The sequence below is a fragment of the Gouania willdenowi genome, chromosome 15 (genome assembly GCF_900634775.1).
Source record: "Gouania willdenowi chromosome 15, fGouWil2.1, whole genome shotgun sequence".
NCBI lineage: Eukaryota > Metazoa > Chordata > Actinopteri > Blenniiformes > Gobiesocidae > Gouania > Gouania willdenowi.
The window spans coordinates 32,071,754-32,215,932 of NC_041058.1; the positions used below are offsets into that span (position 1 = coordinate 32,071,754).

The 144,179-nt window shown below is 38.4% G+C and overlaps 5 protein-coding genes and 1 long non-coding RNA gene across 12 annotated transcripts in view; 1 reads left to right on the plus strand and 5 right to left on the minus strand.

The window, feature by feature from the left end:
* Nucleotides 1-671: 671 nt before the first annotated feature.
* sanbr (SANT and BTB domain regulator of CSR) lies at nt 672-33,706 on the minus strand. Of its 3 annotated transcripts, none has more exons than XM_028468120.1 (21): nt 33,154-33,706; nt 31,312-31,528; nt 31,075-31,225; nt 28,340-28,457; nt 28,021-28,259; nt 24,922-24,980; nt 24,638-24,798; nt 21,298-21,384; nt 21,099-21,209; nt 20,830-20,953; nt 20,282-20,434; nt 14,508-14,623; nt 14,320-14,416; nt 14,213-14,245; nt 13,981-14,080; nt 11,934-12,019; nt 11,823-11,851; nt 4,461-4,534; nt 4,298-4,386; nt 1,784-1,866; nt 672-1,686 (listed from the first exon to the last, which is right to left on the minus strand). In XM_028468120.1, exons 2-21 carry the CDS (start codon nt 31,459-31,461, stop codon nt 1,650-1,652), a joined length of 2,097 nt encoding a protein of 698 aa, XP_028323921.1. In that variant the 5' UTR covers nt 31,462-31,528; nt 33,154-33,706; the 3' UTR covers nt 672-1,649. The 3 variants fall into 3 exon arrangements, with proteins under 3 accessions (XP_028323921.1, XP_028323920.1, XP_028323922.1); XM_028468119.1 differs by having other exon boundaries at nt 672-1,689; XM_028468121.1 differs by lacking the exon at nt 14,213-14,245 and having other exon boundaries at nt 672-1,689.
* A 2,269-nt stretch (nt 33,707-35,975) lies between these two features.
* On the minus strand, nt 35,976-42,439 carry pex13 (peroxisomal biogenesis factor 13). Its single transcript, XM_028468129.1, has 4 exons — nt 42,285-42,439; nt 38,662-39,368; nt 38,441-38,563; nt 35,976-36,620 (listed from the first exon to the last, which is right to left on the minus strand). The coding sequence occupies exons 1-4, from the start codon at nt 42,356-42,358 to the stop codon at nt 36,340-36,342; spliced, it is 1,185 nt and encodes a 394-aa protein (XP_028323930.1). The 5' UTR covers nt 42,359-42,439; the 3' UTR covers nt 35,976-36,339.
* A 4,045-nt stretch (nt 42,440-46,484) lies between these two features.
* LOC114476534 (uncharacterized) lies at nt 46,485-47,357 on the minus strand. The gene is made up of 2 exons (XR_003675600.1): nt 47,173-47,357; nt 46,485-47,047 (listed from the first exon to the last, which is right to left on the minus strand). It is a non-coding gene; the product is annotated as an uncharacterized LOC114476534 (long non-coding RNA).
* Nucleotides 47,358-59,012: 11,655 nt separating this feature from the next.
* rel (v-rel avian reticuloendotheliosis viral oncogene homolog) lies at nt 59,013-86,037 on the minus strand. Of its 2 annotated transcripts, none has more exons than XM_028468123.1 (10): nt 85,943-86,037; nt 82,179-82,315; nt 80,282-80,430; nt 76,871-76,962; nt 67,831-67,971; nt 63,297-63,401; nt 62,932-63,150; nt 62,782-62,847; nt 60,949-61,023; nt 59,013-60,865 (listed from the first exon to the last, which is right to left on the minus strand). In XM_028468123.1, exons 1-10 carry the CDS (start codon nt 85,947-85,949, stop codon nt 60,045-60,047), a joined length of 1,812 nt encoding a protein of 603 aa, XP_028323924.1. In that variant the 5' UTR covers nt 85,950-86,037; the 3' UTR covers nt 59,013-60,044. The 2 variants fall into 2 exon arrangements, with proteins under 2 accessions (XP_028323924.1, XP_028323923.1); XM_028468122.1 differs by having other exon boundaries at nt 82,179-82,318; nt 85,943-86,026.
* An 18,724-nt stretch (nt 86,038-104,761) lies between these two features.
* Nucleotides 104,762-135,903, minus strand: papolg (poly(A) polymerase gamma). Of its 4 annotated transcripts, XM_028468575.1 has the most exons (25): nt 135,739-135,901; nt 135,586-135,635; nt 134,422-134,583; nt 130,135-130,201; nt 128,110-128,191; nt 127,363-127,472; nt 127,223-127,276; nt 121,827-121,938; nt 121,621-121,710; nt 121,227-121,365; nt 121,031-121,103; nt 120,392-120,512; nt 120,206-120,290; nt 119,019-119,072; nt 118,777-118,896; nt 117,099-117,208; nt 116,265-116,386; nt 116,021-116,175; nt 115,833-115,936; nt 114,909-115,117; nt 114,642-114,722; nt 106,740-106,799; nt 106,568-106,671; nt 106,384-106,484; nt 104,762-105,015 (listed from the first exon to the last, which is right to left on the minus strand). In XM_028468575.1, the coding sequence occupies exons 2-25, from the start codon at nt 135,600-135,602 to the stop codon at nt 104,840-104,842; spliced, it is 2,508 nt and encodes an 835-aa protein (XP_028324376.1). In that variant the 5' UTR covers nt 135,603-135,635; nt 135,739-135,901; the 3' UTR covers nt 104,762-104,839. The 4 variants fall into 4 exon arrangements, with proteins under 4 accessions (XP_028324376.1, XP_028324377.1, XP_028324375.1 ...); XM_028468576.1 differs by having other exon boundaries at nt 115,833-115,933; nt 135,586-135,903; XM_028468574.1 differs by having other exon boundaries at nt 135,586-135,903.
* A 3,951-nt stretch (nt 135,904-139,854) lies between these two features.
* The window catches only part of haao (3-hydroxyanthranilate 3,4-dioxygenase), a 6,386-nt gene continuing 2,061 nt past the window's right edge, over nt 139,855-144,179 (plus strand). Inside the window, exons 1-4 of the mRNA XM_028468903.1 lie at nt 139,855-140,063; nt 140,139-140,217; nt 142,415-142,498; nt 142,573-142,679. Coding sequence (XP_028324704.1) covers nt 139,975-140,063; nt 140,139-140,217; nt 142,415-142,498; nt 142,573-142,679 — 359 coding nt within the window. The 5' untranslated portion in view covers nt 139,855-139,974. The remainder of the gene's footprint in view (nt 140,064-140,138; nt 140,218-142,414; nt 142,499-142,572; nt 142,680-144,179) is intronic.

Below are 144,179 nucleotides of genomic sequence, written 5' to 3' on the forward strand. Positions count from 1 at the left end.
CTCTAAATCCTCTGAAATGTCCGTGAGGAGGTTCTGTGCCCAACACCAGCTAAAATGAAAATGACACGTTTCTGATGCACAGTTGGAAGCAGCGATCTTATCATGCTGAACTGCCGTTAGCGTAGCCGTTAGCGTCGGATGAGAGTGCACTTCCGGGTCACGTACTTTGGCAAATCGGTAAAATCGTTTTCTGTTTTTTGTTTTCTGTATCGAAGCAAAAGAGCTTGAAGAGCTTTGTAGCTATAATCCGGCATATTTACATTTGTTTTACACTGTTGTTCATTAATGTGCAATGTCCCTATCAAATAAATAAAATAAATAAATAAATAAATAAAATATGCATTTTGGTTTTGGAAACAAATATCAAATAACGAGTGTTTTTTTTTCGTTTTTCATGCTTTTGCTACATAATGAAAAACCAATGAACGAATGATATACGGATTCAGTACTCCCTCACTATAACGCGATTCACCTTTCGCAGCCTCGGTTTTTCGCAGTTTTTTTTTTTTACGGTGCAATTTTGGATGCATTTTTTTTTTACAGTGTATGAACGTGCATTGTGTTCTGCATCCTGATTGGTGTGCTCCTTTTTCTCCTCTCATAAACATAAATTACCAGTGAAAAAAGCCGGTGTGATTAGCGGCTAATGCTATGCTAGCGCAGTGCTACTGAGAGAACTTTTACCTGCTACTACCACCTCCTCTCTGATTCTCCTCCACGCCAAATCCTTCCAAGTCCTGTCCCTGTTATAAAGGCCGTGTCATACAGCTCCAGGTGGTCACACAGCTTATTTTTACCCCCGTGATATGATAGATATGATGGGTCTCTTGTGTGCACTGTGCACTTGTTTGTTTCACTTTTGCGTGTTACCCATGCACTGATCTGATGTTTACATTAACAGTTGTTTATTAATAAAATGGGTACTTACCACTAAAGCAAACGTAAATATGTCATTTCTTTGGGAAAAAAAATGAGGTTTTCACTGTTGGATCGGACTCGGACAAGAAAATGCGGCCCGATCCGCACTATAACTGTGACATGGTTAATTATCTTCTTTTGGTCTCCAAGCTATCTTTTTCTCATTCTTATTTATTTCCGGTTTATTTCCAAGCTGTCGAGAACGCGCATCAGCGTCATTAGACGTCACGTCCGCAGAACTGGGAAATTTGTGCCCAGAACAGCAGTACAAAATGTATCACACAATCTGTTCAAAGCAATACGGAGAAATGTGTGTTGGGCTCATTCTCTTTGGTTTTGATCGCTTCATCAAGCATTAGCATTAAAATATTTAAAATTAATGTTTATTTTTTCTCAAATCCTGCCCTATACTACTTTAAGTGAAGTTGATAAAGCTTTATTCAAAAGGTTATTTGTTATAGTTTCATTATTTTTCTGCCTTACTGCAGCCTGTTGAAGTTCATCATTAGTTATCAGGGTCTTATCTAAATATAACATCATTTTTCCACCTTAATGCCTCACTAAAGCAAATCCAAAGTATTTCATTCAAATTTTTTGAGTCTGCTCATGACTCGTCACAGCTGCTAACTGCAGCGTTGCTGATCCAAGGCTAGTCACATGTGGGGGGTGTGGGTGGGGCTTATTGGGGGCGATGTAGCGTGGCTGCGTCCTCGTTTCCTCCAGAGGCTCCGTCATGTGGGTCTGACCTGAGCGTGACGGAGCTTTGATCTGCTGATTGAGGAAGGAGAAGCTGCTTTAGGAGCCACACGTGCACAGACGTGCACAGACTTGAACAGGTGTGAACAGCTGTGAGTGGGAAGCGTACCTGGGGGTTTTCTCTGACGTCTGTCGGGTCTGAGAGCTGCTCCTAAACTGAGCTTCAAGTTTGGAGTAGATTCCTCCTGCAGGCTGTGACGACACAACAATACGCTAACATCACGCTAACATCATGCTAACATCTTGCTAACAACACCCTGAGATCATGCTGGCATTATACCAACATCATGCTAAAATCACGCTAACATCACACTAACATCACGCTAAAATCACACTAATGACACGCTAACGTCACGCTAAAATCACACTAACGACACGCTAAAATCGCGCTAACGACACACTAAAATCACACTAACATCACGCTAAAATCACACTAACGACACACTAAAATCACACTAACGTCACGCTAAAATCACACTAACGACACACTAAAATCACACTAACATCACGCTAAAATGACACTAACGACACGCTAAAATCGCGCTAAAATCACACTAATGACACGCTAACATCACGCTAAAATCACACTAACATCACGCTAAAATCACACTAACGACACGCTAAAATCACACTAACATCGCGCTAAAATCACACTAATGACACGCTAACGTCACGCTAAAATCACACTAAAGACACGCTAACGTAACGCTAAAATCACACTAAAGACACGCTAACATCACGCTAAAATCACACTAACGTCACGCTAAAAATCAAACTAAAATCACACTAACGTCACGCTAAAATCACACTAACATCACGCTAACATCACGCTAAAATCACATTAACATCACGCTAAAATCACACTAACGTCACGCTAAAAATCACACTAACATCACGCTAAAATCACACTAACATCACGCTAAAATCACACTAACATCACACTAAAATCACACTAACGTCACGCAAAAAATCACACTAACATCACGCTAAAATCACACTAACATCACGCTAAAATCACACTAACGTTACGCTAAAATCACACTAACATCACGCTAAAATCACACTAATGACACGCTAAAATCACACTCATGACACGCTAACGTCACGCTAACGTCACGCTAAAATCACACTAACATCACGCTAAAATCACACTAACGACACGCTAAAATCACACTAACATCGCGCTAAAATCACACTAATGACACGCTAACGTAACTCTAAAATCACACTAAAGACAGGCTAACGTAACGCTAAAATCACACTAAAGACACGCTAACATCACGCTAAAATCACACTAACGTCACGCTAAAATCACACTAACATCACGCTAAAATCACACTAACGACACGCTAAAATCACACTAACATCGCGCTAAAATCACACTAATGACACGCTAACGTCACGCTAAAATCACACTAAAGACACGCTAACGTAACGCTAAAATCACACTAACGACATGCTAAAATCACGCTAAAATCACACTAATGACACGCTAACGTCACGCTAAAATCACACTAACATCACGCTAAAATCACACTAACGACACGCTAAAATCACACTAACATCGCGCTAAAATCACACTAATGACACGCTAACGTAACTCTAAAATCACACTAAAGACAGGCTAACGTAACGCTAAAATCACACTAAAGACACGCTAAAATCACACTAACGTCACGCTAAAAATCACACTAACATCACGCTAAAATCACACTAACGTCATGCTAAAAATCACACTAACATCACGCTAAAATCACACTAAAATCACACTAACGTCACGCTAAAATCACACTAACATCACGCTAACATCACGCTAAAATCACACTAACATCACGCTAAAATCACACTAAAATCACACTAACGTCACGCTAAAAATCACACTAACATCACGCTAAAATCACACTAACATCACGCTAAAATCACACTAACATCACACTAAAATCACACTAACATCACGCTAAAATCACACTAACATCACGCTAAAATCACACTAACATCACACTAAAATCACACTAAAATCACACTAAAATCACACTAACATCACGCTAAAATCACACTAACATCACGCTAAAATCACACTAACATCACACTAAAATCACACTAAAATCACACTAACGTCACGCTAAAAATCACACTAACATCACGCTAAAATCACACTAACATCACGCTAAAATCACACTAACATCACACTAAAATCACACTAACATCACGCTAAAATCACACTAACATCACGCTAAAATCACACTAACATCACGCTAAAATCACACTAACATCACACTAAAATCACACTAAAATCACACTAACGTCACGCTAAAAATCACACTAACATCACGCTAAAATCACAATAACATCACGCTAAAATCACACTAACGTTACGCTAAAATCACACTAACATCACGCTAAAATCACACTAATGACACGCTAAAATCACACTCATGACACGCTAACGTCACGCTAACGTCACGCTAAAATCACACTAACATCACGCTAAAATCACACTCACGACACGCTAAAATCACACTAATGACACGCTAACGTCACACTAACAACACACTAACATCATGCTAACATCTCACAGCTGCAGGAACACGGAGCTCCATGCTTCTACACAGGCCACACCCACCTCTTTGGGGTCCTTGGCTCCACTCTGCTCCTTCTCTCCAAACCTCATCTTGGTCAGGTGACCAATGATCTCCTCCATGCGCCGCTGGTCTGCTCACAGAGAACACTGGGTGTGACATACTGTATGAGCACAGTGACCAGTAAAACCAGTCCATGATGGTTACCTTCTTCTCTCTGAGCGTCCTGGTTGTAGCGGAGAGAGCGACTGCTGTCCCACTTACTCTTCTGGACACTCACACTACAACACACACACACACACACACACACACACACACACACACACACACACACACACACACACACACACACACACACACACACACATTTCACAAATGAACTCAAAATGTAATATTGTGATAAAGTAAGTAAGCAAGTAGGTATTTTTTTTCATAAAGCACTTTTCACAGATAAAAATCACAAAATGCTGTACAAAAAAATAAAGAACAGGAACAAAGTCATACAAATGATTTAAAACAACAGGAGCAACAACATAAAAGGATAACAAATGTTAAAAATAAAGTCCACAGAGTCAAGCTCAGTCAAAGGTTTGCTAATGAAGTCCAATCTACGGTAGATGACGAGGGTCAATTCACCAAATATGACAACAATGTCATATACTGTATGATGAATGTGTTCAACTATACATCAAGTTTACAGTTTTTTTCAATTGCTAACAGCATTAGTCGAAACTGAAGTCACATGTTCAAAACTCTTAAAACAACCTGAAAAATTCTCAGTCCATGTGGACTAAACTGTGAAACATTTTTCAAAATACATTCAGTGACCACAGTCACCAAAATCCATGAACTCGTTCATCACCTGCAAAACACTATAGTCTTACAGCACATTTTTCAAATGGGGGCAACATGGGGAATGTCTATCTGCTGCAGCTACATTGAAATCTATTGAAAATTATATCAAAAATATTTATAAAATAAGAATAAATAAAACTATAGTGAAATTTCAAACACAATGTAGTTGTCAACTGAAAAGTGATTCAGGTGATGACATTAGAAGCAAAGGAGTGGCTTCTGATTCTTTTTCTTTTGCAAGTATGGATCAAAGAGCAGTGGATGAGGTTGGTAGAGTGATTGACCATGTGCTAAATCATGGACTCTCTCTAATAGAGGCAAGTGTAAGGGTGCAGACAAACTTGCAGCATTCAACAGTGGGGGAACCAGTGCTGAGGGTGAGGGGAGAGGAAAGATGGGGCGGTTTGTGAGAAAGTCCATAATCCAGGAACAGAGTACGAGAATTTTCCAGCAAAACAACAGTGAGACGCATCCTGAAATTACTGTATCACAAAAAAAAAGTTAATTATGTTTTTACATCAGCTGAAAGTTTGGGAAATATATTGATGATAGTGTTGTGTTGTTTTACACTGGTGCAGTGCCCATAGGAAGTATGTATATATTTAGCACTGTAATATAGGCTAGCATACATCTGTAGCTTGTTGAGAGAGAGAGAGAGAGTCAGAACTACTAATGAACTTTCTTCTTGTTTTTTATTTTTTATTTTGCCATTGAAAGAGACCATTACGTCTCAAAATAACTTCACTAATCAATCAATCTTCATTTGCATAATGCCAATTCATAACACGTGTTATCGCAAGACACTTCACAAAAAGCAGGTAAAAGACTTTACTGTTTGTTATCTAATTACTTTATGACTTTGATGCTTTAGAGCTGTTCTGCATTTATGAAATAATTTATTAATGATATAACTGCAGTCCAAACAAATCTAATGTAGCACACCCCTGAACCAAGCAGCAGCCATGTTGAAAGTCTCAGCTCTGTCTGTCCCTGAACCGCAGAGATGTTTGAGCCACAGACAGACACACACACAGATTCCTTGCTTTTATGGATATAGATAGATTACTGTACTGTATATTTAGGATGCATAGGAATTCTGAGATTATATTTTTTTTGTTTACAGTAATCTTTATATTTTTGTAAGGTCCTGAAGTACAAAAGCACAAATGTTCTTGATTACTGTAAATTGCTGCACACCTGATTCAGTCTTAAGGCTAAACTGTATATTACAGCATATACAATAATGTAGAAGTATCAAAGTGCAAAGATCTCATTGTGTAATAAATAAACTTAAAAGATATGATGTATTTCATGTAATGCTCTTTGTTGTTAATATTTTGTAGTTCAGTGCGCTCAGAATGACACTGTGTTTCTAACGTGTGTTATTTGCTAGTGTTGTGGTTGATTGAGCTTCTTTCGAGGCGTGTATGAAGTGTTTTATTGGTGAGAAACACTTGTGGGGATGAGAGAGGGGACATATTATGAACCCCCCCCCCCCTCCTGTCCTGGCTGCATTAAACACTGTCTAATACACCACAAACACAATCTAAACTGCCAAAAAACTACGCAAATCATCACCGACTCCTAAACACTGAGCCACCATTGTCTGTTTAACTTTGCTGTACCTATAAAGCTCAGTCTGTTTATTGTGTAGCGCAGTGGTGCTCCTTGCAAACATGATCAGCTTTAATCATCTTCACCTGCTCAGTGTTTAAACAACATCTCATCGGTGCTACAGAAGATCCATGAGAGAAGTTATTATGTTATTGTGGAGACACCATCTACGCCAGGGATTGTAGAGTCTGAAACATTGTAGGTTCTATTTCATAATATTTAGTGAGATGTCTCACTACGGGATGCAACCTCTATCTGCAGACCTCAGAAGCATTTTTCTCTATCTGCCAATCCTGATTGGCTGGTGAGTCAGTAAATCATTGATCCCTGAGAAGAAATTGGATGACATTAATTCTATTCTCATACATCTTTATAGAACATATAAATAATTAAAAAGGAGCAGTCAGAATAATCTATGTTACTACAACTTATACCTATCTTTTCATTGTAACTTATTTTACATTTTTGTTTATGATTATCTTATTTATTAATATTTATTTTGTTTCCTCACAGGAGGTAAAAACTAACATTTTATGAAAAAAAAGATCAACATTTCTAAAAAAAGAAATTAAAGAAAATTAAAGTGGAAAACACAAATTTGGGAAAAAACATTTTTGAGAAAAAATAAAACAGATTTTATAGGGCCCTATCTAATGTTTATTTTCCACTGTTTTTATACATTTTTTTTTTACTGTGGTTATTGTTAATGTTGCTTTCTTTGATAAATTTTTACCGTTATTATTGTTAATGTTATCAGGCCCCACTTCTCTGGAACCATCTACCAACCACGGTTCGGGGGGCAGACACCCTCTCTACCTTTAAGGTTAGGCTCAAAACATTCCTCTTTGGTAAAGCTTTTAGTTAGGAACCAGCTCATAGCTCATAATTAAGATGCAATAGGCATAGACTGCCGGGGGGGGGGGGTCTGGCATGCTCGGTTGGAGAGAGGTTGGAGAGGGCGTTAAGAGAGAGGTCATTTAGGTTAGAGAGGGACCGGAGAGGGTCCCATTCCTCTCTCAAACACTCCCTCTATGTCTGCTTCTTCCCTTGTGTGTTTGCTCCTGTACTCCTTCTGGCTTTTGTCTTGCAGGTCCGTGGGATCCTCAGTGTGGAGTTACAGAGTCTCAACAACTCTGTCTCCACCCTTTCCTCTGCACACACCCAACACAGCATAACGTGGATGGCTGTCCATCATAGGAATGGGATCCACACAAGGTTCCTGCTGCTTAACAGAAGGTTTTCCTTGCCGCCATGATGAATTCATGTTGGGTGTGGGATACATATGTATGTGTATATATGTATATATGCATATGTGTGTATCCATAAAATGAAGAGTCCGTCCTTAAGACTGCTCTACTGTAAAGTGCCTTGAGATACCATTGGTTATGATTTGGCGCTATACAAATAAAGATTGATTGATTGATTGATTGATAATGTTGCACAGTTATGATAAGTCTTTTATTTACTGTATTTAATGTTTATTTTGCACAGTTTTTTATACTTATTTGGGGGTATACTACAGAGCTAGATTGGATTAATCTCCGTTAGCTGACTTGAACTAACCAAACATTCCATTTCAGACACAAGCTGTCCTATGCTCCAGTGGGTGAAGTAAAAGCAGACTGGAGAAGAATTGGGGGAATAAATGTGCGCTGAGAAGCCGGAGGGGTTGGAACTGTCGCCACCTCCGGTCGCAGATTTTTTCGCGTCACAAATTTTGGCACAACAGTGGTCTTCCCCCGCTAACGGAGCCTCCGTCCTGCGCTGCTGATGTTTTCCAGATCTGCTTAATACACAGACATGTTGCCACTACAGCTAACATTAGCATGTTTATTAGCCGTAGTATCAGCCTACCAGCTGCAGTTTGAGAAAAAACAAGGAAGGAGCGAGAAACACTTGATGTTGTGCTGCCTTGTCGTGCAGGGGTACAAAGACCCTTGTTCGCTGTGTTGTGCCGCCATCTTGGGCAAAAGTCAGGTTCTGCGACTAGTCGACATCACCTAGACAGAGTCGCGAGACAACACTAAAGTCGACTAGTCTGTTCAACCCCTACTCTGGGAGTGTCTTACCCTGGATTTCCACTGGATCCGTTACTGCCCGAAACTGTCCTGCTGCGTTACTGCAGAGCAATCTGCTATCCAGCAATCCCCACCGCCTCCAGTTTTGCTGCGTGTCTGTTGCAGCAAGGACTTAGAAGATCCCGCTAATTCACGTGTAACTGCGCAACACATAGATGTGATTCAACCATAGATAAGTGCAATATCTTTTCTGGTGAGGAAGGCAAGTTCTGTTGTTGGCACAGAGCTGGACAGCCTTACATCTGTGGCAGAGAAACGGACTATGAACAGGCTACTGTCCATCATAGACAATCCACACCATCCACTGCACAGCGCCATCTCCAGGCAGAGGAGCAGCTTCAGTGACAGACTGCTGTCATTGTCCTGCTCCACTGACAGACTGAGGAAATCGTTCCTCCCCCACGCCATGCGGCTCTTTAACAACTCTGGGGGGGGGCGATAAAATCAACCATAGAACACTGGACTTAATGCTAATCACACCATGCACACTCTGTCACACACGCACTTTATCACACACACACATCTACTGTATCTTGCACACTGTCATCTGCACAACTGCACTTCAACTGGACTGGCACACACTATACTGTATTTCGATATTATACCATTATATTTTACCTTAGTACTTTCTTTGCACTGTTTTAAATTTTTTTCTTAATTTTTAAATTTTTAAATTTCTACATTGTACTTTCCCTGCATGCCCCTGTGTTGCCATACCTGTAAGCTGCTGGAACTGTGAATTTCTCTTGGAGATGAATAAAGTATCTATCTATCTATCTATCTATCTAAATACAATATCAAAAGTGCTCAGATCGGGCCAAATGTGGTATCAACAGAAAGGTCTGGTCCCCCCTGAGCGCGATTATGTGCTGGGTTTTGTATAGAGTCCAAAATGGGCCCGCTGGAGGTCCCAAAAGGTCTGTGTTTTCCTCTACCAGGGGTAACCTCTGTCAATAGATGGAATTACGATCCGCCTCAAACATGAAGTATTTTATTTGGAAAATAATCCGGATATTTTATTCTGTGTTGATGGACTACTTCCTGTCCTGCATGGGCTTATTGTTAAATTGCTGCAGCACAGCTCCAGTGTAAGGCAAAAATACAAGTGCTGCGTATTTGCAGCAGAGGACAGCATCATGTTGCAGCAGTTGTGGTGCTGTGCTGGAGCAGAATTGGATGCAGTGGAAACTGACACATTGACTTGAATAGAAACCTATCAGCTGCGTTGCTGTTTTGGAGCAGTTACAACAATAACAACAATATAACCTTTATTCATCACAGTAGTGAAACTGTATTTTACCCAGTGGGCTGCCAGTTGCAGGCGCCCGGGGTGCAGTTGGATTGGGGTTAAGGGACTTGCTCAACATCCCACAGAGATGGCCTGGGTGAGATTCGAACCGGTGACCCTCCGATTACAAGCCCTCTTCCTTACGGAGCAGTTACTGATGCGGTGGAAATATTGAGTTACTGCTACAGCAGTAATGCCCATTATCAAGGCATTTTTTAAATATCTGTCAGAAAGTCTTTTATGTTTACAGTTCTTTTATTTTGAAACTGCTTGGTAGTTACATCATTTCCTTTCTGAGCGCATCCATCCTCAGTACTAATGCTGCTTTCTAAAGGATGAGGGCTCTCCATATGTGTGATTAAGTTAAAGTAAGTTTATTGTTTGCTAAGACTTCAATGTTGTCATCTGACTTGTATAGGCATTGTTTACTCCCACTTACTTTGCTTTCCTGTATCTTATGTGCATGTTAAAATACTTTCCTGGTGTATTTTAGTTATTAATAGGTCACGTGACTGTGTTATAAGCTGTGGTAGACTGTGAAACGTTTCTGACTGTGAAATATCCCAGTTTTAAATGGTATTCCTGTGTTATATTGAGGTTTACACATCTTTTATTTGTACTGCTAGATTTCATTTAGCTTCTGCATCTCATCAGATACACCTTGATGGTAATTTGATACTCTCTGCTTATGCGCACTTGAGGTGATTGGTCGATGTGGTGCAGTCGCACATGCCTCCACTAGTGGAAGACAAAGACCACTGAATCTGTCTAGAATACACTCATTAGCCCATTAACCCTTTACATGCGTGCACATTGGCTGTTTTGCTGCTTATTGGGGTTGTTTGACCGAGTTAATATAATTTGGTGGTTTGATTCAATGTGTATTCTTGAACAACATATTTTTATACATCTGTACATATTAATGGTGTTGTTAATATTATTATTTGTACATGAATTGGTGATATTAATAATAATAATGTTATCTTATTATTTGTTTCCTTTAAAGAACCACACACATACCTACAACTATTTGTACCCTCACCATCATCCCTATCAGTACACAAACTTCAATAATAAATACACTGCTAACAACTTCTCCGTCCCCTTCTCTTTGACCGGAGCCCTGTCAAAGAAAACTGTCAGACCAGTATTATCCCCCTCTATCACAATATCCTTCCTAGTGGCAGGTCAGCAGAAAGCAATGGTTTAGTTACTCTTTAAAGAGATATTACCAAAAACTTCATCAGTTAAGAAGAAAAAACCAGTGAAGTTATGAAGAGGTGGATCATTCAGTTCATCTGTGGCTATTAAAGAGCTACAAAAACAGATTTGGCAAAGATTTGATGGATGTGGATTTTCGTACTGTATATGGTGATATATGAATATATCGGTCCTAGTCAGCTTCCGTAGATTTGACTTTGACAGCAAACCTTCGACTTTTATCACAATAATGTATTTTGAGTTTTTTTTTTTAAATTCTACTTAAATCTTGAAATTTTGACTTTATTCTCGACATTTCCACTATATTCTTTGTTTGGAAAAAAGTATTTACTCCATCAAAAGTGTCCCTAATCCTCTTCTGTAAACACCAGACTGAAGACTGACTGATTTAAAAAAGCACTGAGGAGGAAAAGTGCTATAGATGACAGAAGAGGACATCTGAGATGATTGTCCTCCTCTGTTGTTATAGTTACAGTTTGTAAAGATCACAGGCATGTTTGGAGAGGGACTCACATGAAGGCTGTGTTGTCTCTGGTGTGCATCTGAAAGAACAAACATGTTTGAACAGACTTTATGGTTGATCGTCTGCTAAAAATCTACATAATAAATGTGAGACACTCTCACCTTCTCAGGTTTGTCCCTGCGTTGGAAACTAGGAGAGGACATTTGTTTTTTCAGAGGTCTGGGGGGTTTTCTGGCCTTTTTAGCAGCTGGAAAGAGACAAACAGCTGTTAGAGGGAGTTCACACCATCTGCTGGACAAACTGATGACTGATTTCTCATTAGCGCCAGGTTAAAATAAGTTTAATTAACAATCAAACAATTTCCTTGGATATCAGTTCAAAATGTCAGTCCTCATTACAGGCAACCTACTTGACTCAAATTACACATTGATGCAAAGACCTAGTATGAAATGTATGTAATACAATTTAAGCTAGACAATTTTCTCAGCTGTAAATCTGTAATAACGTCGACCAATTAAAAAAAAAGGATGGGTTTTTTTTAACCAATCACGTCTCTCTGTCTCCCTGCACGTACTCAATCCCTCACATACACGAGCCCACACTCTAAGGTGACAGAGTTAAAACAGAGTTTTTGGTCGTGTTTTGTAACATATAACATATAAAGGTTAGAGTTTACTTACTGCTGAATGAGACATGAGACAACAAAGTTTCTACACAATACAAGTGATGAGCTTGTATCCACTTCTCCAGCAGCGCTGTGCGTGCATGTGAGTAAAACAGAGAACAGAGGAGAGGGGGGAGGCGGGTAACGGTGGAGCCGTTGGAGGATGCTACATTCAAAATTAAGCTAGCTTTTAAAAATCGACTACCCTACCTTTAACAGTTATTTTCTATCTTAAATAAATATATATCTGATCTTTAAAATATACAGGTAATAAGGTGAATAAATAAGGCAAATAAATGGAACATGTTGTGAATGTGATGCTGCTTATGTAATTGTTTTTATTTTTATTTTTTCAATATATTTTTATTCAAAAAAACAAGGTGTTCCAACTTCTTTTGACATTTTCTAACCTTCCTGGATGGCAACACATACAATGTTTGTTCACAGACCTGAAATAGATTCTTGAGCCCCTCAGTCTACCATACTGAGGGGTTGGCAGTCTTTAATAATAGAATTCAGAAATGCTTGATCCAAGGCTTGTTTCGAGGAAGCTCGACGGTCGAAAACAAAATAATAAAAACCAATATGCATTAATTAGTAATAAAGCCACCATAAAGAAGGTACTAAATGTCTGTATACATGTGTTTGTTGTGGGTTTATTTGTGACCTCCTGAGGCTCCTCAGGCTGATGACGTGCACGGCTTCAGCATCAAGGATGCTTTTATTATTATTTGACAGTTCTGATGAATAAATACAGCATTTATTATGCAGAACATAAAATCAATAATTACAGAAGATGCTATCATTAGGTTAATACTATTGCTAGGCTAATGCTAATGCTAGGTCAGTGTTAATGCTAGGTGAATGCTAATGTTAACTCTAGGCTAATGCTAGGCTAATGCTATTACTAGGTTAGTGCTAAAAGTATTGCAAGACTATTGCTAATGCTTTGCCAATGCTAATTCTAGGCTAATGCTAACGCTAGGCTAATGCTAACGCTAGGCTAATGCTGATTCTAGGGTTATGCTAACACTAAGCTAATGTTTACGCTAAGCTAATGCTAACATTAGGCTAATGCTAAGCTAATGCAGTGCGACGCAGGCCAGCACCTGTATCCTCACTTGCATTTTCTTTAAGAAATGCAAATATTCTTGTTTAAACTAAGAGTCATTTGGAGATAGATTTGAATTCTGAGCGATCAAGCTGAAACAGATGAGTTTGAAACAAGGAAATAAGGACTAATACTTTATTTACACGGTAAAGGTAAAAAATGCAAGGTCAAAATGGTCCCAAATGCTCCATTTTGTTGATGTGCACTACAAACGTTTCTCTTCGGATACAGACGCATCACGTTGACAGGTGGTAAATGCACTTCCTCTTAAACACAGTTTGACAAAGAGGTGACGGGTGAAACAGCTGCTGTATCATTCACATGACTCTTTCTACAAGCTAATACACGCACCGACACAGGGTTTCACTCTATAAGCTCAACGCATGCCCTGACACATCAGTGTTGTTAGATCCATCACTAGTGTCTCTCCTACCTTGTTTTTTGGAGATCTCCTCTTCATCGCCGACCTCGTCCTCCGTGACCTCTGACCCGGTGGTGCACTCCTCGTCCTCCGACAGGAAGGCCTGCTGCTTCTGCAGGGGGCAAAGGTCACAGCTGTAACACGGCGCTGGAAACTAACCAAGCCCTCACTCGGCATGTTATCTGACTGCTGATTAGAAGCGTCACTACAGAAGCGGAGCAAGGAGAGACAGTTAAAGCCCTACCAGTTGGAGACTCCAGTTTTTCAGGAGGGAAAACTGGTTAAAGAGAGACAAAGGATGAAGGAAACGCAGACAGAGGACAGACAGAGGACGGACTGACAGACACTCACAGCGCTGCCGTCTCCTCTCACAGGCCTGAGCAGCGTGGGCTCCATGAGGACCTCACAGTCTGGGACTCTCTCCATGGTGCTGGACATGCTCTCCTCTCTAGTCACACACACACAGAAGACGTCATGCACTACGTGCCCCAGAAGGCAGTGGGGCAGGCACACAGCTGGTAAACACATATCAGGCTGACCTCTCTGCAGTCAAACACACGGTGTCTCTGTGCAGCAGCAGGTCGTTGAGGATTCTGGTCTCATCAGGACAGTCGTCAGAGGGAAGGTTCACAATGTGGTCTCGCATTTTACAGCCCTGCACACATCACAACACTAATACTCACTCACACTGACCCAGGATGTGTGTTTCAAACGACCAAAGCATTTTCCATCACCTTTAAACCAGAAACATGTTGGTGCTTTCATGTCATTTCAACAAATGACCCACGCACTTCAGTCTAAAAAAATTCTGAATTTTTTAACAATTGATCCATGATTATTCAATAGGCACACTGTATATTTTTTGTTTGATCGAATTAATACTTTTTTGAGATATGGACAATTTAGCGAGGGAGGTCTGTGTCCATTTTTGTGCGTACTTATTATTCTTTTATCTTCAAGGCAAGGCAAATTTGATTTGTATAGCACATTTCATATACAAGGCAATTCAATGTGCAAAAAGTGCAACAGAAAATTTTCAACAGCTTAAAAATGAATAAGAACAACAGTAAAACATTAAATCAACAATAACATGATTAAGAATGTAGAGAAAAAATGTGCCTTTAACTTTGATTTAAAAATGTTCACATGTGATGCTGACTTCAGCTCTGCTGGCAGTTTGTTCCACTTATTTGCAGCATAACAACTAAAAGCAGCATCACCATGTTTAGTGTGAACTCTGGGCTCCACTATCTGACCTGTGTCCATAGATCTGAGAGACCTGCTGGGTTCATACCTGACTAACATCTCACTGATGTATTCTGGACCAAACCCATTCACAGATTTATAACCAGCAGCAGAACTTTAAAGTCTATTCTGAGGCTGACTGGGAGCCAGTGTAAAGACTTTAAAACTATAGTAATGTGTTCTGACCTCTTTGTTCTGAACCAGCTGTAGATGTTTGATGCTCTTTTGGGGGATTCCTGTCAGAAGACCATTACAATAGTCCAGTCTGCTGGAGATAAAAGCATGGACCAGTTTCTCCTGATCTTTCTGAGTCATGAAACTTTTCACTCTGGAGATGTTCTTTAGGTGGTAGAAGATGTTTTTTTGATAGATTTGATCTGACTGCTAAATGTCAGACCTGAGTCAACTAGAATCAGAAAGGATTTTATTCGCCAGGTATAGTTTAAAAACAGTACAAGGAATTTAACTCGGTAGTTGGAGTGAAGGACATACATCAACACACCAGAGTACCGTATATTTAGATGAAAGAGGAACAAAAACAGGAGGAGAGGTGATGGGGAAAAGACAAGTTTGAAACACCAAGGTTTCAGACTTGGTCTTTAGCTTTTAACTCATTCACTGCCAGCCATTTTCAAAATGGCTACCCCCCTCACTACCAGCCATTTTAGAGCATTTTGACTTATTTTTAAAGACTGACAATATTTTGTACAATGACAATATAAAATCTGAAAAGGGGGTAGCCTTCTTGAGCCAAAAACGTTTGAGAACCACTGACATAGGAAACTGAAAATTGGTATAGTAACACAACGCCACCTACTTAGTGAAAAACTAATAAACAACACAGAGCCAAGCTGCAATGGCCTCGTGTAAAGGATTTTCAATATTTACGAGTGGTGAAATAACCCGAAGTTGGGGTTCAAAATAAAAATGAAGAAGTCGCAAAAACAAAAATTGTTTTATATCCCAAGAAAGACTAATTTTCATACTATAAATTTAATTAAAACAGACGCTACCACATGCAGTTATAGGCCAATGAAAATAGTAAAAAGATTTCCAGAGTGCGTGAGCCAAGAACCAATGCATATCTGTGACTAATCATTAGTGATGTGAACAGTCTATGTTCATAGCTCAAAGCTGATCACATTACAGGGAGCTGAGACATATGCTAAGTTGTTCACTGAAGGCCCAAACATGTTCCAGACTCAAATCTTGAAAAACTTTTTCTATTTCTGCGGTGCTGGCATGTCCACCAGATAGGATGAATAGCAGATACTTTTGTATATTCTGAGAGAGTAGGTGGAGCTGTAATATTATACCACATTTCAGTTTCCTATGTGATGTAGTCCCTGGGAACTGAAAATGGAAGAAAAATAAGAACGCACAAGAATCTACACGTATCTGAAAAAATATTAATCTGATCAAACTAAAAATGTACAGCGTGCTAATTGAATACTTAAGGAACAATTGGTACAAATTTTAGAATTTTGAGTCCGAAGTGCATGGGATGTCCTGAGAATTTATCGAAATGACATGAAATGACCCAATACCAGTGACGTGCAGTCAGGGTAGGCAAGGTAGGCAGTGCCTACCCAAGGGTGAATTGATATTTTGATTATTTGTTTGAATTATAATATAATTATAAATTATTTATTTTTCAATTTCTGATAGCCTACAGTACCTATAAGTTTGAAAGTGTCAGCATTTTGTACTTTTCATAGCCCAAATGACTAAACATCGCTACTTCCTGGTACGGCAGAGACACTGCACAAGTCCACTGTAAGGCAGGAGGAGGCCACACCCCCTCCCAAAAGCACATTGCTGCTCTGGCCCCGTAGCGTGTTTTTATGTGTTTGCGCATATGCAGTCAGTTCCCCAGATGACAACCATTTACGTAAAAAGGCAGCTCTCTACGCGGCCTTTGGACGTCACCGTGCTATGCTAAATGCTATACGTACGTTCACAGTGCATTATTGAATTGATACAGTGTGGCCACTGCTACGTTCTCTAGCTAGTGGGTGGGATAACACTACAGACAGGATGACAATAGAGAAATTTTCTTTTGAGGAAAAACAACAGCTTTTAAAGGGGACATATGATGCTAAATCCACTTTTTTAGCCCTTAAATGCATTTTGTTGTATATTTAGAGTGTTTAGAAGTACAGAAAAGTTCAAATTAGTCTCTTCAGGTGCTCCGTTGATATCTTTATATTCTGTTTTGCTCATATTTTTCAATCTGTTTCGATTTTTCTATTCTCTATTACGTTTTTTGAACAATAACGTCACAGTATTTGCAGCGGAACTGCCAAATTAGGACATCGACTCCAGGCCCAACACTTCGAGCAATCCGCCATTTTTATTTCTCGCTTTTATTTTGTAGTCCAAGCTCAAGGATGCCGAAGTTACGAGAGGAGAAATCAAAATGTTCAGTTGTTGGATGTAGTAACCCACACGCTTCATTACACCGTCTCCCAGCATCAGAACCTTTTCAAAGTGCCTGGTTGAGTTTTATTTTTCACGGAAATGTACCCACATCTGTGGGTAAGGTCATTTTTGTGTGCACGAAGCACTTCAAGGATGACTGCTTCAGCAACCTCCACCAGTATAAAGAAGGATTTGCCGAAAGACTTTGTCTGATTGAGGGTTCAATTCCTTCTATCTTTGGAGACGATGAACAGAGCACTTCAGTAAGCTGTAAATAACGCTAAAAAGTGTGATGATATGACGTCCCTGTCATTGTTTTCATGTCTTCATATGTTAGCGCTGTGTGCTCGTTTTAGATCCTTGATGATATGGCCTACGTGATTAAGTTTTCATTAGTCATTTCATTTTGCCATTTTTGTCTCCGAAAAGACTGTATTAAAATGGGTGGAGTTGAACCGAGTGTCACCTCTGCAACCTGGAGAGGGGGCGGGGTATGAAGTGTCTCATTTGCATTTAAAGAGACCGCACCAAAACGAGTTGCTCTCAGAAGCACATCAGAAAAGGGGTAGAAAAGGGGTGGAGCTATAATAATGAGGAATTCAGACCCAAGCATTGCAGTTCTGCTTTATATAGACCACAACTGTATGATTTATATGTAAAAAGGAAGGATTTAAATGCTCCTTTAAAAGATGGGAGAGCAACACCTGAGCTCCCAGACCTTCAGCAAAGGTAAGGTCAGAAAATTGTTTTCCACAGTGAATGGTAGGATTGACTTTGTGGATGCTCCTCACTGAGGCTGTTCCGAGTTGTTGTTGTTGTTGTCATTTTCTCTATGTTTCTGCGTTTCCAACACAAACAACAGATGTGCTGTTATGCCATGAGATATATCTTGTTAGGAGAGTATGGAGGCTATATAAAATAATTGTTTATGTTTCTTTAATGGTGTTTATGATGTTGATTTTGTTAGATGGCTAAATGCTTGTTCATGTGGATCTTGTTGGGTTTTTTCTTTCTTATTATTAATTTTATATTTTGTTAAGCGCATTGAGATGACTTTGTTGTAAATTGCGCTATACAAATAAAGTTGAATTGAACTGAATTAACACTTGCCAGCAGAAACATATGAAATTGTCATTGGTGTTGACATTGGTGGTCTCGATTTGCAACGCCCTGCCTACCCAACCCTAGTGCTCACGACACGTCACTGCCCAATACACAAAATTAGTTCAGATCATTTTGGTCATGCTGGTGCTGGCAAACATGTAATTTTTTTAATTTGAAAACAGATTCATTCAATATGAGCAAATAAATATCTGTAAGGAAATGTGACATTGCAGAGCTTCATTTTAAAGGAATCCTTTAAATGCATTATTTTGCACCATATTCGTTTAATTAACTTTTAAAACCGAGACTACTTTACCCTCTGTGCCGCCATGTTGAAATGACGTCATCAATGACGTGGTTCGCCCATTTCAGTCCATTGAGTTCTATGAGCGGTGAAGCATTTAGGATCATTTAGCAGGATTTTCAGTCAAAATGACAACTTGTGCTGCTTTGGGTTGCTCTAACAATCAGTAAAACTTAAAAAAGTGGTTGTAAAGCACTTTTATTTACCGAAATTTGAGAAACAGAATCCGAGCCAAAAAAATCCGTGACCGCAGGGGGCGACAGTGCCAACATTGCTGCTTCGTAGACGCACAAAGAGCGCTTCTTCTCTCCTTAATGGCGTCTACAAAACAGCAGAGTGGGAACTGTCGCCCCCTGTGGCCACAGGGGTCACAGTTTTAATGTATCATTTTTCAGTAAACAAAAGAGGTCTACCCCAAATTTTTTATCTTTTACTGATTTTTAGAGCAACCCAAAGTAGCACAAGTTGTCATTTTGACTGAAAAAGCTGCTAAATGATCCTGTATGCTTCACTCCAATAGAACACAATGGGCTAACAGAGCCTAACCACGTCATCAATGATGTGATTTCAAGATGGCGACACACAGGTCGTAAAACAGTAAAGTAGTCCCATTTTGAAAAGTTAATAAAACAAATATGGTGCAAAATAATGTGTTTTGTTAGGCATAGATCTTCTAATAAGGATTTCAAAGGTTTTAGGCCACATTTGTAAAAACAGTGGAGGATCCTTTTAACAAAGTGAATCATTCTGTTTGTGGACTGAGCGCCTTTAAAGTGTTTCAAAGTCTGTTGGAATTTCTAAACAGCCATGAAATTTATTTTCCCTCCACAAGCAGGGTTATCTCAAGGGTTGCAAAGGAGCAGACAATCTAATGTACATTTCCATGTGAACTAAAGCTCAGAAATTTTGGGAATATTCAAAATATAAACTTTTCATGGGAATTATGTATTGGAATTACATGGAAATTGGGAATAATGAATAAAATGAACTTCATCATATCCAAAAATAAACATGAGCGTCCAACAGGGAAAACTGGGAATTTATAACATTCAAATTTTGGACCTTAACAGGGATTCTTCTTCTTCTTCTGAGTAGTTTTATGGTGGTTGGTAACCAAGGCAATGAGCATTACCGCCCACCTTAACAGGGATGTTATATTTAGTTGGTAAAATATATTTTAGCATCTAAAGAAGGAAGTGAGAGGTGTAGGATGTGCTGTGCAGAGCAGGAAGTGAGAACCTTGGGCATCGATGTGGGGTCAAAACGCAGAACTCTCTGGTTACAGCAGGGATAGAGTCCTGTTTCCTGCCAGCCTCTCTCTGCTCTCAGACGAGAGTACTGCACACCTTCAGGGTGGTACCTGCAGTGGGTCAGCTCGGAACACACAAACACCTAGACACACACACGCACGCGCACACACACACACACACACACACACACACACACACACACACACACACACACACACACACACAAAATCTAATTCATAAAATCACCGCAGGCCTGGCTCTACTAAGAACAGTTTAATGAAATACCCCCAGGTCACTAGGTGTCAGACCTTGTTAAACAACCTCAATACTTCCTCAATGCATTTTAGCTGGAAGTTGATTGCACTTTATTTACATAAAACATTTTGATAAACATACCACTGGTTTTTGATATTGGTACTTGAATTAGTTAGTTACCATTTACTTGTTCTCGCAAGTTTAAAACTGATGTTGCGATATATGTAGATCGTATTGTTCAGTATTGGGATATATCGCAAACATGCTCACACACACACTGACCTGTTGGCATCTGGAGCAGGTGAGGTAGTTGATGGTACCCCAGATTCTCCAGTAAACCAGGACCCAAGACTTGAGCTCCCCAAAAAGGCCTGTGATGTACTCGTGCACATCCCAGCTTTTCAGTCTGTGACACACACACGCACGCACGCACGCACGCACGCGCACACACACACACACACACACACACACACACACACACACACACACACACACACACACACACACACAGTGTACTTTAAATGCAGCAGGTCCACAGTGCAGGTCCATACCTGGTGTGTGTGTAGATAATTTCCCCACGAGCATCAACATTGATTTTCCCTGGAACACAAGGAATCTTCCTCTCTGTGTCTTTGGTCAGCAGCTTGAGGCAGAGAGCACACCTGGTAGGATAGAGCGCACATAGGTGTGGTCGTGTGATCATGTTAATGCTCAGTGAGGGAACAGTTCATACTTGAAGCCTTTTCTCACCTGTACAGAGTGGAGGCGTTTCCCAGTGAATCTTTACTCTGGTGGCCGGGATCAAAGAGACGCTCAATTTTCTTTTGGAACAGCTTACTGTTAGAAAATAAAGGACAGCGATGGACGACTCTTATCACAGCTAGGGGCCACAAACATGTGAGCAGGGAGGAGAGATTTAAGGTAGAAAAATGGAAATATATTCTATGAGGAGATTTTGCCATTGGTTTATGTTTATGGATTTTTTATCTTTCCAATTCACTAATATTGTTTTTTTTTGCTATGGTGAGTGTCGCGAGGATGGATTGTGATTGGTTTGCTGGAAGATCAAGCTTCGTCAGGTCTCCTATAAGACATAGATCTGGAGAGAGAGGAATCCTGCAGTTCAAAATGGAGGACAGTTTTTTAGTAATTCGAGACCCAAACTGTTGAACTGGGGAACAGAGCCATAAGGCATGTAAATAAGAATCAATAGTTAAATCTCCTCAATAGTGGAAGATGGAAGGGTGGGGAATAATTGATTATTGTAAAGTGAGAGTGAGATGTGAAGTTGTAGGCGTGAGGCTTAGGTATAATGGTGGTGGCTGTGGACAGAGGGAAGGAGTGAGTGGTAATACCTAAAACAGGTATTTGGAATCAACGTGTCTAAAGTTAAGCCTACTATGAGTTTTATCCCACAGTCCAAGACATGCCAGTGCATCGTAGACCAATGTATGTGCAAGAACCGCCACTGAAAACCCAAGCGCTTCCCCCGGACCCGATGATGCAGCCAGGCTAGCAGAAAGAGCGGGGCCAGGGAGCCCAGACAACCCCCCCCACGGCCAAGCAGCCCTCCAGACACCCCAAGACACCAAGCCGAGAGGCGGCCACTGCCCCCCACATACACACCCGAGAAAGCACCAAGGAGCCGAGGACCCAGCGCACCCCGCCACCGGTCCCAAACCCAAACCCCAAGGCCCCCACCGCCGGCGCAATGCGCCTTAGTTATTGCTAAAGTACCCCCCCCCCCCCAAGGGCTCAGCCAGACCTCACCGGGTACCGCCCAAGCAGGGGCCATCCCACGCCGCACCCACTGGCATGCAAGAGCGCGGCCCGCGCCACGCACCCCGGAAGACCCCCGCCAGGACCGGCCAAGCCAGCCGGTCCCCAAGAGCACCCCCCCGGGACCGGGAACCCCCAAGGGCGAGCCCCCGGGTGAAGCCCCCCAGAGAGCGCCCCCCCACCCCAGCCCATGAACCGGCCACAGTCCAGCAGGACCGCACAGCCCCAGACAGGACAGCAGCCCAGGCCCCGCCGCCCATCGGACAGCGCAAGCCCCAAGGCAATGCCACCCACTGGCGCGTGAGCGACCGGCGGCCGCCACCGCAGGAAGGAAGGACTCCAACGGCACCCATCCGGTGCGGAACAGCAGCCCCCAACCATGGGCACCCCGGACCCACCCACCGGTCCACAGATAGCAGGACAGACCTACCAGGCAGCCGACAGCAGCCGCAACCACTGGAACAGCTAGCGCCGCCCCCCAGCAAACACTATCATCTCGAAGCGCCAAGCAACCCCGCCCCAACCCCGCTACAAACGCCAGCACCCCCCAGCGCACCCACCCCCCACAACGGCGAGGCAGGCCGCCCCAGGCCCGCACACATCAAGGACAGCCCCCAAGGCAACCAGGAGACCAGACAAGTACCAAGCCACACCCATAGGGAAGAGGCACCCCCACGTCCCGCCGGGCCGACACCGCCCGAAGAGACCTCGCAAAGAGAGCCCCCAGCAACAATCACCCCCGCCCCCCCGAGACCCACCGCCCCACCATGCCCGACCGCATCAACCTGATGTATTTGCACTCTACACGGTTGCCCAGCCAATCACGGTTTTTCATGTTGTATTTCATTCTAGCCTGTGTTTCTGAGGCACATTGAATGCACCATCACTGCTGCACGTTTTATTTTAACGTGGACTGAAGCCAGGAAGCACGTTGGTACCGTAACACAGTTACAACAACACAGAGGTCAGTGAGAGCAGCAGCAGTAGCAGCTACAGATGAGATTTATAACGCACCTAAAAACTTTAAATCAGGCGTAGAGAGATGGTCAACTTGACCAGACGCAGGTGGTTTGTAAAGAATGCCATGCTGCTAAACTTTACACAAACTCAGGGTCTCACTAGTATCGATACGGCACCGCTGCTCCCTCTAACTCAGATTCATCTGAGAAAGATTTGAATCTCAGCTCCAGCAAAAAGTATCAGTGAGAAAAGTATCAGAAATAACTTTGTCCAAGGCGGTACTCCCTCTACCTGTGATAAACACATAAGTGACCCCAGATCTGTTCTCAAAAGTGTATTTTGTTTTATTTCATTCTTTAGTTTGTCTTATGGACATTAAATATGACTCAGTGAGGGTCTGTTTACAGCAGCTGTGGCTGTTAAACAATAGTTTGCATCTTTCTTTGCACAAGCAGTTGTGAAAAACCTAATAGTTGAATAATGATTATTATTTGTATTATTAGAAATGTTAATGCTACTGTATTAGCCTAATACCTGCTGAATAGTTTGTATTACTATCTGTCTGGCAGACAGGAATATAAACATTGTATTCATTGTACACTCATTGAAGTTGTCTCACTGTTAACTGTTTAAGTTGTGACAGTGAGATAAACAGGTTCGAAATGTGAGGAAACCATTCCTGTTCCTTATGTTGAATTTGATTCCAAATCCCAACGCTACTGGTGAAAAGGCCTGTTTGTGCTTTTTAAGAGGCTAAAAATAAGTTACATGAAGTGATGCGTAGAGAGATACTAGTAGAGATTAGAAGCAAAATGTGCACTTTTTTTGTTAAATTGTCTCTAGTACCATACTAAATTGCAGCTACTTATTTACTATTTTAATTTTTGGTATTGGTTTTGCATCATGTTGAATCACATCATATCACATGGTGAAGTATTGAATCGCCATCAAATCAATATAAAATCATATAGAATCGGGAACAGGGGTGAATTGTATCGCATCGTATCGCCAGGGGATTCAATGTATCGCTGGCAGTGTATCAAGAAACATATCGAATCGTTGTCAGTGATGGAGATTCACATGTCTAATGTGAGAGCCACATTATCAACATTCACATCAGCATTAGAATAACAATCTGAGCATTAACACAGGAAACAACAAAGGTGTTCATGTTGTTGTTTTGTATATTTTCCTGTCATTTTTCAATCTATCTGTCATTTTGTGTCTGTGTCACACATCAAGCAAATGGAGAAATATCAGGATGTATTTATCCAGCTTTGTAATACAGGCCCAAAAGTTTTACTTTGTCCAATTGTGTTGTTATTTTGGGTATTTTTTGTCACTCTCTTACCTCTTAAACTTGTCTTTTTTGTCCCTGATGTCGTCGGCCTCGTTGTGGGTGAAGAGTTGTGCGATGCGCGTTGCTAAGTTGCTGTTGATGCAGTTCATGTTGCAGGGCGTGGCCACGATGGCGCTCATGTGTTTGTGGCAGTACTGGATGCACTCCTCCACCTGAACACGCACAAACACACAACAGCAACAAGATCTTCAAACTTATGGAGCAGACATTTTGCACACTAAAGGACTTAAACTGATGGGTATTTTACATCAGACATTACTCAGAGATGCACTTACTAACGTATCCATCTTCAGGAACTCAGAGGAGATCAGGATTGAGATCACATTGCTGGGCTCTGGAAGCAACAAAAATCACATGATGGCAGCAAAGTTCAGGACGTAGAAACCACAGAGACCCCAACTAGGCTTGGGCGGTATCCAAATTTTGAAACCGTCAAACCTTTTACCGCGGTATACGGTATTACCGCGACTATTTAAAAATTATGATGTAAGACTCTGACAGCGTCACCAAACTGTTGACAGGGTGACTGCGGGTCCTTAAAAAGTTTTAAATATTCTTTTTACAAATTAAAGGCCTTAAAAAGTATTAAATTGTCTTAAATTCAGTTCAGATAGGTCTTAAATGTGCTTTGTCACGTCACCACAAGAATTTATGCTGAGCACGGACACTCATTCTTACTCTCAACACTCTTCTCATTCCCATTGCATCTCACCATATGTCTGTGGTTCATACACAGGCTTGGATGTGCTGCACACCGAACGCGACTGAAGTGACTGAAGCGCCTAGATTATATTCAAATCTACTAATAAATGCAAGAAAGGTCTGTGAGCATGTGTGTGTGTGTGTGTGGAGCAAATATCTCCCCAACGCAGTGTCTGTTCAACCTAAAACTTTGTCAATGGCTTCCAAATACCCCGAGTTTGAGCATCCGTTATTTTGGAGTAGTTTGGTGTTGCAAAACGTTCAAAACGTTCATTTTAAAATTACAGCACTCTCGGTAATGAGCGCGGTACTTCCGGTTCTGGGTTCATGACGTCACTGTGAGGTTGTTTGGATTTCAAAAAGAAGGTCAATATTAAAAACGTTTTTGTACTGCTCAAAGTTATTTAAGTTAACATTTCATATTTCATGGTCATTTAAAATTATTCCTATCATCCAAACTTCCTTGAAATCGCGGCTCGCGGGTCAAGGACTCCACTTCCTCCTGTGCCATGCTATCGTTAGCGTCTCAAAAACGGGAGCTCTGAATAAGTCATTTGAAACCTTCAGCCACTGGTGAGTCTTTTACAGACAAGTTTCCCATTGTTTAAACCAAATAACGGTCCGTGTAATTGCTCAATAACGCACTGTTTCACTAGAGTCAGTATTGAACTCAACCCGTTCAATTCTCCATCTGGAAAACTGCAGGTTCTCTGTAGTGCCGTGCATGGAAGCTAAGCTATGACCACTCATTTCAAAGATAAACAGTGATTTTTGTTTTTTAAAAAAAAAACAGCTGAATTGTAGATAATACTTTATTTACGTACTCATGTAGTTTGGAGCTTTACATCTTGTTTTGCGCAGTTTTGTTACTTTTCTGATTGGTGCTACAATGGCTATGGAGTTTGGTTATCAGCGTCTCAAACATTTCACAGGAACACACACACCCTCACCACACATAAGGTATATAATAAAAATATACTAAATGAGTAAAATAAAACAAAAAACTACACAATATTTATACAAAAGATACATCAAACGCCAACAAAAATATGAAAATACACAAAACAAAATATTTATACAAAAAAATACACAAAATGACAACAGAATCACACTACAATGGCAACAAAAACCATAATTATACAAAAAATGCACAAAAACACAACAGAAAGAAACAAAAATACACATAATGACTCCAAAAAAACCTACATTACAGAAAAATACACCAAACGAAAAAAATATAAAAATGAGTAAGAAAAAATAACCAAACACATTTATCATGCACATGTCCCATAGCAATTTTACACATACTCATTTGGCCATAATTGACAACTCTACTTAAGCTCCCACTAGGGATGGGCAATATTGGCAAAAAAATTAATCCTGATCATTTCTGGTATTATCACAATAACGATAAAAATCATGATAAATAGAAACTATAAAAAAAAAAAAAAAATAAATAAAAAAATTCACAACTTAGTGTAAACAGGTTCTTTACAAACACAAATAAATCTTAATACATCATCATTAGACACATTTAAAAAGGCTACAATATCTGCTGACTCAAAGAGTTAATGAGCTGATATTTTATGGAATATATTTGTGCATGTGGATTACTATTATTGTTATTGTATGTAATTCATTTATTTCCTCACTTGAAATAAAATTATTTAAAAAAAAAAAAAGCACATGAAAAGCACAAAAAACTTCAATAGTGTTTTTACTGCTGATGATTCTTGTTTATTTCATATCTGATAATGAGTTACATAAAGTTATGGTTAATAAATAACTCTCTGATTTCCTATAATTAAACCAGATCAAGCTGATGATTTAATCATTCAGTATATTTAGGTGTAATAATCACAATAGTTACATTAGTTTAATGGGACCAGCTTTGTCTGTGAACACGTGAAATATAATTAAAAAATATTGTAGTCAATGTAAATGACGCAACCTCAAGTTATCTCCCCTCAAGCGACATGACTTGCGTGATTTGAGTGACTAGGTCAAGCGCAACATCGGTGCTCAAAGATGAAAAATTTGAACTTTTCAAGCGACTTTAAGCCACAACTCCCCCGTCCTTCACTGTCTGTAGGGTCGAGGGAGGAGCTGATGCCTCCCGCTACAGACGGGCAGCGGGAGGCCTCCTCAACGTACCGTGGCAAAATTAAAGCAGTTACCTTCTTGAAAAACCCTACATTCTGAGTGAACTCATCCTATACTAACTCCTTAAATTCACCATTTATACCGTAAAAGCAGAGTTGTTTATGATAAGTGAAGTGATTAGCCAGCTGTCTCCACTGTCATCTTGCTGCGCACACACACACACACACACACACACACACAAGTTCCCTGTGCATGACGTCACTAGAGCGATGAAGCAAAAAGCTAAACACAGCACATCCAAGCAAATCACACCATTTACTAGTCAGGTTCATGTTAGTGCTACAGACAGACTGAAGAATTACGGTAATCAAAGCTCAATCACCGCAGAAAGTATGCTTCCATTAAATATCTTTAATATTTAATCATTATCTCCTATATAAGTGCATTGCATTTTTATTAAAAAATAAATAAAAAATAATGACGGTATTGAAACTGATACCGTTGCATTTTCATCACACCGCGGTATTACTGCCCAAGCCTAATCCCAACATGTAAAGGTCTGGTCTTACCCAGCCGGGGTTTGTCCTTGTTCCTCTCTGAGGCTGAGTTCCTCCTCACGTAGTTCATTAACCAGTCAAAGATCTGCACGTCACAGTGCACGGAGATGTCCACCTCCTCCCACCGCTGAGCATCCACAGACAGATACTCAGCGAAGTAGCGCATCTCCTTGACCAGGAGGTCTCGAGGACAGGTGAAGTCCTGCTTCACGTTCTTGGTTTCATCACACACGTGGATGACCATGTTGGGGCTGCAGGGAGGGAAATACATAAAACATCTTCACACAATCATCAATGGCCTCTTCCTTCAGAGAAGGATCAAACCACGTACTCCTGTGGTTTCTGAGGTTTGTCGTCCTCCACTGCCTGCGTTTGATTCTCTTTATTCTCAGCAGCAGCAGCAGCAGCAGCAGCAGTGGTGGTGGCGCTCCTCACTGGGGCAGACGAACCTATGAGCAGAGAAGAGAAAAAAGTGATGCAAACTAATAAAAAATAATCCCAAATCTAAAAAGATTTAACATTATGAACAAATCATTTGGATTTTTTTTTAATACAAGTATCATCATGAAAAGAAGTAAAAGTCTACTTTACATTCAGGGACTTAACAAGTCAACCTTTTTATTTAATAAATGCATCCTCATTTGTATGGAGGATGAGGAATGCCACAATTCAAGAAATAAATACACCATTCGTTAATTAATTAAAAGTGTCAATAATTAATTAAATCCAAAGGTGACAAGTAACAAAGTATTTTTTTCTGGTATTTGTACATTAATTGTTTTTTGTTTGTTTTTTTTTTTGCACCCTCACATCTCTAATCATTAAATCTGTGATTGATCTCGTGGGTTTTATAAAGACGAGAGCCGTTAATCTGTGTACTTGTGTGGACTTGTGGGCTCGTGGACTCGTGAAACGTCATCAATTAAAAGTCCGCTTCTCAACAAGTCCTAAATCCCTGGATGAGAACTTGCTCCGCCCGTTTTACAAAGCATGCATCAGATTGCATGTCCTCTGCCAGCTAAATTTCCCAGCATGCACTTCGAAAACGCGCATGATTTCAAAGATGGCAACGGAGGAGGATAAGCTGCACGTGTGTAAATTACAAAAAATACATTGATCAGCATAATCAACATGCACGTTTGTTGTATTTTAATTTTTGTAATTTTTTTCTTTTTTATCCCCAAATGTTTTGTTGGTTTACAAAATAATTAATATTTACAACAATGACATCTATTCAATGATACATATTATTTTCTTTGATGTTTACAGTGGAGCGCACATACTCCACACTGTTGCGCACAACGATGTCAGGAGGTTTGCTTTGTCCCAAAACAACAAGTATGCGAAGTCTTCGCTTCTGCACTCCGCAAGTCCGTTTTCCAAGTTTGCTTCCACGAGTCTGTACCCAGGAGTTCACATGTACGGAGAATGCATACTTAGAATTGAGAAACGGCTGAGCACTTAACTCATTCACTGCCAGTCATTTGAGAGCATTTTGACTGATTCTTAAAGACCCACAGAATATTTCGTCCTATGATAATCTAAAATCGGAAACAAGATTCTGAAAGATTAAACTCTTTACTTTCATCAGAAATTTTGTTTTTGTTTCTAGCTTGTTTCGTTCTTCCATAATCAGCAGTTGAATAAAGGTAGTTTCACACAACGCCAGTTTCAGAGCAAAAAGCTGAGAAAACAGGCTTTTTTTTTAGCTTCAGTGACACATCAAATGACTGAACATTGGTTTCCTTCTATAAAACTACAAAAACAACACTGAGACCGGGCTTTTGATGGCAAAATTATTATTTTACTATCTGGGTAAGAGTTGTATGGTTCCGTTTGGTTCGGTTTATTCATCGTTTACTGACGTATATATGCGTCAATGGCAGTGAATGAGTTAAGATAAACACTGTCAGTTGATTGGCTCAGCTGGGAAGCTCCAAGCTGAGAAGAGTTTGATGGAATAGTAAAAGCCAGTGTGGTCACGAAGGGCTTGGGTAAACCAGATTTAAACCGTAGGCCTGGCTCTACTGAGAACACTTTGATAAAATACCCCCTGGTGTGTTAGAGCAGGGACATCTAAAAGTCTCAGGAATACGGCCCTCAAGGACGAGAGTTCCCACCCCTGATCTAAGATAAAGGATTTTCAATATCGGCGAGTGTTGAAATGACCCAAAGTTGGGGTCAAATATAAAAATAATAAAGTCGCATAAAGAAAATGTGTTTTATATCCCAAGATCAAATTGTTTTCTTACATTCCCATATGCAGTTATGGGACAATGAAAATAGTTTCTAAAAAAGTATTTTTTCAGGTTTCAAGAGCGTGTCACCCAAGAACCAATGCATATATGTGAATAATCATTAATGATGTAAACAGTCTGTGTACATAGCTCAAAACTGATCAAATTACAGGGAGTTGAGGCATCAAAGTTGTTTACTGAAGGCCCCAACATGTTCCAGCCCACAACACACACTAACTTTTTTCCAATTTTGAGGGGCTGCATGTTCACTAGATAGGATGTACAGTATATTAGGTATTTTTATATATTCTGAGAGAGTAGGTGGAGTTGCATTACTATACCACATTTCAGTTTCCTATGTGTATATTCCTATGTAAATCGACACATACCCCCCCTCGTTAAATTGGCCATATCTCAAAAAGTATTTATCCAATCAAAAACTAAATGTTTACAATGTGTCTATTGATTTATCACGGAGCCATTGATAACAATTGTAGAATTTTTTGAGACCGAAGTGCATCAGAAGTCCTGAAAATTTGATGAAATGACATGGAATGACCAGACAGTCTATTGAGTGTAGCAAACGTAAATGTCTGATTTTTTAGCGACATAATCTGGGGTGAATTCAGCATTTTGCTCCGGTCTTCCGTAAATCATCTGAATATATAAATATAAAATTAATAACAGTACTGGTAGTAGTGAATCTTTTGACCTAATTTTGCATGTTTGGAATGATTTCTGGGAATTTAATAATCTGTAAAGTCATCTAAAGACAATGAAATGAAAATAAAACAATATTGACTCCATTTTAAAATGTTAGCAATGCAACCTGTGATTTGGCTGTTGCTCTGGTCGCTCCCTCGCTCCTCTTCCTCTCCTACAGCCTCCTGTGGGAGGGACAGGCTGCCTCCGCTCAGGGCATGGCACTGGTTGTCCACGCCCCCCCCCATGGTCTTCAGCTCCTCAAAGCGGCTGCAGCACTGTAGGATCACATCACCTCTGTAGCTCATTGGATTGGATGGATGGATGTGGATGGATGTGGATGGATAAGTGTGTTCATAGTTACCTCCTTTGGGCTGAAGCCTGGTACCAGTTTTGCCACATTGTCCCAGTTAATGGGCTGAGGAACTCCACACAGGGAGCCCAGCACCATGTCCAGAACCAGCATGTTGTTGTCGTAGGGGAAGTTGTTGTTGTCTGAGCTGAAGCGATTCATCTCCACACAGACACTGAGTCACAGACACTGAGTCACAGACACTGAGTCACAGACACAGACTCAGTGTCTGTGTGAGGAGAGAAACACAAAAACACACACTGTCATCAGTGCAATCAACCTAATGTTTAACAACTGTGAGAATTAGCAATAGCATCCAGATTGGGGACGTCCCGATACAACTTTTCCACTTCCGATACGATACCGATATTGCAGCCTTCAGTATTGGTCGATACCGATATTGATCCGATATCAGCACGAATCATACATACTTTTATTACTTATTTTATAGTGTGGAATATTAGAAAAGGCTTGATCAAGTGATGTTACTCAGAGAACAAAAGTCAGCAATTCAGGTTCCCTTCAGTTATTTTTTACTGTCAGTATATGGTGGGAACAACTGAGGGCGGGGACAAAAACAACACAAACTTATCGGAGTGCTTATATCGGAGATTTTAGATGCAGTGCGATAAAATCCGATATTAATTTTTTTGGCTGATATCGGACTGATATCCGATATCAATATTGGATTTGGACTCCCCTAATCCAGATGATTCCAAACTAAGGGTGCTATGGGGCAGAAAATGTGAGGTAAATATCCAATGGGAACTAAAGCTGAGGAATTTTGGGAATATTAAAAAAAATAAACTTTTCATGTACATAATTTATTAGAATTAACCCATAACGAGGCAGTATTTTCAAATAATTGCATCAAAATGTAAATATTAGCATCCATTCAAAATAATACAAATTAAAAACATAACATTTAATGTCACGATACGATATAACCTGATACTGAACTAACAGTATCGGGATATATAAGTACAAAATATTATGAAATACAATTTATTTCATTTTTAAAAAAATCTGAGAACAATTAAATTGTAACTAACTGTAATTCATGTACAAATATCAAAAACAAGTGGTATGTTGTGTAAGTTTAACTTTTCCTTCTGTGATTCAAGAAGTTTTGAGATTTGATAATAATTGTTGCAATTTCATTTTCTTTCATGATATAAAAACAAAAGCTGAATCATAAACTTGTGGAAACAATAAATTAAAAAAACAAACAACTCACATCACATGTCAGTCAGTCGCTTTGACATTTATTTCAACCACACATTGAAGTGCACTATAGTTTTATTATGACTAATACAGACAAGGCAAAAATAAGAAATAGTAATAAATAAATAAATAAAACCAGTTTAAAATATTGTCACCAAATCCTCTTATTATTTTATTAAAAACCAAACTTTCAAAACAGTTGATTTCTCTAAAACGTAGTGCTGTAAATTAATCAATAGGTGTTTTTACCAAATTATTTAGTAAAACTTTTATATAGATTATTTCATATGCTGTAATATTATAATAAACACTAAATATCTGACTAACAGGATTCCTGGAATATATTCAATCATTTGTTTTATTAAAGATAGTTTAACCAGTGAAGAAAATGAACTCAGCTGTTACATTACGCAAATATATAACCCTAGCTTTTAAAAAGCAGTGTTATATTTATGAAAAATGTGTGCTTTATTTGAAAGAATGTGTTTGACTGTGTAGTGCCTGTGATGATGTCATAGTAGTGTGTCTAATAATGTGAGCAGAGCAGTGATGCCTTCACAGGCCGGTGCTTTCTCTGTCCTCCACAAACATGTGAAATAAAGCTGCTGTTTCTCTAATAAAGTCACTTACCTCTCAACAGTCCGGTGTGTAAATCCACAGGAAATCCAGCTGCGTTGTTGTTTCATGTCATTGTGCAGTGTTGCTGATGCTGGTGCTGATGCTGAGGTCTGCTCTGCTACAGGCTAACAGCATCTATGGCTAATGCTAGCTGCTAACTTTGCCGGACGGGACAGGATATGCTGCTTTCAGGGACTCTACGTTTAGTACTGATGTGCAATCTAGTTTACTCACTCTGGATCAATATTGTTTTTGTAATTTTTTAGCAAAGGACGATACAACAGTAAATGTTCATTCGTAATTGTTGTAATGGTTTTAACAATAAAAATTAAAGGAAAGCTTCACGCTCAAAATGTAAGTCCGATTGTCAGTGAAGGGAGCATTAGCTAACTCTCAGCTAGCATAAGTGAATGTGACGCCACACTGGGAACAGGGAGGCGTTACAGACCCGTCAGTAAACACAGACCTACCTGTCTGTTTACAACAATTTATCTAAATAAAATACTAAATATTGTATTTAAAATAATAGCCTATATCACACACTCAGTATCTCCTCCGTTGTCGCACTGCAGCAGGTCCGTCCGGCGTCATGTTGCTATGGTTACATGCAGCAGAGTTGGACAAAGTACTCTACTACGTTACTTGAGTAAAAGTATAAATACTCAAAGGCTACTCCAAGTAAAATACAATACAGGTAGTTTTCGTCGACATCTTTTAAAAAAATGTTTTGAAAGTTACAATGACTAAACTATTACCAATTTAAACATTAAAACATGCCAACAAAAAGTGTATCAAACTATATTTATAATTTCGTCGACTAATAAAAATGAAAGTCATCATTTAATCCAAAAATCCAATCAGAACTAGTGATCATGTGATCTTACACATTGATCACATCAAATCTGCTTGTGTGTATTCACAATCAATAATACCATCCTATATCAGGTTGATCAATGGGAAATACATTTCTTTTTTTTTAAATGCATAAACTCCAGTGTAGCTTAGGTCAGGGGTTCTCAATCATGAGAATATTTTTTTATCAATAATTTTTTATTATTATTTTACCCTTTTTCTGCAACTACACTAAACTTGCCATATTTCAACCTATTTCCATCACTTTTTTCTCAACATATTTTCCTCCTTTTAATGCATTTTTTTGACATTACTTCCATTTCTCCATCAAGTTTCAATGCTTTTCTGCACATTTTTTTCAAGACACGTTTGGCATTTCTGTGACGGATTTAGTCGACTTAAACCTTCATGTCATTTCTTTGACTGAAACTAGACTACAACTAAAATAGTGCTGATGACTGAATTTGGACTAAAACTACATTGTATTCTAATCAAGAGACCGACTAAAACTAAATCAAAATGTGTATGTATTCAAAATAAAAATCTTGAACATAGCACACAGTGTGGTTTCATTAACATTAGGTTTGTGTTCATAAACCACATCAAATCCACCAAAACAATTACCATTACTCACAGAATGAACAAAGCTGTTCAATCACTCTGAAACCAACAGCCAAGAAATCTACATTAATTACGTCAGTAATCTAACCAACTATATTTGAATTTATAAAATATATATCCATTAATTGTAATAACACTGGAGCATCATGGGGAATAATACAATTGATAAATAATTATGAATGCAATGTTCAGAATGTCTTAGATTAAGATTACTTTTTCTTATTGGCATTACATTTTACAAGGATAACAGAAACTTTATTTTCTATAAGAAACGCAGCAATGAAAAAAGTAGCGACATTTTTAGAAAAGCAGGGGAGTAAAAAGTACAATATTTGTCTTTTAAATGTAGTGGAGTGAAAATAATACGTGTCACTAAATATAATACTCAAGTACATATCAGGGTTGGGGTCAGCTACATTTTTCATTTATGTTCAATTACAATTTAGTTATGATTACAGGGACCAGCATGTTTTCTAATTTCAATTAAACTACAATTATTTTTTATTATCCTCAATTGATCTCAATTACTGAGCCTGAAATAAATAAGCTAATAAAAGATAACCTTCCTCCTGTGTTAGCTAATATCTATTGTATCTATTGATTAACTTGTTAGGCTTCCTAATCAATGAAAATATAGGTTCAAATATTTTTTTTAAATGGTAAAATGTGGAACACTTGATATGAAACACATTTTAATAATTGTTAACTACATCATGTAGAACTGTAACATGGTTCCCCAGTTTTGCATAAAATTATAATTGACAATTTTCATAGATTTTTCATGGCAATTACAATTACAAAGTCAATTATTTGAACTCAAATACAATTTAATTATGATTACAAAAGCAACAGATTTTTAAAATTACTATTACAATTATACCGTAACTGTAATTATCACTTATGCAATTACAAATATACAGTAACTGACCCCAACCCCGGTACAGACACTCAAAAATAACAGCGTAAATGATCCATTTCTGTCAGAAAGCTAGACTTTAAATGGCTGAAGTTATTACTGGTTATTGTTAAAAACTTCTAAACAAATATGCTAATTATTTCAACAAATGCTTTGGTTTGTTGCTGCTCAGTGAAACCCTGGTTAGTGGTTAGACTGGTTTCCTCCCACTGTCCAAACACTCACTCTGAGATGACCAATACACTGACAACCTGTGCAATATTTAACCTGCTTTACACAAAGTCAGCTCAGATAGACCCCATCACTTCACCCCCACCCAGAGGACACACCGCCATCGAAAAAATGTGTTTCAAAACTAAAAAAAATACAATGACTAAGAGAAATATTGTGGTCAGAAAGAGAAACCACATCAAGATCTCTCCTCAAAAGTAAAAATAAAATGTCAGGATTTTAACAAAATATTTATTTTAAAAATAATTACGATAAATATTTACAAAACTGATCTTCTGCTAACCTGTTAATTATGTGCAAATGTAGCCCCAACTATTTATTTAATTTATAATTAAGAAGATCAACAGCAACACAACACGAAAGTGTTTGATAATGTCATCAGATGAAAGACGTAACCCATGGTTAGTAGATTACAGACTCTCTCAATGATTTAAACTGCTTTAAACAAACACTCGACTCATTAAATATAAAGACAATCTAAATGTGTTCTAACACAATATCTGCTGCCAGCTCCAGAGTCAGTGTTTCAAACCAGTCCAGTTCAAGTCCTCCATCCTGTGCTTCCATCTACACCATCATCACAGCTCTATCTTCTCAGGGATCTCCAGCACCGTGGAGGAGGCAGAGGTTTCTGATGAGTCATGGTAAGACGACTCCAGCACTTGTTCTAGAGAGGCTTCTGTAGAGGCCGTCTGTGAGGATGGAGTGTTTCCCTGGTGAACCTGTGAGAGCCGTTCAGCCTCTGCGTGTCTACGACCTCTCCTCTTACCCAGGACCTTTACGTAGTTTGCTGGAACCAGTCCCGTGGTCTGACCATCCACACTGGCCAGTAGCCAGCCACGCACCCTGGGCTGTTGCTCTAAACACACACACACAGAGAGAGAGAGAGTAACAGTGGACCTTTACTAGACTTTAGACACATACATTATATCGTTCACACATAATCCTTATTTTACATAAACTAAAATTGAAGATACAGTATACACAGCTCTCACCAGGAGCTATTCACAGCATAGGGGGATCGCGCCACCGCTGCAGAACATTTTTAACTATCTGAGAGCCACATTTAGTGAAGTTGTTTTTCTTTTCTTTTTCTTTGTTCCAGCCTTACTTTAAAGATAAAAGTTATTTGTTGAATTGTGGAAAGTGATGATGAATGTAGTTACAGAGTTACTCGTGCTTGAGATATATATATATATATATATATATATATACACATACAGTTTACATATATGTGTGTCCTCCACTAATAAATACTCACAGACACTGTATAGACAAGAAATAACATTTTATTCAAAAGACTGATTCCAAGGTGCGGCTGATGTACACGTTTCTCAGTTACGCAGATTAAAAAGAGAGTTTAAACAACCCGTGTGCGCCTGGAAGTTAATTTAATGTCCAAGTGTGGAACGATTATTACAATGGTACGATTTAAAAAAGGGAAAAACAACATCAAATCCCCCACGTTGCTGAAAAGTAAACGTAGGGGTCGTCATCTCAGGGGAGCAAAATTACAATGTCAGCGACCCCTACGTCAGAGGAGAACTCTGATATATCTTTAAAGATAAGCTCCGCCCAGTCAGATTTCCTAAAAGCACTGCTGCCCTTACTTCTGCTGTCAAACTGTGGTGGTTGTTTGTTTTAGGCAACGTTGTTTATTAGGTCTTTATTTATTTATACCTCTGCAAAGGTCATGTGACATTTTGTTAGATTGTACATTTATTTGTTTTGTGCAATAAAAAGAGCTCCAAAGACTGCAAAACGTGCATTTTATTTGTTCTGGTCAATTAATTAATGAATTGATGGAATAATTGATTAATAAAAGAATTGTTTACTGATTAAAACAAATTCAAATATTGAGTAACATCTATTGGAAACAGTATCATTTTGTGTCATGCAAACCTGAATTAATATGACTGTGACTGGACATTGTTTTTTACAATAGTCACTCCTCATTAGGGGTGAGTATTGGCAAGGATGTGGCAATACGATACATACTGCGATACGTGGGTCACGATACATTCTACCCAGTTAATATCAAAATTAAAAGTAGAGATGACAAATCAAGTTACTGTATATGTTCATCAGAAGATATTGATCATTCAGAGGATAAATTGAGTCAAAACTATTTGTTTCAAAACATCCTATTTATTACTATTATTATTATATCTACGGCACTATCTACCGGAGTGGAGGTGCGGAAGTGGCACAATTTTCAAGGATTTTATGTAGGAACAGGAGCTGGTCAACATGCCCAGTTGTTAGGCTGCTCCACTGAGAAGAGACAATGTCTCCAGTAGTAGAAAACACACGTCCACAAAAATGTGAAAAATACAGTAAGAAAAATATTGATTAAATATCAGGAAAAAAAAATTATTTTATATATATATATATATATATTTATTTTTTTTAAATCAATTTAAAATCGACACCCAAAAAATTGTGATATATCGTGAAATTATTATTATTATTTTTTCACACCCCTACTCCTTATGACAGTAAAAAAACACCAATTTACTGCAGTAATTAATCGCTAAATCATTAGAAAATGAGGCATGGCTGAGAAAAAACAACCCTCCCATAGTATCAAAGATATAATTTATACTGTGGTATTAGTTTTTGGTCATAGTGCTCAGCACTGAGAAAGAAACACATTTATCACACGTTAAGACATCTGACCTTTGGGTGCTAGATTCAGCATGTCCCCAGCACGCAGTGAAACCTCCTCCTCAGATGCAGCTGTGAAGTCGTACTCTGCTCTGGCCACCACATGGTCATCCTCTCCACTGGCCCAGTTTGTGTCTGTGTCCACGAATACACAAAGACAACAAATCAGCGATCAGAGCAAACAGCAAAACCAATCCGTACTAAACAATAGTGATGTTGAACAAACCCTTTACCGTTTCCTTCAGACGCAGTGCTGGAGCTGAGCAGTTTCCAGATGAGGTACGGTCCTCCTAAGACTACAGCGAAAAACAAAAAGATAGGCCAGGACTTGACACTCTGATCCTCCAGGCCTGCTCCTGGCCCCTTGGATGAACTCGTAGCCAGGGCGTCATTGGTGCTGTCGGCCCATAAGTCCTCAATGTCAGAGTCTGATCTCCATCCCAGCAACCTTTGCAGGCGTCTGTAGAGATACCGCAGCGTGCGCACCAGTGCAAACGCTGACAGAACCCGAGTGAGGTGCGCCCGCAGTCGTGTGAAGTGATTGGCTACGTCCAGGACGGCGCGGAAGCTGTTGTACACGGCGGAGAAGGTGGCCTCCATCATCATACTGACGGAGGCAAAGGCGTGGACGATGCTCTCGATGGACTGGAACGCCCCACGGCTGCTCTCCTCCGCCTGCAACACAAAGCGACTGGGGGCCACTTCCTCTGAGTTGGAGAAGCGGCTGTAGCCTCCAAGGCCGTAGCCCCCACCGGCGTGGCTGTAAGGGCTGTACCCGCTGTAGCCCCCATACATGGAGCTCCCATAAGGGCTGTAGGAGGAGGTGAAGGGGCTGTAGGATGGACGATAGGACTGCTGGATTGGACGAGGAGGCACGGGGGGCACCATGCGTGTCAGCACAGGGGGGCCAGCAGAGGTAGGAGGGCCAAAGTCTGTAGATCTGCTCAGATAAGATGAATAAAAAGGTAAAAGTGTCATTTCAACTAAGGTTCAGGACATCCCACGCACTTCAGTCTTTATTTTTCCATAAGCACACTGTACATATGGATAATTTAGTGTGGGGGAATATGAAATATGGTATAGTATTACAGCTCCACCTACTCTCTCAGAATATAGAAAAATATCTGCTATACATCCTATGTGGTGGACATGCCAGGTCCACAAAATTTTGAAAAAAGTGAGTGTGTTAGGGTCTGGAACATGTTTGGTCCTTCAGTAAACAACTTAACATATGTCTCAGCTCCCTGTAATGTGATCAGCTTTGAGCTATGAACACAGACTGTTCACATCACTAATGAATAGTCACATATATGCATTGGTTCTTGGGTAACAGTTGCTTGATTTCCAAGCAACCTTTTTACTATTTTCATTGGCCTATAACTGCATGTGGGAGTGTAATAAAAAAAAAAATTGGACTCTGTTTTAATTCATAGTATAAATATTACTCTATGTTGGGATGTAAAACAATTCATCTTTGAGACTTCTTCATTTATATTTTGGACTCCAACTTTGGGTTATTTCACCATTCACCGATATTGAAAATCCTTTACATGAGGTCATTGTAGCTTGGCTCTGTGTGTTATAATCATTTATTGTTTATTGTGAACCTTGATACCTATGAATGGATTTTTAAGTGCCTTACGATTAATCGTTACATCCCTAGTCCAAACCCAGATCTGCCACTAAAGCCACACAACAGAACTCACTCACACGTGCTGTCCCTTAGGGGAGAAAAACATATTGTGCAACTGTCTGTTAATAAATGTGCCAGTGTGGCATTTTGCATCAGCACATTTAACCCAGAATTGTCTTTCTGGTCAAACTTAATTTGAATTAAAATTATCGAGATTTATTTCGTATAACGCCATTTTGACAAAAATATTGAGATATGAGTTTTTATCCATATCGCCCAGCCCTAGTAGTAACATAAACAATATAAAATCAGAAAAACATTAATTTTGGAAAACACAGTATTAATTATGAACAAATGTCTCTTGTGTTCTACGTTTTCTCTTTTTTGCGGGTCTTTTTCCTTCAGAATACATTAATATATATCATCATCATAACAGTAATACATGCTGCATCAGATATGTCATTTTCCCCAAAATATAAGAATTTTGAAAAGCAAACATAATTTAAGAAATCAATTTCAATCACAAAACTTTATGTATAGAATTTTAATTTCTAAAATGTACTATTGGTTTTCTGGAAAGTCCTTTCTGCTGTCTCTCTGAGCAATCCATAGTTTAACTTTGTATCAATTATTTTTACTAAAACGTTCAGGATTTTTAGGGTTATAGTCAACCAAGAAAATGGTTGGTCGACCAAGACTATGGCACATGTAGCGATTAGAAAAAGAAGAAGGAGGAGGAGAAAGAAAAAGAGTAAATATCAACTAAGATTGAGACGATACGGTGATATATCGCAATTGATCGATTATCGATATGCTCCCGCTATAGTGTCACTGTTCATAGGACACTTTTTCAATTTATTGTGTTTCAGAGATATAAAATAAAAATTGTATTTTTTCACTTAACCTTTTTTTGTATCGTCATATCGTCTGACAATTGGTATTGTATTATGAGGTACCCAAAGGTTCCCACCCCTAATATCAACACAGGTGCGCAGTTCACCCGTGGTGCCCGAGACAGCAGTGGTTCTATTTACATAATCCATGTATCAAATATAAGGATACTCCATGCTCTTGTGCAGAAAAAGGATTGATTCAACAGTGGATGCTTGTGCTTCAAGTCTGTCTTAATTCGTTCCCTCTCTGCTCTGATCTGAGGACAGCACACTGAGCTGACAACTGAAGCGCAACTTTTTTCTTTTTGCAGCACAGCACGCACTTACTCACACAGCTGTTGCAGGACATAGAATCATGTTTAGGCATTAAAATAATTATATTTGATATTTAATCTGTATCTCCTATATAAGTGAAATGCATTTTTTTTAAAAAAAAACGGTATTGAAACTGATACCGTTGCTGGTCGACCAATGAAAATCTTGGTCGACTATGACTGCATCTGCAGGGTTTATCTTATCTCTTTAGCTTTATGTAAGAGTTATAAGCTTCTGCTTAGCTGCACTTTTGTATTTGCAGGGCTTATTCATCTCTGTCATTAAAGAAACCATTTGACATAGTGTATTTCTTCAGCATCGACCAATTAGTCGACTACACGACCAAAGTTGGCAGCCCTACTGGTTTTCACTAAAATATATATACAAATGTACAGTGTCCCAATTGAATGACAACACAGAACAATTGGTAAAAATGTGGACCATTTGTGAAATGGCATGGAATGACCCAAATCAATCAAATGATAATATACGAGTTATCTTTTGCATTTTGAAACAATCAGTTTCAGTCAATACATGTAAATACCAGGAAACTCGTGAGATAAGTCAAATATTTACAAATGTAAACACAAGAGAACAGAAACTGTCCTTAAACGCATTCTTAAACAACATCAAACATAATAGGCCAGAAAGTAGGAAAATATTAGCTTTGTTGAAGTGTTATAAACTAGCAAAACAACTTAAATGTGTTCAACTTTGAACGAAGTCTGGTTCCAGACGCTGTGTTCACGGTTAAAGGGCACAGGATGAGGCCTTGTTAGCTTTCCGTGCAGCAGAAACATTGTCGAACCGTCTTTAGATTGCTGTAAAAACTCAAATCTGACAAAACTGTGGATGACATTACACAATTATCAAACTTGGAGCAAAAATATCAGCAAACGTGTACGTACAAGCGACTGGTTGTGCAACAGTTTTAGCATTAGCATGCTGCTAACAAGCTAAACCACAACAGTAGCTGAACTAAATAGTAGTGTTTGACATTATTTATGGAGTTTACCTGTAGTTCACAGGTGCACTCAGAGCTCCAGGGACCAGTCGCTCCCACGGCTTTGGAGGAGGCTGTGAATCCATGATTATAAATTATAACATATAAAATATTATAACTATAGAGACCTCAGTGCAGGAGCACCTCCCCTTCTTCTTTTAGTTTAATGGCGGATTACAAACAGGTGCATACCGCCACCTACTGGATGGACCAGGATTTAAGAGGACCAGCTAACTTACAAAAAGTAAATAATAAAATAAATAGTCTAGATGAAGAAGAAAATACAATATCAGAATAAAGTCATACAATACAAGAATAAAGATATAATAATACAAGAACGAACTTCCAATATCCATAAATAAACCTTAATATTACGAGAGATGTGTAATATTAAGAGAAGATAAATCCTGTAATATTAAGAAAATGAAATCTAAATACATTTATGAAGAAAGAAAACTTTATAATCTGTGAATAAAGTGATATTATAAAAGTGAGGTGATAATCTTACAAGAATAAAATTGTAATGATACGAGAATAAAGTCTAAATTCATTAAGAAAAAACTTGTAATATGAGAATAAACTCACAAAATACAAGAATAAATATACAATAATACGAGAACAAAATTTCAATATGAGTAAATACGCTTGAGAGAATAAAGTCTAAATTCACTAGGAAAAAATCTTGTAATATGATAATTAAGTCAAAATACTACGAGAATAAATTCATTATGTTACAAGAATAAACTTTCAATATTATAAAATTAAAGTCTGTTATGAGGGTGGAAAACATGTAATATGAGAATAAACTCATGATATCATGAGAATAAAATCCTCTGGATTAAACACAATATCTTGTATTTTCTTTTGAAAGTTGTGATACTGATAATGTGGTGCAGATAAACCAAAAGATTATGTATCTTATTACTTATTTGTAAAACCTCAGATATGTTGAGTTTCTGAAAATACTTTATTATAAGTGGCTTTTATATGCATATAATAAAGTGCAACTTCACAAAGATCTAAATTATTTAATGCATTGTACAGCTCTGTGCGGTAGATTTGGAGATGCTGAATTATTTATTTTTTTCACTTTAAATTATGACTTTATTCTTGTAAAATTATTACTTCCTTACATAATATTATGTTCGGACCTGATTTTCAGATTAGTGTGACTTAATTCTTGTAATATATATTTAAAAAATCTTGTAAAATTAGACCTTTTTTACATTTTTTTTTGTTTTTTCTTGTGACTGTAGGACTCAGAATATTAGGAGTTGTTTCTCGTATGTTTAGACTCACTCACCAAATCTCCTCTTTTCCAGATATTGTCAGTTATCTGGATCAATGATCCTGATCATGGTACTATGATCATTCATACTTTAAAGGATTGAAAAACATTTCTATCCCCAATAATAAACATACAGTAGGTCACAATTTACGGACACCACCATTTTTTCTCCAAAGAATCATAATGAAGTGTAATCAGGATCCGATCTGGATGAAACTCAGTGGAATAATTGATGACAATGATGAGAGATGTGATTTTTACATTGTTGAAACTGATCTAGAATCAGTATATTGATCCAGATCTATTGTTGGTTAAAATTTTGTCAAAATCCTTTTAAGTGCTTTTGACGTAATCCTGCTAACAGACGAATAAATAAATGCTGGTGAAAAATGATAACTGTATAAACTTTATGGTAAACCATAAAAAATATCAGCTTTTTTCTATTTACATTGTTTTCTATTTAAGGGAATTAACTTTTACTGGACTATAACATTAATGGTTCATACTTTTTATTTACATAAAGAAAAGTAAAACACAGATTTTATTCAAATTAGAAACTCAAAAATAAACTTTTGACAGTAGAATTGCATTTAACTTTAGGGGGAAAATGGTCATTTTATAAATTGAAATGTGCCTTTAATGGACAGTGTTTCAGCCTTTGATTTTTGTACTTGTAATAATCTAATAAAAGCTACAGACAGCTGTAAGTTATTTTCTGTATAAGAAGAATCTATGGAAAGTAATTAAAACTTAAATTCACTCAATATATCACAATATTATAAGTGGCAAAGCTTCTTTTTACACAGGTCTGTTCAATCAGTAAAGGGACTCATTTTAAATTCTCTATCAAGGATTATTAGAAACGAGCTTTAGCATCTGATATCTATGCAGTCCAAATAAACTTCATAGATCAATTTTCTCATATCATTCCAATAAAAGAATAAACTTCCACTGTTAAGCATCTTTTCCAGCTGATTTTCCTTAGTTTCTGTTTTAATTACTGCTTGCTTTATCAACTCGTTCTAATACAGGCTGTTTTATGTGCTGCAGTACTCTTTGTGATCAGCAGAGGACAGTCACACTATTTTTATTTTTTATTTTTTTGTATTTTTTTTTTTAATTTTGTATTTTGATGAAGATGTTTTGGTGTTCATTATGTGATGAATAGTGTTTGTTTTGTAAAACATTACAAAAAGGTTGTAGTAAAAAAAAATCAAATAAAAGAAAATGCCCTCTAGGTCCATTTTTATGCACAAATCAAAAATAATTTGGTTAAAAAAATGAAAGTTTTAAAATCCAATTTAAAGAGTTGTTCGGTATTAAGGCTGTAGAAATGGATATTTAAAGAATAAAATCGACTCTCTAGGTCGCATGTGTCAAACTCACGGCCTGGGGGCCAAATCCGGCCCTTTTAAAAATCAAATCCGGCCCGCAGGGTAAAGTTAAAAACGACTGAAGAAACATGAATCATTGTGTAAATTACCAAATCATTGAGTTGTGGATATTTCTGTAGGGTTGCAAAGAGGCGTAAAATATCTGGGAAATTTCCATGAGATCTTAAGCGCAAGAATTTTGACAACATTTAAAAATAGAAACTTTTCATGGGAATTATTTATTGAAATTAACCAGAAATTGGGAGTCATTTTACATCACTGTATCATATCCAAACATAAATACTGGCATACATGCAAAATAATACTTGAATCTTGAATCTTGAATCGTTGGACGAACCTAGTTTTTCCAAAATCTTGCTCAATCCTCAAATTATTTGACAAAATTTCACCATATTGAAGTAATATTTTCACTACCTTTCACCTATTGCTTGGATATTGTTGGTGCCTTATATACTCTATGTACCTGTACATACTTTTATATCATTTATACATGGAAATGCAAAGTACCGCTTATGTTGAAATTGTTTGTTTCCCCACTGCCGCCCATTTCAGATCCAATTTGTCCGGATCCTGAACTAAAATGAGTTTGACACCCCTGCTCTCGGTCCATTTTAAGCCAAACTATTAAAACATATTTACACATTTCTATTCAAATATTATTGAAAAATGAATAAAGTATCCAATTGGAAGGGCTGTGGGAATGGATAGTTAAAAAAAACAACAACAATTGACCCCTTGGTCTGGGTCTCTTTCTATGGAAGCTATTGAAGAACTGAATAAATATGTAATATTTTTCTTCATTAAATGAAATCTAATCATCAGTCAATCACAAAAATTGAAGAGTAATGCCATATTAAGGCAGTGGGAATAGATATTTAGAATAAATAAATAAAACAATAGATAATGCTGACACATTAGTTTGGTTACCATGGCCTTTGACTGTATGTGTAGTTCCTCTGTCAGTTCTGTCTATTGGCAGCTAGTGTTGTATCGTTCGTGAACGATTCGTTCAAAATGAACTAATCTTTTATATGACTCGGGAGTAACGAGTCTTCTCAGGGAGCGATTCGTTCATTTTCATGCAGTACCTTCTCTCGCCACATGGCAGCAGCTGCATGAGCTCAGTCAGCAGCAGACAGGAAACAGAAATGATTCGTTCACCACTCACTCAGCTGGATCCATTCTCAGGTCCCAGTTCTTTAGTCACGTGACAGACAGGCTGTCTGTGAGCAGCAAGCACTGCAGTTCGTTCGGTTCGTTCACGATTCGTTCATACGGATCATGACGGATTGCTCTTTCGTTCATTCGTCACGTGACAGCTGTGGCTCAGACAGCTACGGGGCTGGGGGGCTGTTGACTGAGAGCTGAACAAGGAAATGATTGATGTCTGATATCTACAGTTTATTTGTCATGTGACACCCGATATAGATTATTTATTCACGAAATCATAATTATAGTGGTCTTCAGTCCTTGTTGTGTTATTGTATAGCCTATATAATGAATGTGTTTGTAAATAAATATTTTCGAAAATTATATCAGCATATTTATTGTGTTATACTCTGCCACAAAATAATCAAACATAACAATGATAACAACAAACACAATAAAAATAACAATAATAGTAATAATAATAATGTCACTTTTTGGACACAATAAATGCACCATGTAAACATAGGCAACTCATCAACTATTATTTTTTGTTTTAATTGTATCATTAATTGTCAAAATTAGTTTTACATTCGCTGTCCTCTCCCCAGCTGTCATGTGATCGACTGCTCAGCCGAAAGGGTCTCTGTCTGCTCAGGCTGTGGAGCAGAGCAGTACTTGTTCTCGTTCATCCAACTCGTTCATTTGTCACGAGTCTGACTCGCGGGCTGACCGGGTCTTTCTCGTTCATCGTTCACAGCTCAGTACTTCGTTCTCGTTCGTCCAACTGGTTCCTTTGTCACATGACTCGCGGGCTGACCGGGTCTTTCTCGTTCATCGTTCATCGGTTCACAGCTCTGGCTCAGGCTGAGCTCTGCGCCAGCAGCATTACTTCTCTCTGATTGGTCTGTTTTCACTGTCACGTGACAGTTACCCAGACTGCCGTGCTGTTAAACAATGATAACAGAGAGGATACAGGACACAAGTTACATTATTGTGGTGTGTGTTAGCTTTCCTGGGTTTTCAAATGGCTTGAATAGCTTATGGCATTTTGTGTGTTATACTTTGTCACCTGAAGCAAACCATCTTGTCTACAGTATTTATAGTTGGAGAAAACACGTCGGCGGTATGAGTTCTGCATTGTGCAGGCTTCAGCGCCATCTGCTGTACAAATGAACGAAATGATTCGTTCGGGACTCGTTCAATTTAATGTTCGAGAGTTAAAGAATCGAATCAGAGGAAAGAACCGGTTTTCCCATCACTATTGGCAGCTATTTGGTAATTGGGGGTAGTAGATGAGTCCCATTGTTCTGGTCAACAACATATATAGGTCTATGAGGTTGTGTGTAAGTACAGCAAGAGGAACGAGGTGACGCGTTCACCCCGGGTCGAGGAACTCCTGATTGGCAGTTTTTTACAACACTAGATTTAACCAAGGGCGACTGGAGGATTCCATTATCTCCAAAGTTCAAATAGAAAACAGCTTTATTATCTTTTAGAAATGTTTTTTTTTTTTTTTTTTTTTTTACCAGTTTGTCACATATCCTTTAAATGGAACCTGAAGTGAAAATGTGTTTACGAGCTGCATTCATTTTATGCGAAGAACTTCTGTCGTGTCTGATTTCGGATGTAACTTTTGCTTTGTGCCCATTAGCTTATCCCATTACTTTAGCCCATTAGCTTAGCCCATTAGCTTATCCCATTAGTTTAGCCCATTAATTTATCCCATTAGTTTAGCCCATTAGCTTAGCCCAATAGCTTATCCCATTAGCTTAGCCCGCAGATCTCTCTCAGAGCAGCTAGCTAGGCTTGAAGCGGTCCTCGCATATCACCGAATTTTGTCAGAACGGAAACGGGTCGTCTTTTGATCCAGAGGTTGGGGGTTTGATTCCAATCTATAGTCTATGTGTCGAAGTGTCCTTGGGAAAGACACTGAACCATAAGTTGCTCCCGATGGTTGACTAGCGCCTTGCATATAACTCAGTGTGTGAATGTCTGAATGAGCTGATACTGTGAAGCACTTTGGGATTATCTCAGTGGATATAAAGCGCTATATAAATCAAGCCCATTTACTATCTAATAGATCTAACAGCGATGTGGGGACAGTTATGTCTCAGTAGGTATGGGGAGTCAATGTTCCATGGCTTACGTCAAGTGCAAACTGTCAGAAAGGAGGGCCAGGTACAGGACTTGATGGAGTTGCTCGATGATCTGCACTACAACCTCCTGCTGGAGCATTCATCTATTCATCCATTCATCCATCCATTTTCAGACACGCTTGTTTCTGTTTTTCAGGGTCGCGGGGGTCTGCCGGTGCCTATCTCCGGCTCACACTGGGCGCTAGGCGGGGATACACCCTGGACAGGGAGCCAGTCCATTGCAGGGCAGCACAGACACAGACAACCATTCACACTCAATCACACCTACAGGCAATTTAGAGACTCCAATCAACCTTACAGACATGTTTTTGGATTGTGGGAGGAAGCCAGAGTACCCGGAGGAGTCTAAGTGTGCATGTTCGCTGGACAATCAGTGAGGAGTGTGGTCAGAGAGTGGCTCTAACAGGGCTGAGGGGTATTCCATAAAGGAGGGTTAACAAACTGATTATATCCATAAACTGTGGGTCAACATACCCAGTGATGGGAAACTCTGTGTATCTGATTCATTTACAGCTGGTATGAAGTGGGTTAATCAACCCTGAGTATGTAAACCTTGGGTTACTTTCCTGCACGCGTGCAATAAAAAGCCATCATCAATGGATCGAAGATTACACAAACTACCATGGTAACCACCCGGAAGAGAGTGATTTATTCACCCTGATGGGTGAAATGAACTGGTGTTTGAGGAATATGAGCCTGTTCTAAAGGTGTGTTCATAGTGAACGCACCTTCAGTGACTATAGTGGCTTAAATCACCCATGATTTGTCACGCTTTTGTTCGCTTCATCACTTTATCGCTTCAGTGACGTGACGAGCAGTGAATACAATGAATAAAATGTGTCTGAGGAGACGTGGCAATAGCATATGATGGCAGCAAAGAGAGCCCTCCTGTTACACTGGCGATAAAGACAGTGACTGCCGTTTCATATTGCATCATTTATATTGATTATTAATGTAATATTGTCGCCAGAGTCATCTCAACGTCCAAAAAAATGTCATAAAAAAAAGACAGAAGCGAGACGCAAACTCACAACCCTATACTTCCAACAGCAGTGTCATGCTTCAAAGTTATGTGGTTTGTTGATCAAACTGTATTACAGTATAAAACAACAGTCATTGTAATTGTCATCTCCCTTTTACATGCTCCACAGGTTTGTATTCAGTGAACTTTACTACACACGTCAGTAGATGTTTTAATGCAGATCAACCTCTCAGTGACTTTCACTTAATGATCTGTATCCACAATGTTATAAAGAAAACTATCGTTTGCACAGAAAAAACATAAAGCAACACAACATTAGTAATGATGTGAACACGTCTGTGGTGTGTGATGTGTTTAAGTAAAAGCAAAGTGTTCCTTGAGAAACAGTGTTCAGGTGGGCGGAGCCAGGTAGAAACCCAGGGTTTCTTTGATAAAACCTGCCAGCAAACAGGTTTAGTTCACAGACAATGTTACCATGGCAACATACTCAGAGAAGAACATACCTCGCGTTTAGGAATGAGATACTCAGTTTGAACATAACCTGCTTTATGGAATACCCCTCTGGTGAAGTTCAGCTGTTGTGACTCAAATTAGTGAATAGCTGGAATAATCCTAGTGTTTTAGAGCCAAACAGGGAGAGCACAACAAAACAAACTGCCCTTTTTAACCACTATCATCAGATCCTGTTTGACACATCAGACAACCCTTGTTACCTGGACAACAGTCCTGCTTGGTTTCCCAGGAAAGTTGCTTCATTTGGGCTCATGTGAAAACGCAATCCAAATCTGTAGCAGATCAGGGAAGCCATTTTTACTTCAATTGTTAAGGGTTTGCCTCTGGTTCAGGCCGACCTCTGAGTTCCATCTCTCTCTCTCTCTCTCTCTGAAATTGCCAGTCTTCCTGCTGTTATTTTGCTGTCAGCTCCATGAATGACCTAAAAGCAGTTCACTGATGAAGCTTATTGAAGCCACAGCAGACAGAGAGAGTTTGTGATGCGATAAGACGTTTAAATAATCATATTGGGCATTATTATTATTATTATTATTATCATCAACGCAAATGAACTCATTAACGTGTGCATTAAAGCATGTTAGTGGATTATCCTCCGCTAAACTAGTAGATTGAGGGATAATTAGCAGATAACTGGTAATGCTCACGTTACTAGATAAAGTAATACACAGCGTTAGCCTCAGGGTTCAATTATATTAATGCCATTTCATCCAACGATGTGGAATTAGAGAAAATAAGTTTGAAATAAATAAATAGAATAAAATAAATAAAATACTTTTAAACGCAATTTATTTTTGCTGTAGTAAATTAAAATTAATGAATTAAATATATCTTTAGGACATATGATTGTACAGTGATGAGTGATAAATTTAGCATTAAACAACAACAATGAAAAAAGCTATTTTTGTGATATTGCTATGAATTTATATTTATATTTCAGATTTCTAAACAGCAAGCTTAAGCAAAAAGGTAACTTATAGATTCATTTTTTTTAAGCTTTGAGTTTCTCCTATCTGTAAATATCATGTATAAACTCAGCTAGTTATGATCATGGCAGAAGGAAAGGAAAGCTAGAAGCCCAAAGTGAGACTGAAAGCACACAGAAGTTTAAAATAGGCCAATGGTTGTCAATAATGCATTTATTGACACCAAATTACCAAATATTCCAGTGATATCAACTGATTTGAATAAGCCGCCAGTGACTTCCAGGGCACGAATTCAGTCTTACATGAATCAGGTGATGGTAAAGGATTTTGGACTTCCGTTGTCTCAACTCTCTCTCTATACGGCTCTGGTATATACTATCTACTATTTACTACAAGTATGGTTAAGATGATGAGCGTTCCCACTGAAGTATACTTCCAAATTTCCCAAGATGCATTTGGAACCTACAGCGACGAAAACCTGAATCACACTGAGGCGAAATATTTTTGTTGATTCTCCACCTTTGAAAGTTCTGAAAACATTTGATCCATAAAACTCACGTATACACGTTTCATTCCAACATTTCAGAGATTTTTGGAGAGATTGTGCTACTGACAAAAAGTCTGGTTAACTTCAAAACAACAGCCTTATTTACAAAAGCATAAAAAAAAGGAAGACAAGAAGATATGCTTTTATTTTGAAAAGAGGATGTTTGATTTTTTTGGCTTGAAGCCGGTCGCAGGACCATTTTATATTCCACTCGCAATGCATCATGGGACGATTGAGTATGACAAGTGTGCCCACCGTGCATACTTAAAAAATGTCCCTTTTCATATTATCTAATATAAACGCACTGAATGTCAGACTTAGTATGAGTAGTACGTTAGTATGACATTTAGAACACGGCCTGAGTGTTTTATCCAGCGCTGCTACATGCTAAGCTAACCTTAACATGTGGGACTGGTCTCATGTACGGGAGGACCTTGTCTTCACAGTCTTTGCGTAATTAAAACTACTGTTTCATTCTCAGTCCCCTTCTACAATCATAGACACAGTAAATCTCTACGTAAAGAACTTTACATCCATGGTTCCAGCGAGTGAAACATGAATAGTTGCTGCACTGAAAATGAGCAATAGGTTTGCTGTGATTAAAATGAATGAATGTATTTAAGACGTAATTCAAAGATGTGGGATGATTCATTCAGTTTACCATGCAATACGGTAGATGATAATGGACTTGCAATAACATCACAATACAATATTTATAACCATGCTTTAATTTGACTTTACCCCTGGACATACTTATAGACTTATGGTATGACATTTTCAACTCAATCAATATATAAAAAGTAAGAACAAACCATCATTCTGGTGTGTAGTAGATCATGTAGAATTATTTTTATCTGACTACCCCACCTCTGGCGATACCATTCGTACCCTCGATGATATGTCTTTTGACGTTTTAAAATCGTGATAACCTTTCGCACGCTATGTCGACCCACCTAGTATTTAGATCAAAATTGTTGGACCAAAGTTGCGCTGTGTATGACATCAGCCGATAGGTATTATGGGGAGGACTGTTAGGTTCCATCACTCAGCATTTTGTGGAACATTTATTGGATTAGTACAACGACGTATTAGGGGCACATTAAAATAAAAAGAAATCTGAGAATAAAGTCATAATTTTATTAGACTAAAGTCAAAATATTTTTAGAATAAAGTCTCAATATTTTGAGAATATAGTCATAATTTTATGAGAATAAAGCTGTGGCTTTAAAGTCCTTAAACTGATGACAGTGTGGTGATGATGGGCCAAAAGGCTCAGTGTTTCATCATGTGTGAAGCCTAAAGAGAAATATAATCTCACTAAATGTTCCACAAAAACATCAAAACACTGATTACTTATCATGTTGTTTAAAAAATCAAATAAAAACAATAATTACACATAAATATGGAAGCATACTTTATTAGCCTTTACATAATCAGGTCCCACATCAGGATTACACTGCACTGGTCAAACATTCACCATACGAACTGGGTGGGATTTCCCCTCTCTGAAGCATGAGTTGGGTCTTGCATGTGGAGCCGTAGAAGCTACGCTCTGCCATGACATCTATAATTAAAATGTGCAGCAGGAAGTTTGCAAATTGCTGGATCAGGGCAGAGGTAACAACTGCGTTCCATATTTCACAGAGAAATGTCCTGACAAAGATGACTTCACTGCTTGGAGGAAAACAGCATTTACTGTATATATGTACAGTATATCTGTGGGTCAAATTTTGATAAATGTCACTCACAGTAATTAAAAAAGAAAAGAGCTACAAATGTAGGCCATAAGGAGGACAAATATCAGGCAGCTACACTGCGGATGGACGCCCGGTTTGAATGGATGTCCAATGGACCATTGTAATGCTCAGGGTGTACTTCATTTTGTCCCCAAACCTGAGTTTGGCCTTGACAGGTCTTATCCAGAGGTGTAAAGATTACTGATGTATCTACTCAAGTAGAAGTACTGTTACTTGATTAAAAATTGTACTCAAGTACACATACAAGTAAGTCATATATAAATTACTCAAGTACAAGTAAAAATAGCTCAATTAAATAGAACTCAAAGTAAAATGTACTAATTACTTTCACCCCCACGTTTATTGTTGGTAATAAATCTTGCCACAGTTCCCTTGCGTGCAGTAAACATCTCATGTAAAAACTGAAAAAGGAAGAGACACAATTGGATTTTAATTTGTCTTCCACAAGGCATCTGTATAAAATAAAAGGTTGGTCAAAATGTACAATTATCTAAAAAATATATAATTACACCAATTAATTCAATAAAAAAAAAAAATCTTAGGCACTAAGATACATTTATGACCTGAAACAGTGTCATGCCAAATGTGCCATGTGGGTAATCTGAACCCAAGAAAGTGACTTAGCTGTGCCACAAATGGCACGACTAAGAACGTGTGGATTATGTTATGTTTGAGTACAAGTAAAATCACTGATTTAGAAAAAAAACTTTGAAAAAAGTAAAAGTATCCATAAAAGCAACTCACAGTAACATGAGTACTTTTATCTCTGGTCTGAACTCTGCTCAGAATAACTAATAATAATACTATAAATATAATGATTTAAAATGAAAATGTTTTTTGTTTTTAATTAGGAAGCAGGTACACAATCGGGTTCGGGTTTTAAACTCTGAGAATCTGGTGTTATTTATAGAGGGGAAAGTAAATAATTAAAGTACCCACGTTACTGTAATTGAGTTGCTTTAATAGGTACTTGTACTTTTTGTATCTTTCTAATTCACTAATTTTATTTGTACTAAGGTACGTTTAAAAGACGTAAAGTAATTCAATACAATCAAATACATCACCTCATAGCCAACCAATCAGATTAAACCTACTATTACCTATGTTGTTACCCACATGGCACATATGGCATGGCACAGTTTTAGAGTTCATAAATAAATACTATACTATAAATACTTAGAGCCTGAAAATCTGTTTCATTTTGAATCAAATTCATTGGTGTTATTTTGTTTAAAAAATGATTGTACATTTTGACAAACCTTTTTTTTTATACAGATGCATTTATGGAAAATAAATTATGTTCAGTAAGTGCTAAGTTTTGTCTTGTCTTTTTTAAGTTTCTACATGAGATGTTTACTGTATGCAAGGGAACCGTGGCAAGATTTATTATCAAAAACGAACATGGGGTGAAAGTAACTAGTAACTTTTACTTTGAGTAATATTTAATTGAGCTATTTTTTACTTGTACTTCAGTATTTTCTGCATGACTTACTTGTACTTGATTACAATTTTAATCATGTAACTGTCAGTTTGTGGATGGTGTGGACCCAAACGCAAGGAGAGATGGAGGCAAATGCATGCATAGCGTTCTTGGAACCAGTCTATGTTTATTTCTCCAACAAACATAACTAAAAGACAAAAGAGACACAAGGAGGGTGGACAACACACAATGAACCAGCAACCACACTGTGTCCAAGCACTCAGCTAAATAGTGGAGGAGGCCTGATTAGGAATGGGCCACACCTGGTTGGAAACATGAGGGAGCTAATCAGTCACCAACCAAGCACATAGACATCACAGGGGGGTGGAGCCACAAGCAGGAATACCTGAAACACAGACAAGAGTTAAACTAGAACACAGAATAAACAAAGACTCAGACAGTAACAGTACTTCTACTTGAGTAGTATGTATCAGTACTCTTTACACCTCTGGTTATTCGCTTGAATTCTTGTTACCCCATGTTTGACTTCCTGAGATCCTCACAATAAAGTTTAGTTGAAGTCTCACCAATTTGCTGATGACACTAAAACTTGTGAGAGTGAGAACATAAACCAGGCAAAAGAAAAGGGAAGAAGCAAAGGAGAAGGAGGAGAGTTCAGGCTGAGGGGGAGGAGAAAGAGCAGCAGAGGACGGGCATTACTGGAACTAGGTGGTCAAACAGGTCTGTCTCACCATTTCCAGGACACGAGGAGGAAATACTGAAAGAGAAACCATAGAAGTGTCTGGGACAACATGTCATCATTTTTATTAACCATATCACCGCAAACACAGAGACACTATTCTGTTTGCTTTTATGTTTGCATTGTGGCAGCCTTCTATCCAGCCCTGAAGTACATGAGTAATATTCAATCGAAATTATCACAGTAGTCCATTGTTAGAAAATTCTAAACACTATAATAGTGTATATCGATTATAGAGGATAAATGCAACTGAACAAATAACCTAAGCTGTTGTAAATGCCCAGCAGACACAAAGTAGATTTAATAATTCCACAAAAACAAGTTTTCATAAAAGCAAACTCTCATTTTGAGATTGACCAGCTAATCTGTAGCTGTGCTTCTATTACAGATTTTCACAAAAAAAAAGCAATATTTCTAAATGTCGACAAAGTATAGTTGCACTTTGAACGTGTCTCAATTGAACGTTGCTTCTGGCTGGAGAGTCATAACTCTCGTGAAATCTCATTTCACGATACTTCGCTGCAGAAAGACTCTGTTTACACGTACTGCGCCATGTTTTCTCAGAGAGAAGTGGTCATGTGAGTTCTGTAACGTGTATTTGCGCAAAGAGTTTCTATTCTCTTTTGCGACACATTTCAATATCGAAACGTTTGAAAAACCTCCTCATGAAAGTGTCAAAACTTTTTAGCAATATTCAAGTGTTTTTTTCTAAATATAGGTGTTTCCATCACAAGTTTTTAATCGCACTATTTCTAAGGGTAATGGAAACCCAGCTAGTCACACCTTGAAAGATATATTCTGCTTGTTTTCACTTCACTTCAGTGTGAACCTGGATTCACATTGCATAATTGTAAAATTATATCACCCAAGACCCAAATAATGAGAACTCAAACCGGCCTACCTCATGTTTGACACCTTTGTTCTGACTAACAGTTGAGATTAGATAGTTTGAGTATGTGAGGACATATGTGTGCACATTCAAGACTAAAAGTGAACACCAACAGAGATGTGATCGTGTCAGTCATTGAGTCAAAGCAGAAGATTCTGTCAAAACTCAGGGAGATGAAAAGTATGTACACTCTGAAATTAACAAAACTAGCCAAAAAGTGAAAGGAGAAATACATATTTAAAGGTAGAATATGAACGTGAAAGGCTGGTGAGAGAAACAGAAGCAAATTCTAAATGAATCCAGAAAAAAAAAGGAAAAAAAAAAGTTTAAAAAAGGGAAAGAAAGCTCTACAGTTTGTGATGGCTGAAAGTGCAGAATATGTGTCTGATAGGGGTGTGGTCGAGGACGCAGACCACCTGGCACAGGCAGATTCCATGGACGTCGATGCGGAGTGACACCTTCACTGACGAATGTTACAAATGTGGAAAGACAGGACCCTGTGTTTGTGTGTGTGTGTGTGTGTGTGCGTGCATGTCGCTGCAGGGTAAGACAAGGAATTATTAACTCAATCTCAATCTCATTACCCAAACACCAAAATAGTCACATGTGACACGACCAAGGTCAGATCCAAAGGTGTGGACTCGAGTTACATGACTTGAACTTGACTTGGACTCGAGTCACAAACTTGATGACTTTAGACTTGGCTGTGAACCAATCCAGTGAGAGCTGATGGTCACGGTCTGATGGACCCAACAGGACCACATCATCTGCAAAAAGCAGGGACGCAATCCTGACGCCACCAAAAAAGGGAACGGACTGCCCATATCGGGGGTTCGATACCCCATCTCCGGAGATCCCCCCACAGGAATCCCAAAAGGACACCAACTCCCATGAACCTTCAAGGACCCTGCTGAGGGTGTAGAGCTGGTCCAGGGTTCCACGACCAGCAAGAAAACGGCATTGCTCGACCTGAATCCGAGATTTGACTATCCGATGAACCCTCTTCTCTAGTACCCCTGAATAGACCTTACCGGGGAGGCAGAGAAGTGTGATCCCTCAATAGTTAGAACACACCCTCTGATCCCCCTTCTTAAAAAAAGGGACCACTGCCCTGGTCTGCCAGTCCAGAGGCCCTGCCCCTGATGTTAATGCAATTTGCAGACTTGTGTCAACCATGAAAGCCCCACAACATCCAGGGCCATGAGGAACTCTGGGAGGATCTCATCCACCCCTGGGGCCCTGCCACCGAAGATCTTTTTAACAACCTTGGCAATTTCAGCCCCAGAAATAAGAGAGTCCGCTCCTGGGTTCCCAGGCCCTGCTTCCTCACCATAAGGCGTGTCAGTGGGATTGAGGAGGTCTTTGAAGTATTTCTTCCACTAATCCACAATGTCTCAAGTCAAGGTCAGCAGCGCACCATACCCACCATACACGGTGTTGACTGTGGACTGCGTCCCCCTCTTAAGAAGCCATATGGTGGTCCAGAACCTCTCAGAAGCCACCCGGAAGTCATTTTCCATGGCCTCACCAAACTCCTACCATGTTTGTGTTTTTACCGCACCAAACGCAGTGGCTGCCCTCTTCTTGGTCTATCGGTACCTGTCTGCTGCCTCTGGAGTCCCACAGGCCAAGAAGGCCCAATAGGACTCCTTCTTCGGCTTGACAGCATCCCTTTCCCACTGGTGTCCACCAACAGGTTTGGATGTTGCCACCATGACAGGCACCAACTACCTTACGTCCATAGCACCTATCGGCCCCTCAACAACAGAGGCATGGAACACGGCCTACTCAGACTCAATGTCCCCTGCCTCCTCCGAGAAATGGTAGAAGCTCTCCCGGAGGTAGGAGTTAAAGCTTCTTCTGATGGTGAACTCTGCCAGACTTTCCCAGCAGACCTTCACAATACATTTGGGCCCCCCAGGTCTAACCAGCATTCTACCCCGCCATCGGCGCAAACTCACCCCCAGGTGGTGATCGGTTGACAGCTCCACCCCTTTATTGCGGCCACAAGTCTCTGCTTGCTGTAGCGAGAGGGAGAGCTGCAGCCTCAGCTCTACAGACAGTGACTGTTGGGGGAATTGTCGCTTGAAAACTAGGTCGCGCGCTGCAATCACGCAAGTTGCTTTGCTTGAAGGGAGGTTGCTTGACGTCACGTCACGTCATTTACATTGATTTTGAATGTAATCCAAAGTAAAAAAGCGAGTTTTTCTGTGAAAGCTAGTACAGTAGTCCCTCGCTATATCGCGGTTTCGCGGATTTTTTTACAGTGCAATTTTGAATGCATTTTTTTACAGCGTATGAACGCACATTGTGTTCCGTGTCCTGATTGGCTAATGCTGCGTTCACCCACCAGCGACACATCCAACTCGATGAGTTTCACTGCCTGCTGAAGAGAGGAGCTGTGATCCTTTTTCTCCTCTCATAAACATAAACCACCAGTGAAAAAAGCCGGTGTGATTAGCGGCTAATGCTATCCTAGCTCAGTGCTACAGAGAGAACTTTTACCTGCTACTACCATCTCCTCACTGATTCTCCTCCACACCTAATCCTTCCTAGTCCGGTCCCTGTTATAAAAGCTGTGTCATACAGCTCCAGGTGGTCACACACAGCTTCTACTCCATGGTTGAATGGGTGAACAGACCGGTGTCCGTGTTGACGGCCTGACGTCATCGTCAACCAAGACTCTGAATGCGTTTCGGCATCAATGTCTGATCACGAGCAGTGTGACTCTGATTTATGTTTTAAAATCTATGAAGGTTTGAACTTTGAGAGTGTTTAAACAAGAGAGAAATGTTAATTCCTGTCTGAGAATAAAAAGTATTAAGTGTGTTATGAGGGGTTTAAAAAATAAAGCTGACTACTTCGCGGATTTCGCCTATTGCGGGTTATTTTTTAGAACGTAACCCCCGCGATAAACGAGGACTACTAGTTTAGATACATACATGCACAAAATCAGACTAGCTATAAAGATGACAAAATCCATTTATTGTGAATTGTTCTTATGTAAAAACAAAAATGAAGACTAAAAATGTAAATATACTTTCAATGACACCCAAACCAACCAAGGGACATAAAGTAAGAAATCCTTTTCAGGCTAAGCTAGCTAGTGTCAAAAACATCTGACAGGAGCAAGTGTTTGTCCCAAAGAGCACAGAATGAATATTCAGAAGAGTAAAAACGTAACCTTCAATCCTCTGATAGAAAAGCTCTGAGAACTCTGCATCAGACGTGAGATCACTGGTATGACATAGTCACTACTAAGGAAAGACACAATGTGCTTCCTCCCACTTCCTCAATGGAAATTTCAAAACAATGCCAGTAGACGAGTGTTCTAGCATGGGTACTGCTTTCACTCCTAACTGTTGCTAACATGTATATACACGTAACACTGCACCCTTAATATACATAACACACAAAAAAACAGTACATTTAAAAGCAAAAGTAGAGAAAAAAGTAACATTCTTTACTGACATCTAGAGCATTTTTTATACAAAGAAATAAAAATGTACCTTAATAAAAAAAAACTCCTTATCTGTACATTAAATGCTTGTTTAACCTTTATAAAAATCAAACAACTGGAAATCAACCACACAGTGTGCTTGAGGCCAACTTCACCAAAACGAAGAAAAGTACAAAATTCTAACGTACATTCATTTCTTTAAAAGCCACGAGTATAAATAAAGTCCTCATTAAAATTTGAAGCAAAGTCCATTTACATACAGACCATATCCCACGGAAGTGAAGGTGAGCTCAACTTTAGTTACCGTCATGTTTTGAAGATGTTCAATTTGCTTGAAGATCAAGGGCTTTAACCAGCAATGACATGTTCTTTATCTTTAGATTTTCTCTTCTCCTTGTGTGATGGCTTTAGTCATTTACCATTAAACCTTACTGAACCAGTTGTGTTTAAGGCAGTCGTTTCAAAGGCTTCAACATGATCAGAGATCCCGTTTGAGTTGGGTTTTGCTTGTTTTCCGAAGTCTAAATTCCCTGTTCAGTTGCTTTGCTTGGTAGTTTTGAGCCACTCATCCAATGTGGAAAAATGATCGTTTGACACTTGACTGATTTGACCGTTGAACTCAAAGGGATTCCTCAAATTTTTCAGAGGCTGTGTTATGCCGCTACCATCTTGCATCATTGGAAAATCATTGCAGTTTGTCAAATAATGTGGATTCAGGTCTGTGTACGTGTTTCCTTGACTTTCTATTGGAGGGAAGAGGAGCCCACCAGGGTTCTCCTGTTCCAGTGTGACCTGAGGCTCCTGCTTTAGATGGAAGCCAACTTGAGTCATTTCTCCAGTAAGAAAATCTCTCCTCTCCATTTGCTCTTTAAAAGGGCTGCCTGCAGATTCTGGGGCATTCAGGCCTGTGTTGAGGATATTGAAGCTTGGCCACATATGCTGCAGACCTTGGTTCTGGTTCCCAAGGTGATTCTGGCATTGGCTCTGAGAGATAGGCTCCGCCCTTTGTGGCTGCCGATGGACGACTGACTGGGACTCTGCCTGCAGGTTTGAATCCAAGCACTTCAGGTCGCTCATGGAGAGATTAGGGAGGAGATTTTTCTCGAAATTGTTGTGTGAGTAACTGGGGTTTGGCAACTGTTGCCTGCTGTTGGCAACAATGCTGTGAGCAGGAGATGGATTGATGGTGACTGTATCTATTGGGGGCCCTTGGATTGGATTCACCCATGAATGGTTGATTTGTAAATTTGGAGCTTGTGGAGTCAGTCTGATGTTTGGATGACCTGGTTGGTAGGGTTGGTTGAATCTGATTGGTTGCTGCTGCTGCATTGTAGGCGGGGTCTGCTTAAAATAATCTGTAAAATACAATTGTATATTGAATTATCCTGATTATTGTGGAATTTCATCAACATTTGAATGAAGTCAGTGTTTGGATTACCTTTTCGCATTTGACCCATTGTACTGTGTAGTCCTGGTTTCGGCCTGTTCATGTTCAGACCAGAGAAAGGACCACCTACAGGGAGCACGTAAACCACTGTTAGGATGCACGTTGACATTTGTTGATGTATTGCACAATACAGCTTCTAACTCAACCATTAAGTAGTGTTGTTGGTTGATTCTTCTCCAACTCTTGACATTTTAGACAAAGTCTTACTTGGCATATTTTGTTGTAAAAATAAGAGTAAGAGTGACTGCACTCTATGGATTGAAACCTGGCTTTTATGATACAATTTTGCTATTGGCTGAGGATGGAGGTTTGTGTGGTTTTGGTGAAAAAAGAGCCGGCACTGTCCTATAAAAACTAACACCCATGTACTTTACAATCTGTGGTAATCAGGTTTGATTGAGAGAATCGCGGATAGAGAGCTATAGTGAGTATTGAGTAGGTAGTTAGTGGTACGGGTGGGACAATATATCATGCAACAAGATTATCATCATCATCATCACAATAAGTATCAAGTGTTATCGTGATGGGGGCTGCGGGTGGAGAAAGTCAATGGCTGTGTCGTAAATGTCATACTAATGTACTATACACCACAAAAAAAGTATATACTGTCTACTATCTACCCACTGAAGTATACTTCCATCGTGTATTTCGATGCATTTACAACAAAAAAAACCTGAATCACACTGAGGCTAAATATCTCTGTTGATTCTCCAACTTTGAAAGTTCTGAAAAAATTTAAGTGAGAAAGTGACCAAGTAGAATATCAACATGTGCTCATTTGATCCATAAAACTCACATATGGACATTTAATTCTGACTTTTCTGAGATTTTCAGAGACCCTTTATTATGCAACTGACTGAACTTCCTGTTAACTTCAAAACAAGAGCCTTATTTACAAAAGTGTTAAGAACTAATAGAAGACATTAAGAGATGCTTTTATTTTGAAAAGGGGATGTTTGATTTTTAGCTTGAAGCCTGTCCCAGGATGATTTTACATGTCGCTCACAATGAATCATGGGGCAGAGTATTAGTGTGTTCACCGTGCATACTTCAAAAATGTCCTGATAGTATACATCTGAGTATTTCTTGCATACTCAATTTTTTCCATACTATCTAATGTGAACGCACTACATACTAATTTTGATGTCAAACTTAGTATGAGTAGTACGTTAGTATGATATTTTGAACACAGCCAATATTGTTGAAAATAAAAGTCTCTATCTTAAAACTGGGCTGTGTCGACTGTTCTAGTTTGGCAGTTTGACATTTTAATAACTTGTTATGCAAGGTTCATGTATAGATAGGAATCTTTTTTTGAAGTATATCATAATGATGACCTGATTTGGTTTTATTTTTTGACCGTCATGAATTGTCAGTCTCTGTTTTTGCGTTCTAATTGCAGAATGGCAATTTTTTTTCCTCACTTATGTTATTATTTATTTTATCTTTTAAATTCCTATTGAGTTGAAAAGGTCATACTTAGAGTAAGTACTGTATGCCCAAAGCTAAAGTCAAATAAAGTCCTAGTTATTTTTCCAACTGCATTTTTTACTTTTTTCCCCCTTTTCCAAAATATTGCATCGCATCATTATCGTTAGCCCTGTATCATATATCGTATTGTGAAATTTGTATATCGTCCCACCCATAATACTTGGCATAGCATAGATTGTTCTTTTGAGATTCTATAGAATAGACTGGGCGTGTCTTACGCACTCAAGGAGCCCCACCCATAATTGAAGCATTTTTTGAATTTCCAACATTGAGGAACGTCAGACAAAACCTTGGGGCTACTTTAAATAAGACAAGGTTTTGACGATCTCTTACCTGACAATCCCGATATTTTCATCAAATGCTCCCTTTTCCGTCTTTTCTCATTGTATCCATATGGGTCTGCAGAAAAACACCAGAAGTTCACACAAAGATTTCCCAATATTTCACGCATCCAGTTTTGGAGCTAGGGTGACCACCACTCACCTTTGTCGTCAGGTATGTATCTGAAATCCATCGGTTCGCTGACCTCCTGATCCGAGGGTCGGCGCAGCTGCATCTGTACGGTCACTGATTCCGTGATGGAAGGGTTGTAATAGGGTGGAGTCTTAAACACGATGGCGACCTGGCGATGAACATCTGCCTGCGAGAACGAACCCTTGGACTCCCAGCCATCAGAGGAGAAGAATCGTACCTCAATATCATCTGGAGGGAAAAGTGTTGATGTGATGACAGGAGGAAATGACTGAATCACCATGAAAGGACACGGGCAACATGGTGAGAGAGATTAAATGCACAGCAGATGACAAACTTTCAGAGCAAGGACGATAGAGAACACTGAGTGGAGGTACCTTTCTGTACTTTGTCACACAGCAGGAAGATCTCATCCTCTCCTTTAACACTTCCACTGTTCCTGTTAACTCGACAGATCCTGAGCTCGGCTGTGCTCGGGGCCCCTTGTGAAGCAAAAGCAGGTTGTAAATATGCAGCTCAGCAAATCTCTGCAGCTACAACTTTGAGCATACTGTCTGTTTTAATGAGCTTTGGTCTATATTTCAACTTTCTTAAAGGGATCATCCACTATTTGTACAAATGTGGTTTAAAACCTTTGAAATGTACTTAATAGAAGCTCTATGCCTAACAAAATGCGTTATTATGCACCATATTCATTTTTTTTTATAAACTTTTAAAAATAGGACTACTTTTACAGTTTTAGAGCCTGTGTTCCTCCATCTTGAAACCATGTGATTGATGATGTCACACAGCCCCACTGCCTGTAATTAGCCCTTTGTTTTATACTGGAGTGAAGCATTCAGCATGCTTTTTAGATCATTTAGCAGCTTTTTCAGTTAAAATGACTTGTGCTGCTTTTAGTTGCTCTAAATAATCAGGAACAGTTAACTCATTGACTGCCAACGACAGTGCGACAAAGTTGTCCTGTGAATATCGAGCTTGTACCATGATGTAGTGACCAACTGGTGCCATGTAGGTGGCAGCAGAGCACCTTTGGATGAAAGATCACCCGTGAAGGGCAGAGCTCAGAGAGAGAGGAAAAGAGTTTACGAGACAGAAAATGGCGCTACAAGAGTTGATGCTGAAGTTCTTAACAGCTCCCAGCAGCACACACTCAACCAGAGCATGTGTAGAACTAAGTGGACTATTGAGAGTGTCGCGATGGTGAGATAAAACGATCAAAAAACGGGGCAAGCGGTGAGACTCGGCATGTCCGGGAGAAGGAGGAAGTTGCGTGGGAGAGACTTGGAGGAACGCCAAAATACAGTAAGCAAACCATTCAACCATAGCAAAATAATAATAATTTAGCCATCAAAAGCCCAGTCTCAGTGTTGTTTTTGGAGTTTTATAGTAGTAGACTAATGTTGAGGTGTCACTAAAGCAAAAAAAAAAAATGCTTCAAAGTCACTAATAGATTTTTTCAGAAAAAGCCGTTTTTCTCAGCTTTTTGTCACAAACTGGCGATTTGTGTGAAACTTGCCTCTATTCAACTGCTGATTATGAAACAAGCTAGAAACACAATTATTTTTTGTGATGAAACTACAGAGTGTAATCTGTGAGAATCTGGTTTAGATTTCAGATTGTCATAGTACAAAATATTCTGTGGGTCATAAAAAATCAGTAAAAATCATCTATGGGGTTGGCTGCTCTGAAAAGGGCTGGCAGTGAATGAGTTGAAGATGTCAATGTAACCAACTTTATTTTACTGAAAGAGGATAAAAACAGTTGTGACCCAAAACTCTGCTGTTTTGTAGTAGGCAATGAAGCAGAGAAGAAGAGCTCTCCTAAGCGACCTTTACTCTCCCTTAAACAGTGCGCTGACACGCTTTGGTGGCTGAAGTAAATCACAGACTGTTGAAGGACTCCCACCCAAAAGGACTTCTATCCTCAGGGTTTGTGTGTCTTCAACAGTCTGTAATTTACTTGCTAACTTAGCTGCTAAATGATCTAAAAATCAGGCTGAATGCTTCACTCCAATAGAAAACAATGGAATGTTTACAGGCGGCGGGGCCGTGTGACGTCATCAGTCATGTGATTTCAAAATGGCGGAACACATGCTCTGAAACTGTAAAGTAGTCCCACTTTTGAAAGGCAATTAAATGAATATGGTGCAAAAATAATGTGTTTTGTTGGGCACAGATCTTCTAATGACATTTCAAAGATTTTAGGCCACATTTGTAAAAACAGTGGAGGATCCCTTTAAGGCTTGTCTTTTTTGAACAGTGAAAGATCTTGAAAGACGTTAGTCAGATTTAAGTCTTATTGCCTCGGATTCTCAGAGAAGCCTCAACACGCACAGGGTCACATGTCACATGGCAAGGGCAAGGCAAATTTATTTGTATAGCGCATTTCATACACAAGGCAACTCAATGTGCTTTACATGATAAAACATTCAATTGTTTAAAATCAATAAGAACATTTAAAATCATCAGTAAAATCAATTCAAAACAACAAACACATTAAATCAACATCATGACCAAAAATCTCTCTCTCATCATACGCAGTAGAGAAAAAAAGTGCCTGGCTACAGTCAGTAGAGGAAGTGATTCTTAGTAACAGTGTTACTTCCCCTTTTGTTGCATTGAAACCATGCTGACAGACACAGACACACACTGGTACAGTGCACACACTACACATGCAAAGACAAACAAATTACACATTACAGATGTTTACTGGAGGACATGAAGGAGAAAGGGACGAGACTTGGACTGGCTCGAGCTACAGACTGATGCTGTGTACTATACACTACAAACTCAATGAGTATATACTATCGACTATATACTTTAAGTATGATTAGGATGATGAGCGTTTCCACTGAAGTATATTTCCAAGTTTCCCAAAATCCATTTGGAACCTACAGCAAAAAAAACCTGAATCACACTGAGGCTAAATAATAAATATCTCTGTTGATTCTCCACCTTTGAAAGTTCTGAAAACATTTTAAAAAAGAAAGTGACCAAGTAGAATATCAACATGTGCTCATTTGATCCATAAAACTCATCTATACACATTTCAGAGACCCTCCATTGTGCTACTGACAAAACTTCTGGTCCACTTCAAAACAAGAGCCCTATTTACAAAAGAGTTAAAAAACAAAACAAAACAAAAGGACAGACAAGAAGGGATGCTTTTATTTTGAAGAGGGGATGTTTGACTTTTAGCTTGAAGCCAGTCCCAGGACCATCTTACCTTCCACTTACAATGCATCATGGGCCGGTTGAGTATGACTAGTGTCCCCACTGTGATACGCAAAAAAATGTCCCCATATAGTATACATCCAGGTATTTCTCTGTACTTAATCTGTTCATACTAATTAATGTGAACGGACTACATACTGAGTAGTACGTTATTATGACATTTACAGCTTGTGTGTCTGATCCTCAGTATTTAATCTGTAAAGACAGGTGAAAAATCACTGCACAGCCTTTTAGGAATCAGTTCTGGTGGAAATGATACTTTGTGCACTTTTTAGTTTCAAATTCTAGATTTGAAGTCTCTGTTTAAAGATGTTGAAGTTTGAAGTGTTTGTTTTTCTCCGTCTACGTTCTGCCTGCCTGCACACCCTTTGAACACTAGGATGGACTGATCATTGGTTCACGGCTCAACTCGTATGGACTATACTTCTATCCTATTCTGTTCAATAACCTCAACCAGTGGAAGCGGATGTTCTCCACCTCTGAACCTGGTTCTGCTGGAGATTTCTTCTTATAAAAAGAGGGAGTGTTTTCCTCCCACTGTTGCTAAATGCTTATTTATGTGGATCTTGTGGATTCTTTCTTTCTTTCTTACTATGGACTTTATATTTTGTTAAGCACTTTGAGATGACTGTTGTAATTTCCTATATAAATAAAGTTGAATTGAATTGAAATCTTTAGCCAGTTTGGTTTCTCTCCAGTGTGACTTCCTCTTCCCTGATAAATCATTTATCTCCAAGGAGTCGATAACATTCACAACTTTGGAACTGAACTCAAGATTTGGAGGATTTGAACCAAAGACCAAGACCAGAATTCATTTTTGCTATTCTTCAATTTTTTTTATGTGATAATAAGGAGAAGAAGCTGGTGAAATAATAAATATCTTCAATCAATGCATTAATCCGCTCCGTGATGACTGCAACTTTCCTGATGTTGTGACTGAGTGACACACACCACCATTTTTAGTTGTTTTTGTATTACTATTGCAACAACACATCATCAGTAGGGTAAAACTAACCTGTCTCACGACGGTCTAAACCCAGCTCACGTTCCCTATTATTTACAGTTCAACTGTTTCTGATTAATTCATTTGGACATTTCAATGAAAACATTTCCCATTGGCTCACTGATTCCTCCTTGGAAATGTGTTGGGTAGCCTTATGTGTCAGACATTTCAGAAAAACCTCTAAACACTAATTGTGCATTCACCCAACTGATGTTTTTTTCTTTCTTTCAGATATTAAAAATAATTCTGGACTCATCAGTGGATTTTTAATACATGCAAGAGTTTATTTTTTTCCAAGAATTTAGTTTTTACATGTTCTGCTTTGATAGAGTTGTAATTTCTTTTGTCTGTCAAATGTATTTAAAAGAAACTAAAACTAAAGAGAGAATGTCATTTAACTGTTCAAATTTGTTATGGTTTTTTAAATGGATTTTTATGGTCTAGGGCAAGGTGTGTTTTGAGCTGGGATTTGATGGTTGTACATGCACACGTGCATGTGTGCAAGCATAATTAAACTATAAATATTGGAAATGTTACTTTTTGAACAACCGGTATTTAAAATAAATGATTTTAACACACAAAATTCAAGTTTTATATCAAAATTATTTTACAAAACCAATGGCCTCTGTGCAATATTTAACCTAAACAAAGAAAGTTACGTTTGTCACTCACTGTTGTCGTAGATGGGGTTGGAGACGATGGGGTGGAGGGCGTGGGTGTAGTGGCCGTTCTTATCCTGGAGGAAGACCTGGATGCACAGACGAACCACGTTGAGGTCGTACTCCTCAATCTGCAGCAGCTGCTCCCGTGGCACTGCACCAACATCAACACAAAGCTACTTATTATCATCAATAGATCACTGAGAAAACATACAGCTAACATCACACACTATTCAACCAAATGTGTGTGATCACTAGCAGCTGCAGTGGTGAAGGAGGGGCCAAACACACACATACATGACAGGGCAAAATCCTAAAGGACAAAAATGCAATCTTTCTCATTTAAAACAATGACACATACTTAGATTTTACGGGTCAAAATTTTCCCAATTCCATCTCAGAGTTATCCCATTTCCATGTCATTTCTGCATCAGTTTGTACATTTCTGCTTTGTTTTATCGTCTTTCTTTAAACCTAAAATCGTGCAAAACATGCAAATTGTGCAAAAAAAGCTGCAGCATGTACGGCTTCGTTTGGCTTAATTGGGTCAAAAGTCCATAATCACCTTTCAGCATATTGTAATTCTAAGTGTTCTGATAGGAAACGGGACTTCTGCACCTTCTCTTGGCATATTGTCATTAATTTCATATTCAGACACAGTAAAAATGCTCTGAAACAAGCACATGCTAAGATCATGCAGGACTTTGAGCAAGAGTTGTCGTCCATCCGTTCGTTACACTTGCTAAAGCTAACATTAGACCACCCAAAAAATTAGGTGGTAATGTGTGATTTTGTCATAATTTAGATATGTCCATTTCAGAAGGTGAAAGCTGCAGTATGTAAGTTTCTTTGGCTTTATTTGGTCAAAAGAGGGGGGATGGGGGAGTGTTGTTGATTTCATTCAAGTCTCACAATTGTACATACTGCAGCTTTAGGTCCATCACATCACGTCACAATACGTCAGACTTTTCCGTCTGCCTGACCACCTGTTTACGGAGACAAATTGCGTGTAAATGTGTGAAATTTTCCCAAAACATGCATTTGATGCTATATTCAGTGTCATTACGCAGTTTCAGCTCAATTTTGTTAAAAAAAGTGTTTTTTTTTTGTTTTTTTTAATATGGAATAATAGAATTCCATATTTACCGTTCGTTTTCAGCGATCACGGAAACTTAAAGGCCCTACATAATTCATAAAACATTTGATGACAGTTAAGGTTAGGGTTAGGTGTTGTCATTTGATGAATTGAATGAAATGAAAACTGGAATTGTATGAATTTTTTCTTAAAAATACAAACAAATGAAAAACAGACACTAGAGCAGATTTAGTTAAGCCCATCCACTAAACCTGAATTCCGTGTCAGGATTAGAATCAATATCTGAATATTAATTAACTATTTTGATGTCTTTTAACTTTAATTCAAATGTAATGATGTTGACTGTGCTTTAAAGGTAACATTTTGCACTTTCAGGTAGGAGTCCATTCTTTATGCAGCCAATAATACAAAATGAAGGCGTTTAGAATAATTCTATGCTTTGCAGACAGATGGAAAAAACACCCCCCAATAATTAATGAATTAAAAATCCCACTACTTATCAAAAGTTACTATCACACCACATGCACACAGACGTCATCACCACACATCCTGCTCTGAGGTAAAAGCAAGTTTTCACAGCCACCCACTTTCTCCTCCTCTGCCTCTCACTGACTCTCCTGCTCATGTGGAGGCCATCCCCGCCCACCGCCTGTCACCACTGTGACGCTCTGCTACGTCACCTTGGAGTGGAAACCAGTGTGCGCCTCACGTGGGACATCAGGCCAGGGCTGAATTCCTGACGTGTGTGAAAGTGGTGGGACTCGTGCAGGTGTCAAGACTTTGCATATTTACAGCTGAGAGGATGTGACAGAGTTTGTATTTCATTCAACCAAACACGTATCAGCAGTGATGATACTTCCCACACCCTTTAAGCCTGCCCCAGTCAAACGAATCGCAAATGCAGCTGCAGAAATGAAGAATGCTCAATCCGTGTAAATCCATGTACCCTTCATTCTTTGGTTATTCTGTTTTAAAACCAAATCAAAATAACAAATAAATGCTGTGATTATTTTGTTTTACTGACTTAAAACCAAAACAGAAATACAGAAACATCAAAAACCAGATAAGCAGCGTTTTTTCTGTTTTAAAATAAAATATTGTGCCGTTTGTGTAATATTTGTGCATCTACAGAGAAATTAAGCAAGAACTGAAGTCCTCCCTCCTCAGGTCCTGGACCAGGTCTCCTCACACAATAGGGCTGTTTAGGATTTATTTCAGCAGTTTTCTGCTCCTGCTCATGTTTTCATGCAGTCTGTGGATGTTTTAGCCCGTATTAAGCTGCTCAGGTTTATGTTTTGTTTTTTATGGTGACTGACTATGTGAGGCTGTTGTGAGGAACAATAGATGTTAGAACTTCTACCATTTGACACTTTTGCAAAAACAATTACAGCTTTTTTGAGGGCAGTAAAATTATTTATTTTGCATGTTATAACACACGGAAGTTGATCACATGAAACGAGGGGCACCAGTAGATTCATTACACCACCTCTGGTTTCTTTAATCACAAATCATGTGCATGCTTTATGTAAAATGGGGATTCATTTATGTAATAATAACGTTTCAATTCACCAGTTCATCTGTATCAATCAATCAATCAATCTTTATTTGTATAGCGCCAAATCATAACCAATGGTATCTCAAGACACTTTACAGTAGAGCAGTCTTAAGGACGGACTCTTCATTTTATGGATACACACATATGCATATATACGTATATACACATACATATGTATCCCACACCCAACATGACATCTGTAATGTGACTTAAACGCTGCTTATCGGGTTTTTCATTTTTTTTGTATTTCTGTTTTGGTTTTAAGTCAGTAAAACCAAATAACCACATTGTTTATTTCTTATTTTGATTTGTTTTGATTTGGGGCACAGAGAAAGCAGACTTTACGCTGGACCAAAAAAAAAAAAATATATATATACTGTATATATATATATATATATTTACTGACAACTTGGATTTTCCTCATTGATATTTGAGGTTCCAGGTAAAAAACATTCACCTTCCCGGTGCTCGCCCCTCCTACGTATACCTGCCTAGTTAATGAAGGATGACCTGGTCAACATTTAGAATTTACCCTGTGCAAACTATAAAATAAATAAATCCCACAAAAAGAAACAATTTTACATTTTAATAAACAGTAACCTAATTAATCAGGTCAAATATTAAATTATTTAAACCTAGAAAATAGCTCCAACATTACTGTTTAGGAAAAGTGGGTGAAGAATTAATGATAATGAATAAAAACTTATTTTCAGTTTTTTTTGTTTTGTTTAAAAATTTCAATATTCTTTTTGAACATTTTGCTAGAAACCTATGACTGCTTTTGCATTTTAAACATGGTTTCTTAAAACATCTAATCCAACTTACTTAAATCACTGATTACATTATAGCAAAAATGAATTATTTCTGACAGGTGCAGGAAAGTTGGTTTTAGTGGAAACAACGTTGGCTTTAGCACAGCCTGAGGACGGAGGCAGGTCACTGTGCAGCTGGCACAGAACACGGGGGCGAGGGTGTGAAATAAAAGCTTCTGCACATTCTCACCACATGAAACATTTCTGCTGCATGACACGCACTCAACCACATCATTGGACATCTGTTACATTCAGCTTGTATGACTTCCTGATGCTCAGCGCACAGACGTGCACTGGCCTGACATAAATCAAGCACCGCAGACATTCACTGCATTACCATGTATACAAACTCCATTAGAGTAGAGGAATGGCAGAGAGAATCATGAAATAGTCTAATACACTTTACCAGATAAACAGGCAACAATCATCCTACGCACTTTGATCTCCAAAAATTCTGAAAATTTTACCAATTGTTCCTTAATTATTCAATTGGCACAAAGTCAAGTTTTAGTTTGATCGGATGAATACATTTTGAAATATTTATTTCTTACATTTTCAGCTTCCATTATCTCAGGGACTACAGCACATAGGAAACTGAAATATGGTATAATAATACAGCTCCACCTACTCTCTTAGAATATATAAAAAAAATCTGCTATACATCCTATGTGCTGGACATGCCAGCCCTTCAAAATTGAGGTCTGGAACATGTTTGGTCCTTCAGTAAACAACTTAACATATGTCTCAGATCCCTGTAATTTGTTCAGCTTTGAGTTATGAACATAGACTGTTCATATCACTAATGATTAGTCACATATATGCATTGGTTCTTGGGTGACAGTCGCTTGAAATCCAAAAAATATACTTTTTTTTTTTTACTATTTTCATTGGCCCATAACTGCATGTGGGAATGTAAGAAAAAAATCTGGACTCTGTTTTAATTTATATCATAAATATTAATCTTAGTTGGAATATAAAACAATTTTTATTTTGTACCCCAACATTGAGTTATTTCACCACTCGCTGATATTGAAAATCCTTTACATGAGGTCACTGTAGCTTGTTTCTGTGTCTCATAATCATTAAAAACACTTTTTACAATAAAGACAAATCGGCTAAGCCATGATATGGATTCATTTCTGTAATGCACAACCACAACAGTAAAGTGATAACATGATGTCATCACATTTATAGCATCCATGTCATCAGTTCAGATACGATGAGCTTTCTTCATGCAGAGCAACTTTAAGCATTCCCACTAACACAACTCAGATGTTGCCTAGCTGGTGGCCCGGGGCCACATGGAGCCCTTGGTTTTATTTTGTGAGGCCCCCAAAGTTAATGCACAAAATAACCCCAAAAACATCCAAACTTATTGAAAATACACAAAATCACTCAAACACACCCAAACATACAAGAAAATACAAAAAAGGAAATTAAAAATAAAGAAAATTACTCCAAAAACACAGAAGACGACCAGAAACCTACCCAAATACAACAGAAAACTATACAAAAACATACAAAATGACCAAAAAGACAAATATAGAAAACACCAAAACTTACAAGAAAATACACAAAAGAAAATCCAAAATACACAAAAAAAATTCCAAAATACACAAAATCACTACAAAAACACAAAAGACGACTAGAAATACACACAAAAACAACAGAAATCTATACAAAAACACACAAAATGACAACAAAAAGACAAACAAAACACCCAAACTTAAAGAAAAATACACAAAAGGGGAACAAAACTACACAAAATCACTCCAAAAACACAATACAACTAGAAACATACCCAAACATAACAGAAGACTATACAATACTATACAAAACGACAAATGTGCGAAAAGACACACAAAACACCAAAACTTACAATAAAATACACAAAAGAAAATCAAAAATACACAAAAGAAAATCAAAAATACACAAAATCACTCCAAAAACACACAAGGCGACTAGAAATATACACAAAAATAACCAAAAACTATGCAATACAACAGCAAACAAATAAAACCAGAATAAAAATCACACAAAGCCTTTGTCATTCCCTGTATTAATGCTCAGATTGGTCATTATACTAAATGCTGACATCATGTTGATTATGTGACCTTTGGATCAGACATTCAGGTCTTTATGGCGTTGCTGGGACAAAAGTCGTTCATCTCTGCACTACCTGAAAAAGGACCGACCTAATCTGGATTTATTCATTGTAAAATGAACCAGAGAGCAACAGAACTGTCCATCATCATCACTAGCAGGATGAGGAGGATGGTGAGGGTGAGGAGGGTGAACACACCTGTCCACTGTCCCGTCCACAATACAGGAAGCAGCTGAGTTTCACAGCAGAAGTGAAAGAGAGAAAAAACAGACTTCATTTCTTTAAACAAGTCTGTAAACATAGCTGATCTAAATATTCTGTCCAACTGCATTCATTTTAGTTAAAAATTTTTTATTTTAATGCATATACCAAATATATAGCAACTTAGTACTGTATATATGCGCCTTATTTTTTTAATGTCACTAAGATACTTCTGTATGTCTTATTCAAAGTGTCCAAATATTATGTGGTGCAACTGTCTGGCATTACTGCTGTTTTGAAAAAGTCTTAAAAATTACTCTAAATCTATTTAAATGTGTTTTCTGCCCTATTTTTTATTATATTATGGTCCTGTATAAGATTTCAAAGTATTTCTATATTTATTTCCATCATAATATTCATGCAAACCTTGTCCAATGATGAACATGTAATAAAATATGATTTGTTGAAATTCTTTTACCTCATTGACCCAAATATAAAGTAGTAGTTGGTTGCTGCCATGACCTACAGATAGTTTATGTATATAATAAGATTATATTTAGTGATAATGTAGCACTTATTTGCTGAACAATGTACATTATTAACAAAGTAATGTAAGGCTAAGGGTGTAAAAAGAAATCGATTTGGCGATATATCGCGATATTTCACTGAGCGATTATCGTATCGATCCAAAAAAATTCAAAATCGATTTTATTATTCATGTTTTTTAACAAAAAAAACATTTCATCTCGCCAACATATGCATTGTACGTAAATGCCTGGTCACTTCCTCACTCCTCAGTGCATTTTAGCTGGAAGTAGATTTCAGTTGATTTTCATACTGGACACTTTTACAGATGTATGTGGTTACTTAAAAAAAAAAAAAAAAAGAATTAAAAGAACTAAACAGAATCAGAATCTGTTGTAAAAGCAAAAGTAATTTGACAGATTAATTAGGGGTGTCCCAATCCGATATTGATATCGATCCGATATCAGCCAGAAAACGAATATCAGATTTTATCAGACTGCATCTAAAATCTCTGATATAAGCTCTCTGGTAAGTTTTTGTTGTTTTTGGCCCCGCCCTCAGTTGTTCCCACCATATACTGACAGTACAAAAAGAACTTAAGTGAACCTGAATTGCTGACTATTGTTCTCTTGTTTGTAACATCACTTGATCAATCCTTTTCTAACATTCCACACTACAAAATAAGTAGTAAAAGTATGTGTGGTTAGAGCTGATATCGTATTGGATCGATATCGGTATTGGCCGACACGCAAGGCTGCAATATCGGTATCGTATCGGAAGTGAAAAAGTTGTATCGGGACATCCCTAAGTTTAATGAACTTACAACTTGTTTTTGATATTTGTCCTTGAATTACAGTTAGTTACCTTTTATTTGTTCCTGCAAGTAAAAAAAAGAAGAAATAAATAGTATTTTAATTAATAGTATTAAACTAAAAAATGAAAACAACAAGGGAAAGAAAGAGAAAAGTGTTTTAATTAAGTCATGTCAGAGACATCCCTTTTTACTGTTTTTATTCCTAATGTGTGTAAACACGACTGTTAATGTGTAGAATGCCCTTGAACCTTTCATAAAATTAAAAAATAAATACACATAAACAATCTGTATTTCGTACAACTTTGTACTTGTATAGGTGAAATGTGTAATTACTGATATCGTGATCTATATCGTATTGTTTAGTATCAGGATATATTGTATCGTGACATGCAAATCATGAATCGTATCGTTAGATTCATGACAAGTGCCCACCCCTATGTAACACCTACTAACAACAGAGGGCAAGAAGGGAATCTACCTACTGTACAATAACACACACACACGCACACGCACGCACACGCACACACACACACACACACACACACACACACACACACGCACACACACACACACACAGAGAAATGCCTTCAATACCTTCAATTTTATTTGTAAAAAAAAGAAAGTCCTGTAACCCACTGTTACCATTAAGTGAGTGAGCTGGGGAACCCCCCTGGTTCCCTCCCTCCCCCTTTAATGAATTCTGTGTTCCCAGCTCTCACGTGGCCTCCTGCGCTGAATTGAGCAACTGTGAGGAAGAATGGGGAAGTAAGCTTGTTTGTACACGAGCAGCTCAGAATGAAAGCACACAGAGGAAATGTTGCTGCGGTGACAAAGGGCCCAATAAATGGGTCACTACCAAGATTTGAAATCGTTTCTCGTGAATCGCTTTGATTCTGTTCAAGTGTAAGTGAGGAAGGAAAAGCTGCAGCACAACCACAGACGGACACACGGAGAGAAACAGCACCAGAACCAGCACCAGCACCAGAACCAGAACCAGAACCAGAACCAGAACCAGAACCAACCTCCAACCAGTCAAAAACATCAATATGTCACACCAAGTCACTGGTTAACTGGAATTACTTTAGCGCCAATAGCTCACTAGTTATGATTCACCTTCAGCTCCATTCATTCTCCCACTGCACAACACACTTTATATTAGATTTGTCTATCATTTCTACCTTGTACATATATATCTTTATTCATCTTTACATTATTATAACTATTGTTTTTATACTTTTCTTTGTTTTTGTTTCAAATGTGTTAGTTTTTCTGGTGGCATCCAATGTGGACAACAAACAAGGAATTTCATTGTACAGTGAAACATGATTCCTTATTGTGCACATGACATTAAACACTTTCAATCTTGAATCTTTGAATCTAGTTATTAAAAGTGTGTGTTACTAGTTAAATTGTTCATTTTTCTGAATACAACTAGTCCACAAAAAAAATGCAGGTACACGTTAACATGTAGGGTCTGTACTACAAAGCTGGATAAGTACATCCTGATATCTCTCCGTTAGCTTCACCACACCAGAGAGCAGCTGTACTACAAAGCAGGATATAAACACTATTACTAACTCAGGTGATTTGAAATAAAATGTAGTACAAAAAATCTTAAATATGATTTCAAAATAATAATAATTTTAGAGAAAAAAAGACTCAGAAATTTGTGAAATGGGGTCACGACAAGAAAAAGTTTGGGAACCACTTCCTTAATCCTGATTAACATCACTAGTGAAAACAGTGTGTTTTTGACAGAAGAGAATAAACTTACTGGGCTTTCTATACTGGGAAAGATCCAACACTATCAGCACTATTGATTGAAGGTTACATTATTTCATCAATGAAAGAAGAAGAAGAAGAAGAAGAAGAAGAAGAAGAAGAAGAAGAAGAAGAAGAAGAAGAAGAAGAAGAAGAAGAAGAAGAAGAAGAAGAAGAGAACGAACCATTGAAGGGGTTAATTCCTCTGGTGATCCTCTGAACGATGGCCTCCTTCACCTCCTTCCTCCTCGCACACTGAATGCCCAGGTTTTGAAAACTGGGACAAAGACAATAAAACAAAACCATAAATCAGAGCGTGCACGGCTTCAAAATAAAGCAGCTACACAATAATGCACTGGTGTCAAACTCAAGGCCCAAGGGCCAAATCCAGCCCATTTGAGCATTTTATTTGGCCCACAGGAGAAAGTAAAAATAACAGAACAGCAATAATTATTGTGTAATTCAGATGTAGATATCTCAGTCCCTTTAAATACACAAATTCAATGAAACTCCACAACATTAGCAAGGCTCCCAGTTTCCCCGTGCTTATATCACATGATGGCAGACATTTTTAATCTCAAATTGTTGAAAAAACTCTTCATTTTTTCCCCCAAAATTAATTTTCTTTAAATTATTAAAGAAAATTTCACAAAATCCTGTAATTTGAAGTGAATATCCTGCAGGGACTGATATTTGTCACTTAAAGCCAGATACTCTTTTTAAGTTTTTGGTTGAAATTGTCTTTATGTCCTGATAGAAATTAAGATCTTATGTACTCTGAAAAAAGAAAATCCATCATCTGTAGCAGCTGTAAACCTGTAATAACTTCAACCAATGGAAAAAAATGAACCGTTTCTTTTTTCAACCAATCACGTCTCCCTGCTTGTTCTCAATCCCTCACATGCACAAACCCACACTCTAAGCGCGTCACCGCTGACAGAGTTAAAACAGAGTTTTTGGTCACGTTTTTTTAACATATATAATGATAAAGTTTATTGTTTACTTACTGCTGAATGAAACATGAAACAACAACGTTTCTACACAATACAAGTGATGAGCTGAGCTCCTCTCCTGCAGCAGCTGTGAGCATGCATGTGAGTGAGACGGAGCACAGAGGGGAGGGGCGAGGGGGGTAAAGGCGGAGCCGTCGGGGAGGCTACATTCAAAATCATGCTAGCTTTTGAAAAGCACCTACCCTCCCTTTAATACTTTCTTGACCTTCTTTGACCAGTTTGGACTGTCAACTGCCAGTTTTCTTCTGGACGTAACTATGCAGAAGTCAAAGAAGTACCAAATCGATCAGCAGACACATCTGAAGAAGACTGGCAGTTGACAGTTGAAACATGTCAGGAGATCAAAGAAAATTTCCTGAAAAACAGCTGTCTGAATAAAGGAAACCGTAACATATTATTCAAAAAGAACTTGCTGGAATTATTTTTCAACCGGGGCGTCTCATTGAGATTGATAATTGCAGGTGTCTTAAATACTTCCCATATCATTTATAGGTCGAAGTACAAATTAGGGAACAATAACGTTAAAATGACCGGTTTTATGGTGTGGAATCTACAGCCCACTTTAGATCAAACTGCTCTGTCTTTGGCCCCTGAACTACGCTGAGTTTGAGTCAGTGCTCTGCAGTAATGTATGAACACAAATCACATTGTTCTTCAGGGATGTCAAAGTGATGACGAGGCATCGCCGTCCGTCTGGTTTGGTTAGTCAATCACATTAACAACAACATTTCATCATCAATTATTGGTTCAAATGTGCAGCAATAGTATTTGTTAATGACTCTGTATCACAGACATATAGACCACAGGTTCTCAACCTTTTCAGTCTGTGGCCCCAAAAATAAAGGTGAGACCAGGGACCCCCACTGTAGCTGAAGGTGGTTGAACACAGACATGAATATTGAAGAACAGTCATGTGGAGACAGGACCATCTATAAGGGGGAATAAAGGGGAGAGATTTTTGGGGTCCATCCATAAAGTCAGTAAAATGATGGTCTATTGTTCTATGAACCTGCGATAACCATATTTATTTATTTATATGAATAATATCCACTGTTATCCAGAAACGTTTATTATTATTATAGTCATCTTAAAGATGGAAATCTTTGTTTTAATCAGAAATCAAATGAATCAAAAGTGAAAAGTTGTAAATTATAGTGGCCACAAATGGACAGAAAAAGTGGTAAAAAGGGTTCAAAGCATCAAAATTGGAACAATTAGTAGAAAAAATAGTTTAAACTGGCAAATAATGGACATGACAAATCGTGAATGTGGTTCAATTGGCAAAAAATAGACATGAAATTTGGTGAAAAGAGGTTACAAGTGACAATAATTGGTCAACATATGTGACATTAGGTGGTACAAGTGATGGAAAAAGTTTGTGTTGAAAATGTCTTGAAAATGGAAAAAATGTGCAGAAAAGGCATTGAAATTTGGTGGAGGAGTGGCAGAAATGGGAGTAATGTAGCAAAAATGCATTAAAAGGAGCAAAAAAATGGCAATAAAAAATTATGAAAATAGGTTATAATATGGTAAGTTTGGTGTAGTTGCAGAACAAGGGTAAAAATAAGCAAAGATGGGCTCAAATTGTTGAAAAACGAAAAGTCTTAGTTTCTTGAAGGCATCTGGTGACCCCCTCCCAGTGTCCCGTGACCCCAAATGGGGTCCTAACCCCAAAGTTGAGAAACCCTGTTTTAGAAGGAGAAGAATAAGTTAATGACTCCTTCCTACACAACACACACTCGTGCACCTCACACACACACATTCTTATTTTCTTTAACAGATAGTAAATGATGAGTAATGTCAGACTGGGGAATTCCCAACTTGCTTTCCTCATCACAGACACGAGTTGATAGTGTGTGTGTGTGTGTGTGTGTGTGAGTGCGTGTGTGTGTGTGTGTGCGTGCGTGTGTGTGTGTGCGTGTGTGTGTTTCTTCTGTCTCGTAAACATAATTTGTTTACTCTCAAAATCCATCGTTTCAAATGGTTTACAGTGAGCATCGTCTCACGCTGACACTGAGGATCACTGCTGTCTTTAACCCTCCTATTATCCTTGGGGTCAATTTGACCCTATTCAATGTTTATTATTCAAAGAAATAATACTTTACTTTGTTTTTTGCTTCATATTTCATACATTTTCCTAATTTGATGGGTACAATCGATTAAGCATAAAACACTTGCATGCATTGGTGTTGTTCTGGGGTCAATTTGACCCCAAGCTGTTTTAGCTGTGTAAAACTTGTCTGTCTGTGTGTGACCCATGTGTGACCCCACAAACAATAGGGTTCATACTCTTGTGGTTAATAATGTTGTTAGTAACGATTTAAGATAATTTAATAATAATTTAAAAGTGTAGTGCTAGAGAACAGGTGAAGGTTTCAGTATGAAGGGGTTATTTATGTATTCAACCAATAAACAAAGTGTCTGACACAAAACTTGGTCAAATAATTTCTGAAAATCATCTTCTGGAGGCAAATAATGCCTGGGTCAGAATTGACCCCAGGGGTAAAACATGTTTTTGAGGATAATATGAGGGTTAATAAACATGGCACTGATTAGAATTGAAGCAGCTGCAGAAACACTCACGCGATCACTTTGCGGTCAGGACCAAACTCCAGCTCGTAGAATCCGTCTTTGCAGTCCTTCCCCACCAGGTCGTGGGGGTGTGGCCTGTACGGTTCATTCTTGGTCACCAGGTGGACGCGCACCTTTCCCCTGCCGCAGTAATTCAGGATCTGTGAAGAGCAGGGTTGGGTCAATTACATTTTTCAGTTACAATTACATCTTCATTTATCCATGTTCAACTACAACTCAATTGTTCTTATTTTAGCTAATTTATTTGTAACTATTTGATGGCTTTTATAGTTTTATCTTTCATAAGCTCTTACTCTGTGACTGTAGTTTTATTGTTTTTTATGTAATTGTCCTCTGTGCTATTTATTTGTTTTAAGAACATTTTAGTTTTATTTTGACACTGTAAACTTGTTACTTGTGCTGTTGCCAGGACACACTCGTAAAATAGATTATTAATCTCAATGTGGTTCTCCAGACTAAACAAAGGCTAAATAAAAATAAAATCAATTACGATTACAGTGGCCAAAATTGTTTCCAATTACAATGCAGTTACAATTATTATTTTTATTATGAGAAAATCAGGATAAAAAATCCATTACAATTATGTTCTCAATAACTAAAGTTTAATTACAATTAATCACAATTACTGAGCCTGAAGTAAATAATCTAATAAAAGTTAACCTTCCTCTTCTGTTAGCAGTTCAGTTTAACCCTCGATTTACATTTTTTTTAAATGGTAAATTGTGGTAAAGCTTAATATAAAACATATTTTAATAATTGTTAACTACATATGTGTACATAGAACTGTAACATGGTTCCCCGGTTATAATTTTGCGTAAAATTGTAATTGAGAATTTCAATAAAATTTTCATGACAATTACAGTTACACAGTCAATTATTTGAATTCAATTACAATTACATTTTTATAACAACAGCAACAGATTTTGGAAATTAAAATTACAATTATAATCATTGATTTGATAAACCTGTACTATTTGGGACGTCTACTGCAAATGTGCGCGAGGGGCTACGATTTAAAAGTTCAAGGGCGTGCTACAGAGTCAATTTTGACAAAGTAATTACAAAAATGTTTTGAAATTTGAGGTTTTGGTAGCCTTGACATACATGGCAGGATTCGTCACTTGCAAACATTTCTGACTACTCCAATTGAGACATTCAATTTCGGAAGCGCATTCCGTAAAAACTCATCATCTTCCTGACACATGATCATCCAATTGTCCAAAGCATTTCTGAGCACATTTGGGACGTATGTGTTGAAAACTGTCAACATGATAAAATAGTAGAATGAAAAAAGTGCTATTCTCTCACCACCAGGGGGCAGTAGGACTTGACGCGTGAATTGCCATGCCATTGCGTGTGGATTGCGTTTCCAGTTTTCAGTTTTCATTGAATGAGTTTTGGCTGAGTTATTCAAAAATTTCTATTTTTAAAATTGATCAAAATTTCGCACCAAAATTGCAGACTTCCTGTTGAATTTAGATTTTAGGTTCAAATCACATTTTTGCTAGTCACAGTCCACTGCATATACCTATTGAATACCATCTAGCTAGTTCAAACCAGTGAAAAATTACAAACTCTAGGTGGCGTTAACAAATCCCAAAATTCCATCAAAAAACTAAGACTTAAATTTTTCACCAAACTATACCGACTTGCCAAATTTCATGACATTGCACCACTGGGAAGGGCCTCACAAATTCAAGTAAAGTGGTGATTAAAGAAGAAGAAGAAAAAAAATCCCTACAGGAACAATAGGGCCCGAGCACCACTTGTGCAATTCTAATTATCAATTACACGATTACAATTATAATTGACCCCAACCCTGGTGGAGAGACTGTGATGATGAGAACAGAAGCCTGTGGTGGATCCAAAGGCAGAAGGTGAGACCTACCTGCAGGCTGGGATACGACCTGTTGTTGTCTGAACTCTTCTCTCCAGGGATGCTTCCAGCAGAGCGACCTTCAACCTTGTATCTGAAGCGCATTCCTCTCTGCTTGGGCTGCTCAAAGATCTGAACCGATGGCTCAGCTACTGAGGAAACACAGAGGGATTCATACAACCTGCAATAAAAGCAGTGTTTATATCTCAAATCACAGAGCTCACATAATACTGGGATCCACTCAGGTAAGGTTCACAAGATGTCCTAACTAAACACTGGACTTTCTTTAAAACTTGAAAGTTTTTAACAGATAAACACATTGTGGAGGCCTCATAAATCAATAAATCAAAGATAATTTGCTCAACAACAGAAAATGATGTAAAGGGTTGAAATTGTTGCTCAAAAGCTTATTTTAATCTCCACTTTAAAAAGTATCTGTTCTCATTCTATTGGATCTAAGTGCTGCATTTGACACTGTAGATCATACAATTTTGTTGCACAGATTGCAAACATGGGTTGGACTAAATGGAAAAGTAAAGCAATGGTTTAAGTTCTACTTGGTGGAGCAAAGTTATTTTGTAAGCATTGGAAACTTTGAATCTGACAGATTGCCAATGTCCTGTGGGGTTCCTCAGGGATCTGTTCTTGGACCTCTTCTGTTTAGCCTTTATATGCTTCCTTTAGGACAAATTTTACAGAACTGTAAGGTTGATTATCAGAGCTACGCAGATGACACACAACTATATCCATCACTGAACCCAGATGACTATGGTCCCATTGAGGTGTTGTGTGACTGCTTAGAAAAAGTAAACTGCTGGATGAGTGAAAACTTCCTTCAACTAAACCATGACAAGATGGAGGTGATTGTCTTTGGTAACAAGGAAAAGAGGACTGCTGTCAGCAAGTATCTGAGTCTGGATCTTTAAAAGCTAAAGACCAAGTCAAAAACCTTGGTGTTCTGATTGACTCAGATCTTACATTCAGCATCAGATCAAATCTATCACAAAAACATCTTCTACCACCTAAAGAACATCTCCAGAGTGAAAGGTTTAATGACTCAGAAAGATCAGGAGAAACTGGTCCATGCTTTTATCTCCAGCAGACTGGACTATTGTAATGGTCTTCATCAAACATCTACAGCTGGTTCAGAACGCTGCAGCTCAGGTCTGAACACATTAGTCCAGTTTTAAAGTCTTTACACTGGCTCCCAGTCAGCCTCAGAATAGACTTTAAAGTTCTGCTGCTGGTTATAAATCTGTGAATGGGTTTGGTCCAGAATACATCAGTGACATGTTAGTCAGGTATGAACCCAGCAGGTCTCTCAGATCTATGGACACAGGTCAGATAGTGGAGCCCAGAGTTCACAGTAAACATGGTGATGCTGCTTTTAGTTGTTATGCTGCAAAGAAGTGGAACAAACTGCAGCAGAGCTGAAGTCAGCATCACATGTGAACATTTTTAAATCAAAGTTAAAGGAACTTTTTTTCTCTACTGCGTATGATTGAGAGAGAGATTTATGGTCATGATGTTGATGTAATGTGTTTGTTGATGATTTTAATTGATTTTAAAGATGATTTTAAATGTTATTATTGATTTTAAACAATTGAATGTTTTATCATGTAAAGCACATTGAGTTGCCTTGTGTATGAAATGCGCTATACAAATAAATTTGCCTGCCTTGCCTTAAACATTATAATTGTTGGAAAAGTTTGGTGCATTGCATTGTGGGACCCGAAAGCATCACTATTGGAGCAATTAGTTTAAACTGGCAAATATTGGGCATGACAAATGGTGAATGTGGTTAAATTGGCAAAAAAATAAGCATGAAATATGGTGAAAAAAGGTTAAAAGAGAAAATTATGTGTCAGCTTTAAGGGATACCAGGTGTCAAATTACAAGCAAATATTGCATTTAATTTAGCATGTGAGCAGCCACTCTTATCTAGTAGTAATTTGACACCTGCTTCACTACCTGCAGCTGCTTTCAAAACAGACGGAGAAGGTCAAAGGTCGAAATAAAATTCTTGAATAAATGAATTATTCTACAAAAACATCTTGAGCGTCACCTCTTTCTTTCTCATCAGTGGGAAAAAATGATACATTTTGAAACTTTTTACAGATTTATTTCAGTCACCAATCCCAAGTTTTTTCTTTTCCAAATAATACATTCTATATTTAAGTTTTCAGCAGCACAAAATATCCAATCGACACACAGAGTGTGAGTTGAAAGAGTTGAAACTGCCCCCACATGTTGTTTGAGGAACTGAAACCAAACTGTGGAAGCATTTCTGCTTTTTAAAGAGGCCTGCGCCTTTTTTTTTTTTTTTTAAAGAAAGCTGAACAAGCCTATAAATGGCATTAAGAGAGAAACCTCAAAACCAGTGGTTCTCAAAAGTTTTGGGGGCTTAAGTACCCCTTTTTCTCTTATTCCTGAACCCATGTACCCCCTTTTTCTCTTATTCCTGAACCCAAGTACCCCCTTTTTCTCTTATTCCTGAACCCAAGTACCCCCTTTGTCCGACTACAACATTTTGCTCATGATGGAATGAATTATTGATGATAAACATTTTAAAGAACCTCATTTTGTAAATAAGTGGAATGAAATCATAGGCGGAGTTTGATATTGTTGCCAAGGGGAGGGCAAAGGAATAAAATAGAATTAAATATATAAACCGTCTCGAGATTCACGCCAACCACAATGTGTGTAACATAATTGATAATGTTGACTGTAAAGATGTGCAGATTCGCGCCATTTAATTTCATGATAATATCAAGCAGGTTTCTGCTTCATTTATGTTGCAGTACCATACATGACCTGCTGGGAGCAGTGTCGCTTCATTATTTACATTGTGAAGAAGAATTGCGCAAAAGAAGAAAAACCAACCTAAAGTCTCAAAAGTTGGGGATCATTTTATACTACAAACCTGAGGTAGAACTAACATCTGTTACATGAAACACTTAAATATTTGTATTTTATGTACATTATATTAAAAATTGTATGAATTTGGGAAAACTGCAATGAAAACTTTTGACCACAATGTTGCCCTTGACCCCGCAAACTCTGCGTATGAATGAAACAGTATTTAGTGCCTCCTGAATAGATTTATTTCAATAGTTTTTTCAAAATATAATTTCCAATCATCTTCCACCTGGTGTGGGACCAACACTGACCTTTGTATTTTTAGTTCATGCTCTAATCAAAATCATTTCATCATCATTATTTTAACTATTATTTTCAAACTAAAAATAAACATGTTTTCAATGCTTTCATATGTCAATTTTCCTCTCTCTCTCTAGTACTCCCTGCAGTGCCCTCGCGTTCCCCTAGGGGTACACGCACCCCCATTTTAAAAACCCTGCTCCAAACAAAAGGAAGGTAACTGCAGCTTCTACACAAGCTTTAATAAACATGGCTCTGAAAAAAAAAGGAAGTGAAATGACTCCACAGACACTCAGTGATTGGGTTTCAATTTAAACTCATGCATGTCACATGTAACGAGGACAAAAAAGTCATAATAATGTATATACAGTATGCATGTTTGTAAAGTAATTAGTAGATAAAGTACTTCTGATTCTGATTGTATATTCAAAGTGACTATATATCACATTTCTGATCCCTCAGTTATGAAGTATCCAACCAGTTTTGCTGTAGCTCCATCGTTACTGATCAATAATTAATGCTAATAACTAATGTGTAGCAGTAGCTTTAGTGTGATAATGTGTCTGTGTCTGTGTGTGTGTGTGTGTTTATTGCTGTAAATAATAAAAACAACTCACCGTCCATGATGCTGTGTGTGTGTGTGTGTGTGTGTGTGTGTGTCTGGTGTTAAAATGCAGCAGCACCTCAGAGGCTTTCAGTCGGTGAAGCCTGGGAGGGAAATTCCACTACGTCACGCCTCAGTCAGCCAATCACAGGCCTGGGACTGACAGAGCAAAGAAAGCCCGCCCCATGCGGAAGCGAAGTGAATTTAATTACATTTAAGCAGAGGTGACTTCAAAATTCTAAATGACATTTACCCATCAAATGAATTTATTTATATTTATTATATTATAAAATATGTAATTGTTTCATATGCAAAATAAATTAAGAAACAACAAAATATTTATTTTATGAGTGTGAAATTGTTAAATCTATATGGAAATCCATATGATTTGTTATTTTCTAATAATATAAGCATTGATTTCTGGTCATTTCAAAATGTTCAATTTGGCATCTTCCTTATAAATAAAAACACAATTATTTCTTTTATTATTAATTTATTTAAATAAAAAAAATATTATATTCACAAATGCAGATATGCTAAATGTCATGGTCATGGTCTGCTTTAAAATCTGAGATTTTATTGTTTCAAAGATTCCTAGACAAAAATGAAAATGTTCATGCGAGTATATTTTTCTCTTTTTTTTCTTTCGGTTTGGTTCTTGAACTGTATTTGGTGGTATATTTAGTTCATGTTTGTAAATGAATGCATTGATGTATAACAGGAAGTGGACTGTTATCTTGTCTGTTAATAAAAAAGAAAGGTAACTCTTTCTTTTACAGTCCCCTAATTACCAGGTATTTACATGGTAAGTACCTGGTAATGTCCTGGTATAATGTTATTTCAGTATATTTTAACAGGTAGGTAAATACTTTGTACTTCAGCTGTAGTTTCCATTGTATCTATCTTCTTATACTGGTGGTAACTACACAATAAAATGCTATGACGGGGACTGTAAAAGGAAGGCTTACCAAAAGAAAAGAAAACTTATAGGCAGTGTTGTAAAGAGTACTCAAGTAGAAGTACTGCTACTTGATTAAAATTGTACTCAAGTACAAGTAAGTGAGTCATACATTAAATATTCAAATACAAGTAAAAAATATCTCAATTAAATAGTACTCAAAGTAAAAGTTATTAGTTACTTTCAGCCCCCACGTTTATTTTTGGTAATAATTCTTGGTACGATTCCCTTGCGCACAGTAAACGTCTCATGTAGAAACTTAAAAAGGAACAGACCAGATCTGCCACAATTAGAACGTAATTTATTTTTCAAAAAGGCATCTGTATAAAATAAAAGGTTTGTCAAAATGTACAATTATTTTTTTAAATAAAATAACACCAATTAATTCAATTCAAAATTACAAAAAAACTAACAAATTATTTTACTTCTTTTAAAACGTACTTAAGTACAAGTAAAATAACTGATTTAGAAATATAGGTATAATTTTCCATGAAAGCAACTAAATTCCACTAATGTAAGTACTTGTAATTCACTACTTTAATATCTGCATTTAAAGCAGATATGTCTGATGTTTCTGAATTATACACGTTACCTTTGCTTTGCCATTTATAGAGCACATGGCTAAATTCAACCCTTTAGAGCAGGTGTTCTCAACCTTGGGGTCAGGACCACATTTGGGGTCGCAACTCTCGCAAGACATTGGGAAGGTGTTGCCAGATGCCTTCAAGAGAATATTTTTTGAACAATTTGAGCCCATTTTTGCTTAATGTTACCTATTTTCATCACTTTTTCTTGCCATATTTTTGCAAAATTTCTCTCCTTTTCTGACACATCAAATTTCAATGCATTTTCTACACATGTTCAGCACTTATAAACCCTTTCCATCACTTTTACCACCTAATGTCACATATGTTGACTCATTATTGTAACCTTTAACCTCTTTTTACCATATTTCATGCTTATTTTTGTCAATTTAACCACATTCATGATTTGTCATGCCCATTATTTGCCAGTTTAAACCAACTGTTCCTACTAATTGTTCCAATATTGTTACTTTGAATCATTTTTACCACTTTTTCTGTCTGTTTTTGGTCACTCTTATTTGCAACCTTAAACCAATTTCTGTGGTTTCTAATACCCCATTTCACCACCTTTTCCCAACATTTTTGGTCACTTTTAACCCATTTTATTTCTGATTAAAACAAGGATTTACATTGTTAAAATGACTATATATTTGTGGCGCAAATAATACTAAACGTTCCTGGATAACAGTGGATATTATTCAGATGAATAAATAAATGTGGTTATCACAGATTCATAGAACAATGGACCATCATTTTACTGACTTTATGGATGGACCCCAAAAATCTCTCCTCTTTATTCCCCCTTATAGATGGTCCTGTCTCCACATGACTGTTCTTCAATGTTCATGTCTGCGTTCAACCACCTTCAGCTACAGTAGGTTGAGAACCACTGGTTTCATAAATAACCAAATCTTTGAGTAGATACTGTAACTGTATCCCAGCCGTTACAAGTTCATTCATTCAATGAAACTCCACGATATTTACAGGGCTCACATTTTTTCGTTTCATATGAATGAAGTCACAAACTGTGGAAACAAGTCTTCATTTTTCTAATATCCTGCAATTTCTAAAAATCAATCCAAAATAATTCCTCTAAATTATTCTAAAATTTGTCACAAAATCATCAAATTTTGAAGTGCAGATCCTGCAACACACTGTTTTATTGCTTGGATACTGTCTGTGCCTTACGTAGTCTACTGTAAATATTAGCTATACATGAAAATGCAAACCAGGGCACATTAATGTTGAAATCAGAGGCCCACATCAAACTGTACCCCCCTTAACAAGGCTTACAATTATTGATTAGGCATTTGACAAATAGAAGAAATTATTTTCTGTATACTTCTCTAATGAGAGGTTGGGATTTTGTTCATTGGGATTTTGCATGGATTTGCCTCAGGACCCAGGACAAGGACTTATCGGGAATCCGAATCCTTAACAACAGCGTAAATGTTACTGAAGCCCATGCAAGTACCATCAGAAAAACACACTTTATTTAGAACTAGGAATGTACGATATTTTACAACTTGTAACTAGAAGTGTTCCAACACATCGATTCATAAATTAATCGCGATTTGACACGTGACGATTTGATACCGATTCATAAATGTAAAAAAAAAAATGATTGTTTTTATATAACAACTAAATGACAGGAACACGACCGCTGCTTGTGGAACAGAAGTTGAAGTTGTGCATGCCATCCAGACACCTGACGGAACGGACCAGGTGAAGATGGTGATGGACGCAATTAACTCTTTTGAGATTCATTCATCAAAAATTGTGTTAATCGTTAATACCGTAATAATCATTGATTAATGGAATCGTAGCACCCTGAATCGTAATTGAATGGAATCGTGAGGTTCCTTAGATGGCACACCCCTAGTTGTAACTGATACAGACAACCGATTTTGGGTGATTTTTTTGAGGAATTCTTTCGACAATTTGTGACCGCAGCCATGTGAGTTGGGCACAGGAAAATGTATTAATGAAACCTTTATTTAACCAGGAGAACCATAATGAAATAAACAAAGCCTTTCACAAAAGTGTCATAACACAAAATAGCGAGTTCCTGCAAATAATTTGGAGATTCATTAAATGTATGAATTGATAGCAACTGAGATATTCTCAGATGAAGGATTTGGTCATTTTACTCAATGATTATTTGATTTATGATAAGTTACTTTCTCCTGTGTGCCGGTTTGGATCATCAAAGGTCAAAGTGATGTAGAGAGTTTCCTAAGGCTCACCTCCGCCAAGCGCAAAGGAGTGGAAGGTTATGTTTTACCCTCCGTTTATCTGTCTGTTAGAAAAATAACTTGAAAAGTTATGAATGAATTTGGATGAAACTTTCAGGAAAATTGAAAAATGGGACAAAGAACAGGTGATCATTTTGGTGATGTTCTGGCTACCAAAATAAATATGTAGATACAGTATATAGGTGCTGGTCATATAATTAGAATGTTATGAAAAAGTTGATTTATTTCAGTAATTCCATTCAAAAAGTGAAACTTGTATAATGTATACATTCATTTCACACAGAATGACATATTTCAAGTGTTTATTTATTTTAATGTTGATGATTATAACTGACAACTATGAAAACCCAAAATTGAATATCTCAGAAAATTAGAATATTGTGGAGAGATTCAATATCGAAGACGCCCTGCAAAGGCCTTTAAATGGTCTCAGTCTAGTTCTGTAGGCTACACAATCATGGAGAAGACTGCTGACATGACAGTTGTCCAAAAGACGACCACTGACACCTTGTACAAGGAGGACAAGACACAAAAGGTCATGGCTAAAGAGACTGGCAGAGCTCTGTGTCCAAGCACATTAATAGAGAGGTGAAGGGAAGGAAAAGATGTGGTAGAAAAAATTAATAGTTATAAACAAGCCCTAGAGAGGATTGTGAAACAAAACCCATTCAAAATTGTGGTGGAGATTCACAAAGAGTGAACTGTAGCTGGAGTCAGTGCTTCAAGAACCACCAAGACATGGGTTTCAGTTGTCACATTTCTTGTGTCAAGCCACTCTTGAACAAGAGACAGCATCAGAAGCGTCTCTCCTGGGCTAAAGACAAAAAGGACTGGACTGCTGATGAGTGGTCCAAAGTGATGTTCTCTGATTTTGGAGGTCCCAGTCTGGAGGAAGAGAGGAGAGGCATAGAATCCACATTGCTTGAGGTGGAGTGTAAAGTTTCCACAGTCAGTGATGGTTTGGGGTGCCATGTCATGTGCTGGTATTGGTCCACTGTGTTTCCTTAGGTCCAAGGTCAACGCAGCCGTCTACCAGGAAGTTTTAGAGCACTTCATGCTTCCTGCTGCTGAACATCTTTATGGAGATGCTGATTTCATTTTCCAACAGGACTTGGCACCTGCACGAGTGCCAAAGCTACCAGTACCTGGTTTAAGGACCATGGTATTCCTGTTCTTGATTGGCCAACAAACTCACCTGACTTTAACCCCATAGAAAATCTATGAGATATTGTGAAGAGGAAGATACAAGACGCCAGACCCGACAATGCAGAAGAGCTGAAGGCCACTATCAGAGCAACCTGGGCTCTCATAACACCAGAGCAGTACCACAGACTGATCCACTCCATGCCACGCTGCATTGCTGCAGTAATTCAGGCAAAAGGATCTCTAACTAAGTATTGAGTGCTGTACATGCTCATACTTTATGTTCATACTTTTCAGTTGGCCAACATTTCTAGAAATCTTTTTTTTGTAAGATTAAGCAGTGGCGGCTGGTGCATTTTTCTCCAGGGGGGGCTACAACTCCAAAATAGATATACACCAAAAACAGGTTTTGTGTAGCTTTAAACAAATAAGTAAAGACAATTGCACTCATAGAACTGCTTTCAAACTAACCACATTTATTGTTATTGAACCCATGAACAAATATAGTATATAGTAGTAGTTTATACCAGTGGTTTTCAAACTTTTTTGGCTCAAGTACCCCCTTTCTCTCATTTCTGAATCCATGTACCCCCTTATGTCCAACTACCATATTTTCCTCAGAATACTATGAAAAAACAACTATAAATCATAATGATGGAATTAATAAGTGATAGCACACATTTTAAAGAATCTCATTTTGTAAATAAGTGGAAATAAAGTTTTTAGTGCCTCATGAATAGATTTATTTCTATAGTTTTTATCATTCATGATCATCTCCCTCTGATGTGGGACTAGGAGAATGATCCTTGTTTTTTCCTTCAGTGTTCTTATCAGTATAATTTCTATCATCATTTTGTGGGTTTTCTGTGTCAATGTGTGTGTTTCTGGTTTCATTTTGTGTATTTTGTTTTTGTGTGTGATTGGTATTTAAATTATTTCATCTCAGTCTGTTTCTGATGTCATTTTGAATGTTTCTCTGTAATGTTTGTGTAATTTGTAACAATGTGTCTTTGTTGTTGTTTTGTGTGTTGCTGGTAATAGTATTTTTCTCTCTTAGTGTGTGTTTTTGGTGTCATTTTGCATATTTTGTTATTGGTTGTCTGTTCTTTTTATTATTCAGTATATTTTTCTCTTATTTGGTGTTTTTATTGTCGTTTTGTGAATTGCTGGTAATATTTAGTATTATTATCACTTTGAACTAAAAGTAAACATTATAAAACCCCATATTTTTAATGCTTTCATTTGTTAATTTATCTTCTCTCTCTCTCTCTCTTAAGTACCCCCTGTAGTGCCATCGCATACCCTTAGGGGTACACAAACCCATCCATTCATCCATCCATCCATTTTCAAACACAGTAACTTGTGTTTTACAGGATCACGAGGGTCTGCCGGTGCCAATCTCCGGCTCTCATTGGGAGCTGGGCGGGGGTACACCTTGGACAGGACGCCAGTCCATTGCAGGGCAACACAGACAGACAACCACTCACTCTCATTCACTCCTATGGGCAATTTTAGAGAACCCAATCAACCCTTAGGGGTACACAAACCCTAATTTGAGAAACTCTGGTATATACAATAGAGTGAGTGAGTGTGTGTCAGGGTTATTATACTTCTTGAAATTTAATTTGTTTTGTTTTTTAATTTTATTTTTCAGATTTTACCTTTTTTCCCTCCAGTTTTAGTTAGTTTAACAAGTAATTAGAAACAGGGGTGAAAAATGAAGTAGTAAATAAATACACATAATTTAAGATATTTTTTCTTCTTTTTTCATGTCTCACTCAAACAAACGTGGTAAGTGGTGGGGCAGCGCCCTAGCGCCCTCTATTGGCCAGCCGTCACTGGTCTTAAGTAATATTATAATTTTCTGAGATATTGAGATTTTCATTAGCTGTCAGTTATAATCATCAAAATTAAATTAAATAAACATTTGAAATATATCAGTCTGTGTGTAATGAATGAATTTAATATTCAAGTTTCACTTTTTGAATGGAACTACTCAAATAAAATAACTTTTTCATGATATTCTAATTTTATGACCAGCACCTGTATATATCCCATTCATTTTCCCATCCATACTGTGGAACTTCTGTACAATTTTGACATTATCACTGTTGATGTCATGATGTCATCAGATGCGTTTCTAGACCCCCTGGGGGTCCTAGGCAAGAAAGACTATAGGGCCCCAGAATGATGATGAATGAAGTCCAGGATAACGGATCAGTAAAGAAATAATTTATCAAATATATGACATACAAAATAAATGATAAATAACATAACTATCTAAACTAAATGCAAATTTTGCACACAATATATACAGTAAATGCCAGAAAAACAAACAACTGAAATGTGCAAAATTTTAAGTATGATAAAAATGCAACCAAGCCAAAATATAACAACACTAACACTAACATGGTACACTAACCATGAACATTAGATTTTATAACCATTTCTCATTGTCATTTTGTAATTTTCTGTGGTGACTCTCTGGTGGGTTTTCTGAACTTTGGGGAAGTCCATGTCTGTTATTTGGAGTGATTCTTTTCTCACAATTTGACATCAAACATTGTCATCAATAGCTTTTGGCCACAGCGCAGGATCATTTTTAAAATCAGAATATTTGTTCAATGAACAAGGTGCGCTAATAAAAAGAAAGCACCTTTAAATAATTCAAATGTACTTGTGAAGTATGGTCAGTAGTTGGAACATTAGCAAATGGTTACACAAAATTAATACAAAACCATGTATATAGATTTGATTGAACACATTTTTTTGATTATTTTTCCCACTTTTCTTATTAAAACAATTTTCACCCAGAAACTGAACAAGCTACAAATTCAAATATTAGGAGAATAATTTTATCTTAGCAGTAGTTCTATGATGAAGACACCATAGCATTGCCTCATACTAAATAGAAATAAGAAAAAGCATAAAATCTTAGTTTATTTTTTCTGTCTCCTATTTAGCCCAGATCTATTGGTCTGGTAAAATTTATTTCATTTTAAATGTCTTCTTGATTTTTACATTCTTTACTCAACACATTGCTGATAAATGTTTCTGCTTGACTAAAATTTGTTTTGCTTTCTTCACAACTACACATGAGCTGCTTTTTCAAATAGTCCAGTCTTGTATTACACATTTGTGCTGCAAGATTGCGCCAAACTGTGTTTTAAAGGTCGGGAAAGGCTGTCTGTGTGGAAGTGGATTTATTAAGTGTTCTGCCTCAGATTTTTACATATTTACTTATGTTAGAACAAGCAAAAAGTATAAAAAATAATGAAATGGCAAATAATTAAGAAGATCCCCAGAATATTGTAGGTTTGATTTCAGACTTTGGCATCCAAGAGTTTAATTTTCATCCTTTTTTTCCTTTCAAAATCTCAAAACTGCCAGTCTTTGTCAGAGGTGTCTGCCGATCACTTCGATGTTTCCTTTAACTTCAAAGGTAACATCAAAGCAATCAGCAGACGCCTCTGACAATGAGTGGCAGCTGTCACTTGTAACATGTCAGGAGATCAAAGTGGATTTCCTGAGGAACACTTTTCTGAATAATTAAAACTAACATATTAAAAAAGAATTTTGGTGGAATTATTACATGGAAGTCAAGGAAACTTCAGAGGAAAGCGATCAACAGACACTTCTGAATTATTACGCAGAAGTCGAGGAAGTCTGAATAAATGAAATCATAACATTATTCAAAAAGAAGACAAAAAGAATTTTGCTGGAATTATGATGCAAACGTCAACCAAACTTCAAATAGATTGACTCCGCGTTCTATTGACTCTGTCGACACCTTTAAAAGCCAACTAAACGTTTTATTAGCTACTCTTGGGCTGCTATGATTCTATGTTGTCATGGCCTTTTTACTGTTTCTACTGTTTTTTGCTTCTAAACTGTGTCGTGAAGCACTTTGTGGCTTTTTGTCTGTGTGGGGGGCGAAATTATTAGTTCATATATTTTAATCCTTAAGCCTTGGGTAACTTTCCATTGTGTGATTTTCATGTCTTCAACTTTGCTGGGTCAAACTGCCTTGTCAAAAGCACACAATATCTCCCCAAAACAATAAACGCACAAGGACGCATAGGCACTCTGTGTGCGCACTCACATGCTCACACAGTCACATGTCACACACACACGCCATACACATCCATTCATTCACACACACAAACACAAACGCACACTCCTCCGTCTCTATGACAACCGACAGATACAGGACTGGTTGTTTAGACCCAAAAGAACAAACTGTCTTTCCTTTTTTCTCCCTCTGTCCTCACCTCCTCCCTCTCTCTGTATCTCTATCTCCTGGGGGGAGGAGGGAGGGGGACTGAGGGGAATATACGTATTGGATCAGAACTGTCTCACTCAATCATCGGACGTCCGCCTGGATGGACGCTAACTTTGTTCCATCTTGTACCTTTTTCTTAGTTTAGAATAAACTTTTTTTATATAAAATCATCAATGCTTCTCCTGGACTCCATCATTCAACCAGAGCAATAAATCATGTCTCCAAATAAGGTCAACCGTAAATTCAGCCGTAACAATTGGCGATCACGAACAGGACCATCTTCTGTCCACCCCTCGGACAGAGACTGGATCACGAACCATCGGTTGAACCTCAAACACCAATTCGGACTAAGATAAAGCTGCCTTTATAAAAATATATATATATGTAAATTTTCATTTACATATATATATTCGCTCTGTGTTGATTTTTTTTTTGTAACCAGTCAAGCATTGTATTGATTTTCAGCTTTGATCTTGATCCTCAGCTGTTCTGTGTTTTGACAGTGAATAGAATGCCATGAGAAAGGCTTTTTAATGCTGTAGGTTCTCTCTGGTTTTCTTCGGGCTCGGATATTTTGTTTAGGCATAAAATACGACTGGTCATTATTTACTTTGGTTTTGTTCGGACACCCACAGACAGCCTGTGAGGTCCTGACCATAGATAGACGGGCAACCAAAGTTTCCAAAACATCCCAGCGGTGCCATGATCTGAGTTCACCTCTGTACCGAAAGCAAAATAGATTAAAACCCCGAACCTAACCTAAATTGTGTTTCTGTGAATCAAACAGAATCCAATAAACAAATAATATATGCATACGCATATACAATCTTGGTATGATGTGAACTCAGATCATGCTTTTGCCGAGTTTTACTTTTTTTTATCTTTGTTTTTATTTTGTTTTAACGTGGAATCAGATTTCTCCCTTTGGCTTGGCTTTAATGCATTCATTTGGACGAGTGTCAGCTTTTGACTTCTCTCAAACACACACACACACACACACACACACACACACACACACACACACACACACACACACACACACACACACACACACGTACAGAGAGAGAGAGGGAAACACGCGCACGCACAGCGCACGCGCACGCAAAGAGAGAGAGAAAGCCACACCTACAAGACACACACACACACAAGAGAGAGAGGTGGCCCCTCACTGGCCAGTTTAGTGCACTACACACTTGTGGCACAACATTGTGATTTCTCACCTTGCCCCCTGCCGATAGAATAGTGCCATTACACACAGACACTATTTTTATTTTTATTTTAAATTTTATTTTGATTTCATGTTTGATGGGTTCACTCTAAAATGAATATGAGCAACACACACTCAAACACACACACACAGATGAATACAGTATTTCATTTTATTTTTTTTTAATATTACTGTTATCATCATTATCATTTTTTTATTATTATTCTATTGTTGGCTTTGTGGTTGCCCCCCTGAAGAAACGACATCTTCAATGAAAGAATGAAATCACCTTCAACTCTTATGCTAATGAAATGTCAACATCATTCAAAGGACCAAGCATCAGAAGGAAATGGACAATCAAAGGTCGGTGACCTTTCAGGACTCAAGGACTCAACTCCCATTCAGCAAAGCAATGCTGAAATAACTCGCTCAGTCCCAAGTCAACTCTTCATCGTCTATGAATGGGCTGGGATTAACACATCCTGCCCCATCATCAAAGACTGAGAACCTGTGGGCGTCGGAGTGATTCGACACTCCCCCACCAATGAGTTGCGAGTTAAACGCCACGACTACTGCCTGAACGATGGGCAGCAACTGCAGACTGGTCACACGTCTGATGGAATATCTTCACCAAAAAAGACACTGTTTCAAAAGCCACAAGGATACCAAGCCACAAGAAGTCCACCACAGCCTTTGGTGGTAGTGCTAAATCACTTTAGCCTTGAACTTTGGCATGGAGGGGGACAACTAGCAAATAGCCAACAAGCTTCTCCTTCGCACGATACTAACCACTCTATCTTCTGACTGTGCACTAGATTATTTTGTTTTCATTTATTCTCTCACACGCAGACAGACCAGACATACAGTCACACACCCACATTCATAACTATGAGAACTTCACACAGAACCCTTCTGTTTGCCACATGAGATCAAGTGTGCCCATCATTTATCTTTGCTTTTATTCATTATGTTGCTCATTTATTTACACTGCTTTTGCCTTTATGAGAAAAGAACAAACAAAGGGGAAGAAAATAGTGTTACTGATAAGGTTGTTTTTGTTTGCTTTTCTTTCATTTATTTTCTTGATTGAGGGGAGGCCCCCACAATGCAAGATATGGTTACATCCGCTGAACAAAGAGCCCTCTGTTGCCTCAGCTTTTGGAGCTGAAGTTTTAATTTTTATTGGCCATGATTTTTTTTGAGCTCACACGTTTTTCTCCTTTGTTATTTCTGAACGATTCTTCTTTTTCTCTTTTGTTTTTACTCAATTTCAGGAAAATTGAGACAGAGATTGAGGACTGCAGCCTCAACCAAGTTTACATTTTGACATTTTTTGACCGATACCCTCGTAAACAATCTGTACCTTACCCTTTTTGAAGCTGCTTGCGACAGACAGCCTAGTTCAACATTCATTGTTTTCATTTTGCGCGCCTCCCCCTTACCGCGTCGGACTGTCTTGCCGGCCCAAAGCCACTCGACAGCATGGGGGGGGTACCAAATTTTTCCTGAGAAAAAATGTCCCATTAGTTGCTGTGAGTACATAGGCAATTACTTTTCAAACAAGAAGTCCTGGTTTAATGTGCAGAAAAAGGATAAACCTTGCTAGGGAAAGCGCTCTTCGGGGGATAGTGGGCCACCTGATTTGATACATGCTTGGTAACCGAAGACCGTTCTGAACAAATTTCTACGTTCCCTTAGAGTGAGGGTTATTAGAGGTTGCGTGCTCCGTTCAATCTTAGAGGTGCCCAAAAAAAAGTCCTGACAGTCTGCGTTGGTTTATAATTCTCCTGCTAATTCGGAGGGTTTTTTTTAATCTCCGGAGTAACGAGTGGTCGAGTTTGAAATTCTCCCTAGCTTTATATTTGCATAAAGACACAGGTCGAGAGGTTACCCTTCCCCCATACTCCTCCCAACTTTATATTTTTCTTAAAGTCAGAAGTTGGAAGGTTCCCCTTGAAATTCTCCCTAGCTTTATATTTGCATAAAGACACAGGTCGAGAGGTTACCCTTCCCCCATACTCCTCCCAACTTTATATTTTTCTTAAAGTCAGAAGTTGGAAGGTTCCCCTGGAAATTCTCCCTACTTTATATTTTCATAAGGCAAGGTTGAGAGGGTCTCCGGCTAATTCAGATATTTGTTTTAAGTTTCTGGAATTTGCAGCTGTTGAGAGTTTCCCCCAGGTTCGGTACCGGTGTTGAGTTTGTTGTTAGGCATGGCCATGCGATTCCTGCCTGATCAGCAGATGAGCAGACTGTCAGTACTACCAGGGGCAATAATCTAAGTGTAGACTCCGCAAAGGCGGAAGTAAAAAGGAGCGTACCTCTTAGTAATCAGATGATACCAGTAAAAAGCAATTAATTAACACTAAAAGGTTGCCAAGCATGGGGGGGCAATAAGAGCTCATTGACCCCGAGAGAGGAGGTGGACTGGCTATCGCCGCTGGTGGGTTAGATGAGACCTATATTCCACTTAGACACTATGCAGCAAAACCTTGTGAATGCATGGACGTGAAAATTGAGGCATGAACGTGTGCGGTGCATGAGTGACTGGATGATGACACGTTACGTATGCCTGAGAGAACCGCGTTGTGAGTGCGAATGTGCCGTGGACGTGTCATTGAGTGATTGACCGATGAATGGCTGTTTGACTACACATGTTCCTCTGTTTCACCTTCTTTTCCTCCTGGGTTCTGATGCACTTGATCTTCTCCCTGTTTTTGCCAATTATGTAGTGGGGTGTTCAGAAAACACTGCTGCTTGTTAAAAAAATTATGGTTTTAGGCCTTGGGCCTTCTAAAAAGTTACCAGGATTTAAAGGTTTTTTCTGGGTGTTTAAAAACACCAAACGACGTTTTTTATATATGATACCACTTTCAGTGGAATGACTGGTTTTGACCTTGACTGACCTTACTGTTCATGTTCAGTGTCCATGTTTTTTGTTGTTATATGTGTATACTCGTTGTTGAGTGCACTTGTCTATGTCTTCGTCTTAGTTGTTGTTATTATGTAGCTTTTTCCAAAATACAGGTCGCTGTAAGGAGACGAATCAGATCCAATTAAAGAAAAGAGATATTTAAAATTATTCATTTAAGTCTTAATGTTTCCTCTCTTTCTGTTTCTGAGTGTTTCCTAACAGAATGCCACCGCCTTCTCGACTCCGATCCTACCCCTTAGCCGCCATGCCTGGTCACTGCTCTTATGATGAAAGATGAGAATTAAAGGGAAGTATTGTCCATAACTGTAATTGGGAAACAAAGGGGAAATAGATTGAAATAGACACGTGACAATATGACATATTGTGGATGTTCTAACATAATATCTATTCCAGAGACTACAGAGACTTCCAATCCAACTGCGAAAGTGGGGACAGATCTTCAAATTTCCAAAGGGAGCGTACAGTTGACCCTGGCTTTGACCTTTTAAGGCTGAGGAGGTTGGAGGGCACAAAGGCAGGTAGACACAAGAGAGAGGAAAATGGAGACACATCCAAAATGATCAGATAAGTGATTTTCCAATGATATTTATCATATGGTTTTAAGAATCCAAATGTATTCTTATGTAAAAAAGGGAAGGGAGGGACCAATGTCCCTCTGATTTTTGATTTATATTTTATCATAGGAAAATATACCTCAAACCCTCCAACTATTTTCTTCTTGTTCCACCAGCACTTAGCGTGCAAGACCATAAAACACCTTCACTGGGTTTAGACACGTTTAAGGGAAAAATTAAGTGTTCTCAACATTGGGTTGGTGGCCCAATCTGGGTCGTCTGAGATTTAAAAAGGGTCCTACTGAAATTCTTGATAATTGATTGAAATAAGAGATCGTTTAAAGTTAAGTAACTTCCAAGCATTTAAGGAAGCTCTCCAAACCGTGCTGGGGCTCGTCACCCCTACGAATGGGACAAATACAGAGAGCAAAAGACAATATGATTGTTCGACTCAACTTAACTTTAATTCTGTCTAACCTTAAAGGGCCAATAATCTTGCTAAACTCTGGTTCAGACACAGAATAGGAGACACTTTTGCCACCAATTGACCTTCAAAATTAAGTAAATTACATCTCAAATAATAATTATGAGGGAACTGACAAATTCAGCTCTATAAAAGAATTAGGCTATGTAATTAGGTGTGGAGTGTTAACATTATTCAGAATAAATAAAGGATAGAATAAAATTTCTCCTTCACAAATAAGAGATAGCTTTCTCACATCTCCATGTCTCTCAATTGTATGTATTCATCTTGAGAAGACATGTAATCACACTCCACACTTCTCCGTCCGACTTGCATGTCCTTGTAAACAGTGGTTCTCAAATTGTTGCTTCTCACCAGGTAAGTAGATGTACCACAGATAATCACTGCAACTCCAGCTATGCTTCTTCTTACTCCAGGAAAAGAAAATCGAATTAATACTTCCTGCTTTTCTTTCAGCCTCATATTTTCCCACTCGCGTGCGAATGGGCTACAGAGCTAGCATGGCTAAAAGCTCACTAACCCACACCTAACCATTGTGTGATTGTGCAGCAGCACCTTTCAGGATCTGAAAAGCTCTCAGATCCTGACCTCTGACCTCTGACCTGTCTCTGCGTTCCTGGCCATACTAACTATTCATTTAGTTAGTTAACTAACCCTAACACCCCTCATCTACAACGCCGACCTAGAAATGAACGACCGAAGGTGGACCGACACTTTCCGAATTCAACTTACGACCCACACGGCAGTGAAGGTCGCGGAGCGAGCCACGTGGATTCACGCATCACACTCCAGGAAGGTGCCAACAACACCACTGATCGTGGAACCGCAGTAAGGAGCGTTTCCTCTTTTCTGGATTAGGAGCAGTGTTTTGAGGAGCCTTCGTTTGCCCTGAAAGTTGCAACGAAGGGCAGAAGAAAAGTCCCCGGGGTTACAAGCTAATCTTTCTAACGGGGCATATGGTCTGTTGAAACCTTTGAAATCCAACCTTGAGGACATCGTGGGAGATCACAAGCATTTTCCCGCTGTGATGAAGAGGTCACGAGCCCCTCTGTTTATGCCCCAGGAGCAGGCTGGAATTATGCCACTATTCTGTCGTTTCATGTCACTCGTGTTCTGGTCATCGATTGGCGCGATGGTCCTGTCCGCGGTTCCAGTACTCCTCTGGCTCCTGGCCTCCAGGGGGACAATCGAGGACACTGGACTTGAACCAATGAATGCAAGTGTTGTTCCTAATGTGAATGATTCTTTTTACAGGGTGACTAATGCAAGCAGAAATAGACGCTGGATAAACGATATCGTCCTGCACGACACTTTAGCTGCGACCAATGTTACTCATCCGTTTTTCACGAACACCTGGTACCGATACGCGCACTATCAAGCTAAAAGTAGGGGCCTATCCAACTGTTTTTGTTCTTACATGCCTGTGTCATCAACACACCCCCGCTTAACCGCGATACCAATGGATGCTTCCGACTCCTTTTGTTATTTGTCTCACTCTAACTTCGGCATGGGGGACCCCAACCGTTGTTCTAAACCGCCAGTAAAAAAAACTGACTACACTACGCGATGACACATCTTCCGCAATTTTACTTAGTCCTGAATGCGACACCGCACATAATTCGCACACATGTGCCCACGTTCATACACCCGGGACTAATAGCTTTCATCCACACGACGATCTGGGGTACGGCTGCGCGTCGAAACCTTAGAATACAGGTTTAAGTCCTTTGTTAACGCGTCATTTTTGGCCCTTACTGGCCTCTCGGGGGGAAATCACGAATATACGCTTAATGGTCCCACAAAGTAGAATGGTCCTAGACCTACAGACCGTGGCCAAAAGAGGCGTTTGACGCCATGAACAAAGACCACCACGTCCTATAACCCTTCTGCCGCCGGAAGCCCAGCCTGAAGTGTTTATGATGAGTGTTTTTGATGTCTCAGATGATGACTCTGCTTACTGATGACACCTACATATGTTTTTGTTGCTGTGCTGTGCTGACATTTATACCATGTGTGTTTTTGCTACTAGTGATATATATATATATATATATATATATTCCATATTCATTGATTACCAATGATGTTAGTTGCTAAGGATATTTGATTTTATTGTGCAGAGGGTCTTGTCTCACGTAATATTCATTATGTGTTCATGGGGTTCTTTGCCTTCTCCTCCTTTTTCTTGCTCCGACTTTGAGGGATGCCTGTGTCCCCTGGGAAAAAAAACAATGCTTATATCCATAGTGTTATAACGGTGTCAATATCATTGGTCCTACGGACCATGAGGTTGCGCTAGAAATACACTAAATTTTGATTAATGTTTTATGTGTTTTGGGCTGTGCTAAAGTTAAACAACTTACTAATTTCGCTTTTTTTTGTGTTGGACTTTGTCCAAAAAGAGTGGATTGTGGGGGGCGAAATTATTAGTTCATATATTTTAATCCTTAAGCCTTGGGTAACTTTCCATTGTGTGATTTTCATGTCTTCAACTTTGCTGGGTCAAACTGCCTTGTCAAAAGCACACGATATCTCCCCAAAACAATAAAAGCACAAGGACGCATAGGCACTCTGTGTGCGCACTCACATGCTCACACAGTCACATGTCACACACACACGCCATACACATCCATTCATTCACACACACAAACACAAACGCACACTCCTCCGTCTCTATGACAACCGACAGATACAGGACTGGTTGTTTAGACCCAAAAGAACGAACTGTCTTTCCTTTTTTCTCCCTCTGTCCTCACCTCCTCCCTCTCTCTGTATCTCTATCTCCTGGGGGGAGGAGGGAGGGGGACTGAGGGGAATATACGTATTGGATCAGAACTGTCTCACTCAATCATCGGACGTCCGCCTGGACGGACGCTAACTTTGTTCCATCTTGTACCTTTTACTTAGTTTAGAATAAACTTTTTTTATATAAAATCATCAATGCTTCTCCTGGACTCCATCATTCAACCAGAGCAATAAATCATGTCTCCAAATAAGGTCAACCGTAAATTCAGCCGTAACATCTGTAAAAGGTGCTATTGAAATAAATATTACTGCTTACTCAGTGTCTGAATAAATTAAACCTTAAAATATCAGTAAAAAACCAAAATCAAGCACACTTTTGTTAGATAAAACCTAAAAAAATATACTAAAAAAAACCAAAGGATTGAAATAACACATAATATATTTTTCAGGGGTTTAATGAATGTACAGATACAATAAAGGAAATGATAAACATACAAAAATACTATTTGAAAACTAATCAGAGACAAACATCAAAATGATCAGCTGTTAAACATGTCTGAGGAGAAACAAAGTAATGCAGAGTTCAATCAAAAAAGATCTACCTGCTATGAAGGCTATTTAAAAAAACATCAAAATGGTACAAATATGCAAATATAAATAAAGTGATAAGAAAACCCCTGTACATCTGAATGACTCGGAAAAGGAAAGACGACGCATCCAAACTCTTGACTTGTTTCTATGAGGAGGGGGTGCGACGCTGGCAGAGCTTTAGACAACGCATCGCACAACAATGCCCGACTAGCGAGTGGAGTGTTGAAGGCCAACGAGAGGTTAAAAAAAACAAAAACAACCCCAAACACTTCAGTTGACTCCGCCCGTCCCCAACACACCCAGCGTCACTCATGGCCCCAGGAGATGTGGTTTAAGGACCTCCACAGGAGGCACCGACCAGGGTTTAACACCCAATATCAAGCTTCCTCACGCCACTCATCCACGCACCAGCATGACTTGAGCTTTAAACTTTCAGATGGACACACGCACACAACTTCGTTAGGTCGAGCGTCATCATCATTTGTTCCATCCCAGGTTAAGTTAATCTGATTTCTGAGCAGTTTCACTATCGTACTGAGCAATGCTCTGATATGGTTGAGCTGTGATGAAGCTAACGGTGCTAATGTGTGGACGTGTAGCGGGTCACTGGGTTCCATCCAAAGTTAAACCTCCCTACAACACCTCCACTCTTTTACAGTGTCGACAAAAATCAAGAGCTGGAGAGATTAGAGACGAGCAGTAAAGAAAAACCCAAAAGAAACACTTTTTAAAACTTTTTTTTTCATTTTGTTTTTAGATAAAACTACAATAGAATGGTCAAAAGACGTATCAGTGACCTTTATGTTCTGTTTTTATTTTTTTTAAGACAAAAAGTTATGTACAACATATACTGAACACGTTTCTGTTTGAGAGTAACGATTGAAAACTACAACCCAAATATCAATGTACACCAGCAGTGTGTGCAGCACACGTCCATAAAGGTTTTGGGTGTTTTTTTTTTTTTTATTTTAAAACATTACTTTTTTTACAGGAAAAATGAACAATGAAAAGACATTTTCCAGCTGTGTGGTGTGAAGAAAAAAAGGCGAGTAGAAAACTAATGCTGCTGTTCCTCGGGCTCAGAGCAACACAGCTCTGGTCTCGTCCGGTTGCTGCTGCTGCTGCTTCATGCTGAGTGAAGCAAGTCCATGAGTGCAGTCTTTTTTTGAGAATCTTCAGGCTATGTGGATCCTGGCCTTCTCTGTCTCTTTCAGCCTCTTGGCCTGCTCCTCCAGCGACGGAGAGTGCGGTCGCTTGGAGGCTGCACCGTTCAGTGGGTCGGACACTCTGCTTACCAGAGTGGGGATGGAGCTGCCAATGGAGGGCGCTGTGTGTTTGGATGTAGCGTGTTCTACAAAGGAAGGAAAAATACATTCAAATAAGTTAATCATGTTTTAATCAGTGGCAGCTGACCAATAGAGGTCGCTAGGGCGCCGCCCCACCACTTACCATGTTTGAGTGAAAAATGAAAATAATAAAAAATAATAATGAATTAAAAATACTAGAGTTACTATTTGAGTTCATGGCTTTGAACATGAATAAAAACCTTCCACTAATGAATAAGTGACTATAATAACTGTGAGAACAACTAACCTGTGTCATGTTCATTTTGTTATTATCCTTTGAATTATGAAAATGTTACACACGCTGCACGTTATTATTCTTTAGAATGTTTGACTTTTAGGAGTTTTTATCTTGTAAATTGCTGCAGATTATTTTTAGATTAATATTTTTACATTTAAATATCCACAAAGCTGATGATTTTGGACATTTTTTTTTCATTTTTGCTCTACAAGAAAACCTAAAACTCAGGACACTTTATTGGTGCTTTAAGATGTTTTGTTAATTACCTCCCCTAAACCCTGTGATGTTCTTTATTTGTTAAACTAAACACTGCTATGCACTTTATTTTAGTCAAAGAGTAAAGTAAAAATGAAAGACTAAAAAAAGTGATATAATTTTGTATTTTGGACAGCAATGTTCTAAACTTTTAATTTATATTTCAGATAACTACCTCATGTGCAGTTAAAACAACACGTTTGTATTGTTTCGTGGATATTGTTCAATGTTTTACAATAAAATAAGATTAGAACATTCAAGTTGCATGCTCTTTTGAAAAACAAAAATCAGGATCGGCCGGTGAGGCTTTTAAAAAAAATTGGTAATCGGCCAGGAAATTGCAATCGGTGCACCCCTAAATGACATTAATCAATGTAAAATCGTTTTAAAAGGTAATCAATTTATTGTATCGATACACGGACATAAGACATGGGATTTAAGCACAGCAGACTTTATATGGAAGTGTTTTAAAAGCTATTTCAATAAAGACGTTGCTGCCGACTGTCGCTGTCAGACAGCAACAAAATGGAGAAGCAGAAAAAATTGATCAATAATCCACTTTTGGTCCAGTGTGTGGAAACACTTTGGCTTTAGCACAGACAGATATTCTAAAGGAGTCGCTCACTGTGTCCACCACCAGGACCATCTGACAGCGTTCACTGCAGTAGCACATGTAGCATTAGCTTGTTAGCCTTAGCTAAGTTAAAATGAAAAGTATCAGGTTCAACCTCTGCTCATTAAACCTGAACAGATGTTGGTTTCACTTTATTTTTTATGTTAATATTGTATTATTTTTATGTTAAAAGCCAAGCAGAAGAGTCAGGTAAACCTAATATGTACTTCTATTGAATCATTAATAATAATCCAGCGCTGCACTTACTAGAGCCAATGACAGGAATGGACATGCCCTTCTCTTCACTGGTAGGAGGGACATCAGATGTGGGCATTTCCTCAAACACTGGCGGCTTTGGAGGCGTGATGCTGTGCACACACACACACACACACCATCACAACCAGCAACAGAAACTAGAGTGAGTGCAGTGGAAACACCTGCCGACACTCACCTGTGGCGGTTGAGAGCGAGTTTAATGGAATTCTTCACCACACGACAGCTGTTGCTAGCTGGAAGAGGCGAGGAGGCATCTGGCAGCTCCATGCTGGGAAGTCTCTGCAAAAGTGTTCCAAGTTAATATTTGTGTTCACTACACTCCATTTAACAGGATGACAGTAGGTTACCTGTCCTCTCGGGGTATCGATGGTTGAAATAGGTTTAGCCTTTGATTCAGCATTAGCATTCTGAAAGAAAAAACAAACGTGTGTTATGGGAATTATTATATTCATCATCATATCGTCAAATGTATGTTCATGTGTACAATTTGTCATGTTTTAATACATGATGACTCCATTACTCTTTACACTTTTGAACAGCTGAATCATGATTAAACAGTACAGATTGTATTGTTCAGCCAAGGCCAGAGTCTCTGCTCGCATGCAGCACACACTATCAAAGACAGATACGAGTGGCGCCCGATCTTCCTCACTTTTATACACGTCTTCATCATCCTCAAATCTTTCCACTATTGGGCATCTGACTCTCCCCTCCTGGGGAGTGGTGGCCTAGTGGTTAAGGACGCTGGGCTTGTAATCGGAGGGTTGCCGGTTCAAGCCTCACCGGGGCCGTCACTGTGGGATGTTGAGCAAGTCCCTTAACCCCGAACTGCTCCCCAGGCGCCGCAAAATGGCTGCCGACTGCTCCTCAGGGATGGGTTAAGTGCAGAAGACAAATTCCAATAATGTACTAACATTACATGGCCAATTAAAGGCGAAAGCCCGATTTAATCTTAAGTGGAACTTTGCTGTTATCTATATAAAAAGCTTAAGCTTTGAAACTGTTAGTTGGAACGGGTCTTGAACGGGTTTTGCATTTTTGCTTTGCCACCAGCCTTTGTTTTTCATTCTTTCAGGATGGAAGCTTCTTCTTTAGTCCTTTTTATTTTATCTTATAATAAATCTTTTTTATAAAACCATCAATGCTCCGCCTGGACTCCATCATTCAACCAGAGCAATAAATCATGTCTCCAAATGAGGTCAACCGCAAATTTTGCCGTAACAATTGGCGAACACGAACAGGATCCATCTTCTGCTCTGGGGGACTTCTGCCGCGACACTTAAAACCCCAAGCCTCGCGGTGGTCTACCCCTCGGACAGAGACTGGATCACGAACCATCGGTTGAACCTCAAACACCAATTCGGACTAAGGTAAAGCTGCCTTTACAAATATATATATATATATATATATATATAAATTTTCATTTACATATATATTCGCTCTGTGTTGACAGAAAGGTTACCAGTCAAGCATTGTATTGATTTTCAGCTTTGATCTTGATCCTCAGCTGTTCTGTGTTTTGACAGTGAATAGACTGCCATGAGAAGGGCTCAAATGGTTGAGGTTCTTTGCCTTTTTGCTGTGGGTTCACCTCTGTACCGAAAGCAAAATAGATTAAAGCCCCAAACCTAACCTAAATTGTAGTAAAACACTGATAATGGCATACGCATATACAATCTTGGTATGATGTGAACTCAGATCATACTTTCGGTGAGTTTTACTTCTTTTTTTATCTTTGTTTAAACAGAATGAAATCAGATTTCTCCCTTTGGCTTGGCTTTAATTTGGACGAGTGTCAGCTCACACACACACACACACACACACACACACACACACACACACACACACACACACACACACACACACACACACACACACACACACACACACACACACACACACACACACACACACACACACACACACACACACACACACACACACACGAGAGAGAGAGAGAGGGCACGCACACGCACAGCCACACGCGCGCACAGAGAGAGAGAGACAGAAAGAGCCAAACACACACACACACACACACACGGGCTGCTGTGTTTCTGGTTTTTTTTCCTCTCAGAACAAGGACACACACCCACACGCGCACGCACAGAGAGAGAGAGGGAGAAGTCACACACACACACACTCAAAGGAAAGAGAGAGGTAGCGCCCCTCACTGGCCAGTTTAGTGCACTACACACTTGTGACACAACATTGTGATTTCTCACTTCTCCCCCCTGCCTACAGAATAGTGCCATTACACACAGACACTATTTTTATTTTAAATTTGATTTCATGTTTGATATATCTGGGTCCAACACACACTCAAACACACACACACAGATGAATACAGTATTTCATTTTATTTTATTTTAATATTACTGTTATCATTATCATTTTTTTTTATTATTCTATTGTTAGTTTCTGTTGGCTTTGCGGTTGTCCCTCTGAAACGACATCTTCAATGAAAGAAATCACCTTCAACTCTTATGCTAATGGACCAAGCATCAGAAGAAGACCAAGCATCAGAAGGAAATGGACATTCAAAGAACTCAACTCCCATTCAGCAAAGCAATGCTGAAATAACTCGCTCAGTCCCAAGTCAACTCTTCATCGTCTATGAATGGGCCGCATGCCAATGCTGGGATTAACACATCCTGCCCCATCATCAAAGACTGAGAACCTGTGGGCGTCGGAGTGGTTGGACGCTCCCCCACCAATGAGTTGCGAGTTAAACGCCACGATCACTGCCTGAATGATGGGCAGCAACTGCAGACTGGTCACACGTCTGCTGGAATATCTTCACCAAAAAAGACACCGTTTCAAAAGCCACAAGGATACCAAGCCATAAGAAGTCCACCACAGCCTTTGGTGGTAGTGCTATATCACCTTAGCCTTGAACTTTGGCATGGAGGGGGACAACTAGCAAAGAGCCAACAAGCTTCTCCTTCGATAGGACAATACTAACCCCTCTATCTTCTGACTGTGCACTAGATTATTTTGTTTTCATTTATTCTCTCACAAGCAGACAGACCAGACATACAGTCACACACCCACATTCATAACTATGAGCTGAAACACAGGACCACCAGAACTTCACACAGAACCCTTCTGTTTGCCACATGAGACCAAGTGTGCCCATCATTTATCTTTGCTTTTATTCATTATGTTGCTCATTTATTTACACTGCTTTTGCCTTTATGAGAAAAGAACAAACAAAGGGGAAGAAAATAGTGTTACTGATAAGGTTGTTTTTGTTTGCTTTTCTTTCATTTATTTTCTTGTTGAGGGGAGGCCCCCCACAATGCAAGATATGGTTACATCCGCTGAAGAAAGAGCCCTCTGTTGCCTCAGCTTTTGGAGCTGAAGTTTTAATTTTTATTCTTTTATTGGCCATGATTTTTTTTGAGGTCACACGTTTTTCTCCTTTGTTATTTCTGAACGATTCTACTTTTTCTCTTTTGTTTTTACTCAATTTCAGGAAAATTGAGACAGAGATTGAGGACTGCAGCCTCAACCAAGTTTACATTTTGACATTTTTGACTGATACCCTCGTAAACAATCTGTACCTTACCCTTTTTGAAGCTGCTTGCGACAGACAGCCTAGTTCAACATTCATTGTTTTCATTTTGCGCGCCTCCCCCTTACCGCGTCGTACTGTCTTGCCGGCCCGAAGCCACTCGACAGCAGGGGGGGTACCAAATTTTTCCTGAGAAAACTGTCCCATTAGTTACTATGAATACATAGGCAATTACTTTTCAAACAAAAAAGTCCTAGTTTGATGTAAAGAAAAAGGATAGAACTTGCTAGGGGAAGCGCTCTTTGGGGGATAGTGGTCCACCTGATTTGATACATGCTTGGTAACCGAATACCGTTCGGAACAAATTTCTACGTCCTCTTAGAGTGAGGGTTATTAGAGGTTGCGTGCTCCGTTTAATGTTGAATGATATTAGAGGTGCCCAGAAAGTCCTGACAGTTGAGTTTCCCTCAGGTTGCAGACCGAGGTTGAGTTAGTCCCAAGCTCTTATTTTTCAAGAGTGGTGGTTGAGTTTCCTGCCGATTCAGAGGTTTTTTTTTCTCTTAGATTTCTGGAGTGTATGGTGGTTGAGTTATTCCCAAGCTCTTATCTTTCAAGAGTGTAGGTTGAGTTGAGTGATTCAGAAATTTTCTTTTACATTTCTGGAGATGGACAGCGGTTGAGTTTCCCCCGCGGACCGGGGTTGAGTTTGGTTATTGGAGCACGGCCGTGCCATTTCTGCCTGATCAGCAGCTAGTAGACTGTCAGTACTGCAAGGGGCAATACTCTAAGTGTAGACTCCGCCAAGGCGGAAGTAAAAAGGAGCGTACCTCTTAGTAATCAGATGATACCAGTGAAAAGCAATTAATCAACACTAAAAGGTTGCCAAGCATGGGGGGGCAATAAGAGCTCATTGACCCCGAGAGACGAGGTGGACTGGCTATCGCCGCTGGTGGGTTAGATGAGGCCTATATTCTACTTAGACACTATGCAGCAAAACCTTGTGAATGCATGGACGTGAAAATTGAGGCATGAACGTGTGCGTTGCATGAGTGACTGAATGATGACACGTTACGTATGCCTGAGAGTTGTGAGTGCGAATGTGCAGTGGACGTGTCAATGAGTGATTGACCGATGAATGGCTGTTTGACTACACATGTTCCTCTGTTTCACCTTCCTTTCCTCCTGGGTTTTGATGCAGTAGATCTTCTCCCTGTTTTTGCCAATTATGTAGTGGGGTGTTCAGAAAACACTGCTGCTTGTTAAAAGAACTATGGTTTTAGGCCTTGGGCCTTCTAAAAAGTTTACCAGGTTTTAAAGGTTATTTTTCTGGGTGTTTAAAAACACCAAATGACGTTTTTTTTTTTATATATGATACCACTTTCAGTGGAATGACTGGCTTTGACCTTGACTGACCTTAGTGTTCATGTTCAGTGTCCATGTTTTTGTTGTTATACGTGTATACTCGTTGTTGTGTGCACTTGTCTATGTCTTCGTCTTAGTTGTTGTTATTGTGTAGTTTTTTCCAATATACAGGTCGCTGGCTGTATACTCAAAGGAGACGAATCAAATCCAACTAAAGAAAAGATATTTTAAATTATTCATTTAAGTCTTAATGTTTTCCTCTCTTTCTGTTTCTCAGTGTTTCCTAACAGACAATGCCACCGCCTTCTCGACTCCGATCCTACCCCCTTCGCCGCCATGCCTGGTCACTGCTCTTATGATGAAGGATGAGAATTAAAGGGAAGTATTGTCCATAACTGTAACTGGGAAACAAAGGGGAAATAGATTGAAATAGACACGTGACAATATGACATATTGTGGATGTTCTAACATAATATCTATTCCAGAGACTACAGAGACTTCCAATCCAACTGCAAAAGTGGGGACAGATCTTCAAATTTCCAGAGGGAGCGTACAGTTGACCCTGGCTTTGACTTTTTAAGGCTGAGGAGGAGGAGGTCGAGGAGGCTGGAGGGCACAAAGGCAGGCAGACACAAGAGAGAGGAAAACGGAGACACATCCAAAATGATCAGATAAGTGATTTTCCAATGATATTTATCATATGGTTTTAAGAATCCAAATGTATTCTTATGTAAAAAAAAAAAAAAAAAAAAAAAAAAAGGGAAGGGAGGGGCCAACGTCCCTCTGATTTTTGATTTATATTTTATCATAGGAAAATATACCTCAAAACCCTCCAACCATTTTATTCTTGTTCCACCAGCACTTAGCGTGCAAGACCATAAAACACCTTCACTGGGTGTAGACACTTTTAAGGGAAAAATTAAGTGTTCTCAACATTGGGTTGGTGGCCCAATCTGGGTCGCCTGAGATTTGAAAAGGGTCCTCCTGAAATTCTTGATAATTAATTGATATAAGAGCTAGTTTAAAGTTAAGTAACTTCCAAGCATTTAAGGAAGCTCTCCAAACTGTGCTGGGGCTCGTCACTCCTACGAATGGGATAAATGCAGAGAGCAAAAGACAATATTGATTGTTCGACCCAACTTAACTTTAATTCTGTCTAACCTTAAAGGGCCAATAGTCTTGCTAAACTCTGGTTCAGACACAGAATAGGAGACACTTTTGCCACCAATTTACCTTCAAAACTAAGTAAATTACATCTCAAATAATAATTATGAGGGAAAATAATGAAATAAATGAACTGACAAATTCAGCTCTATAAAAGAGTTAGGCTATGTAAATAGGTGTGGAGTGTTAACATTATTCAGAATAAATAAAGGATAGAATAAGATTTCTCCTTCACAAATTAGAGATAGCAAAGAAAAATAAACAAACAATTTAAATAAATAACATTATTTATTTATTTGGTTAAACTTATTTAGCTTTCTCACATCTCCATGTCTCCCAATTGTATGTATTCATCTTGAGAAGACATGTAATCACACTCCACACTTCTCCGTCCGACTTGCATGTCCTTGTAAATAGTGGTTCTCAAATTGTTGCTTCTCACCAGGTAAGTAGACGTACCAGTTTGAGAATCACTGCAACTCCAGCTATGCTTCTTCTTGCTCCAGGAAAAGAGAATCGAATTAATACTTCCTGCTTTTCTTTCAGCCTCATATTTTCCCACTCGCGTGCGAATGCTACAGATAACATTGAGCTAGCTCACTAACCCACACCTAACCATTGTGTGATTGTGCAGCAGCACCTTTCAGGATCTGAAAAGCTCTCAGATCCTGACCTCTGACCTGTCTCTGCCTTCCTGGCCATACTAACTATTCATTTAGTTAGTTAACTAACCCTAACACCCCTAAACTTTTGTTTTGTTTTGTTTTGTTTCGGTGTTTTTCCCCCCCTTCTGTTCAGGTACCAGCTAAAGCCTACCAGGTACCAGCTAAAGCCTCAGTAGTGGGATCGCGCCTGTGTTCAGGTACCAGCCAATCCCAAGAGTTTTGTTTTGGTGTTTTTCCCCCTCTTCTGTTCAGGTACCAGCCGATCCCAAGAGAGGTTGCCAGGTGTGTGGAGACTACCCTTCCTCAGACAACAACCAATCATCTACAACGCCGACCGAAATGAACGACCCACACGGCAGTGAAGGTCGCAGAGCGGGCGACATGGATCCAAGATGATTGCCGACATCAGCTGATGCTGAGACGGAGGCTGACCGAACAATGAAGGGGGAACCGACAAGGCCACTGAGATTTTCTTTTTCACGACACACACAAGAAAACGCTCTAGAACAAGGGCCTAGCTTTGTTTATAAGCCACACCAAATGCTCATAGCTAGGTTGAGGGTGGACAACCTCACACCTAGCTGCAGGAATAAAGTCATAAACCCTTCTGCTACGATTGAGGAAAATACTCAAGGTTCTTCACTCATGATGCCGCCAATCAAGTGCGGTGATTCTAACCATGGCTATTGGTTACCCCAGTTACCACTGAACTCAGCCGATGAAGACGAGTGATGTCCTTGATGCAAATGATGATTTTTGCTTATCTAGATGTAATAAAGGATGATTTTTGATGATTCATGCCATTGATAATAATGATGAAGAAGTTTATTTCCACATTTTCTTGATATATCTGTGCCTCACAAAAGTTAACCCTGAATATAATAATTTTGTTTCTTGATTTGGGCGTTGAGGGCGACCAAAAGTGGGGAATGTTATGGCAATTATTATATTCATCATCATCAATTTGTCATGCTTTAATACATGATGACTCCATTACTCTTTACACCTTTGAACAGCTGAATCATGATTAAACAGTACAGATTGTATTGTTCAGCCAAGGCCAGAGTCTCTGCTCGCATGCAGCACACACTATCAAAGACAGATAAGAGTGGCGCCCGATCTTCCTCACTTTTATACACGTCTTCATCATCCTCAAATCTTTCCACTATTGGGCATCTGACTCTCCCCTCCTCCTTACCCCAGAGTGGAACTTTGCTGTTATCTATATAAAAAGCTTAAGCTTTGAAACTGTTAGTCAGAGCGTTGGAACGGGTCTTGAACGGGTTTTGCATTTTTGCTTTGCCACCAGCCTTTGTTTTTCATTCTTTCAGGATGGAAGCTTCTTCTTTAGTCCTTTTTATTTTATCTTATAATAAATCTTTTTTATAAAACCATCAATGCTCCGCCTGGACTCCATCATTCAACCAGAGCAATAAATCATGTCTCCAAATGAGGTCAACCGCAAATTTTGCCGTAACACGTGACATATTCACACAGAAACTTGCGTGAGCATCAACAGTTAAGATAAATGCAAGGAGACTTACATTCTGAGGTCCATCTCCACAAGCATGTGTGTCAGCTGGTGGGTGCGGCTCTTTGAAAGCAGAGTCATCGTTCAACACCACCTGGAATAACAATAACAGTTAGAAGCTAACACAAGAGGGATGTATTCATTTCAGGCTCAGTAATTGTGATGAATTTTAATTGACTTTGAGGATAAAAAAATATTGTAATTTAATTGGAAAAAAAGCCTGTCACTATATGTAATTGAACATGGATAATTGAAGATGTACAGTCAGTTTCCTGTTTACCTCTGTGTCTTTATGCCTCTTGATCAGGTCCTCCTCTGTGGGTGAATGCGGTCTTTTTCTGGCAGCACGCTTGACCGAGTCTTCCAGTCCGTTGACCTCATCCTTGGGACTACTGGTACTGGTACTGGTGGTGTTGGGTTTGACGCTCGCTGCTGGTGCCGTGGTGCTGATAATGCTGCTGGCAGGTGGGGATGGAGGCTTGGCTTTGGCTGGTGAAGAAGAAAATTATCATCAGGGATGTTTATCCTGATTGAAATAAGCGGCAGCTAAATGTCCTCTGATTTAGAAATACTGAAAGTGCTCATAACACCATTTTTCATATTGATGCTAAATGGAAAAACACTAAATAGAACAGCCACAGATTATTTAACATTATTACATCCATCTTAAAGCAGCTGGACAAGTCTTAGGGTAGGCCTCATAGGCCAGATAGCTAAATCATAATCATTTTGCCATCAAAAGCCTCGTCTGTGTTTTTTTTTCTTTTTTAGAAGGAAACCAATGTTCAGATGTTATAGTTTTCAATAAAGCAAAAAAAAAAAAAAAAGGCTTCAAAGTAAGATTTTTTCTTAGAAAAAGCCTGTTTTCTCAGCCTTTTGCTCTGAAACTGGCAATTTGTGTAAAACTTGCTCTATTCTGCTGATTACAGAAGAACTAAAGAAGCTCCATTTTATTTTGTCTAATGAAAGTAGAGACTTTAATCTTTCAGAATCTGTTGTCAGATTTTAGATTGTCATAGTAAAAAATATTATGTGGGTCTTTAAAAATCAGTCAAAATGCTCCAAAACAACTGGCAGTGAGGGGTAGAAATTCTGAAAATGGCTGGAACTGAATGAGTTAAATATATTTATTATATACATTTCCACTACAGGAACCCTTTAATGTGGGAACTTTGTCAGAAAGCGTGTCTCTCGTGAAACTTACTGGAACCGATGACAGGAATAGACATGCCCTGGTCTTTCACAGTACATGTCATGCTCGGTGCTGGCGGGGTCTCCACAAACAGCTGCTTCGAGAGGGGGGTGCTGCTGCAGAAAAAAAAAACATCTTTATTCACTGGCACTATATGTTCAGGCGTCTATAACCAGGGGCAGCTTTGACATAAAGCTCACCTGTCGTCTGTGTCAGAGGCAGGTTTGGAAGGTTCGCTGACCGGGGAGCTGAAGGGGGTCCCAGAGTCTGTGTCTCTGGACGTGTCGAGTTGGCTGTTGTCCAGACAGATACGCTTCGAGCTCCCGCCATTAGAGCTGCGGTTCAACTCTAAGCTCTGCAGAAAAAGAAGTAACGTTTGGTATATAAAGTCATGATAAGTGAAAAATGAAGTGATTCAGACACTGATTCAGATAAAATTGTTACCCTCTTTTTCCTCTGCACTAGTTCAGCAGGAAGGTACTGATGGAGCTGCTTTTTCTTTACATGCGTTGCTTCTATTTTCATTCCATCTTTGATCATGTTGATGTTGCTGGCTTGTCTGTAGACTGTGGGGACAAGGTTTCACATGGTGATATGGCCTTTTCATAAAAAGTATCTTGATATTTTCACGTTATACAATATATATCTCAATATTTTGCCCTTGCCTTGAGATGATGCTTTGATGCATACAATCAAACCAGAATGGCATTAATCAATACATATTGATGTTTTCTCTGTGATGTAATTAGGGTGTCCCCTAACTATTATAACATAGTGTACTTGTTAGCTTTTTCTTTCAGAGGCAAACCCTTAAAATAAGGTAAGTCAGTTAGAGCCAAATGTAACACAGGGACCTTTATTAACAGAGGTGTAGAGAACAATATTAACTTTAGTAATTGAGAATGTAATTGTAATTGACTTTTAGGGGGAAATAATCAATTTAATTTGAATTATAATTGGAAAAAATGCTGGTCATCATAATGATAAATGAGTTGTAATTGAACCATGATAATTGAAGACGTAATTGTTATTAAAACATTTAATTGACCCAAACCCTGGTGAGAACCCATAGATGCATAAATACAAGAAAATCATTATGTAGAGAAAGAATTCAACATTTACAATTAGATTTAGTAAAACCTCAACATATTTACCAGTAGAACCCATTTAGCAACAAACAGGTGAAGGAAATAAAGTGATTAAGGACTTTATATTTTTATTTCTACACTTATATGTAAAACATTGCCAAAATCTGCCACAAGGCACTGAAGGACCTACCCGTGTCTGTAAAGGACTGGATGTCGTACGTCAGGTCAATATTCACACTTTCTGCATTTTCCACCTTCTTAAAGCTGATCCCAATGAACCACATGGAAACAAAGTCATTCCTGTTTTACAGAGACATAGAAAAAGTAAAGTAATTAAAAGTGTGAAAATATATTTACATTCAATTTTTGTTCATAAACCACTGTTCAGAGAGACACTTGTGTCAAATTTCTAACTAAACCCTCACCAATGTGTTTTAGGACAATATCACACATTTAAACCGGTAATATTCTTTGTTTCTTGAAGGCATTTGATGACCCCCTCCCAGTCTCGAGACAAGCCCGCGCTGACTACGCTCTTTTGCCCGCTCACTGTTTCAGCTGAGACTTTTCCTCCATCTTGTAAACACTGCAGTGTATAAACTACTACGGGAAGCGGGAGGCTCAAATTCTTAAAACTTTAATTTTACTGAATTTTATTTTGTGCACCATTACATTTTTATATTGCTCTTTTTTATTCCTATTAGTAGCCTGTAAAAACACCTGATTAGGGAAAGACGATAAAACAAACAAAAATGTGTAAATTGACGCTGAGAAAGGCCTGGGCAATAAAACAATAACCATATATATTGTGATAGAGATGTTCAGTAATTTCACTTAACTCTATTACAAAAAACACGGAAACAACCCCACCCCAGAACCGCAAGGCATTCTGACCACGATCAGTGCACGCTTGTTTGGAAACGGGCCAACGTGTAACATGTAACATGACATTTTACTGTTCATCAGTAATTAGCGAGGATATTCTGTTGGCCAAAATATAATGTTAGTACTACTCTTAGTAGTCTGATCTGGTTTAATTATAGGAAATCAAAGAGATATTTAGCAACCATAACTTTATGTAACTTATTATTAAATAGAAAATAAACAACATTCAGCAGCAGTGGTTTATATTAAACAGTAAAAACACTACTGGAGTTATTTTTGCTTTTCATGTGCTTTTTTTCTCCAGAAAATAATTTCATTATAAATAAGGAAATAAATGACCAAATGTCACCATCATTTTTTCTTAGTTTCATTTCCTGCTGTTCGTTTCACGTCAGAGATGTTAGTTCTACCACAGGTGTACACGAATTTATTATTTACAGAATGCGTTACACATTTTGTTTGATTAAGCATTTATTTAATGTCTATATTTGTACATTGAACAGTTTTTTTTTTTTTACATTGAGGTTTTTTATTTTTTCCAAAGTTTTGTTGACCTCTTTTTAAATGTAAACAATTAAAATAAAAGTATTTAATTATATTATAATTATCAATATCGACTGATATGAAACACCTATATCGTGATACATATTTCAGGCATATCGCCCAGCCCTACGCTGAGATGACATAGAAAAAGTTGAATTTTGAAAGAAAAATCCGAGGTTCTTGTGACATAAAATGTGTGTCTAAATATTTTGCCAGGGGCCCTTAAGTAGCAGTCTATCGTCCCGTGTTCCACAGCACGTTTTCAAAGTAAAAATAAGTCACTTTAGTTTGACGCTCATCAAACTCAGAGGTTTAAGCTTCAAAATGTGGCCATTAAACTATTTTTACAGCTCCTCCCTTAATGAAATAATTGTACAACGACTGTGGTATTGATTTCTTGATACACATTGGTTTTGTCTGGGTGTGCCATGTGGACTCACTCGTTGCGGTTCTCCTTAGACCCTGGGAAAGACTGGGGATTGACGTGAGCCAGAGTGATGTATTCATTTCTCTCCAGGTTTCCCACCAGCACACGAATCTTGGACTCCACTAGCCCGATCCTAAAGGGTTCAAAAAGTATTGGCTTCATAAAGCTTGTACCATTTAAACAGTTGAAAAATCAACTTAAAACAAAGCGGTTTCACAATTTAGGTCAATGAAGATCCTGATCACAGACACTCACCATTCTAAGTGATTCTCTTCCGTTGATGCACTGGCAGTCAGAACGATGTAATGTCTACAAACATGGAAAATATCAGTTTTCAGATTAGGCAATAAAAATAACATTAAATAACATACATCCGTGTAGTAATTCCAGCAAGTTTTATTTTAAATTGTATGTTAAGGTTTCGTTTATTCAGACAACTTTTCTTTAATGAAATTTGATCTCATTACATGTTTCGACTTGCAACTTCCAGTCTTCCTTAGAGGTGATTGCTTTGATTTATCCCTAAAAGTTCTTTCATAAGGAAAGAATCGAAGCATCTACTGATGGCTTTCATGTGTCCTTATGAGTTCTTTCTGGGCATGATGGTGGCCAGGAAGTTGGCAGTCGAAACATGTCAGGAAATCAAATTTCCTAAAAAAAAGTTGTCTGAATAAACGAAACCTTAACATATGCATATAAAAAAAACTCACAGCAAGTTGTTATTCTAGTTAGTTGCAACACAATAAGAGCTTAGGGACTCCCAAATCAAAAAGTGTCTGTAAATTTGAAGGGCCAAACTAACAGTTGGTAGACCACTGCAAACATGATGCTGTACATGTAAACAGAAGAGAAGACTAGGACATTTCTTAGCATTATACCGTAATTTCCGGTCCATAAGCCACTACTATTTTTTCTGTGCTTTGAACCCTGCGGCTTAAACAATGATGCGGATAATTTGTGGATTTTTCTAGTTTTTAAGCTTCATGTTGCCAAAAAAATTGAGCTCTGTCACATTAGACTAGGTTAACTTATGAAACTGTTTACATTAAATCATTCATGCTCCCACTGAATCATTCTGATCAGTCATTTTGTCATGATGCACACTCATGGCAAAGACAAAGAAATGTTGTCAGAGAGAGAGAGAGAGAGGGAGCACTGCAGCAGCCTGTATAAAGTAATAAAGTAAAAGTCAGCCAGTTTGTAATAGAAGGAAACAAACTGCTTAAATTTATTAAATCACTGCATTAGTCTTGTTCAGGAGCGATCGGTGCTTTGAAGGCTGGGTCGGTCGGGCTGGGGTGTGAAGCGGGGTTGGGCTCGCACCTCAGCTGGAGGTACACGTTCAAAGCGCAATTATACTTCAACATTTAGAAATATCACTTATTTTGCGAAAACCTGTAATGGAAACCCAGCTAATGTCAACAAGTTATAGTTTCACCTACTTGTACTTTTGGAAAAAGTTTGGTGGTTCAAAGAGTCTGTGCCATTCTGCCTTTCCCTGAAGAATCTCATCTGTGACGCTGAGGCCTGTTGGAAGCAGAAATAACGACAATGATTAAGGTTTCATGTATTTTCAATGTGAACACCGTCTAATCAGAGTTTGGGACATTAATGCATAACGTTCTCACCATATTTGAACTCCTCGCTCATTATAGAGCGTGTTGATGTGGAGACGTTGTATGTGGAGTTCTGCTGAGGATACGCAGGTGTGATGATGGGCATCAGGTGGTAGCGGTCCGATATGTTCACCTACACACAGAACCATATTGTTAAAACCATTGAAGTTGTTTTCATTTACAAAGCCCTCATAATGAAACTTAAAGTCTTTCGATATGTCAAGGTGGAGGTAAGCTACATCGTCTGCCATAGTTGCCCAGGGGCCACTCTGACTAAGTTGTTGCAGCCAATATGGACACCAGACTATCGCAATTATTTTACATCCACATTTTAGCTTCTGGATGACAAAAATAAAACTAACTGCTCCTAAACAAGTAGAAAAAGTTAACCTCACGCCTAAAGAAAACACTGTCAATGTAAAAATGTCCAGAAAAAGTAATCTTGTGTTGATTTAGACTCTGGAAAATATTTCCTTTTAAATGTCTAAAGTTTTATTCTTTTCTTTGCTTTGTTGAAAGCACAGTACTACACTGCCTATCTATCATTAATTTTTCATTTATTTGTAGTTATTTGTAGCAAAAACACGTTAAACAAACTGAGTATTGCAGACAAAAAAAACTTTGAGATTAAATCGAAAGTTTCACACTCACTCTTGGATCCCACACAGGTAAATTCAGATTGCTCTCTTCAGGTTGTTTCAACAGAACTGGATTAGGCCACTCCCTACAGAAAAAGACAAAGACAGTGCTGCATTAACATGGGAAGACCCAGGTACCATCGTTTGGGTTAGTGTTGAATCATGTTAACAGAAAGATGACGGCTGATTTCCTCAGATTAGATTCGCACCATTTGGAGAAAACCAAGAAGAACTTGTGAACAAGTGTGGCAGCGACAGCGTTAGGGTAGAGTTGACAGGTCCTGGCCACCAACATGGCCCACGACACTCCACCCAGAAAGCCCAGCATGTTGGAGTAGATTCCTCGACCTGTCAACAATGAAGAAATGGAAACAAGTCAGCGACACATAAAAGAATTAAAATACACAGACCAAATATTAATAACTCAAATTTTTGCATTTCCTAAAGAAAATGCAAGTGAGGATGCAGGTGCTGGCCCACGTAAGCAAATTCAGAAGATCCATCCATCTATTTTGCAACCCACTCACTCAAAACATTATTTTAACACAAGCAGACACTTGAAAAAAGAAAGCACACGAGTGTAGATCATGAGGAGTCACCTACGTTTTGCCCACAGTTTGATGGCTCTCAAAGTCAGTCTGAAATTTTCTTTGTTTGGCACCAAATACAAGATTTCATCAGTAACTCGGCAGCCTGTGAAAGACAAACATCTTTTGTCAGCTGTGATAAATCTCACAAAAAGTTTGTTATTATTCCCAAAGCTTATGAATGACTGAGCCCAGCCATGAATTAAAAACACCACAATGTACCATTAAGGCTGCGAATGCACCGAATGTCTAAGTTCCTTAGAATAGAATCTCCCCTCAGGTCCAAGTTGTCTGGAATGGACTGCAGGGCCAGTCTGGCAAAAAGCAGGTCAATCTGCATCAGTGGAGACAAGAGCAGAAAAATGTGGTGACCATCAATCCTGCTTTGATTTAGGACAGTGTTTATTTTGGCAGTCTTTTTAGATTTAGTCTCAATTTTAGTTTCAAAATGAAACTGGAGAATGTTTTTAGTCACATTTCAGTTTCAGCTGGTTTGGAATATAATTAACTGATTGGTTATATTGCTTGAATGACAGGGACGTGTGCAGATAAACCAATGACCGGACTAAAATGTTGATTATACTCCCGTCTCCTCTCGTCAACAATAAACCTACATTTAAAAAAAGAAAAATTAAGGATCTATTTTTTAGCTGAACATCATCTCAACTTCAATAACTAAAATAATAAGGATATATGGGGGTTTTTTTTTTTCAAATGACAATATACATATTGATTAATTACTTTTCTTGGGTTATTATGGCTCACTACAACAATTGTATGAAACTACAATTTGTAGGTGACTAGTGGCTGGTGCTGGTGACGTGCTGGTGACGTACTGACGTGGTGACGTATCAATCATTTCCTGTTTACGCTCTACCGCTGCTTGCAGCGCTCTACTACTGTGTTCTGCTAACTCTAATCAAACTTGTTGTCATTGATATTTTAGCCTTGAAAACACTTGTTTTAATTTTTTACCGTAGAGTTAAACGTACGAAGGTTAAGTAAAAAGCAATCTCGCCTCTTATAGGCAGTACAATCTCCTTTAAACTTCCTTTTGTCCTTAGCTTAGCTTAGCTTAAATTTAGCACCTATGACTTCTCTCTCCTCCCCTCCGCTCTCCTGCCCGGTGTGTCAGATGTTTAGTTACTCCTCGTCCTCCTTTAGGGACAATGGTAGTTGCATAAAGTGTAGCGTACTGTTAGATATGGAGGCGAGGATCAACAATCTGGAGAAGCGGTTCCGCACCCCTGATACCAAAACCGAAGCTAGCAAGCAGGACCAAGCCGGTGCGGACCGTGCTAGCTCTAGCTTACCCTCCCCCCCGGCCAGCAATGAGTGGGTTACTGTCCGTGGTAAGCATAGTCGAAGGTCAAAAAGCCGCTCGGGACACCACCATGTTCACGTCTCAAACAGGTTCTCCCCCCTCCGTGAGGACAACACACTCACCGGGGAACAAACTCTGATAATTGGTGACTCCATAGTGAGAAACGTGAAGCTAGCGAAGTCAGCGGGCATCGTGAGGTGCATCCCAGGGGCCAGAGCGGGCGACACAGAATCAAATCTAAAGTTGCTGGCAAAGAGTAATCGTAAGTTTGATAGGATAGTCCTCCATGTCGGCACTAATGACTCCCGACGTCGTCAGTCGGAAGCAACCAAAGTGAACATTGAATCAGTTTGTGCTTATGCTAAAACAATGTCGGACTCCGTAATTTTCTCTGGTCCCTTACCAAATCTGACCAGTGATGACATGTATAGCCGCATGTCATCATTTAACCGCTGGCTATCGAGGTGGTGTCCAGAAAACGAGGTGGGCTTCATTGATAATTGGAGATCCTTCTGGGGAAAACCGAACCTGATAGGAAGAGATGGAATCCACCCTACTTTGGAGGGAGCATCTCTACTATCAGAAAACATGGCACAGTCACTGTTATGACATCTCATGAATGAGACCATGTTACAGAGGCGGAGTCCTCCACGCCCCTCTGCGCTTGCCTTAGGACAGTTTCCCTCCCATTGCTATTATGATAACTGTGTTCATCGCCATGGCAACTGTTGTGATGGTGGTGAATATTATTTTATGGAGACGGTGTCTGTCCCCCGACCCATATTTCACAATGATTTTAACATAAAATCAAATAAAAGAGCTATCAATTATAAAAATCTGAAAAAAATTAAAATCTCAAATCTAGAAACACCAAAACATAAAACCATTAGATGTGCTCTATTAAATATTAGATCACTGAGATCCAAATCTCTACTAGTAAATGACCTTATCTCAGAAAATAACTTTGATTTATTCTGTTTAACTGAAACATGGCTGTATCAAGATGAATATGTTAGTTTAAATGAAGCCACTCCTCCCAGTCATTTAAATACTCATATGCCACGAGACATAGGCCGTGGAGGTGGTGTAGCAGCTATTTATCATTCCTCTCTCCTAATCTATCCTAAACCAAAGGCCAACTACACTTCCTTTGAAAGCCTGGTTCTAAATTTATCTCATACCAAATCAAAAACCTGCCAGCCAGTCTTATTTGTGATAATTTACCGTCCTCCAGGCCCTTATTCTGAATTTCTATCAGAATTCTCTGAGTTTATATCAAACTTAGTCCTCAGTTCTGATAAAATACTGATAGTAGGAGATTTTAATATCCATGTGGACAAAGATAGTGATAGCCTGAGCTCAGCCTTTATGTCCCTAATAGACTCAGTTGGCTTTTTTCAAACTATTAATGAAGCTACTCATCGTTTAAATCATACTCTTGATCTTGTTCTAACATATGGCCTTGATATTAATGAACTAAAAGTCTACCCTGAAAATCCTCTGCTATCAGATCACTTTTTAATATCTTTTAACATTATCCTAGAGGATCTCGCACTGTGCAATAAAATAGTTACGAGTAGAAATCTGTCCAATAGTGCTGTGGCTAAATTTAAAGAGGCCATTCCTGCTGCCTCAAACTCAGTGCACCATCCAATAAATAACTATGATATTAATTATAACCCCTCTCAACTGGATCTGCTTGTCGATAGCTCTGCTAGTCTACTAAAATCCACCTTGGACTCAATTGCCCCATTGAGGGAAAAAACTATTAAACGTCAGAGGAAAGCTCCGTGGTTTAGCTCTGAAACTCACACACTCAAACAAACAACCCGTAAATTAGAGAGAATGTGGCGCTCCAATAAAACAGAGGAGTCACGAATACTCTGGCAAGAAAGCCATAGTAAATACATGACAGCCTTATGACATAGTCGATCTACATACTACTCCTCACTAATTGAAGAAAATAAAAATAATCCGAGGTACCTTTTCAGCACTGTAGCCAGGCTAACACAAAGTCAGAGCTCTATTGAGCCCATGATTCCTCTAGCCCTCAGCTGTGAGGACTTTGACATTTTTTAACGATAAAATTCATAAGATTAGAGATAAAATTAGCCACTCCCTGCCTTCACCTGGGCCTGCTGTACCATTAAATGTAAATAGGCCTAACCTAAACTGTTTCACACATATAGGACTTCAGGAACTTAACTCTATTATCTCATCCTCCAAACCATCGACCTGCCTTTCAGATCCGATCCCAACTAAGCTGTTTAAAGAAGTTGTTCCCCTGGTCTGCCCATCTTTGTTGGAGACAATAAATATATCCCTATCAATAGGCTAGGTGCCACAGTCCTTTAAAGTAGCTGTAATCAAACCCCTTCTCAAAAAACCTACTCTTGATTCCAGCACTTTAGCAAACTACAGGCCTATATCTAATCTTCCTTTTATTTCAAAGATTCTTGAGAAAGTTGTGGCGGCTCAGCTCTGTGACTTCCTTCAAAACAACAGCCTGTTGGAGGACTTCCAGTCAGGTTTTAGAGCTTAACACAGCACAGAGACTGCTTTAGTTAAAGTAACTAATGATCTACTCTGGGCTTCAGATGAAGGACGACTCTCAGTGCTGGTTTTATTAGATCTTAGTGCAGCTTTTGACACTATAGATCACTATATTCTACTAGAAAGATTAAAGAAATTACTTGGAATCACAGGGACTGCCCTAAACTGGTTTAAGTCCTACCTATCTGATAGGTACCAGTTTGTACACGTGAATAATAGGTCTTCTGTGTACACTAAAGTAAGCTACGGGGTTCCTCAGGGCTCTGTGCTAGGTCCAATCCTCTTCTGTATGTATATGCTCCCCCTTGGTAATGTTATGAGAAAATACTCTGTTAACTTTCACTGCTATGCTGATGATACCCAACTGTATGTATCAATGAAGCCAGGTGAGACAAATCAGCTATCTAAACTTGAGGTATGTCTAAAGGACATTAGGGCCTGGATGGACCAAAATTTTCTTCTTCTCAACTCAGACAAGACTGAGGTCATTGTACTGGGCCCACGACACCTTAGAGAAACCTATGCTAGCCTAACTGCCCTAGATGGCATTACTCTGGCATGAAGCACAACTGTTAGAAACCTTGGGGTTCTATTTGATCAGGATTTATCCTTCAACTCTCACATAAAACAAACTTCAAGAACTGCCTTCTTTCATCTCCGTAACATTGCTAAAATCAGATCTATCCTGTCTCAGGGCGACGCCGAAAAACTAGTCCATGCTTTTGTTACCTCTAGACTGGATTATTGTAATTCTCTTTTAGCAGGCTGCCCGAGCAAGTCGCTTAAGACACTTCAGCTGGTTCAAAATGCTGCAGCACGTGTACTGACTAAAACTAGGAGAAGAGATCACATTACTCCTGTATTAGCCTCTCTGCATTGGCTTCCCATAAAATATAGAATAGAATTCAAGATTCTTCTTCTCACTTATAAAGCCCTAAATGGACAGGCACCAGTCTATCTCAAGGAGCTTGTAGTGCCGTACAATCCCCCCAGAACACTACGCTCTCAAAATGCTGGCCTACTCGTTGTTCCATTTGTCTCTAAAAGTAGTATAGGAGGAAGAGCTTTCAGTTATCAGGCCCCACTTCTCTGGAACCATCTACCAACCACGGTTCGGGGGGCAGACACCCTCTCTACCTTTAAGGTTAGGCTCAAAACATTCCTCTTTGGTAAAGCTTTTAGTTAGGAACCAGCTCATAGCTCATAATTAAGATGCAATAGGCATAGAATGCCGGGGGGGGGTCTGGCATGCTCGGTTGGAGAGGGCGTTAAGAGAGAGGTCATTTAGGCTAGAGAGGGACCGGAGAGGGTCCCATTCCTCTCTCAAACACTCCCTCTATGTCTGCTTCTTCCCTTGTGTGTTTGCTCCTGTACTCCTTCTGGCTTTTGTCTTGCAGGTCCGTGGGATCCTTAGTGTGGAGTTACAGAGTCTCAGCGGCTCTGTCTCCACCCTCTCCTCTGCACACACCCAACACAGCATAACGTGGATGGCTGTTCATCATAGGAATGGGATCCACACAAGGTTCCTGCTGCTTAACAGAAGGTTTTCCTTGCCGCCATGATGAATTCATGTTGGGTGTGGGATACATATGTATGTGTATATACGTATATATGCATATGTGTGTATCCATAAAATGAAGAGTCCGTCCTTAAGACTGCTCTACTGTAAAGTGCCTTGAGATACCATTGGTTATGATTTGGCGCTATACAAATAAAGATTGATTGATTGATTGAAACTCACCTCAATTCCATCAAACTTGAACTTTATCACAGGTACAAAAGCATCTTCCACAGCCTGGTGAAAAAGAAAACACAAAAATAATATCTGTTTTCTTTGTGACGTAGTAAGACGATAAGCAGGTAGTCAGCGTGCATACTTACCCGGAGATCCTTAATCTCTTCGAGCTGTTTCAACTTCTCAAAAAAAGACTGGAAAAAATCAGTTCTCTCTACATGGCGTGGAGCAACACATAACGCATCAATATCAGCTCCTGAAATTAGTAATAAATGTGATCAGTACAGTGCGCTGATCAAACTAAACACTTCATTACTTTAACAGTAGTGTTGGACATCGTTTAGATTTTAACGATTCTGATTCTCAATTTCAATTCCTGTTCTATACGATTCTAATTCTTAGAGTTGTGCAAATCAACAGGTCACAGATTTCACAGAATTTTTTCATTTGAAAAGGCCTTTAAACAAGCCTTTTTTTTTTAAAATTCACTTAGTTGATACAGTTTAATTTGGTTGCTGTAATGTAACTAGGGTATTCAATTACAAAGGTCCCCAACTGTAACTGTAAAACTGAAACTTGCTGAACTAACACTACAAACTCGTTGGCAGCGTCTACAAAACAAAGAGCTACAGGTAGATGTGAAACAAAATAAAACAAACTCAAATCCTAGAACAGTCATGTGACAAATCAATCAACAGTAATTGTTGAGGAAGATTACCATTATTAGTTTAATGTAGCAGGTCGTAAACCCCAACAAAGCAACAATGTCCCTATTCTTATAAAAATCTAATTAGCTTTTTGTGACAATCTCTGAAGCTTGCACCAGATTTTATTACAATCACACATACCACAACACACCAACAATACACATTCATATGGACAAACAGAAATACCTTTAGTGTGTACTCCAAGTCTGTATGAACCAAATGTAAATATTTTGCCTCCAACACAGCTAATTGCAGAAGGAGGAAGGTTCTGTAAAAAAGAGATACAAGCAATGAAAAACCATTCAAAAAGCAAAAACGCAATTTCAACGCAAGGCAAAAAAACCCCCTACAATACAGTTGACTATTAGGCATGATGAAGAACTAAGAATTTATAATCTGAAACAGAACGAGTCAGAATGATTTTTCTTTCTCCCTTTTTCAAAACAGGCACTAATTTGACACGGAAATGTCTCAAATACATGTTTTAGGACAAAATCAAGCATTTACATGCTACTTTTCACTGGAAAACAGGGGAGTGAATAATAAAGTGGGACAGTTCCCCCCATAATCCCGTTCAAAATCTCTTGCTACCTGCGATTCGACTGGTGATCAGTTTATCCTGTGGCTGAATATGAATGCAGAGCTTGTGATGTTTTCATCTGTTGTACAATGATTAGTTCAGCATCCAATCACTAGGCTGCAGTGAATCACTGATTGGTTTTTAAAGGTTTTACAAGGAATATTTTAGGACCACATCACATTTTCATGGCTTTTATTTCCATAGAAAGGGTGGCTGAGGGTCTAACAGTGTCAAGCTTGACTTGATTTAGCATGTTAGGTATGATTTCAGGATGTTAAATAATGTGTAATGTCACATTAACAGCCAAAGACGAGGAAACGAAACGGAAATGTGTAAACCCTGTAATATTGGGGAAATTTAGAAATTAAATGCAGTATTTATAGAGAATATTATGTATTTTCTTCTCAACTTGTGCTGAACAATTATATGAATTTACAACTAAAATTTATCAATGCCAATGCCAAATTATTCCAGCGGCAAATAGAGGGAGCAATTTATAATAGGGCTACACAGTTATGGCCAAAGTGATAATCACGATTATTTTGATCAATATTTTAGTCACAATTATAGTCACAATTATTTATCATGTTAAGGAAAAATCGGTATTTCTGTTGCAATACTTGTACGTACAGTATATGAACAGTTTACAGTGCAAAATGAAGCTTTAAATAAAAATCATGCCAAATAAAAAAGAAATTAACCCATGAATTTAAAATGTACCAAAGGTTAACTGAATGAATACACTATTACACATTGCTTTCACAAAATTTACCTCATTGGAAACAAATACAGCTCTCATTAATCCACCAAATGACTCAAAGCTGCTGCTACTAATGGTTGAGAAAGTGTGCCTCATTTGATAAATGTAAACATTGCCGACGATCAGGTTAATTTAATTGTGGTAACAAAAATCTTGATCACGATTCAAATTTAGTTCATTGTAGGGCAGACAACTCTATGTCTAAAACTGTTAAAAACAACAGGGCTCAGTGTTCATTGATCCCTTACACAAAGGGAAAATTTATTACTTCTTTGGAGGAACAACTTTTGAAGAACAGCAGCACCTGAGTTATTATCCAATCAAATGTTCAATGAGGTGCACTCATTCCTTAACTTGGAGGACAACGGCTATCTAGCTTTAGCTAGGTAGATTTAAGCTAAATAAGTGAGTTTTATTGTTTCCTTTCCTGAGCAGTGAGACAGGAGAATTCCTCAGCAACAGAAAGCAAACTTTAAAATGAAAAGATCCTCAACTATAGAATTATAGTTTGTGTCACACATAAAGGAATGTAACTCGAGTTTATTACAGCTAATGTCACGATGACTACAACAGGAAGCATCCTTGGTTAAATAAAAACAAAGAACAGTATCCAGTGCGCCCTCTGTTATGAGTAACCTATCTACTACTGAGCTGAAGGTTATTTTACAGCTATTCTCTGAACATCAGTCATAATACTTCAAGAACAAAAACATAACATTAGTCACAATAACTCATTTCAACTCTTCTGTCCAGAATGCATTTTGTAAAAATCAAGGCAACCTGAAACTCATAACATTTGAATTTTTAAACTAGACACTTATCACAGACATTAGGAATAACACTCAATATTAAGTAGCACAGCACTACTTACCTTTAATTCACTGATCTCTGCAATCCACTCTTTAACAAAGTTATTCAACTTTCCAAGAACTGCAAGCCTGTAGGGAAACACCGATTTTAGGAGAATGATACAGATCAATTATTCTGCTGCATTAAAGAAGTAATGTGTGTAACGTTAGGGCTAACCCTAACCCATATATATATACAGTGGGGCAAAAAAGTATTTAGTCAGCCACCAATTTAAAATTCAACTCAATACTTTGTATATGAGTTGTCAATAACAAAAATTCAACTCAATACTTTGTAATATAACCTTTGTTGGCAATAACAGAGGTCAAACGATTACTATAGGTCTTTACCAGGTTTGCACACACAGTAGCTGGTATTTTGGCCCATTCCTCCATGCAGATCTTCGAGAGATATAGATATATATATATATATATATATATATAGTATAAATGATGAAGATATGTTCCTAAATGCCTCCTGGTGCAGATACCTGTGTGTTAAGCTTAGGCAGTATCCAAATTTTGATACCATCAAACCTCTTCCTTATGTTCCCAGGGTAAACGGCATTACCGTGACTAATTAAAAAGTATGACGTAAGGCTCAGAAAGCGTCACCAAACTTTTGACTTGTGCCTTAACCGTTCAGTAACTGAATACCAAACACAGATCCGATTAGTTTAGTTTGTTCGTTCACATTACCATTTAAAATGTGACCTGTATCAGACTCCAGTGTAAATGGTTTCTGGCTCCAATCTGACCCATATGTGCATTGTCACGTTTGTCTCAAAGTATTTGTGCAGTGGACCCGGAGAAAAGCAGGTGGAGGAGGACAAGGAGAAAGAAAAAGAAAGAAACATTTTGCGTTGCCGTTTTGTGGTGCTGATTGCCTTTAAACACAGACCATTTATTGATATGAAACCTACAGGTCCGACAGACATTAGGTATTTATATCAGAGCCCAATCTGAAACCGACAATTAAAACCTATTTTTTTCTCATACAAATGGCATATTCACGTTTGTTTTAGTGGTAAGCCTGCTTTTATTAACAGACAACTGTTAATGTCAACATCAGATCAGCGCACGGGGAAACCAGCACATCAAACACACTCCGGTGCGCAGTGCTCCAGGGACAGCAGTGGATCTATTTACATAATTCACATATTAAAGGATAATCCATGTTCTTGTGCAGAAAAAGGTGATTAAATAGTGGATGCTTGTGCTTCAAGCATGTCTTAATTTGTTCCCCCTCTGCTCTGAAGACAGAGCACTGCACTGACAACTGAAGCGCAACACTTTTTCATTTACACAGCTGTTGCTGGACATAGAATCATGTTTAGGCATTACATAAATTATATTTGATATTTAATCCTTATCACCTATATAAGTGCATTGCATTTTTTTTTTTTTTTTAACGGTATTGAAACTGATACCATTGCTATTTCATGACACTGCGGTAAATGGTATTACCGTCCAAGCCTACTGTGTGTGTGTGTGTATAAATATATATATATATTAGTGCTGAAGGTTTAATTGCATTTGCGAAATTATCGCGATATCATCAAATGTGATATTCCAATCGCAAAGGCTACAATTTTTATTTTATTTTTTTCTTGTCCTGTTAACTTTAGAGTGTTTAAGAAGTGCAGTCCACATGTTTAATGAAACTTGAAGTCAGATATGTTGAAGAGGAAAAGCTACATATTTTTTGCTTTATTGTTGTAATCTGTGCTTTAAAATGTATATTTAAAGTTTAAATAAATCTGAAATTGTTTATTATGAAACAGACTGATTTATTACTTGCGTTCATTGAAAAATACATGACAAGAGGCCCTTGAAAAAATAATTGCATGTTAAATCGCAATCACAATATTGAGGAAAAAAATAAATTGCAATTAGATTTTCCTAAATTGTTCAGCCGTAATAAATATATGTTTGTATATGCTCACTGTACATGCAAATGTATGTAAATATTTTCAGCAATCAATGAATAGTAAAATGATTCTTCAAAATCAGTTTAATGTAATTTGTCCTCTTTAATCAGAAAATCCACCCGTCACATTCACACTCCAGGGTCAAGTTATATATTCTTATAACCAGATGATTTCCAGAATAAATATTGCTAATATTTATGCACACAATAAGTGCTACATGCATTGGTAGATGGAAAAACTCTTAAAAACATTAGAAAACTAAGGGGATTTTGTGCTTACCTATGTCCTAAACATACAGTATAAGGAGTAAACATTAAATATAATCATCAAATTCAAAGTTAAATACATTGTTTTGATGCCTATTTGTTTCCCGAATCCATTAATGTGTGTGTGAATAGGATAATAAAAAGTAATAACTCTAATATATTTGTAGAGGGGCATTTTATTAACTTTTGGGTGTACAGCAAAGACATGCATTCTGATGAATAGTTGACTTAACTGGCGTATCGTAGCTTTGTATGAAGTAAAGATTCACAATGACGAGATAATTGCAAAATGTTTTAGTGTCAAAATTAAGTTTTTCTGCAACAACCAGTGGCTGAAATAACAGGTCATTTGTTTCATATAATTTTAGAAGACGTAACAATTTTTCTTTTAAAATAACAGCAAAGCATAACAACACGTTACATGTATTCTGTTTTTTTTTTTTTGCAAAAATGCTGTACTTGAATTAAGTTAACAGTAGCATAACCAACTTAGCATCTGCATTGTTTCACCCCATGGAATTAAATTCAGAGGGTCCAGCTCTGATAGTGGGGTCTCCTAACCCTCTTCCCCTGGTCAGTGGTCTACAACCTTTACTCTACAAGGAAACATTTAACCTCATCTCACCTGGATTAAAGTCCTCCTGGAGCCAAAAAAATACCTTCTCAATGAAGACAATACAGTGTATTAAACTATATACAGTTAAAATTACATAAAATAATATAATAATAATAATAACAAAATATTCTATAATAATATAGAATAAGAAACATTTTATTTGATTATAATGATCATCCAAAGGAGCACACTGGTGTTTACACTCAGCACATTCAAGGTTGCATTACCCACAGCCACGTTGCACTCTGTGGGACGTGACAGGCGCTCAGCCACTCCGTCCAAAATAAGGTCACCCATACACACTCACACAGATGCGACCAGATAAAATTTTCACTCGCACACGTTGAAATTATACTCGCATATGCAACCATTTCGGTCACAGTGTCGAGCTCTGCTTTATTGCCGTTTTATTACAAGATTTCTCTTGAAACTTTATTCTTGTAATTTTTTTTTCTGGTAAAATGATGACTTTCATTGTAGTTTCACAAGGTTCCCACACTTTTTTCAGAATGATCTTTCAAAACTTTTCCAAAATATTAAACTAAATTTTGATGACTAAGTTCTGAAGCGCCAAAATCTTTTTTTGCATATGTATTTCCTGGTTTTAAGTGTACGCCAGCAGAAGTGATCTTATGTACATATAGTTTTATAAATGAGGCACAGTGAATTTGCAAGATCTTGTGATTCGCGATTCACTTTGAGATAACGCTTAACATCTTTGGGATTTAATATATTTTAAACATTAAAATGAAATAGGCTGTATTTCCAAAACAGTTAAAATTAGGGGTGTCCTGATCCGATATGGATGTCGGTCCGATATCAGCCAGAAAACGAATATCGGATTTTATTGGACTGCATCTAAAATGTCGGATATAAGCGCTCGGATATGTTTTTGTCCCCACCATATACTGACAGTAAAAAAGAACTTAAGTGAACCTGAATTGTTGACTATTGTTCTCTGTTTGAGTAACATGACTTGATCAAGCCTTTTCTAACATTCCAAGTAATACAAGTATGTATGGATAGAGCTGATATCAAATTGGTATCTGCCAATACTCAAGGCTGCAATATTGGTATCGTATCGGAAGTGAAAAAGTTGTTTTAGGACATCTCTAGTTAAAATTGTCCATGACTTTTCAAGACTGGAAAATTGTTTTTTCAAATTCCATAACTTTCCCAGGAATTTCATGACTGTGGGGACGCTGGTTTGAAGACTTATTCATCTGACAATAGGACTTTGTTCTTATGTGATTAATTTCACAATTTTAAACTTTTTACTCAAAGTCAGTGTTTCTCTCTCAACATGAACCTAAAATGCAGATGTACAACTGAAGCTCAGTCCTTCTCTTTGTGTGTGTGTGTGTGTGTGTGTGTGTGTGTGTGTGTGTGTGTGTGTGTGTGTGTGTGTGTTCATTCCAATTGTGTGTGGTTTAGCCTGACTGTGTTCAAAGAAGGAATTTGTTGATGTTAGCTGGATCGGTACACGTGGTTCCTCACCTGTGATTCAGCTCCTCTTCATCCTCAAACACACCAAAAGGTTTCATAGCATCACAGAGCTTGTCTGTGTACTGGTGGTCGATGTCTCTGGGCGATGCCAGGCTGATGGCAGAGGTGATGCCATAGTGTTTCTGAGGCTGCTGCTGCCTACAAGGCATGACGCTGTGAGAGGACACACACACACACAGAGTGACACAATCACAGAGAACACACAACACGACAATGGCTTCCTGTTGTTGTCCCGTAAAGGAAGACATGCTGAGGTAAACACATTATCGCTACCATCCAGTACTATTCACACAAAACACTCCTAAAAACAACACGTATTTGGAAGCTAAAGTGCAAACAAGCCGTTAAACACCGCAAACTTTACAACTGATAAGCATGAGAGTCTCAACAACTGACACGTTTCTCCAATTTTGGAGTTCTACGGTCAAAGAAGACGAAACAATGTTAGCAAACATGCTACAAACAGGTTGCAGGCGCCAACAGGCGGGCTAATGTAGCAAAGCAGCAATTATTACACACGTGCCACGGCAATTAGTCAATAATGAAGACCCACTTTCTGGTTCAACACTGCTCAAAAACTGTATAATTTCCTTGAAATAAACTTTTATGTAAAGATATTTGATGTAGTGTGGTTTGCAGCGGTACAAGCAGCCCTTGTTGGTGTTGTGTTTCAACTGGTGCCCTACTTAAATGGTGGCGAACCCCCGTGTCGGTATTTGTAAGACGTCAAACCTTTACAATAAATGTATTACTCTAAAAACGTGTCAGTACCATTGCTTTAACCAGCATAATTATAAGTAGCTGTCTGGAGATTTAATTTGAGACCGGTGTGAGTTTAAACATTAGTATTAGCCATAACAATCACTTTCTCTCTAGCACACACGAGGCCCACGGTTAATAAAACTAGAAAAAAAATATTTTTAAGAGAATATTAATATATTATTTTAATGCGGTGCTGGCTTGGAATGCTTAGCATCAACAGCGCAGCCAATAGTCGGTCACCAGGTAAACTGAACGCCAGTTGAACCGGAACACAGGCCTTGTTTGGTTGTTGTGACAGTTGGCTAAAGTTAGCATGTAGCCTATTATTTAGAACTGTGATAAAAGGCGATGAATAACAGCACTAGCTCGGAAAGTGGGTCATGCACGACTTACCTTGACATTTCTTTCATGACACTCGGACAAAGCGCCCGCTGTTTGGCCTGCTGTAAACCCGTGGAATGAATATAAAAGCCAGTGAGTTGAAATGCTAACAGCTTCGACCTGATTACAACAATGGTCACTTTCCCGAAAGCAGTTCAAACCTACCCCCTGACCCGGAATCACTTCTTATCAGCTGCTAAATTATCCCTCAGAGTCTCGTCACTTCACCACCAACAAAAGGCGTTGCGCTATTGTTAAATGAGATGAAAGCGCTGTGTTCGAATCTTGCACTGCGCACTACACACGTCATGCCCTACTCACCATGGAGATAACGGCTCGATGTCCCGCACGCGCTGCTAGCCAATGGAGTAGCACGTCCGCACTGGCGGCCATCTTATTTCGGTCAGCTCGCCTCCTAATAACATTGTGTAGTAGTGGAGTATGCACTTTTTAAACAACCATAACTTGCTATTTTTTTTTTTAACCCTCAGCCAGAAAACGAATATCGGATTTTATCGGACTGCATCGACAATCTCTGATATAATACGTGTTGTTTTTTGGATTTATTTTTTCAATATCTGCTATTTTATTTTTTTATTTCTTTTATTCAATCACAGAATATTCTTATTCTAAAAGGATAATTATATATAATCCATTAGTTTATAATAAATGGGTTCTGTTTTTTTTAATAATCAAGCCTTTTCTAACATTCCACACTACAAAATAAGTAATAAAAATATGCATGATTCGCGCTGTTATTGTATCGGATCAATATTGGTATCGACCAATACTCAAGGATGAAATATCGGTATTGTATCGGAAGTGAAAAAGTTGTATCGGGACATCTCTAATGTTTAGTTTAAACAAGTAATAATTCAAAATATAGTATTATATTAGTAATATTTTGTAAATGTGACATTTATTTGCAATGAAAAAAAAATAGATACAACATTTCCCTTAACAAATATACATCGAGAAATGTTACATGTGTAAATTCCTCTACATAGAACTAGACTACTGTGGATGTATACACATGGAGGACAGAGATAAGAAATGACCCAAAAAAACATAGTGAAATTAATAACAATAAATATTTATTACATGATAAGGATTCTTTACATGATTCTTTAAGAATAACCACATTAAAATAGTTAGAAAAAGGTGTCCAAAAGAAATATAAATATTCAGAACAAAAAGCCTTGTGTAAACAACAATCTTGCAATTCCGTTATTGTCAGCCCAGCTGTTCCTTTACCAGGACCTGTATTGTACATACTTCCACTAAGTAACTAACGATTATACTAAATATAGTTATAGTATAGTAATATGTTACATGTGAAAGGTGATCCCACGGGCTCTGGTTCCAACACAACGGTGTTTAGAGCATCCATCCGTAGGCTGCACAAAAAACATCTAGCCTTTATTATATAATATGTGTGCCCACCTAAAGTGTACATCCGGGTATTTCTCACATTCGTAATCTTTGCACACTATTGAATTGGGATGCACTACAAACTTGTTATGACGTCAGAATTAGTGCGAGTAGTGCCAACAGTGATCCTCATACATTTAACACTAAAAAGCACTGCACCAACTCTAAAGCTATGAAGACCAAATAACTTTGTACTGAATTTGAACTGTAAATGTAAATTGTATATAGAATTATTTCTCTCTCAATAATTAATTTTTATACCTGTATGTTAATGATTGATGTGAAAGCCGGCGTTTGTAAATGTACATAACTCAAGCCTCTTACTTTGTTCATTTTAGCTATTATAAATTGAAAATGATATCAAAGTGTATGAAGATAAGCAATACTTATACATAAAAGTGAGTCAGGTGAAAGACTTTATTTTTTGTGCTGTGGTGTTATATACAGTTGTTAGCAGGCTTTTCCGAACTCTTTCTAGTCTCCAATACAAGTTAGGGCAGCAGATGAATTGCATATTTCAAGAGAATCGTTCACTTTGGTATAAAAGTACGGAGCCCGGCAAGGGTCAGGGGTAAAAAAAACAAAAAATCGGGTGAAAATCCGTGCCCACAGATTATTAAACCATGCGCTCGGTTTTGCAATCCGTGCACACAGATTTTCACCGGATTTTTTTTTTTTTTAACCCTGACCCTTGCCGGGCTCCGTATAAAAGCATGACATTGGCCACTAAAAAATTCAATATAGCAGCCGTTTTTCAATTCATTTTCATTTTTCATATAACCAAAAAATGCTTGGATTGGGCCAAACAAGGTGTCAACGGAAAGGTCTGGTCCGCCCGAGTCCGAATATGTGCATCCCCCCGGGTAGAGTCAGGACTGCGCCCTCTAGAGGCGAAACACTCAATCGCCTCAAAAAACTTGGGAAAAATTAAAAAATGCATGGATCTGGTCAAAAGAGGTGTCGGCAGAAAGGTCTGGTCCAAACAAACCACATATTCGGATTCGGGGGAATAAAACGCAGTTCTAACTCTGCCCGGCAGGAATGCACATATTCGGACTCGGGTGGGCCAGACCTTTCCGTTGACACCTTGTTTGGCCCGATCCAAGCATTTTTTTGGTTATTTAATAACCATTGAATAGCAATCACGACCATCTTGAAAAATGGCCGCCATATTACATTTTTGAGTGGCCAATGCCTTTTTCCAAAATAGTGGCCCTTAGAGAGTATCTGTGCCAAATGTCATGCTTTTATACCAAAGTGAACAATTTTTTTTTACTAATCTGCTGCACTAAGAGTAACAAAGAGCTTAAGCCTTTTTATGTATTTCTGATGTTTTTCATATTTTAGATTTGCACTTCGGCTTTCGATGTGTTTGAATATAGATATGTGAGAGTAAAAAAATATGGAAGCCCAAAAGAGTCATAATTAAATAAATAAAAACAACATTTTGAAATAAATATCATTTTGATAAATAACAAACAAATATATAATATGGCCATTAAATTGTTAAATAAGGTAATATTATTCAGGTAATTCATTATTCTTAAATATCTATTTCCACAATGGTCATTTTTATTTCATAATGTCGTTTTTCACAATGGCTTTACACGTGAACAAAAACTATATCAAAACATTTATACATGAGATGTTTACTGTACGCAAGGGAAACGTGGCAAGATTTATTTCCAACAATAAACATGGGGGGTGAAAGTAACTAGTAACTTTTACTTTGAGTACGATTTCATTTTGCAACTTTTTCCTTTTACGTGAGTATTTTACATATGACTTACTTGTACTTGCATTTGAGTACAATTTCAATCAAGTAACAGTACTTCTACTTGAATAGAATGTATCAGTACTCTTTACACCTCTGCTAAATTGATGATTTGAAGTTGTGTTTTAGCTCACGCGCTATTGTTGAAAACACTGTTTCGTGTGTGTGTGTGTGTGTGTGGCCTTACATCCCCTCTTACTTGTGTAAAAGTAAAAAAAACTACATGCTACTAAATGTACTTAAGTAAAAAAGTAAGAAGTAAAGCAAATGTCCATTCAATAACAGGTTTTTTTAAACCAGCAAATTCCATATCTTTTTTTTTTAAGAACTTTTAGAAAAGTGGTGCATGAAAAAACAAGTTCTGTTATCTTTGAACACCTGGAGAATTTAGCACTCATCGATACAGTTTGTAAATGAAATGTTTCAAGAAAAAAAAGCTTTGAGTTTAACATTTGTAAAAAAAAAACAAAAAAAAGAAAACAAAAAAAAGTGTCTTTTTATGTAATAACATCATCTTAGAAGGTCTTAAAAGTAATGAGCAAGAGTAGAAAGTACGGATATTTGTTTAAAAAAAAGAAAGTGAAAAGTTGACAAAAAAAAAAATACCCAAGTAACGTATAGATACCAGTAAAAACTACCAACAAAGTATTTGTACTTCGTTACTTGTCACCTCTGGTGTGTGTGTGTGTGTGTGTGTGTGTGTGACCTACTACTCACACCATATCATAACTGATATTCCCTGTGCTGTGGAGGCCAAGGCATGTTGTCATTAAATTTGAGGAGATTTGGATGAAAACTATTCAAGATGAATTAATCAGAGAACAAGTGAATTAAGGTTTAATTATTAGGAGTTGTTTTATGTATTCAAATAAACAAAGTGCCAGACACAAAAACTTGGTCAACAATTTCCTGAAAGTCATTTTGTGGAGGCAAATATCCTGGGTATATATGTTTGTAATATCTGAGGATTATAGGAGTGTTATTGTGTTTTGTAACTGTACTCATGAGTTACTCATTACGGCACAGGAAGTGACCTTTCACCAGTCTGAGCAGCAGAAGCTCCTCCTCCACTGCTTTATGCCCACTTCTGCATTTTGAACTTTCACAGTCACCACATTTGGAAAAGTCAAGAAACAGAAACGGAAAGAACAGACTTCACACACAAACGCTCAAAACAAATCAGTCCTGCAAACAAAATGAGTGACACATCTCTTCAGGTGAACGTGGACAAATGGATTGCACAGAATCAGGCTTTTTTTCTGCCTCCAGTGTGCAACAAACTCATGTGAGTAAAATGTTCATTTATGCTTCCATATTTGTTTGGAGGAACGCTGATCACTTAATAATTGATCTTTTTTAGGCACTTTTCACAGTTGCTTGTCATGTTTGTTGGAGGTCCAAACACCAGGAAGGATTATCATATAGAAGAAGGAGAAGAGGTGAGACTGATCAACTGTTTCTTTACTCCAAGCAGATTCAGCACCATGCATCTATTAATGCAGGGGTTCTTAACTTTGAGGTCAGGACCCCATTTGGGGTCGCGAGACACTGGGAGTGGGCTGCCAGATGCTTTCAAGAAAAAAGAGGAATATTTTTTCTACAATTTGAACCCATTTTTTTTCTTATTTTTACCCTTTTTCTGCAACTACACAAAACTTGCCATATTTTAACCTATTTTTATCACTTTTCCTTGGCACATTTTTGTCATTTTTTCCACTTTCAAGACATTTTTCAGCACTTCCAAACCCAATATTGTCACTTTTAACCTTTTTTCACCATATTTCATGCAGTTTTTTTTTCAATTTAACAACATTCATTAATTGGCATTTTAAACAAATTGTTCAGACACTTAAAATGACATTACCCCAACCGCCCTCAATCAATCAATCAATCAATCAATCAATCTTTATTCATAAAAAGTGCTTTTCATACAAAGAAATTTAGCTCAAAGTGGTTTTACATAGTTTATTCCCCCTTATAGATGACCCTGTCTCCACATGACTGTTCTTCAATGTTCATGTCTGTGTTCAACCACCTTCAGGTACAGTTGGGGTCCCCGCTCTCTGGAACCTTTATTTTGGGGGTCACAGGCTGAAAAGGTTGAGAGTCACTCCATTAAAGTCTGCTTTTGTTCTCTACAGTATTGCCTCTTAACCCTTCCACAACATGGGGACAAATTCCACCTGCGTGTTACAAAGCTAAGTTTAAACATTAAAGTGAAGTGACAGCAGAGAGTCAAATGCAACATTAACTTATAGCAGAGGTTCTCACACCACAGTCCCTACACACAGTGATTTTAGTTCACCTATGCTTCATATAAGAATGTAAATAAATAGCCTGTTCACAGTTCAAATCGCGTCTGATAAACCTGTGTGAGCAGACACAGTTTTTCTGTGCGTTTCTGCAGACTTTTGGGGTGTAAGTCGTGTACAGATTTACATACTAAAACTCTTAAGTGTTTATTGGACTCACATGTGGATTCATAGATTTTTTTATCAGTAGTTTATAATCTAGTGTTGTGTTTGGATCCTGGGAACCCAATTTGGGAACCACTGCTTTCCAAATATGAATGGATAACCGCTGAAATGCAAAATCCAGTTTATTTACATCCATTGAAAGACATTGTCCCCTCCAAATAATTGAAGAAAGAAAGAAAGAAAAAAAAGCATTGTTTTAAAGTAAAATTTCCTTTTTTTCATTGCAGAAAAACTACAGTGGCTCAAATGGGTCACTTCAAACAGAAGTACAACTTAGCATTTTAGGCAAAAAAATGTAATTGTATTCTGTAAGAGTAGAAAATAATTGGCTTAGTACATATACAGTATATTTACAGTGTGTACTCACTGTATACTAACTAGTTGTGTGCAGTCAGTTCACATCAACATGACAGCGAGCAGCAACGTCACTGTTGAGTCAGCAATCTTTCATTTCTGTGTTCAAAGTCAATCGTGTGATCATTGACAAAATAAATGATTAAACAATCAATGACTTTGTGAAATCAGTGACAAAGTCAATAAAGTCAAAGGTTTTTCAAAAACAACAACATTTTTTAAACATTATGACATTATTTTTTCAAACTTAGAGATAAAAAGAAAACAGGTTTGTGGCTCCTTTGAGGTCAGGACCCAGAGTTTGGAAAACACTCCTAAAGGTGTAAAAATGACAACATCCCATAACATTTTAGCTCAATTGTTAGTTATATTTTTTTACATGTGACCAATTCCACCTTATATTAAGTTTAACGGTGTCAGCAACAAGAAGTGAAGTGAGTAAAATATAATAATATAAAAAATAACTGTAGGTTTTTCCTTTAAAACAGAAGAAAAAAAAAATACAAATCTTCACTCACTTTCATGGAAAACATTATTGTGTGTGCACAGAGCTGATACATAGTGTTCTTCCTTAAAGATCTCTTGTTTTTTTTGGCAACAGTTCTTTACAGTCCTGAAAGGGGATTTTTTTCCTCAGCGTTTATGATGAACCACCAGCTCGGCCCTTCCTGGGTCCAAGCTAGGACTCGAATGCAGCCGTGCACACCTGGTTAAATATGTTCCTGTTCTATGACGTGCATGTTAACCAAACCAATGACCGTTTTGTGCAGAGGGTTCTCACCAGTTACCATTCTGTCTCTCATAGTTGTTCTACCAGCTGAAGGGGGACATGTGTCTGAAGGTGATTGAAAATGGGAAACACAAAGACATACACATCAGAGAGGGAGAGGTGAGCTGTGTGCTGCAGTATCTGCATATTATTGGATTTGTATCATTGTTTTCACATCCCACACTTGTTCGTAGATGTTTCTGCTGCCGGCTCGGATCCCCCACTCGCCCCAAAGACAAGCCCAGACTGTGGGGTTGGTGATGGAGAGAAGAAGACTCCTTACCGAAACAGATTGCCTGAGGTTTGCTGCACCGCTCTTTTCTCCCATTTTTATAATCTAGTCCAAAATGTAATCAAATTGATCTGAAAATGATATTGAAGACCTCCCTCAAATCTAAAATTTCCCCTTCAATAAACAAAGAACTGATACCTTAGGCCTTCTATTGGCGTAGCTTAAGTTGTACAGATAGGAGTGTTCAGGCTATCAATCTACTCTCTTTTTTAGTTAAAGTCCTGAGTTTCAGTTGTGTTTTTGATGATTTTTTTACTTTTATCTTTTACCTGTTTTACTTTATCAGACAACCTGACTGTTTTATGTCCCGAGTCCATAACATAATTGGGGGTTTGCCCAGGATCTTAAAGGGTACCTGTAGTAAATTGTATTTGTAAGCTCTATCAAAAGATCATTATCAGTTTTGATGATAATTCTATAAAAATCAGCAAATTCAACCTGGCATTTGGTCATACATGCTCGCTGCCATGTTGTGGGTCAGAGTTGTGACACAAGTTGTGACCAAACACAATAGTGGTTCTGGTCGCTTCTATGGAGCCACCGTCAACCGCCCTCTTCAGTCGCTGATGGTGGCTAACACAATGTAGCCAAAGTATAAAGGTGCTTTCATACCAAACGTGACTGAAGTGACTGAAGCGATTAGATGTTAAAAAATGTGAACTTTTTAAGCGACTTCATGAGACAAATCTCTCTTCCATCACTGTGTGTAGAGCGGAGGCTGCAGCCCCTCCGTCCCGTTACAGTGAGAAGGCTGCAGCGGAGGCTGTACAACTTCCTCAATTCATCGGGGCAAAATTAAAGTGGTTAACTTCTTGAAAACCACAGTAGCTACTGATCATATAATATTCTGAGTGAACTCATCCTTTAATATTTCCATAAGTTGATCATTTAAACAGTAAAAGCGGAGCAAGAAGGAAAAGAAGTGATCAACCCTCTCTCTACCCTGTCACCGGCTCAGCGCACACACACACACACACACACACACACACACACACACACACACACACACACACACACACACACACACACACACACACACACTGTTCCCTGGTGATCGCATCACTGGGGCGATGGAGTGACCAAAAAGCACCAGTATGTGCAAGCGACTCATCACGGGCGATTTAAGTGACTGCAGCGCGTTCGGTGTGAACACACCTTAAGAGTAAACCAAGACTTCAGACATCTGAACGACCAGAACCACTATTGTTTTGAGTCACAGGATTTCCCAGAACACTGATTATGGCTGTAGGTGGTTCTGCATAGTTGGGTCATAGATTGTGTCACTAATGGCAGAATATTCTGATGCACAACATGGCAAAACCTTTAGTGCTTGTAATTGAATTTCACTACAGGTACCCTATAAAGGGATCCTCCACTGTTTTTACCAGTGTGGCCCAAAATCTTTGAAACGTACTTATTAGAACATCTATGCCTAACAAAGCACATTATTTTGCACCATATTCATTTATTGCCTTATATAAATGGGACTACAGTTTAAGAGCCTGTGTT

Excerpts from the sequence above, each read along its gene's own strand:
- sanbr (XM_028468119.1), bottom strand. The coding sequence starts at position 31,461 with ATGAATCGCTTCAGCTCAGACAACAACAACTTCCCCTACGACAACAAC. Across the intron at positions 14,246-14,319 it reads TGAGAGGAGACGGCAGCGCT|TTTTCCCTCCTGAAAAACTG; the intron begins GTGAGTGTCTGT and ends CTCTTTAACCAG. Across the intron at positions 11,852-11,933 it reads GCAGGGACAAACCTGAGAAG|ATGCACACCAGAGACAACAC; the intron begins GTGAGAGTGTCT and ends TTGTTCTTTCAG.
- pex13 (XM_028468129.1), bottom strand. The coding sequence starts at position 42,358 with ATGGATTCACAGCCTCCTCCAAAGCCGTGGGAGCGACTGGTCCCTGGA. Across the intron at positions 39,369-42,284 it reads AGTGCACCTGTGAACTACAG|ATCTACAGACTTTGGCCCTC; the intron begins GTAAACTCCATA and ends TTATCTGAGCAG. Across the intron at positions 38,564-38,661 it reads CACTGCGTCTGAAGGAAACG|ACACAAACTGGGCCAGTGGA; the intron begins GTAAAGGGTTTG and ends TCGTGGACACAG.
- rel (XM_028468122.1), bottom strand. Across the intron at positions 67,972-76,870 it reads AGGAATTAACCCCTTCAATG|TGCCACGGGAGCAGCTGCTG; the intron begins GTTCGTTCTCTT and ends ATGTTGGTGCAG. Across the intron at positions 63,151-63,296 it reads GTGTGACAAAGTACAGAAAG|ATGATATTGAGGTACGATTC; the intron begins GTACCTCCACTC and ends TTTTCCCTCCAG.
- papolg (XM_028468574.1), bottom strand. Across the intron at positions 117,209-118,776 it reads TCTAAGGAGAACCGCAACGA|GAATGACTTTGTTTCCATGT; the intron begins GTGAGTCCACAT and ends TCTGTAAAACAG. Across the intron at positions 106,485-106,567 it reads CTCGCTCTCAACCGCCACAG|CATCACGCCTCCAAAGCCGC; the intron begins GTGAGTGTCGGC and ends GTGTGTGCACAG.